Source organism: Episyrphus balteatus, chromosome 3, assembly GCF_945859705.1.
Source record: "Episyrphus balteatus chromosome 3, idEpiBalt1.1, whole genome shotgun sequence".
Classification (NCBI taxonomy): Eukaryota; Metazoa; Arthropoda; class Insecta; order Diptera; family Syrphidae; genus Episyrphus; species Episyrphus balteatus.
The window spans coordinates 77163629-77292683 of NC_079136.1; the positions used below are offsets into that span (position 1 = coordinate 77163629).

The window sequence follows — 129055 nt, forward strand, 5'->3', positions numbered from 1 at the left end:
TTAATAAGAAAATTGCATCTATCGCTTGAACTATGGAAGATTGTCCCTCACTCCCATATATTTTTTTTCCTTGAATTTCCTAGACAATCTTTAAGCATCAATTAATTTATGAAATTTAAGAAACATTTTTGAAAAAAAATTTGTTTTTGTTCACAAAAATCTTCAATTAAATTTAAAAAATCAAAACGGTAACACCGGCAATTTTTAATCTATAGACTTTAAAGTATTTTTAATTACCGACGCTTGAAAAAAAAGATCATCAAAATCTAAGCTGTTCGGCCGGGTTCCCTAATATTGCCAATTTTTGAGCTTTAGTTACTCCACTATAGGCATTGAGAAATAAAGCTCCACTGAAATCTCAAAAGATGAATGGAATTGAAGATATAAATAAAATGTATCAAAGTAATTTTGACTGATTTTGAAGAATTCCTGATCAAAGATTTGTTAGATTATGCTAAACTAACCTCACAGGCACCGTTGCAACCTTTTGTTGCAAAAATAATTTTTTTAGAATACATTTTTGTAAATAAATGTTCTGAAAGTTTAATTTTAAAATCTGCTTCCGAAATTTTGGATCTACTTCACTCACTTTTTTTTACAAAGTTGCTTTGAAATTTTGAAACTGAAGTCCGAACCTTGAGATGTCACTATCACTATAAATCACAGTCTGAGATAACAAAAGCCACTATAAATCACAGTTTGAGATATCAGATAAATCTCTATAAATCACAGTCTGAAATAGCAGGCACCACTCATAACCTGAGATTCCATCGTCATTTCTTGCATCCTTAGGCATTTAAAAAGTTCGTTCACCAGATTATGCCATTCGGTCTTACTTATAAGTCCAACTCGATCTGTACTGTATTTCATTGTCTCACTTTTGCATATTTCTGCACTAACCGGGTGTGAAGTATATTTCCAAAGAAAAATATGCTTTCATGTTTGAACGAAGGACAAAGACCTCCTCCCTTACTTATTTCTGATTGTAATAGGTTAATAAAAAAAAAAACCAAATGCAACCATTCAGAAAAGAAATAAAGATCGAAACTGTTTTTGAGAAGGACTTCAAAAAGTACAATTTGTTCGCAAAGTAAGACTATTATTTAATTTTATTTTCCTATAAGAAAATTCTATTTTGTTTTCGTTATTTTTTATCTTTATTTTTAATGGTTACAAAACACATCCCCTGTACCTTAAAAAATCCATTTTTCAGTTAACATTCCTCTAATTTAAAACAATTTTTTTTTTTATTTCACCGCAACGGACAACATCCCAACAACATCTAAAAAAAGGTTAGAAATATTACTCCTTTTGGTTGTGTTCCTTTGTTGCCTTGGCAACAGATTGCCATACAAGTATTTTTCCAGCTCGTTGTGCCTTTCTTTTTAAGGTTTAAATGGTGCGGATTATCCACATTTTTTTAATTGCGGTGAATCCTTGTATATACATTTATAATCCATTACAACAATTACAGTAAAATGTAAGTGGGAGATGAAAAAACCACTCATCCCTATTCTATCCACAACAAAGACAAAATCACTGCGTTAAGTCCTTTCCACCTTACTCACGACCTCGAAGACGAAAGCAGCTTTTTCCTAATTTTCTCCTCTTTAAGCAATTTTCAAATGTGCCATACGGTGGCGGCAACGGCAGCGGTGGGCGGCATGGTTTTTGCCAATTCTAATTTCACAACCCTTCTTTCTCTATGAGCAACTATACAAGGGAAAAAGCCCGAACAAAGTAAGATGAGATGACAAACAAAATAAAAAAGTGTGCTACAGCATTTTTAATTAGGATCAGAGATCAAGAAAACTTCGTCGGTAAAGTGAAAGCCATAAATCGACGCTTGTCATCCGTTGGTTGTTCGTTTCATATTTAATTTATCCAAGAGCTCTCTGTTTAGTTTCCTTTATAGCTGCTATACCTATTTGCCTTAACCAAACGTTTCAGTTACTTTGACTCGAACTCGAAACCAACTTAATCCTTTTCTTTTTTTTTTTATTATATTCCGCCTTGTTTTGTTCGGCTTTAATCTCTCCCCTTTTTTTGTGTGCTCACTTTAAGAATTGTTGTTTTGTTTTTGTAGAAAATAACAAGGTCTTATGTTTGCGCTGACACCTTATGTTATTTGCGGAGAGGTTTTATCTTTGTTCTTTTGGTCCATTTAATTATTTGTTTATTTTTGTGTTTTTGTATATTTTAAAAGATTAAAAGCAAACTTAAAATAGACAAAAAGAATATTTTAAGAACTTATTAAGTAAATGTTTTTTTTTTTTTAATTTCTTCTTGTTATTTTATTTCCCATTGTACATAAATTAATAGCATAGCTCTGGCTCATACTTTGATAGATCTTTCATTTAGAAATATCGATTTCTAGCTTTGAACCAGTTAATGAAATAAGGATTCAACCACGAAATTAATGCTAATAAGATAAAAGTTTTATCTTTGTTTCAATATTCTATAACTTAAAGTTTACCCTACCTTAAAATTCTTGAAAATTCTGTTGTTGAATCGTGATTTTTAAGTTCTAACCAGAGATTCATAAAATATCTTAGGTTAGGTTGGGAGGGATGTGAGCAGTAATAAGCTGTTGGTTATAGGGGGCCTATTGGTCCATTGTGATTCCTTTAGCTAAAAAAGGTTGGAAAGACGCCCCTAAACGAACCAGTCTGAATACTTTTAAGAATTTCCTTATATTCAACGAAAAGGCAGGACGGCCATCAGCATCACTACAGATAAGCTATACTCATCGAGCTTAAGACAATGGGCCATCTTCATAGACGCTGTCTTAACCGTTTTTAAGAAAGACTGAAGTTTATCCTATTCAAATAGCGAGCATTGGATAAACCCTGTCTAAGATAAACTGGGCTCTAAAAAGGACTTTGAATATGTCCCAATTTAAAATTGGTAGTCAAAGAGGGCTTTTAGTAGTTACGAAAATACACAGGTCTTCCCATCCTTATCCTGGCACGATTGGCGTGGTAAGATGTCAAGAGCTAAAAGACGATATTGGTGTCAAATTAAAGGTAAAACATTTTCTCCGCAAATTCAGACGTTTTCCGGGTCAAAGGTTGTCAGTATCTAAAGGCAGTCTGTTTTAAAGTTAGAAGCCTATGGAAGCGTGTTTTTTTCTTATTTGTTTTTTTTGGTATGTTGGTCGATGAGTTAAGTAATTTTTTCGCTATAAGATAAAAATAAAAGTCATTAACATTTAGACACGAAACGATCTTTTTGAAAAAGACTGATAGTTTTTGAAGAACGACCCAAAGTATTTAGGTACAAAAATATGAATAATTCAGGAAAAGCAGAAAATTTAGAAGTTTTAGGTTAAGGGCAATCTTACCTTCTAACGATCTCACAAGATTGAGGGTAAAATGCCAAGCTTTGATCTAGAAGATCTCCAAATTTTGAAAAAAGACATTATTAAAAAACCGCGTGGTTCACATTTGAAACAAATTATCGATGGGAAAAAATATTTTTAACTAGGGTGTTCAAAAAAGTTTTTGTTTGCGTTTTTGACAACAGAAATTACTTTTAGTGCGCAGAAAGTTTTTAAAGTGCATTTTTCGGTTCAATTAAATCGATTTTGGTTGAATTTTAAGAGTAAGTATAAAATATAGCATTTTTCTGAGCCCTCTAATGCGTATTGCATTATTTCTCTGTAGTAATTGAAAAAAAAATATTTGAACCACCCTAATGGCAAATATTTTTTTATCTTCGATAATTTGGTTAAAATAATATCCACGTTAATTTTGTTTTAATTCACGAGCTACTGTAGAAGACAACATTTTTTTGAGCCACCCTAATACGAAAAATTTCAATTTAAACTCATTAGGTGTGTTTTTTATTACCACCGGTCTTAACTGGACAAAAAAAAAACGCCTCGGGGCTTAACCTGAAATCTTGGCAGCACTGTATATTGAATGTTCCGAAAACAGCAGACACAACAAAAATTTAGAGTTGTCATATTTTTCGCTTTCGTCATTTTCTTGTATTTTTCATGTATGTTTTACAAAGAGATACAAAAATGTATGCTAGCAAAACTATTTTAATACATTTTGCCCTTCCAAACGTGAGTTTTCACGTCTTTAAACAAATTCTAAACAATTTCTGAAAAAATTAGTTTGGTAACACAGATTTAAAACTGTTCAAAAAGTTAAGCCCAGAGAAATCTCCGGACTAAACAACTAAGCCCAAGGGGCTAATGTGTTGTTGTATTTAACATGTAAATTGCTTAGCTCAGACTGCGTTTTTTTTTGTCTAGTTAAGACCGGTTTATTAAAAAACACACCTATTATATAAAAAACACCATTAAGACTTTTTTTTTGTCATTAAAACCCAAATTTTTCGAAAAATGGAAACAAAAATAGGTATTTTTAACACCACCATAAGTCCCTAATTAACATTTTTGTTTCCCTACTTTTGTTTACAATGTTAACATTTATTAATTTTAATAACAAAAACGTCGAATCAAGAGCCAAATAAATTTCTTCGTGAGCTCTGCAGCCAAAAATATTTTGGCTTCGCAAATCTCAAACTGCCCGACGCGACGCACGGCGACGACGCAACGCGTTGACGATGATACTGCAGTTGGGCTAAGTTAAAGTTAATGAGATCGCAAATCTGACTTCATGAGCACGTCTAACGTAGGCCTAAGTTAGGCAGACGTTTATGAAAACACCTATGTTTTTTGAATGCTAAAACCTGCAAAAAATTGATAATTGAAACTTTCTTATTTAACCTTGCAATTTTGTATAAGTCAGATTCAACACTTTTGATTTTTATAGATTTGGGCATTTTTCTATTGTACATAATAATGAAAAATTATATTTGAGTTTTTTGTGTTTTTTGTTTCTTTTTAAATAGGTACTAAAAGTCGGAGAGGCGACCGTCGAGTTACAGCTGTGTTCAAAATAATAGTAGTGCCTGCAACAAAATAACATTTGTTATATTTACGGTGCTTCTATGGTTAAAAATTTAATTTCTTTGATGTCAAAGTTTGTAACGGTCAATTACTAATAAATGTATCGTAATTTTAAAGTGGAAAAGAAGGTGCCAAATAATTTTTCAATGATTTTTGGTTGTTCTTTCGAATTTGACCTGTTCAAAATAATAGTAGTTAAAGTTATTTTTTAAGAATTTAATAGCGGTTTATAACTTAGAATATTTATTTTTGGTTTAAAAGTAAGTACTCATATAATTTGAATAATTTTTCAACAAAAAACGATTTGTTTCGGTTTTAATCTATTTAAAGTTCGAAGAGCAAAACACTGCAGTTCGGATAACGGAAACTTATACGAAAGCTGCTTGAAGAAGGGAAAACCTACTTGGAAATTCAAGTTTATATTAGGATGCTCCCCTACAATGGTAGCCAATGCAATAAAGTCAACGAAAGACCCGAAACGCGCGGTAGAAAAAGAAAAAAGACCGCCGTAGATGACAGGAGTAATGTCCAGACGAGCAAAGTTGAGCCTTCTGCATCGTTGTTTCACATCCAGAAGGCTTTAAGCCTGGATTACAGTGCAGTGAAAATTCGGAGGCAAATGTTAGACACTAATTTGTACGCTTGAAGTCCACGAAAAGTTCCGCTGTTAACAAAGAAATATGTTTAAATTCTTAAATTTTCGACCCTCCATGTTTAACTGTTTCCGTCGTATACTTTGGAACATATTCCGTATTGGGTGGACGTCGGACGTATTCTGGAGATCCAGTACCACCAAAGGGGACAAATATGCTCTCATCAGTAAACAATATGTTAAGCCATTACTTTGCTGGCCAGTTTATGTGGTCTTTTACAAACTGGATACGCTTTTTAACATGTTTCGCTGAACTTTTCGTGGACTTCAAGCGTACAAATTAGTGTTTAACATTCGCCTCCGAATTTTCACTGCACTGTAATCCAGGTTTAAAGCCTTCTGGATGTGAAACAACGATGCAGAAGGCTCAACTTTGCTCGTCTGGACATTACTCCTGTCATCTACGGCGGTCTTTTTTCTTTTTCTACCGCGCGTTTCGGGTCTTTCGTTGACTTTATTGCATTGGCTACCATTGTAGGGGAGCATCCTAATATAAACTTGAATTTCCAAGTAGGTTTTCCCTTCTTCAAGCAGCTTTCGTATAAGTTTCCGTTATCCGAACTGCAGTGTTTTGCTCTTCGAACTTTAAATAGATTAAAACCGAAACAAATCGTTTTTTGTTGAAAAATTATTCAAATTATATGAGTACTTACTTTTAAACCAAAAATAAATATTCTAAGTTATAAACCGCTATTAAATTCTTAAAAAATAACTTTAACTACTATTATTTTGAACAGGTCAAATTCGAAAGAACAACCAAAAATCATTGAAAAATTATTTGGCACCTTCTTTTCCACTTTAAAATTACGATACATTTATTAGTAATTGACCGTTACAAACTTTGGCATCAAAGAAATTAAATTTTTAACCATAGAAGCACCGTAAATATAACAAATGTTATTTTGTTGCAGGCACTACTATTATTTTGAACACAACTGTACTTAGCTCATAAAGTTAGAGGTTAAAATTAGTGTCAAATGAAAGATAAGTTGATACTGAAAATAAAAAAAATAGGATTGCCACTTCTAAAATGGGAACTTCAATGTGGCAAAATTGTCATGCCTTTTTAGCATTTGAGTAGGATATGAATGTATTAGTTATGTGACAATTTTTCTTTTAAAATAGCGTTGCCACATTTAAGTTCCCATTGTAGAAGTGGCAACCCTATTTTTTTATTTTCAGTATCAACTTATCTTTCATTTGACACCAATTTAAACCTCTAACCTTATGAGCTAAGTAACTCGAAGGTCACCGCTTGGACTATAAGGTTTTATGTTAACGTTTTGCGTTTTTTTTTTTTCTTTTTTTGTGTGTGTATGTTATGTGAGCTCTACAAAAATATTTTTCCAATACATTTCGTTACCATGCAAAGACCAATGAAAAATTAAGTTTCGCATCAACAGCGCACTAGACATAAAACAAAAATATCTGTCTCATTGGGCCTTTTCAAAACTTGATAGAGCGAATGAGGAATGACAAAGTCGCGCCATGACAATTCAGTTCATATGGTTGAAAAATTGGAACGGAAATGGAAATGTTATTTCTTTTCCGTTTCTGCTGGTCCCTGGCAAATACCTATTCGATAGGTGAGTGCGTTTAACAATGAAGCATGATTTTTTTTTGTTCACAAAGAAACTTTCCGTACTGTTATTAGGCTCTCTCCCGTTGGTGGTCGGGTGGTTGTCCTTTTTGATGGTCAACTGCACTATTTAAGTCGGTTTAAATTAAACGTAATCAGAAAGAGATTCTGGGCCAGATTCAAAATGTAATGTTGAGAATTAAACAAAATGATTTATTTACAAATAGGTTTAAAATAATTTTTTTTTGAGTTGCGTAGCTATTTACCTATAAGATAGGAATTGGATTAAATTCATATTTAATTTATTTAAGACCAACTACTATCATATAATAATGCATCATTCAAATCGATACTAATTAGATTCCTAAACAGCCATTTTGAAGGCATCTTCACCCTTTCAGAGAAAGTTCGTAAATTACTACTTTAGTTGTTTGGTGCTTAATTGAAGTATAAATTGTTCTATGATTTGCCTGTTTATGAAGAGATAAATGTTAATCATGCCGAACATTTGAACATGAAAATTGTATCAAAACACAAAGTTCAATTATTTATTTTAACGTGTCCCGAACGTGTTCCGAATGTGTCTCGAACGTGTCCCAAATGTGTCCCAAAGGTGTCCCGAACGTGTCCCGAATGTGTCTCGAACGTGTCGCGAATGGTGCCCGAATGTGTCCCGAATGTATCCCAAACGTGTCTTAAGGCCCAACTATAACACGCATAAGCGAATGCCAAAAATCTAACGAAAATTTGCTTATGTTTGCAAAATTAGCGCGCATAGCCATAATTGACTTAAGTGAACAGAGCCATCAACCAACAATCAACCACACAAACCACAGAATATTTTGTTCTCAATCTACACAAACACTCTCATTTATTTTGAAATAATTCACATGCACACTGTCTCTGTTTGTTTTTTTTGTGTATTTAAAAATATGTACATGTCAGATTCACTTATGCGCCGAGCGACTGAGATCCCTCTTGCTTATGTTTGCTTAAAGGCCCAACTATAATAGGCATATGCGCACATGGGCTTATGTCAAAATGGCATGAGTGAGTTGTCGAACATACACAATTCTTATGGGATAGCCATAATGCGCATATGCGCGCTTCGTTAACTTTCGTTAAGCATATGTCGTGCGCTCTGAACCGCACGACACATGAGTAAAATTCTCAGAATGAAATGTAAACAACATGGATGCAAAAGGGATGGAAACATTAAATTAATTTTCAGTTTATAAAAATGTGATAAATGAATTATTGTGAATTGAATAAAAACAGTTTTAAAAATATTTTTGTGTAATTAAACGTGTTTTTTTTTACAAAAATTATGGAAAACAAAAATCGTCGCCTCAATAAAATAATGTCGTATGTTACATTCGGCTACTTTTGGGAAAACGCAATTAAAGTTCAGATTTTTTTTTCTCGAAAACTGTACGGTGAATTTTTTTTAAATATCATGACATATACAGAAAATATTTGTCTATTGAATTATGTTAGAATTATTTCAATATTCCAATCCAGAAACAAATAATAGTCAATTTTCTCCAATATGCCGATGTCGTATGTTACGTTTTCACAGAAACTATTTGTTAGCCAAACACATACGACAAATTGATGACACATACGACAAAAATAAGCAAAGTTTTATTCGAAACTTGTTTACGACATACGACAAATAGATGTCAAATTCAATGCGAAAAACAAATAACTAACGTTAATTTATTAACTTTTTAAAATCACATTGGCTCTTGGTAGTAACCCGAGTTTGGCAAAACTCGATTTTAACAAAAACATCAATGGTAAAATAACATACCTATATCTAACTTCTAAACAATTGGTTTAGATAGAAGCAGTTCACCTATAAAATGATAGAACTTTTTTAATTTGGAAGTGAGATGTATGTTTTATTTTTTGTTAAAATCGAGGTTTCGCTTAATTCGGGTAGGTATATTACTATGGGTTTTTGACTTCACAACAAAATTCTTTCCTAAAGATAAAATCACATAAATAGAAAAAAAAATAATAGGTACATTATTTTTAAAGCAATTTTAGAATTAATGAGATCACAGTTTACTAAAATTAAGTTATGGGGACTTTTCACGAGTCGATTTTTGCGGTGCGGGGAAGCTTTTCGGCCCGTGTGAACGTAAGTCGCAGGCGACTAAAGTGACAATCCCCATAGAAAAATCCTAGTCTACCGACATATCGTGCGGCTAAAATCGACTCGTGAAAAGTGGGCATTACTATTCAAGGTGAATTAAAATTATTAAAGTTTTAAGATAGGACGATAAAAGCTTCATAAAAATTTCTTAGGGCCAAGTTTTCATTGTCACTGGATTCAAAACATTGGGGGAACCTAAAGGATCGGCATCAAAGAATTCATCTTCCAATATTTCATCTTCCATATTTATGCTAAATTAATAAAATCATAAAACCACTATTTTATGCATTTTGTATGCATAAAATAGAGCATAAAGCTCCTCGGATAAACTTGGCGCAGGTCGACTCGTCCGACCTGCTCGACATCTTGATTGCAACTGAAATTACACTCGTCAGTGTATTTCCTTATGGGACAAACGACAAACGTTTACTGAAATTCCAGTAAAATATTGTTGTATGTGTTGCAAAAACAGCACCTACGACAATTATTTACCGAACGAAGAAAAACACAGATTTGTATGAAAAAATTGTAGTATGTGGTAATTTTTGTCGTATGTGCACGTTTTCTGTGCACTTACAACAAAAAGCTACTGAAAATGTTTGTAAACCTACACATACGACAAAATGCATAGCGATTACCTCGGAAACGGATACAGATATCGAAAAACGGATTTCACAGAATGAAGGAGAAAAAATCAATTAGCAAAACTGCATTAAAATCTCAAAACCTCAATTTTGCACATACGACAATATTTTATTGAGGCGACGAAATGTAAATTGTGACAGAAGGCTATGCTATGGCTACTCCTCATGTTTTCAGAAACAGGACGAAGCAGTTCGTTTGATTTTGACATAAGCCCATGCGCGCATATGCTTATTATAGTTGGCCCTTAAGTCAACGAAACTGAGAAAAAATTAACGAAACGGAGATAAACTCGATGGCTATTCAAAAGAGCACGTTTTCAACTTTTTAAAATTTTCCAGAAAGATGTATATCTATCTAATTTTATAGATTTGGGTTCAGTTAGCTCAAAAATCATATTGATTTCTTTCTAGCAGCTCTAGTTTTTGAAAAACCTATTTAATTTTTCATATTTGGGGAATATTCATACTAATATTTCAGTTTTCCTTATTTTGAACGTTTATTCCAATTTTCAAGAAAAATTTATATTAAACTTGATGTATAGGTCAGTAAACCTAAAAATCAAATTCATTTATTTCTGTGAGCTCTATTTTTTGAATTATTTTTGTTTTCCGCATTTTGGGGGTAATTTCGTACTAATTTTAAAGTTATGCTTATTTCAAATGTTTGTCATAGAGGAATGAATACCTCCTTCCTCTATGATGTTTGCTAAGATTTTTCAGACATTTTTTTGTCGAATCTATTGCATTTGGGCTCACTTAGCTTAAAAATCACACTGGTTGCTTTCTAGGAGCTCTATTTTTTTTACATAATTTAATTTTTCACATTTTTGGAGTAATTTCATAGTATTTTTTTTAGATTTTATTATTACAAGCGTTTTTAAAGTTTTGTTCGAAAAATTTGTTTCGAATGTAATGTATTTCGGTTCAGTAAGTAACAAAATTTTGTAAATAAAAAAAATTGTATGAATTTCTATGGATTTTCCATGTATGAATAATTTAAAAACTAGAGCTGCTAGAAAAAAACTAATATTATTTTTGGAATCAGCACCCTAAAGTTGACCGTTTTAGCTTTCAGTTTTCAAATCTCAAGTTTATCAACTTTTGATTTTCTCAACTTCCGAAAATATCAGAAGTTTGCCGAGTAAACTTGAGATTTTGCTTTGAAATGTCATTTTGTTTCAAGTTGGTTTTAATTTAAAAAAAAAGAAACTTTTTACTGAAAAATAATTGTTGTTTTTTTTGGAAAATTATTCATGTACCTACCCATTTCTTGTAATAGTGAAGATGATTAACTGATGAACCTTTGTATCAAAACAATATTTTGTGATGCCAAAATTGAGATCATGTTTGTTCATATGTACATATACATATTTTGTTGAATAATTTAATTAAAATAAACAAAAAAAGTGATGTGTGTGACAAAATTCATTTTTTTTTCTTCGCAAAAAACCATAGGTTCGGAGTTTCTTTTCGTGACCTCGGAACGTCTACTTTTTTAATGTACATAAGTTGGATCTGATGATTCACATTGATTTGATTAATTAAACATATAGCATGATATTCGAAACCATTAATTAAAAAAAAAAAATGACATCATTCAAAATAACATTTGAAATTCACATTTTATTTTATTAATCGTCGCAAATATCCTAGGGAACTTTTGGTTCGAAGTTATTGAAAAAAAACAAATTTGCGATTTTAATCTCAAGTTGGAGTTAACTTCTAAGCTAGCCAACTTCAGAGTTTTTATAGAGTTGAGCAAAAGTGTATAAAATGGCCCTAAATTTAGTAAGAAATGATAAACAACGGTCTGGAAAATTTTTGAGTGTTGGGCAGTGTTATAGTTAGGCCTTTACTCAAACATAATTTTTTTTAAATAAAAAACCAAGCGTTTAAGAAACGCTTCGAGCCTCGACGTGAAATCAAAAACGTTAATTCCAAAAGCGAATGTGGATTATTGTCCAGTTGGAATTCCTATGCTATGCAGAATGACGGTGAATATCCGGTTCCCATTGTCATTCTTGAATTTGACCGAAGCAAATGATTGTTACAAATCTTAGTGGCATTCTCTCTATGTTCTTCATGGTATCCAGTCATTTAACACTTTGCTGGATGTGCCTTTTATCTTTTCCAACGCACACATTTCTATGATACGGAAGCACATGGATTTAAAGCAGATGACACACGAAATCTTATAGGTTGGAATGTCGATTACGACATGCAGCGGGAAAAGTTAAGTTCCGGCAATGGAAAGTGCTTCTGAAGTGTAAGAAAATAATATGGACCATTAATTTTCGGCAATCCTCATGTGGGACGTGGGAGATAGATAGAGGTTACCTACGAGTAGGTAGGTACACATGAAGATGGAGAGTGGCATTTGGCAAATTTAAATTTAGAACAGAAATCTATTTCGTGGACTGGAAATCACTAGGCTACAGACTTAACAAAAATTGTTTTTGTTTGCAAATATCTGCAGCTGTTTACCAAATACGTTTCTTGGTTCAAATCCTGGTATAATTTCGAGATCTCGAAAATACTTATACATATACCTGTGAGCCTGTGACACACAATAACTATATATAGTAGGTATGGATACTTTAATACGCTTAAAACTTTAGTATATGTATTTTATATACTTCCTATGGTGCCCGTCTTCTTATTTGACAATTGACATATACATGTGTACAAACATATGTGGTATAACCTATACCGCCGAAATCGGAGAGTTAAATTCCTGAACCGAGGCCTTTGTATATAAAATCTATAGTACTATCATGAAAAAAAAAACAGTGCCACCAAAATAGTAAGCGAACGAACTTAAAAAATATGTCAAATTTCAAACAGTAATGTATATCTCATCTCCTTACTCCCATTATTAATTCGATCTAAGCGCCCTCGCAACCACTCAGGTAACGAACGAACTAAAAAATTTCACTTCATGATAGTACTATAGATTTTATATACAAAGACCGAGGCTGACCCACGTTTTTGCAACTAGTCCTTATGGGGCTTTGGAGACTTTTCTATTTAATTTTTCGTTTGTTTAAATTCAAAACTCTCTAAAAACAGAGCCATAAGATGTGAATTTAATAGCCTGTTTTCACTACAGCCCAATGAGATAATTATGTAAATTAGGTCAGCTCAGATTTCAATTTAATTTCTTTTCTATACAATTTGACATTCAAAATGAGATAATTTGCGAAATTATCTCATTTTAGTGAAAACAAGGCTATAACCTACTCACAATAATTGGAAATTAAACTCGCGTTTTACCTTACAAAAAGCGTAAATACTAGCCTCTGTTTTCACTTCAGCCCAAATGAGATATTTTCTCAAATTACGCGAGTACGTAGTACTCGTAGTGCTCATGCGAAAAGAAATTTTTCGTTGATCTCTACCAGGACAACGAAATGCTTGTGAAATCTTAACTTAAAAATATTCACATATTGAAATCATAAATACACTCCTGCTCAAATTTAACGCACATCCTATTTATTTTAAAGTAAAGTCCTGCTATTACTTTATGCCACAGCATCATGGTTATTTTCTCAAATGAGACAATAGTGATCTTAAATTAAAGGTATGGAATAATATGTTTGTCGGGAAGATTTGGGGAGAGATTTGCTGAAGTCTGTCTGTTAACCCGCGAGCCTTTTAAAGAAGAGTCATAAAATTTCATGGAGTTAAATCTGCTTTACAACACCTACGGAGTTAGCGAGCCTTTCTAGACCTAAGTTAAGTACCCAAAAATACTTGACTGATGCCCTCGAACAGCATCTGGTTCCAATCACCCCTAGATTTGGTCCACAGTTTAGGCTGATGCTCGATAATGCATGCTAGAGTAGTTTGAGAATATCTTCAAGATTTTAATATTCCAGCTTCGGATTAACCACACAGAAATCTGGATTTGAATTCAATAGAACATGTGTAGGAAATATTGAAAAGATGCATTCGCGACCGAAATCCACCTCCAAGCAGTCTTGATCAACTGAAAACGTCAGTGAAAGAAGTGTTAAAACAAAACCTTCAAAAGTTAATTAGTGGAATGGACAAACGACTCCAGGTTGTCAAATGCGCTAGAGGAGACTATACCAAGTATTGCATACAATTATGGGAAAGAACCGTCACCCGCTTCCATTTTTTTTAAATTTTTCTTCTTAAAAATAAAAATTATTTTATAATCAGTTTTCAGACCTTGAATTGTTAAATTTGGTTTATCTTTTTTTTGGTTGATAATACTGTTGCAGTTTAGCATTTTTTTGACTTGCTAAACAATAACAAAACACAAAAAAATGCACCAAAGAATTTAAAAGCCTTTTAAAATAAGATGCAGGGGTATAACTTCAGACGAAAAATGTGTGCGTTAATTTTGAGCAGGAGTTTAATAAAATAAAAGCAAACACACATCTCAGAACGAAAGAAAAATAAACAAAAAAACTCAAATGTCATTTTTTTGCACGCAATTAATGTCCTCGGCAATTGTTTATGTGCGAAAAAGAAGTGGAGACTTTTCAATTTCGATGTGTCGAACAGCGTACTGCAGAACGAAAAGTTGAACTAAATTTTTCGCTTACCATTTCGTTGTGTCATTTTTGTATGGAAAACTTCGTTTCGCTTCAGCTGCGTATAAGGCTTAAACAATGAAGAAAATCTTGTAAAATAAATTATTTTCTATCTAATAATTTCACGGCCTTTTCTTCCATACGTCATAGTTCTTTTCTCCGTCTGAAAATCTATTCTTGTTTCTGTCTCTTCTTGAAGAAAGTGAAGGACAACAAGAAAGTTTTGGTCAAGCCTTTAGTCTAAATCAAAGTAAATTTAGAAAAAAATCTATATTTTCATGTAAATTCTTTATTGGCGAAATTGCCTTCGAAGGCTTCCAAATCTTGAAGGTTTTCAATGGGCTCAAAAAATTCATCGACTGGGTCACTTACGCCGCAAGTTCCATTAACTTTTTGAAAGATTTGCTCCTGCCGTGTAATGCAGTGCTCCAGTCTTATTTGTAGCTTAGATACTTCGTTGACTAAGAAGGAAATCATTCAGATGTAGCGTTTGGCACCTATTCTACCGCCAAATCGCAACCCTTTTCGTCCCAGAGACATTGGTTTTCATCATTTTTAAGTGAATTTTGGTAATTTGGTTTGTTGTTTTTACTGCTGCTAGTAATTGCTGTTGGTTGATACTGCAAATTTCAAATAAAAAAATATAATGAATAGTTTTGCTTATAATAAAAGATAACTAATGGTTTGTTACTTACCTCATTAAAGTTAAACTTCTCGTCGTCAGGGTTTTTCGACTTAGGGCCAGGATTTCGAATATGATCATTCTTGAATGGCAAAAATGACCTGCAGCCAGACGAGCCTTCGCCGTCTGTAGTGTCGCTCATGTCTGACATGGCTCTGATTTCTTTTACAGCCTCCCCATAGGTTGGTATGTAAGATCTTTTTACTTTGCATTTGTGTTGAGTCCAACCCTCGGCGGCAGTACCGGGAGGATCCCATGGATTTCGGATAGCTTTATCCTTTAATTTTCGTTGGGGCCACATCAAACTCCCGTTTTCTTCCCATTAGCGGGGAACTGCTGACAAAAGGCATTTGCCATTTTCTTTTGTGGCCACAATTTTTTAGAAGTTAGGTTTTTGCTCCATTTTTAATTAATTTTTTTTTATCACAATTGAGTTTTATTTTCTTTGATTTTTAACCACGATATTTATTTCTTTTAATAAATGCACTATATCAATCTTGCACCACAAACTACACACAAGACAAGATAACGGAAAATGAGAAGGAGTACAGACGCGATATTTAGGCGCGATCCGTCATTAAGCAAAAGGGTCAGCGTTGTTATAAGTTATCGAACATGGGATTTCAATAGATCTTCTCTGCCAGGTTGTTCGTCTCATCAAAGATAAAAAAAAATTAAGGTTTGAGCTTATAATAAATACAAAAATAATATTATTGCTTAATTAGCAGTGGCTTTTTTTACATTTTCCATTTTATCTTTATTAAAACTCCATAGATTGTAGGTATACATATATAACAGCACTGGATTTCTACCAAAAATGAGCTGGACTTGCAGATGACAGCTATTGCCTTTCATAAGAAGTGATTGCGTGAGGTACTAACAATAAAAATTCATAGATTATTTTCCACTCCCCATCAGTATTGAGATTTGGTCTACTAAAATCGATTCCCAGTCAGGCACGTAAGTAAAGTGAGTTCTTTTTCAATTAAATAAAGTTCCTATCATTTCAGAATGACAACACAAGCAGTGGAAAGGCCAAAATTTCAGAAAAAATTGAATAAAATTCAACAAATGATGAACAACCAATAAATAAATTAGAAAAAAAAAAACAAAAACACAAAATAAATAAAAAAATAAAAAAAAAAATTTCCTCAAAAATTAAACTTTTAATAGCAACCTCTATAAGGCCTTACCATAACATCTATAAGGCCTTACCATAACAACATATGCAGACTATTGACCTCCTTAGCGAAGTATTATCACCTTTTATTTTAATTAATTTTTGTAAGATAAATGCATACAATTTTATTTAGGCAAATATCATCAATAAAAATGAAATTGACTTTATTTGATCCAATTGTTTGCGAATTCTTACTCTCGCCACCTTAAAGCTTTGACAACAACAAAAAACATCCAACACAAATGGAGAACAAATGGCGCACTTTTCAATGACAGCTTTAAGTTTAAAGGCCCCAACCCATAGAATCCGTTGCGTCCGTTCCGTCAATCCATCCGTTGAAGTTGAAGTTTGGGAAAGAAAGGGGTGACCCATAGAATACGTCGTACGACGGATTGCTTTTTGACAGCTCACTTCAAATTCCGAGGTGTGTTCGATATTTTATCGCTGAATGTGCACTAAGGAAGTTCTGATGCAAGAAATGTTTAACTATTATTGTTGTTCTTTTTTTTAATGAAATAAAATGCGTGACTAGATTTCATGTAGGTACTTGCTCTTCAGTTAAAAACAATTTTTAATAACAGATTATCATTTGTAGATATGACTTTGGCATAGTAAAATTGAACTCTACAACAGAATTTTAGTATTTAATTGATATAATTTATTAGATATATCATTAAGGTCCAATTTATTCACTCTCCATTATATTTAAAGGCCCCATTAAAAATTAAAAATCTGTCAAATCACATACAAATTTTAAAATTTCCCGTTTTTAATGGAGACTTTAAATTTAATGGAGTGTGAATAAATTGGGCCTAAATGTTACTTTATTACATTTTCTTCACAAATAAACAATTAAAGTTCACAATTCATAAAATCGGAGAAGAAAAGAACACAGTTCTTAGTTCTGAAATTCCCCGGTGTGCACTCTAAAACAGAAAATTGAACAGATCTATTGTTGACAACCACCCTGCAAACCAAACCTCAGTAGTTTAGGGGAAATTACAACCACCAACAAAGTCTATACTTTGTAGGTGTATGTGTTTCCTTATTTACCAAAATCTCTCCCCTCAAAATATTGTAGTTTTGTTTCTCCTGAAAAAAATAAACTCTTTGGTAAATGGGAGGAAAAGAGAGCGATGTATGCAATGCACAAAGTTTTGTCTCTTTTGTAATGGCGGCGCGCCATTGATTTGACTTTTCCTGCATTTTATATTTTCTAGTGAAACCTTGATAGCAGCAGCAACATATTCGTTAAAAAAAAAAAAACATTTCTGTGCTCCATTTGATAGATAAATAGAACAATTTAACTTAAAAAATAAATAAAATCTTCTCAGTGTTATTTGTGAAAACTATTTTCTAAAAAAAAACAATCTACCGCACAAATTCTTCGGCACGCCACATAAATTCCACCACCATTTCCACCATCAAAATGCACAGCCTCAGCCTTGTGCATTTAGAAAAAAAATGACACAAAAACAACCACCAATTGATTTGGAAAATAAAGGTGTGCTGATTATAAAATTGATAGATTATAAAGTTGTTGATTTTTCTGTCTTTTAGTGGCGATCAATTCCAGACATCATTGACTGAGTTTACAGCAGCTTCAGCCTTGAGCATTTAGAAAAAAAAAGTCAAAACAAGATACAAAAACTACCACCAAAGTGCAGACTGCAGAGTATTTTTTTTTTTTCATTTTTCTCAACTGGCCAGGCCACAGTGGCGTGCCCAAGGATCTTTTTTTTATGTATTTTGTTTTCAAAAATGTGTTTTTCCAATAAAATATTAAATAATAGTTGTTTAAAAGAATTGTTTGTTTGTTTTGAAGATTTTTTTATTTTCAGATGAAATTAAAATATGGATTTTAGCAGTACGGATATAAACCCATGAAAGTGCTCCAAATAAGTACTTTAAAAGTACAAGTTTCAGTGCTTTTTCTGTAGGTAAAAAAGTACTGCAAAATGTACATCAGAACCACTTCCAGAAGTGCTTCGCTGATGCACTTTTGAAGTACATTTGTCTGTACTATTAATGGAGGGGAAATTTATTTCATCTTGCATGCAAGAAAGAGATAGCTGCTTCACGTATTCTTATATACAGAAAGTATATAACTGAGTTTTTTCCCGGGCTCCTATCTTTTTTCAGTGGAAAAGAAGTACTTCTTTTACGTACATATTTCACCGGTTTTTTCTGTAGTTCTGCGTTTGCTGGGCAATGTCAAAGCATACGACGGATGAAAAAGTAGAAAGTTGGGCAACTTCTTCCGTCGAATCCGTCCGTCTCCGTCCGATCCGTCGCTTATGGGTCGCTTCCCATAAGAACGTGTGTATTTTATCGAGCTGTCAATTGAAAACTTCGACGGAACGGACGCAACGGATTCTATGGGTTGGGCCCTTAAGAGTTTTTTTCTATGTATCGAGGGCACTGATCTCTTTTTGGGAAAATTCCTAGAATTCAGTATTATTATTACCTTAGTGTAAGCTTTGTATATCAATTCCATAGTACTATTACCACTCAAGATTTTGTGTTCCTTGTCTGAACCACCGGGGGCGCTCTAGTCGCGCTGTATTTTCTTGCAGTTTTTTGTCAAATGCTGTGTGCAGAATAAGGGAGGAGTAAAAAAAAATCTGTATTTTATTCTCTTTTGTTTTGTTCCCATTCTTTTGTAGAGGGGTATTTTTTTTTTCATACATTTTCTTGCTTCTTGGGTATGAGAAAACTGTAAAAATATTAAATAGAGAGCAAAAAATGTATTCATGTGTTTTCTTTTCGTTTTCATTTGTATGTATTGTATATGAATTCATACACAATGATCTTGATGTAGGTTATTTTGATTTTTCTGTTTTGAAACTTTTTTTGATCTTCTTAAATTTTTAAAGAAGTAAAGGATTGCAACATTTCATATCAATTTCGGAATTGATATACAATAATTGCAATTTTTGTTCATGTTTGGCATTATTGTATTGAATTTTCATTTTTTGAAGTACCATGTATTAAAACATTTTAAGAAAATCGAGTTTTCAAAGAAAATTTCTGCAAAAAAACTTTATTACTGAAAGAAAAATTCAAAATCTTTCGAATCCTCATAGTTTAAAATTTTGTGTATAGTACACTTTCTAGTAAAGATAAAAAGATAATATTCTTCAAAATCTATGCATAAATTATAAAGATATGACCATTTTTGCAACGATCAGTATTTTCTAGAAAAAATGATTCGTTTCCAGACATTGGGATGGCGCTAGTAAATTTTGGGTTCGTGAGAGTACTATGAAAATTTATATACAATGATACTACTTTAATTTGTTCACCATAATTTTCTTGTAAAAATTACTTTACGGATCCAAGAAATTTTCAATTCGTAAGGTACAATTTACTTAAAATCTAGGGCTTTTTACTTTAATTACCTTACTAGTCATATGGAGTATAAAATACTAGACTCATTTTTCTCCGTGCATGCACCTATTGCTTGGTTTTTTTTTCTAAGAAATAAACAAGCTTTTTTTTACAAAATCAATAATAATACGATACCTATTGAATAAACTCACAATAAATAAATAAAATCAAAAAGTATATACCATTTCATTAAATCTAATACAAATAACATAAAACATACAAAAATTCGCAAGACAAACAGATATATTTTGTCGTCCGTTACTACGGAAGACAACTTTGCTCATGAGAGGATAAAAAATAATGAAAAAACTACACTTTCTTAACAGGCCGCCTCCACTGGGCATGAACGATGCCCGGTTCATGAACATGTCTTGAAAAAATCCAATGGAGGCAGAAAAATCCATGCCCACACCGACATCTTGTCGAAGAATCTCGTTTTTTGCTGTGTATGGAGTGCTTGTGCTGTTAGTTCCTCGAAGCTTTTATAGAGGGCTCTAGTTTCTTTAAGTTTTTCGATGAGTGCATGCCTCCATTTTATTTTCATTTGATGGCTGTCATCAACAAGCGTGTTTATTTACAGCTGCGGAACCGGACTCGCACTGAAAAACGAAGGTAGCGACCCCTATCCATGCATATGACGTTACAATGTATTAGGTATAGGAACAAGCACTCCATATATTATATCCTCTAAGGTGGAGGCGGCCTGTAAGGTTTTTTCTTGAATGTAGAAGTAATACGAGTCATTTTACCTCTACATTCAAGAGGTAACCTTACATGTACACGAAAGATTAAATGAGACGACATGACATAATTTGCCCAGCGAAGAAAATTGTTCTGTTTGTGGATTGGATTGCGGTTGTGATGTTGGGCAGCTGTATGCTCAGTGGAGACGCTGCGTCAATATATGGATTGACGGAACGGACGCAACGGATTCTATGGGTTGGGGCCTTACACAGCGTCTCCACTGAGCATACAGCTGCCCAACATCACAACCGCAATCCAATCCACAAACAGAACAATTTTCTTCGCTGGGCAAATTATGTCATGTCGTCTCATTTAACACGTACATGAAACGTCAGAATCATGCCCAAGATTTGAACAACGCTCATGTCATGTTCAAAAAACTAGATTCTTCGACAAGATGTCGGTGTGGGCATGGATTTTTCTGCCTCCATTGGATTTTTTCAAGACATGTTCATGAACCGGGCATCGTTCATGCCCAGTGGAGGCGGCCTGTGGAAGTTAAAGGATGGGACAGAAAGGGGTGACCCAAAGAATAGGTACGTCGTACGACGGATTGCTTTTTGACAGCTCACTTCAAATTCCGAGGTGTGTTCGATATTTTATCGCTGAATGTCCACTAAGGTAGTTCTGATGCAAGAAATTTTTAACTATTATTGTTGTTCTTTATTTTAATAAAATAAAATGCGCGACTAGATTTCATGTAGGTACTTGCTCTTCAGTTAGAAACAATTTTTAATAACAGATTATCATTTGTAGATATGACTTTGGCATAGTAAAATTGAACTCTACAACAGAATTTTAGTATTTAATTGATATAATTTATTAGATATATCATTAAATGTTACTTTTATTACGGACGCAACGGATTCTATGCGTTGGGCCCTTAAAGGAAAAAAAAAACACATCTTTCAAATTCGATGTTAGACATTCGTGTTCAGACGTAATCTAAGGCACGATTGTCTAACATTGAATCATAACAAGAAATGGTGAGCCTCCACAAGACATTTCTTGTTAAGACACGTCAACATGACAAAAATTATCTCCTGTGGAGGGGGCCTGATAAGAAAAGGTTATACATACATTCATTGATTACTTTTGTTTTCAAAAAATTTTATCAATGTAAACATGGTATTAAGATTGCAGTAAAATAAATTTAACGCCCTCTATGCTTTCATAAATAAACTACAAATAAACTACCATATCATTTACGCCATTTCAAATTCAATTTTACATACGTCGATAATGTAGATTTTTCAAAAATGTCACCCAACTGTTTTTATCAAGCGTCTAGAAAATAATTCATCAAATCAAGATCAAGAAGAAAAGAAAGAAAAATAACTGGAAGCTGCTGGTGTACCTCAAAATTCATAATTTATTAAAGAAAAATATAAGAAAATCAACAAAAACTACATAAAAGAGGTAAAATATTCATTCATCAATTCTTTTCATAAATCACTTAATTTTTCCCTCAATTTTTACTTCAGAAACAAAAAAAAATATAAATAAAATGGACAACATATCAAAAATAACCATTGACGATAGTTCAGCATCAATGTATTTTTCATTCAATAGTACAACAGCTTGCAATAAAATTATGGAAACTACAAATGACAATTACAATTCAATGGCAATTGAAGATGATGACGAAGATGAAGAATGTGATCAAAATAATACTCTTGAAGCTGTTGGTGAGTTAAATCATCCAACAGAACAAATCCAAACAGTAAAAAAACTATCATTTGGTATTTCACCAGCTAAAGCTATTCCTAAGAATATATTAAAAGCCTATAAAGCACTCTCGTCGACTCCAACTAAAGCTCAATTGTTGCGAAGTGTCGAAGTAAATCGAGGCTCGAGTGCAGTTGTAGTCGACGTTTGTGATCTGGGTTTGGCTTTTTTGGAAGCCCCTCAAGAATCTATTAATTCTGTTTTGTCCGAAGACAAAGAAAATCAACCCCAAGAATCACAAGAAATTATTTATTCAGAAACATCTTCGGAAATTGTTGTTTCTGTAATTGAAAAGACTCAATTGGATGAAGAGAAACCCATTAAAAGAGTGGGCTTTTCTAATTTACCAGTTTTTAAAAGTTCTGGGAACTCAAATGTTCGTGGGGGTACTCCGAAAGTTCGTAGATCTATTCCAAGACATGAGCCAGATCTTGTTACAAATCGTCCGTCGAGAATTGTTGCCACAAAAAGAATGTCAACTATTCCCAATCCTCCAAATTCTGATTTAAACTCTGACGAGATTCCAAAGATGATAAATTCGATACTTAAAATCTCGAAAGGACTTCCTTCAAATAGGAAATCGATTGGCAATCAAGAGAATCCATTTAATTTGCTTGGCAAAGCTACGAGAATGTCGATTGTAAAGACAACCTTAAACAGTCCAGCTAGAAAGGTGTCACGCAAGTCTCTAACATCGATTCAAGTTGGAAAAAACTATCTACGTCATAGTTTACTTCCGATTAATAAAGGCAGAAGTACAGTTGGAACTTCCACTGTAGCTCCTTCTACTCTTCGTAGAAGTGTTGTTCCCTCAAACAGTCGCAAAAGTATGCTTCCAACGACTGTGACCAGTCCAAAGAAGAGAATTGTTGCACGGAAAAGCATGATGATGCCTCCGATAGCTTCTTCATCAATTCCGAATTCTAGGAAAAGTATGGTTCCAAAGACAACATCTTTATTGGGAACAGGTTTAGGAACAAAACCGAAAACAACATTGACAAAATTGAAAGAGGATTTCATTTGTGATGTCTGTTCGAGAAAGTTTTTAGTACTTTCTTTATTTGAAGCTCACAAAAGAACACATGAAAAAGTTGCTTCTGCATCGGCATCATCGACAAAACAGACTTTCTTTTCGAATAGCGACAATAAATGTCGTTATTGTGACAAGAAGTTTGCAATTCCAAAGGCTCTGAGCAATCATCTTATTCAGAATTGTACTAAAATTCCACCAGGTGATAAAAAGAAGTTACTATTTCCAACAGATCAAAAAACTATTGTTACCCAGTCCCAATCATCAAAATTACCACCAAAATCAGCTTCGAATCTATCCAGTTGTGATTCGATTTCCTCCAATAATACAACTCAAATATCAAAAAGTCAATTGAATACAAAGACTAATAATGGTGATTGTACTATGCCACCACCATCATCTACCAATAAGTTAAAAAAGAAATTGGCACATTCTGGAGTTTATTGTACACCAAAAAAACAAATCACATGTCACATTTGTAAGATGAGTTTTAATAATATTTTAGCATTTACTGAACATAAATTATCACATTCGAATGCAAAAAGTGATGAACAAAAGTCAGAATCAACAGAAATTCAAATTGATGTAAAGAGTGATAATACTACAACAGCGCAACAAAAAATTAATGACGAAGATGGTGTTGTTCCTTTAAAATAAAGAGGAACAAAGGTAAAATCTGATTTGTAAGCAAATTTAATCTTATTTAAAAAAAAAAAAATATTTTAGTATTTATCAATTCTGTTTAAAATCCTGATAATACGCGTCGTTTTCTACAAGAATAATCTTTCTTAACACATTTTGGGACTACAGAAAAAAACTTTATTTATAAGCTGTAGAAAAAACGTAGACTTTTTGACAATTATATTTAATCAATATTTGAATATACGTTTATATTATTATAAAAGAAAACTTGTTTTTTGAATTGAAAAAAAAAACGAAGCATAAAAAATAAGGTCTGGTAGGTAGGACGTGTGGGAAGAATTTTATTATTGTTTTATTTCATTATAGCCCAGGGAAATTAGTAATTTAAATCGCATTTTTCGCGGGACAAAATTTTTTTCATGGAATGTGTTCGAGTGGTTGTCCTTATCATAAAAATCAATTTGTTGGGAAAATTGGAGGTTGGGAACAGCCGCCATCTTGGAAAAGAGATTGGTATCGTTTTTATTGAATAGCTCCATTGTTATTCATTTTAACAGAAAATGACAAAGGTAGGACTTATTAACAATAAAATTATCTAAACAATGATATACAAAACAATTCCGTGAGTTGATTAAATAAAATTTTATAGTTGGTCAAAGTGCGGGTTTGTGTCGCAAGGTTGGGACAAAATGACATTTTTTCATATATCTGACGAACTTTTGATTTGTTTGGATAATTCTTCAAGAATGAATTATAGTACTTATAATTACCTATAAAATGAGCCCACAATAGTTATTGTAACCATCGTATTGTAGAAGTAATCTAACTCCGAAACTCTCCATGTACTAGTCAAAAGTGAGAAAAAAGCTAGTTTTTTGCTAGTAGGCCGAGAAAATTTTGGGAGTAGAGGTATAACCAAAATATAAGTACGCAGTTTTGCTGCCATACTCGTGTTTATGTCGATTTCAAAGGTCTGACAACTCTAATTTTGGGCTTTATACGGTTTTTGGGGGGTTAAATAACGTTAGTTTTCCAGTTAACGTGAATGGGCTAAAGTAATACTATTTGAAATTATAAATATACAAGCTGATGCTCTATTATTTTTTCTAAATTTGGACATCTCAATCTCGGCTATGGGGTTAATAGAACTCACGATATAAGCTTTTTTAACTAACCATATCAGGCTTTTCAATTCAAATAAACAAACAAAAATCGAAACAAAAAGCCTCTAAAACATAATCGTATAAACGGCTTATATCTTGAGTTCTACTGGTCACATCCTCAAGATTGGGGTGTCTAGATTTAGGAAAAATAATAGAGCATTAGCTTGTATATTTATAATTTCAAATAGTATTACTTTAGCCCATTCACGTTAACTGGAAAACTAACGTTATTTAACCCCCCAAAAACCGTATAAAGCCCAAAATTAGAGTTGTCAGACCTTTGAAATCGACATAAACACGAGTATGGCAGCAAAACTGCGTACTTATATTTTGGTTATACCTCTACTCCCAAAATTTTCTCGGCCTACTAGCAAAAAACTAGCTTTTTTCTCACTTTTGACTAGTACATGGAGAGTTTCGGAGTTAGATTACTTCTACAATACGATGGTTACAATAACTATTGTGGGCTCATTTTATAGGTAATTATAAGTACTATAATTCATTCTTGAAGAATTATCCAAACAAATCAAAAGTTCGTCAGATATATGAAAAAATGTCATTTTGTCCCAACCTTGCGATACAAACCCGCACTTTGACCAACTATAAAATTTTATTTAATCAACTCACGGAATTGTTTTGTATATCATTGTTTAGATAATTTTATTGTTAATAAGTCCTACCTTTGTCATTTTCTGTTAAAATGAATAACAATGGAGCTATTCAATAAAAACGATACCAATCTCTTTTCCAAGATGGCGGCTGTTCCCAACCTCCAATTTTCCCAACAAATTGATTTTTATGATAAGGACAACCACTCGAACACATTCCATGAAAAAAATTTTGTCCCGCGAAAAATGCGATTTCATGCCCATATTTTGACTAATTTCCCTGAGCTATTAGCACTTTATTAAAAAATATTTTTTTTTTTTATTTATTCGATTTCCTTAAACACAGTAACTTATATTATCACGGCTGTTCTAATATTCGTTGAAGTTTGAAAACGGAAACAAAAATTAAATCCGTACAAATTGAAAACGGTTGTTCTGATTTCCATTCGAGTTTTTTGTTGAAGAATATTGTTTTCTGGTAGCAAATTGCTATCCGGATTGAAAACGGCAAAAAGTACTACTAGTAGTTTACTAGCGATTTTCAATGGAACGCACTTTCAACGAATTCCATAAAAAACGTATCTACTCGGGAAGAAAAGCATGAGTAGATGATAGTAGGTACTAGATTAACCAAAACATCTACTAGTAGTAAACTACCACCTCCAATGGAACATGGCTATTGAATTACAAAAAAAGTGTCACACTGTTGGGTAGGCTCCTCTACATTAAAGTATGACATTCCAGGAATATTACCTACATATATACAATTTTTTACGGAGAAAGATTAAAAAATAAGGCAATTCAATACTAAATTATGTACAGAAATAGTGTTCCAAATTTCAAAAGAACCGGTGCAGTAGTTTTGAAGTTTAGAGGGCCACCGACTATAAAAACGTGAGTAGAAGGCTTGAACTCAACTAATTACTGCATAGCTAATAACAGGACGATTAACCATGAACAGCACATCAAAAGAGAGTTCATGATAAAGAACATTTCATCAAGAGAAATAAAAACCATTAGAGTGTGTCCCTTCCCAAAAGAAGAGCATTCAAGTAAATTGAACTAAAAGTTATTTTTTTTCCAATCAAAATTTGTGATGACCTTTCTCAAGATGGGCTGCTCACGATGACTTACCAACATTAAAGAAAGTGTTATTTAGGTGAGAAGGCCGAAAACGCTCTATTTCACGAACTCTATTCCTATAGCAAATTTTGTATGAATCCCGAAAAAAAAAAAATCATTGAAACCGTTCGTAGTGGAAAATTGTATACGTCATTATTACGAACGGATTATGTCTGTTTTCATGGGATTAGTAGCAAACTTTCAATAAGAATGGTAATATTGTAAATCAGGAATAATTTGCTTACACCGATAGATGCGCGGACTAAAAGGCACTGACCAAACTTGGTTTGTAGCGTTTTTTGGAGACTCTTTGGCCCAAAAATAACTGTACCTGTCATATACATATCGTCGGCGGAAAGCAAAATTGTTCTAAGTCACAAAAAGCAAATTTTACAGGGGAAGATTTTTAAGTTTCAAATTGATTGAAAGCGATATTTTTTTGCTCGTCGGCAATTAAAGTTATGTTTTTTATAAAGTTTGTTCTTTCTTTTTGAATAAACCATACAAACTAGAACAATTTTGCTTTCCACCGACGATATGTAGCAATTTTTTAAAAAACGGCTCAAATTTTGTTATTAAAAAAATCAAATTTAGTTTGTAAGCAAGTGATATTTAAAAAAAAAATTGAAAATCATTGTTATCGGCACTTGCCATAGAACCGTTGATACCAAGTCTGATCCTCTCCCAAACGACTTATTCAACTTCAACAAATTTTGTATACAAAAGTATTAACAGATAAAATTTTAACATACATAATCAAAAATAAAATATAATATTTAAGGTGTTGTTTTTTTACTTTGAAGAACAAATTTTCTGCAAATTTTTGTTTTCATAAACATTTGCCAAATTTCTATATTTTTTTAAACATTTTAGCAACTTGAACTCTGGGAGCAAATTCTTGACACCCAGTCTTGCATTTTGTTATTATTTTCCCTGAACTAGTCCATTCCATTAAAATACATCGCGAACTCTGATACAGATGTCGTTCCTTTTCATTCAAAACAATTCTTCCTCAATAAAACGGTTCCTTTATTATAATGTACCTACAACTTCAGAGGAATACAGGAGTTCAAAACAAACGCATGCGTACTCATTTCACAAATTTCAGCAACAAAAAATATCCTTACTACGATACACTACGAATACGAACAATTGTATAAGGATATACATACCAAATTGATTTTCATCCCTTGGAAAAAACACGCGACCAGGAAACAACGCCCCAGTACAATAACAATAATAAACCAATACGGTCGGGTGTAATATTAAGAATTTTCCTTTTTTTTCTCAACTAAACACAACGCACATCACAATCAGTTAAAAATCATGATTTAATGTTACAATTTCTCATTTATACAAATTATAAGCCTCAGTAGTATTTTGTGCCTTTTTCATAAACTATAAATAGTAAAAATTTCATGAAAACTTAAAAACAAATCTAGATTTAAATATAATATCTATATATTATTGAAGTTGAAAAGTTAAAAAAAAAAGAACTAGTCTTATTCTACCTCAGTGTTCAAGTTAGAAACGATTATATTCCTCGTGTCCTAGTATTAAGTTAAATCCTGGTTGTTGAGTAAAACTAAATAATATAAAATAGCTTTAAAATGAAATCCACACAATCACACTCATCTTCAAATAAATGTTTGCAAAATGTGGACTATATACGCGGTGCTACATCGTTAGGTGAACGGAATCGAAGTCTCGAAAGTCTTTTTCATGCTGCTGCTCAAAGAAATGTTTACCAAGGTGTTATATTACGACGAGGAATTGTCGCTAAACCTTCAACGGTAACAGAAAATAATGTTCCAGATACCCCACTTTCATCGCCGTTATCAAATTCAGAGTATGATATTTCATCTCAAATAAGACGGAAATCAAGATCAGAAACGCATCTTAATTTTTACCCGGAAGATTCTGGTGGGACCTCCGCCGATGGACCGAGCGGTGAACGCAATAATGTGACTGTAAATGTAAGTTAATAATAATTTCTCTATTTTAATAATATTATTCTATTTACGTGATTACATACATTTTCCTTTACTTTCCGAGAAAAATTTACGGTTGGTACCAGGTCACCGGTAGGTTTTATATAGGAAATCAATATCCCTGTTCCTTTGGGAGGTGGCAAAGTACTACTAGTAATAGTACAACGATTTTTAGTAAAAACCACTTTCAACGAAATCAATGCAATTCCCATCTACTCAAGTAGAAGAGCATGCGTAGTTCTTTTAACAAATGTGGTAGATCATATACTCATGTGTAGTTTACCACCTCCATATTTATTTTGCGAAGAAAATTTCTAATTGAAAAAAAAAAAACATTTTATCAAATACGATTTTTTTATTTTGTGATGACATGGATCAGGAAAATGAACAAACGGTACATTTTTTCAGAGTGCATGGCATATTCCTAACAAGAGTTGAACGATTCACGCATGCGCATTATAGCCAGCTTTATTTGATTGTGTGTTTTCGCTCATTCGCAAATGCCATTTTGGTATTGATAAGCTCATGCGTATTATAGCCTTTACACTCAAACAGAAGCCACATAGCCCAGAAAAAAATAAGGATTTCTCATTTGAAGCCAAGGAAGTACTCTTTGAGTTATGGAAGCTTTCGCATCAAAGTGGAATAATGGCAAGTCGATGACTTTTATTATGAATCCATAATCTCAAAAAATACTGGCACTTCGAATTAACAAACCTTAGTTTTTTTTTGGTCAATGTGTTATGAGGGGTACATAAAGAGGGCTATTGTAAATACAAATTTCCTTAGGAAGATTTCCCATGTTATAACCATGGGAACGAAAATGATCATGAAAAAATTCCCTCGGAATTTATTGGTATCGGCAGGGAAATTTAGCTGTCATTTCATAGGATTTTTTGTTCCCTGGAAATTAATTCCAATTCACGATCGCACAAAAAATTTCGAGTCAAAAAAATTTCCCTGAAGGTTAACTACAGGGCGCAATAGTCAGCCCTATCAGGTATCCGTTCGGAATGGGAGAATTTTCTACAGAGGAGTATATTACGAAAAATGGAATCTTCACAAAAGTAAGTACCTACAAAAAAAAAATGTAAATAGATCCGAAATAGATATCTCGAATGAAATCTAAATTGCGATCGGAACGGACAATCGTTTTCGAACGGACACCTTAATAAGGATTTTAGTGGCATTCATACAACCGTGTAAACTCTTGATAAACTTGGTAAAATGCTTAATAGAGTAAACGAATTGTCAAACTCCCATTTTAAAATGGTTAAGAGTAGGTTTTAAATGTTTGAAAATATGTGTGTAAGAAATCGCTCTTAATTTTAGCTGACAATTTTTTCGCCCGTTTTTTTTTCATATTAGGATTAAGCCTAGTACGAAGTTGAAACGAAATTTTTCCATATAAAAATAGCACAATGAAATCTTAAACAAAAAATTTCGAAATCGACTTTTCACGAGTCGATTATGGCCGGACAATAAATGTCGCATGGCTTAAGTCAATTAGAATTCTATTATGAGGATTGTTACTTAAGTCACCTGCGGCTTACGTTCACAGAAGGCATGGAAAATTCGATACAATTGTATCGAATTCGATACAAATGGGTTTGCTCGAGTACAAAAATACAATTTGTCTAAATTCGATACAATTTTTTAATGTGTATTAAAAGTTCTTTTGTAATCTTAGATTAAAAAAAGGAAATTGAAAGTATTAAAAAACGACAGTTCTATTTGTTATAGTTTTATGGCGTTTTTAATTGGCAATCCGGAATTGTTCTTCGATTCGGAATCCCAATTGAACAGTTTTTTTTTTATTCAGAAGAATCTGAAGTTTGGTGCGAATGTATTGGTTGAGTTTGAAATGTGTCACATATATGTGTATTCGCGCCAAATTTCATTTGTTTTTGTTTTTTGGTCAAGTGTGACATCTCACATTTGAATCTATTAATGTGTGAGTGATACTGCTTCTGATTCTGTTTTTAAAACCAGAAGAGAATTTCTCTTTTTTTCAGAATCAGAACTGTCAGTTTTGCCCAATTGAACGCTTTCAGATTGCTTTTTTTTGCTTCCAGATTGCCAATTAAAAACGCCATTAATTTAGTTTCAGAATTTTTGAATCAAAATAAATGTTACAATTTGAGTGTAGTGACTTGTTTTTTGAAAATATTTATAAAAATGATCAATTTGTTCTATTTTTTCAACATTAATCAGCAAATATTGTAAATGCTGTTCAAATTAGAGGCTAATAAAATTGAATTCATTCTGTTATAAATTCAGAAAAAAAGAATGAACACAATTTTCAAAGTAAAGCATTAAATCCTGCAGACTTTTATATGGTAAAGGCATGTTAATGTAGATTAAATTTCCTGAAAATCAAAGAAAACACGTTCTGTTGTGGCAATTACCGAGTTGTGGTAATTACCGACTATTCAAGTTTGTACAGTTAATTTAAAGTTCAAAACTGAGCCGTTATCTAAAAACCAAAGTTTCACTTTTATTTTTTGGTCCCCAAGATTTTTGCATTTTGTTTTATTTTACAGCCCTATTCTGGCAAACCTCACAAGTCACAAAAACCTCACAAGGCGATCATAACTCGATTTTGTGAGGATTTATTTCTCACAAACTTCTTACTAGCAAAAATCCAACTTGTGAGTTGTGACCTCCTTCAGAGCAGATCACAAATTCGAAAGTTTTTGTGACGCGAAAACCTCGCATAATCAAATTCAGCTCACCTTGTGAGGTCCTCATAACTTGTGAGGTTTGCCAGAATAGGGCTGTTATTTTAATACTGTAGATAGTCTTCTGTGAATATGTAATTTTTCCCATATTCCGAAATTAAATAAAAATTACTCTTTTATGCAGAAAATAATGAAATGTATATTGTAATGTTTTATTCCGGGTTCACAATAAAACTTATTTAATTTCCACTTATATTTCCGTTCAAATAAGAACACACTTTATTTCAACTCAATTTACTTTTATTATTCGCTCAAACAAACACACTTTTAAATCACTTTATTTACTACTAACAATTCGCAACACTTTATTTCACTTTGTACTGTACTCTTTCACTTTCAAGATTAAACTGTCTCCCGTCGGTGTCTACGCTGCCTTTTATACCGGAATCTCGAGACTCGAGAACGTCCTCGAAGGCTCTCGTGTCTCGTCCCTGTCTCTCGAAACTTCCTTTCCAGGAAGGGCACTTCATACATGGTATAAAAAGACAAGGTATGATCATTAGAGCCGCCATCTTACAAAATGGGGTAATAGTGTTTTGACGTCTGGCATTTGGCAAAGTCAAAAGCAACAACAATTTCCAAGACAAATTTGTTTACAACAACAATTTCAATGGGCTGGGCTGTCAAAACACTAAGTAGCCATCTTTTTTTCTTTCATTTGACAGTTCTCGATACTGAGTTTTTTCTAATGATCATACCTTCTTTTTTTATACCATGCACTTCATACTTCCAGTCTAGTGGGATATTTTGAGATGTGTTCAGTGTGGGATATTTTGAGATGTGTTCAGTGAGATATTTTTAGATGTGTTCAGTGGGATATTTTTAGATGTGTTCAATGAGATATTTTTCTTAATTACTAAAGGTCCGTTCACATTTCTACCTTTGCAGGAGTAGGTAGTGTGTTCAGACTTTTATCTTAAAAGTAGTTCAGTAATTCATCGTTACATTGCCCCCCTCTTAGGATTGTTCGTCCCGAACAACTCCATTGCTTCTATCACCATTATAACGATGTAAACGGTCACAATGAACTACCTTAAGTTTGCCTCTTACCCCTCTTTGTATACGGTAAACCACGTCGTTAATTCTGGTTATTACTGTGTAAGGGCCTTCCCAGTTTTGTTGTAGCTTCGGTGATAGTCCCTTTTGTCGGTGGGGATTGTAAAACCACACAAGTTCTCCTTCTTGAAACCCTGTTGCTGTCGCTCGTGCGTTATATCTTGTTTTCATCCTGTCACTAGACGCTTTTATATTTGTCCTTGTCCGTTGGTGAATGTCAGCCAGTGTTCCTTTCAGGTTATCTACGTACTCATCCATTTCATGTGGCTCGTTTGGAACACTTCCAAATTTTATCTCACTTGGCAGACGTATTGTTGAGCCAAATAGGACTTCCGATGGTGTATGTCCAGTAGAACTATGTGTTGCACTTCTATAAGCCATCAAGAATAATGGAATATGTCGGTCCCAGTCTCGTTGATTATCATTGACTACTTTTGACAGGTGTTCCTTAAGTGTCCTGTTAAATCGCTCAACCATCCCATCAGATTGTGGATGAAGCGGTGTTGTTCGCGTCTTCTTGATGCCAAGGAGTGAGCAAACCTCTTGAAAAATCTTAGATTCGAAGTTCCTTCCTTGGTCGGAATGAAGTTCCATGGGTACTCCGAACCTGCTCACCCAATGAAAGACAATCTTATCCACAACTGTTTTGGTTTCCTGGTTTGGAATGGCAAATGCCTCAGGCCATTTGCTGAAGTAGTCCATCACTACAAGGATGTATCGATTTCCGTTGTTGGTTTCGGGAAAAGGACCTGCTACGTCTATTGCAATTCTCTCAAAAGGTGCACCCACATTGTACTGCTGCATCTTGCTTTGGATTTTTCTAGCTGGTCCTTTGCTAGCGGCACAAGTATCACATTTTCGGCACCACTTTTCAACGTCTTCTCTCATACGTAACCAGTAGAATTGCTGTCGTAGCTTTTCCAGCGTCTTGTTGATGCCTAAATGGCCTCCAGAAGTTCCACCGTGCATCTCTCGGAGAACATCATTTACCTTTGACTGAGGTACGACTAGCTGCATTACATAGGATTTACCATCTGCGGATTCCCACTTACGCCTGAGTAGCCCTTCTTGCACATGAAGTGAGTCCCATTGTGCCCAATATGCTTTTAGAGTGGGGCTTCGGTCGGAGATGTCGGCCCATTCTGGTTTCTCTTGATGTTCCTTCCATGCAAGGATGGGTTCGATGTCCGAATCTTCCTGTTGGGCCATTCTGAGTTCTTCATTACTCCAGCCGCAAATGGGATCAGCTCTCGTTCTTCTAACAGCGACAACTTCCTTTTCTTCTAGTCGTGTGCAATGTTTGCAGTCTTGCTTGCACGGGCGTCGAGATAATGCGTCTGCATTTGAATGCAGTTTTCCTCTTCGATGTTGAATCTGACATTGATACGTCTGAAGTATCTCGATCCATCTTGCTACTTGACCCTCTGGATTTTTGAAGTTCAAAAGCCAATTTAGTGCACCATGATCTGTGCGAAGAAGGAACTTCTGTCCATAGATGTACTTATGGAAGTGCTTTGTTGCCAATACCAGAGCTAGAAGTTCCCTTCTGGTCACGCAATAGTTTCTTTCTTGTTTCGAGAGTACCTTGCTGAAATAGGCAACGACCTTTTCTTCTCCGTCATGAACTTGCGATAAAACAGCACCAACTCCAACATTACTTGCATCTGCGTCAATGATGAATTGTTTGCCTGGAGTCGGATAGGCCAGCACAGGAGCTTCACATAACCGCAGCTTCAGTTCCTGAAAGCTTTTCTCACACTCACCTGACCATTTAAAGGGTTTACCCTTCTCCGTAAGTTGGTGCAAGCTTTTGGCGATTCTCGCAAAATCCTTCACAAATCGTCGATAGTACGTTGCCAGACCGAGGAAACTCCGAAGTTGATGCTTGTCCTGAGGGGTTGGCCAGTTCTTCACAGTGTCAACCTTTTCAGGATCAGTCTTCACTCCTTGGGATGAGATGATATGCCCCAAATATTTAACCTCGGTCTTGAAAAGTGCACATTTCTTTGGATTCAACTTAAGATGTGCTTCTCGTAGCCTTTGGAATACAGCCTTTAGGTTTTCACAATGGTCATCAAATGTTTTCCCGTAAACGATGACATCATCCAAATAGACTAGGCAAGATTTCCAGGTTAATCCATTTAAAACGCACTCCATTAAGCGCTCAAAAGTAGCTGGGGCATTGCATAGCCCAAACGGCATGACATTAAACTGCCACAGACCATTTCCTGTGGAGAAAGCCGTCTTCTCCCGATCTTCTGGATGGATTTCTACCTGCCAGTAGCCACTCTTCAAATCCAAAGTCGAAAACCATTGTGCTCCTTCCATTGCATCTAGAGTATCGCTGATTCTTGGCAGTGGGTAGCTGTCTTTCTTCGTCACATCATTCAGCCTGCGGTAGTAGACACAAAATCGAGTGCTTCCATCCTTCTTTTTGACGAGAACTACCGGTGATGCCCAAGGGCTTATGGAATTTTCGATTAGCCCGTCTTTCTTCATTGTTGTTATCATTTCTTCAACTTCACCTTGTTTGGCCAACGGGAGACGTCTTGCTGGTTGACGAATCGGCCTAGCATCTCCTGTATCGATTCGATGCTGCACCAGTTGTGTCCGGCCGTATTGCCCGCTGGGTGAAGAGAAAATATCAGCATATTCGTGAAGAAGACTTCCCGCAACATTAAGCTGATGTTGACTCAAGTTGTCTGATTTGAGAATTTGTTTCTTTAGTTTCTCCGAGTTCATAGTCATCTGTGTATCCACCTCGTTGATCTTAGTTATTGCGGCCACAGATTCACATTGCCCAACAACTTCTCCTTTCTTAAGCTTGATTGGGTACGGTTTGATGTTAAGTATGCGTACAGGTACCATGTTGTTCTTTGGTGCCACAAGAGTCTTCCCGATGATGATGTTTTGGGAACTTTGTTTAACTTCTGGCTCAACCATGAGGTATCGATGGCTTCCAATATTCCCCTTTAGTTTCGTCCACACAAAAACTTCTGAAGAAGGAGGCAGGCACATGTCTTCTTTGATGACAGTTCTAATTGTTGTTGAATTTTCGTTGCCATAGACCATTGGGATCTCCACATTTCTGTATTTCAGGACTTGATTACCTATATCCAAAATGATTTCATGGTCCTTCATGAAGTCGATTCCAATGATGCACTCGTCACATATATCTGCCACCAAAAACACATGCGAAAACTCTAGTTCTGCCATACGGATCGTAAGACGAACTTCACCGTACACCCTTGCTGCTTCTCCTGTGGCTGTCTTCAGACGGTAGCTGTTGGTGTTATGTAGCCATGTCATCTTCACCAAGTCTCTTCGTACAATAGAGGCGGTGGCACCGGTGTCAATTGTAGCCACGTGTTGTTTGTTGTTTATGGTCGCCTCCACTGTCAGACTTTTGTTGTCTCGTTTACTCTGTGAGACTTGAATTGTGGTTCTGGGGCCATCGATACCAGAAACCAGCTTCTGCCCCTCGAAGTTGGTCCTTACTCGTTTCCCGAATGGGAAACAAGATGAGCATGAGTGTTAGTTGTATCGCTTACCTGTTGTTGGGCAATATTCCTGTTTCCACAGTGTTCGCAAGCAGTTCTTCTTGGTGGCAATCTGCACTGCCGCTGGAGATGTCCTGTCTTGTTACAGTTCCAGCATCGAGCAGCTCCGTCTCGCTGGTTTCTTTGGAACGCGAGTTTTTGACAAGAGCATTCCTCCACTGCAACTTCTCTTACCCGATGAACGCCTTGAGAAGCCTGTTCTGCTGCTTCCATAGTCAGTGCAAACGCTAATGCTTCAGGAAGGGAACGTTTTCCAGCTGTTCGAATTGCCCGCTGAAGATTTATATCAGATACAGCACGTACAAAGGCTTCTGTCGCAAACTGATTGATAATGTCGTCTCCTGCTGTCGGATATGCCAGATGAGCCAACCTTTCAATATCTGCTTGAAGTTGTTGCAGAGTTTCTCCTCTTTTCTGGACTCTTGTATTGAGTTGGACGCGGAAGACTTCCTGCATATGGCCATCTCCAAAGCGTTTTTCAATGACCTGGACAAGAGCGTTAAAGTTACCATTCTTTTCTGGTGGTAACGTTTGTAACAACTCAGCAGCAGGACCTCTAAGAGCAAGAGTCAGAGCTATACATTTGTCTTCGTCATCCCAGCCATTTGTTGTTGCAGCTGCCTCAAACTGTTTCTTGTAGATCGACCAAGAACTTTGTCCATCAAATGTTGGTGGATGCATTTCCTTCTTCTTTGGGTACTCACCAGAACTTTCTCGAATCTTAATTTTCCGAACCTTGTCAAGTTCCTCAGTAATACTTTGCATTTTAACTTCCATTTTTTCAAACTTGTCATCCACTTTCTCGAACTTTCCTTCTACTTTCTCGAGTTTTTCTTCAACTTTCTCGAACTTTTCTTGAGATTGCTTTTCAACGCATTTGATGGAAGCATCAATAGCAACGAACTTGTTCTCGATCGCGTCAAGCTTACCTTGGATGATGTTTTTCTGTTCATCTAATTTTTCGAGAAGATTCTGTTGTTCACTCTTTTGCTCGGTACGTTGTTTTTCCATTTGTTTGAGAACACTCTGTTGTTCACTCCTTTGCTCGGTACGTTGTTTTTCCATTTGTTCTCTCTGTTCCTTGCGTTGTGTCTCAATTTGTTCTTTCTGTTCTTCAAATTTTGCAAGGAGAACAGCCATCATGGATGACATATCGGAACTAGTACTTACTCGTTCTTCTATCATTTCAACCTCGAATTGAAATGTATCCAAATCTTCGTTTTTCTGGGTTAAATAATCCTGTAGACGAATAATGAGATCATTTTTCGATCCAGCAGTAGGAAGACTTCGCTTAGTCAATTCCGCCTTCAACTCAGTCAAACTTAACTGATTTAGTGTTTTACCCATTTTAACTTTTCAAAACACGAGCACTTTTACTTATTTCAAAATGTTTTACACTTTGTTTATTGTTAAAACACACGCGCACTTTTTATTTTATTCGCGAAATTATCTGATTCGCACAAATAAATAAGTTTTATTCCACTTTTCTGACACCAATGTAATGTTTTATTCCGGGTTCACAATAAAACTTATTTAATTTCCACTTATATTTCCGTTCAAATAAGAACACACTTTATTTCAACTCAATTTACTTTTATTATTCGCTCAAACAAACACACTTTTAAATCACTTTATTTACTACTAACAATTCGCAACACTTTATTTCACTTTGTACTGTACTCTTTCACTTTCAAGATTAAACTGTCTCCGGTCGGTGTCTACGCTGCCTTTTATACCGGAATCTCGAGACTCGAGAACGTCCTCGAAGGCTCTCGTCCCTGTCTCTCGAAACTTCCTTTCCAGGAAGGGCACTTCATACTTCCAGTCTAGTGGGATATTTTGAGATGTGTTCAGTGTGGGATATTTTGAGATGTGTTCAGTGAGATATTTTTAGATGTGTTCAGTGGGATATTTTTAGATGTGTTCAATGAGATATTTTTCTTAATTACTAAAGGTCCGTTCACATTTCTACCTTTGCAGGAGTAGGTAGTGTGTTCAGACTTTTATCTTAAAAGTAGTTCAGTAATTCATCGTTACACTATCTTAAGATATGGAATCTATTTGCAATAATCATCATAAAATCGACTCGTGACAAGTCGGCATTACAGACATAATCGATCTGACCAGAAGCTATTTATTTTATATTACAAGTTCTGCCAATTTAATTTTTTTCATACAACATAGTACAAAAACGGTCTTGCCCCCATGGGCGGTCTTTCCCAACTTCCCGTATATACAAGTCAAAATAATAAAGTTATTTATGTAACGATATAATTTTCCACTTTGTAGAAAAATATAAATTTGCGCAAATGGTTTACATGAACACCCCACAAGAAATATTTGCGTTTAAGCCTAATATACAGACAACGCTAAATTTAAGCCCCAATACAAAATTTCTTTAAAATTTAGCCGAGCTAAAATGTATTCACAAGTTTAAAGCCTAGTAAGCAGCTGAAGCGTAACGAAAACTTTTCTAATGCGGCTTTTCACGAGTCTATTTTTGCAATGTGCTTTTGGTCGACTTACAGTCGACTCGACTGTGAACCAGGGATGGAAAATGACATTTTTTAATTGTACTGAAAATTTTATTTGTATTGTACTGAAATGGATACAATTGTACTGAAATATATTTTTCACATGAGAAGCTAGTATAAAATTTTATTTAAAATGTTTTATTTGCAAAAACTTCTTAATTTTGCATATTGTAACGATGAATTACTGAACTACTTTTAAGATAAAAGTCTGAACACACTACCTACTCCTGCAAAGGTAGAAATGTGAACGGACCTTTAGTAATTAAGAAAAATATCTCATTGAACACATCTAAAAATATCCCACTGAGCACATCTAAAAATATCTCACTGAACACATCTCAAAATATCCCACACTGAACACATCTCAAAATATCCCACTAGACTGGAAGTATGAAGTGCCCTTCCTGGAAAGGAAGTTTCGAGAGACAGGGACGAGAGCCTTCGAGGACGTTCTCGAGTCTCGAGATTCCGGTATAAAAGGCAGCGTAGACACCGACCGGAGACAGTTTAATCTTGAAAGTGAAAGAGTACAGTACAAAGTGAAATAAAGTGTTGCGAATTGTTAGTAGTAAATAAAGTGATTTAAAAGTGTGTTTGTTTGAGCGAATAATAAAAGTAAATTGAGTTGAAATAAAGTGTGTTCTTATTTGAACGGAAATATAAGTGGAAATTAAATAAGTTTTATTGTGAACCCGGAATAAAACATTACAATAGAAACGCCCCCACATATGGGCAAGACGTTTTTAAAAACGTATTAGGGGTATTCACGATTCGATGCAAATGGTCTTGTATCGTTGTAAAACTGCAAAAGTGTAACATTTTCTTAAAATAAAACAACCAAATATACAGACTACAATTTTTTTTACACTTTTACACTTTTGCTATACCCAAACCCTATTGCAAAAATAAAATACAATGGTGCAAAATTTGTCTATTGTAGTTGTAGTAGTAGAAAACAAAATTTTGCATTTTTACACTTTTTTGTTACACCGGATCGTGAATACCCCTATTATCTTTTGTTCATTTAAAAAAAAAATTTTTTAATGATAAGATTTCCTTCAAAAAACATTAAAGTTAATGAATAAACACTTTTTTTATTTAAAATATTTTTTTTATTGGTTTTAAAGACGGTTTAATTAAAATATGTTTTTTATTGGTTTTTAAGACGGTTTAACACTAAAGGGGCGGTACTGCCCCCACTTCCCCTACCTAATAGGTACGATGGTATTTTTTCGTTAACATATTCGCTTAAAGCCGTGTACGCTGTTCGCGCTAAATTTTAGCTGAGATAAAACTCCCATACAAGTTATCGATAGTTTGTATGGGATCCGTTTTAGCTCGGCTAAAATTTTTCGATAATTTGTATGGGAGCGTACCAGGCTTTAAACTCCAAAGTCGACAAAAAAAAAAAAAAGAATATCATCCAATACTTTGTGAAAGTAAAATAAAAATATTTAATTAAATTAAAGCAAAGGCTGATTCCTAGAGAGAAAAATGTCAGCTAAAAAGCGCGATCTGCGAACTAGGCTTTTTATGAAAATATATTTATTGTAGAGTTAGAGTGTAGACTTATGATACGAGCAATTGAACGCGCCCGATGAATGAAAGAAAATGGAAACCAAACAAAACTAAAAAAATGTATCGCAATCGCAGTTCGCCGCATTCATTTTTGACGCAACGAAAAATAGCCAAGTCGACCAAAGTCAGTTTGTTTTGAAATCTCAGCTGTGTGTAGTCAACGCGCAAGTAAACTGAGATTTGTGTATGTACTTGGCTTGTTTTTCTATTTTTTTTTTTTTTGTTATCGTTTTGCGTTCGATCTGTGTCTCGTGTGGCAAAAAATTGTTTGGTTTGTTTTCATCAAAATAATCCATAAATAAGAATTTATTATATTTTTGCTGAAAGAAAAGCTGTAAACGAGAAATGCGTCGGTTTTTCAATTAAATTAAACAAGTGAAAATTGAAAATTTGTTTTTCATTTATGAAATTTTCGTGTATTCAATTTTGTCATCAGGTTTCTCAAAAAGCTTGATGCTTTGTCGCATTTTTTTCTGTTTTTTGCTGCCGCTTCTGGTTTTTCAATGCACTATCTAAGCTCCAACCACTAAAATCAAAGAAGTTGATAAACCAGTTTCCTTTAAAAAAAAAAATTGTTGTATGTGTTTTTTGGGCAACTTTTTCATACTACTTTTGTATATCCGGATTTTGTCCTTAACTTCCTGAAAAAAGAAGTCGTGTAAGTACCAAATAAAATAAACAATATACAAATTTTACTTTTTAATGTTTTAAGTGATGATTTAAATCTAATTCTAAAGCTTGGATAATTATGTTTTGTGATACGCAACTGTGAATGAAATGTCTATAATTTGTAAGAGGAACGTTTGTGGCTTTTTTTTTTTAATTATAAAAATAAAGACATAAAATGATAAAAACATTTGTTCAAGCACCTAACTGGTAGTGCAATTTCAGACTAGGTTCATTGAGATGATCTCATCTTAAAAGGTTTCCTTTTTTGTTGAAGATCGTATGGAGAAAGTGAGGACTTGGGAATTTATTCCCGTTAGTGTACAAGGTGAATGATATCATTCGTCCTGATCATGAACTTGAATTAGAAATATGTACTCCGTTTTCAACTTAACCATTTCTATTATTTAGTCGAGTTCACCTGCTGCGGTAGAACCAAACTTTGCGTAGGTACAAATGAGTCAATCCACAGGTATCTTTCGGGCTGAAGTAAATGCTAAAGTAAAATGTGCAGAAATAAACCTCAAATGAAAAAAAAAAAAAATCCAAAAACTAAAATCACCGGAACAAAACCTTAAAAGCATTTATGTCCTTTGAAATCTACTCCAATCTAGTATAGGAGTTCAGAGACGTACGTTCAGCTGCTGGGGTCCCGGGCCAAGACTTAATTTGGGGGTCCCTTTTCTTTTTATGAAAATTTATTTTTTTTTTTTTAATTTTTGTTGATTACACTGGTCTACAAAATTTTATTTTTTTTTTGGTGTGGCCACTTAAATATACTTTTCTATAGGTTTTTGATGTGCTGAACTCGAATCTGAAATCAGAAATATCCTATCAGCTCACGTTTTTGAAATATTACCGTTTGAAAGTTAAAAAAATCGTGTTTTGACTTATTTTGAAGTTAATAAGATTTTCCCCACATCAACCAAAATATACTTTTCTGAAGGTTTCCGGTGTGCTGAACTCGAATCCAAAGTCAAAAATATCCTAGCAGTTCACGTTTTAGAAATATTTTTGTTAAAAAAATGCAAAAAAACGTTTTTTTACTACTTTTGGTATTATGCCTTAATTTGAAGAAATTTTTTTTTAATATAAATCATAACGGTTTCTATAAGAAATATTTTTCTTCTTTCAAGACCCGTTTAAATTTTCGCAATATCTTTTTTATTGCGCGAGATATCTTAAAATGAAGTAAGTGTGTATGGCTTAATTTATCAGAAAAGGAGATGAAAATGTGATACATTATAATAAGCCATAAAACTGACGATATCTCTTCATATATCGAAAAGATTTAAAAAATTCTTGAAAGAAGGAAAATAGTTCTTACATAACCTCAAAAGTAGTAATTTTTCAACTCCTAACGGTAATATTTCAAAAACGGGAGCTGATAGGATGTTTTTGACTTCAGCACACCAAAAACCTTTAGAAAAGTATATCTTTGTCTCGGCACCAAAAACGTTGTTGACTTGTGTTATCATTCCTATCGGTTTGTTTTCATTTCAATTTGAAGTTTAATAAATATAATTCCCGTGTTGTACCAATGTAGAGAAGTTTAGAAATGATTTACTTGAACATTTTTTTTTGCCACTGATTGTAGCTTTTCGCTATTTTTCTAAAACAAAACCTTGAATATTTAAAAAAAACCTTAGAGCTACAAAATAAGGGTAATTTTTTCCAAATTTCTCCATTGGCTTGATCAAACAAAAAATGCACTTTTTGAATTACTCATAAGTGGTACAAAGTAGCAGCAGCAAATTAGCGACTTACGATTTTTGAGATTGAAATTTTTTGATTCCACCACAAAGTGTCAGCCAAAGAAGGGAACGTGAAAAAAAACTTGTTGGAGATAACCAAATGATGACCATTGAAATAGTACTTATTTGTCTACTAGCAATATAGATAATATATATATATATACATATATGTAAAATTTTTTAATTTTTCAAAAATTTTTTAAAAAAATTAAAAAAAAAAATTTTTTTTATAAAAAAAAAAAAAAAAAATTTAAATATATCTTATTTATTTTCTTAAGCCCATGATAGGAAAGATGACAGAATATTAAATCCCAGTCCTGTAAATATGCCTTTTTTTTTATTTTTGGAGACCCTGTTTAGAAAAGCCCTCAAAAGATCACTTGGGCAGTAGTTTTGAAATTTAAGAAATATTAATTTGTGTTCAAGCTTTTGGGGGCCCACAACATACATAGGTATATATTTTTTTTTCAGGACCCAATTTAGGGTAGGGGTTTCAACTATAATGTGGTTAGCCAACAATGCAGTACGCGAAAAGACCCTTTTATTTGTATTTCTTATATTCCTAGTTATTCATTTCCTTTATTACAAAGTATCTTAGGTTAAATTTAGGAACCTGAGTGAGATCTTTTTGCTTCGTTATTTTGTTTATGTTAAAAAGTTTATTCCTCCCACAATATCCCTTGTCATCAGTCGGGGATCCCGGGGCACTTCCCCGTCTTTTTTTTTTTTTTTTTTTGAAAAATCAAATTTTCAAAAACGGGACACTACATTTTTTTTAAATTTTGGTTTTTGATGTTGATAAGTGATTTCTACAAAATGGCATACCAATTTTATTTTAAAACTTTTTTTCCTAAAAATTATTTCTTTTTTTAAAACGGCTCTAACGATTTTTAATTTTTTTTCTTCTAAAAATACATCTTAATATATCAAATAAAACTGCATACTTATTTTGGAGGGCAATTTGATTTCAGATTTTGTTTTATTGCTTTGAAAAACGAATTATATGTTTTTTTTTATATTTTTATATTGTTTTTATATAGGTACCTACGTTTCCCAAATTTCTATATAAAAAGTCGTAAGAATTTAAGCAACTTGAACTCCAAGAGCAAGTTCCTGCGACCCAGTCGTGCATTTTATTTTTTAGGATAAATCAATACATTCCACCTTATTTTTGATATTTTTGAGAACTGAGCAATTTACAGAGTGAAAATCTTCTTGATTTACTTATTCACAGAACCAAACTCGGTCCCTGTTTCTTTTTATAATAAAAAAAAATTACAAGTTATGCCTTTACAGACATTTCTGTGATGAATCGCTGAAGGGGTATATAAACAAAACTTAAACCGGTCATTGTAGACTTTATTGAAGCCATTACAAATGAAGGCATATAATGCGCGGTATGCGCTCAAATTTTAAATACAAAACAAATTGCATTAAATGAAATTTCTTTTATAAAGTGATTCATTTATTTATTGTAATTATATGAAAAACTGCATTTTAATTGCTTTTTAACTCCTAAATGCCCCACTGTCACTGGTCTTTACAAAGTTTTTCAATCTCATATATAAAATTCTGCCCTTATGTATATTAATTATGAAAGTGGACTCACTGTTAAAAAGAAAATTCTTCAAAAAAGAAATGCCATCAAACCTTTGTAATAATATTCTTAAGTTAGTTTTTCGTGAAATCATGTAGAAAGTGATAGCCGACTTTCATAATTAATTTTTTTTTTTTTTTTTTTTAAATATGCATTTTATGCTGTCACATAAAAAATAGCTGCGGGCTTTTAATAATAAAATAATTGAACACATACATACATAATGTACATAATAAACGAATTGAAATTTTTCATCGTAAGGTCTCATTTATTACTTTTTAATTTGAGCTAGAAAAAGTAGACGAGCTAATTACTTTTGATTCGTTTTTAAAGCTGCTATAAAAAAGCAATTGTTTTGATTAACCCTTTGACATATCAGAATTGTGTTAGCAATTAAGAGTACAATTTTTTTTATTTTATTTGGTGTCAATATACCTACAAAAAAAGTTTCTAACGAAAAGATTTAAAACGGGGTGGATAAACAAGAAATTGGTACCACACACTTAGAATTTTGGTCCTATAGTTTTATTTTTTTAAAACATTTCTCTTTCATGTAAAAATTTAATGTTATGAAATATAATCATCATAACCTTTGGTTACTTAACATGTAACCTAGCTTAGGATTCACATGGAAGTAAAACATGACATTTTTTGGATTTAAATTAGCTGTTGGCATGTAACTCATTATAGAGATGGATAAAGTATATATTTCAACTCCAACAAACAAGTACCGAGAGTAAAATTATAAACAACCATAATACATGCTGATACATGCCACCAAAAAAATGAGTAAAAAACGAAAAAAATATGTAGGTATGTATATTTACATTTTTAAACGAAAGTGAAAATATAAACTGAATAAATTTAATATTAACAAAGAAATGTATTCGGAACAAGTTTTCCGGAAAAGTGAATCTTAATTTGTCTATTTGATTCAAATAACGTGACATGCTTTTATAGCTCGTATAAAAATACATCTGGTTTTAATGTGGAACTTGAGCATTTTTTGTTAATAAAAAACATCATCAAAGTCTATATTATGTTGCCTATTGATACATGAAACACCTGTTTATTATCACAGTTAGTAACATTAATTAAGCATTGGCGTTTTGTATTTCCCCCATAATTGTATAGTAGTATTATCAATATAGTAAAATGCATTCAAGATCAAGTTTTAATGTATGTATTAGTTAATTAATGACTTATATTAAGCAGTGTCATCTGTCATTTTAACATCCCAAATATGAAAAATCAGAGAAATTTATGCAAATGCAGTTTATTATGTGTTCTATTATTTCCGATTCAGTTTTTATGTCTTTATTAAATATTTAGATATTTTAACCAAATTTTGTGGTCGTTTGTCCACCATTTATTGATTAAGCATTAGGTTTGGTTCAGAGAATACTGTGGCAATACTTTGTTGCGCACCACTATATACGGTACACTGGTGGTGGAAATCGCACAGTTGGTCTGGTCTCAAACAAAACTTTAAATTACATTAAAAATAATCTCTCTGAAGATCTTGGATAGGTAGATGCTTAAAATCTAGTTGGAATTTGTATTCCAAATTGGTTTTACATGAAACAAAGGATCGAGAAATATGGTGCTAAATAATGCATTTTGTAATTGCAATTCAATAATTCCATTTTGTTTTATTGAACGTGCTATTAACAATTGACTTATGCTCAACTTATTACTATAGAGATGGATTAATTGATATAAAATTTGTTGGTTCATAGGGGGCCTTACATTATGGAATGGCTAAATGATATAAAATATAATTGAATATAATACATGAATCTTTATTTTACAAGTCTGCTGACTAAGTAATCCTCGGGGTATTCCGTCCCGGTTGTCTAGTTGTGGTTTTGATTGTGTTAGGTTTGGTAGGTTGGTATTTAGCCGCGGCAGTAGCCAATTGTGTGTCGTCGTAAAAGTAAACTGCTTCCTCGTCATCAGTTGGGAGTATGTGTTTAGCCAGGATATCCAAAGCATTAAAGTACCTAGGCTCGCGATGCTTCCGACAAGTTTTGAAAATATTTGAAACATTTAACAAGAAAATAAGCTGCCAGTTTTTGCCTATTTTAGTTTAAGAGAGAATCTGCTTATTTTATGACAGGTTAAGGAATATTGTATTAATCCTTTTGATTTAATAGTTTTTTTCACATTATATTATCACTACAGATGAGGGTGTATAATAATACAAACAAAATAGTTGGAATGATTAGTTACAATAAACACCCAATTGATAAGCCATAGAAACTTATAATTTAACAACCAAATTAGTTTATTGAAGCTAAAATGGAAATTTCCTACAGTGATCTAGCTGAAATTTATTCGATAAAAAGTATACAGAAGAAGAATTCATCACAGGTATACAAAAAATATTACCTTTGAGCTGATAATTGGTCACTTGAAGGAATAGATAATATTATCGAAACACTAAGGGCGGAATTCAGAGTCGTCACTAGAGTAAAATTTTTTCTTAAGCACAAGTCTGAGTAGAATTTTTTGAGTGTTTGAGTTGTTTTCACAACTTCCACTGTTGGTATTCATTAGCTAAAATTAAAGAAACGTTTATGGGGTTTCTTTACGTAAGGAGCAGCTTAAGTGACCAAATACAAGAGCAACTGGTCAATTGAAATTCTGAATTCCGCTCTATGTCAAGAAGGAACGTAGCCAATAGAACGAATCTCAAATTTTTAAAGAATGGTTGTCTAATTTTTAAAAGTACATGTGAAATCAGGAAATCAGTAACTGAGTGCTTATCATTTACCAAAAACACAGAATTTGTCTAAAGCTACGAAGGACATAAGCACTGTCAACTTTTCAAAAGCTTTGGTTATCAAGTAAAATAAGGATCATGAAAAACATAAAGCCGATTAGGTATAAAAAAGAGCATTCCTATTCCCCAACAGGATCTTATCAAAATATGAGGAAGCAAACGCATTAGCCAGATGCTTTTTCCTTTATTCGATTTATTTGTCTATTCATTCATAAGCATTGATAAGCTAAAAAAAAAACCTACGGTTGGGTGAAGCAAATAATATGGGTGAGGTAGCGTAGCATGTAGAGAGGCTGAACTCACTTGGTCTAGATTCAATACCCAAGTACAATAGACTAAGCACAACAAATAAATGGAATGAAGGAGTCTGATGACATTCTGGTCACAGCTGTAATTCAAGCCATAAGATTTGGTGTTAGTACCTCCAAAGATGATAGTAGTTGTTGTTTAACGGACTATTAAATGTGAACAGTTATACTTAAATTCAAGATTGAACACCATTAATTTATCTAAATTTTAAGCTTCTATCCTATTGTGAAAAAAAATCGATTTCTTATTTTGTCCGTCATTTTGCAGAAATGATTGCACGGCGCAAATGATTTTTGACGCCAAAAACAAAGGCACCACTCTACCTTATATTTTGTGAATACATATAAAAATTAACAAACGGATAGAAAATAGAATATTGGTATTTGATAAAAAATATTCGTATTTGACTCAACAAAAATTAAGTTATGAACGCCCAAAACAAACTACCTATTTTTGTTTAATAGAAATCACAGCTTTCTTTCCCTTTATATCAAAACATAAAAAGTTTTGTTCTTTGCACTTTAAATTGTAAAAAATGAAGATTAAAAACACCTATAATCTTCATTATTGTATATTCCGTGAAAGAAAGGCATTCAACCTAATTCAAATAAAAAAAGTTAACAATTTTCTGATGATAACAAAAGAATAAAAAAAAACTTCCACATAAAAGGCAACAATAGTTGTCTCACCCCGCCTTAGGCAGTTAAATCAAACACTATAAACAACAAAAAACTGTCGTATAGTGTATAGAAAATGATTAAAGAATGAGTGAAAATTTCAACATTATAGGTTTAACGAAAGCCATAGAAATAATGTTGAGCATGAAAGTGGGTAAAAAAGACGCAAGGTGTGGTGTTTTATATTTAAAAAAAAATATTGTAACTTTAACAGGTCGACAAAATTGAATTGTTTAAAATAAGTAATTAGTCGAGATTTGTCTAAAGGGAACGTTTATGCAGGATTTTTTTGCCACTTGAGGATAGTAAAAACAAAGATTTTACGTAAATTTTAGCTTAGGAGTAAGAACTGAAGGAATCATAAACTAAATGACCCTTAGTAATAGACCCGAATTTAGCAAAACTTGATTTTAACACAAAAATTTATAGTAGCGTTATGGAAGCATTGAAGCAAAGCGGGAAAATGGGTTTAGAGGCCAATGGGATAAAAAATATGCCGTCGACAAGACGTATTCGACAAAACGTCATTATGAACAGCAATAACTTTGAGGTTTGATGTTGTAAAGGATATCGCTCCAATTAAAAAGAAAGACTACACCACCTGAGCTGAAATCAAAAGAAGGATTACTCTTGCCAACCGCTGATACTTTAGTCTGGGAGGACTGTTGACCAGGAAAGCTTTCTCTTGAACAACTAAAGTGTCTGTCCAAAACTCTCATCATCCCAGTCCTGTTGTATGGCTCAGAGGCATAGACTTTGACGAGGGTGGATGAGAACTCGTTTTAGAGAATGGTGGCCCAATATCTCAAAATAACTCTTATATTGAGTACTACCAACGATGTAAATTTCATGCTTTTATCACAAATTGCACGATTGAGCTGTTTTTTTTTAATTCTAAGCCACCTCACTAATATAAAAAACGACTAAAAATGAAAAAAAAAAAAAAAAAAAAATAGTTACATATTTGTTATTTTTTTGTTTTTAATTTTTAGTCGCAAATTAGTTCACAATTCGAAGTTGAAATAAAATTCAATTTCTTACTTTTATTTGACAGCAACACCCTGAAAAAAAAAATTGTATGATTTGACACTGATGTTTTTCCTCGACAATTGAGACTTTTGTTCAAAAAAGAATTAAACAAACAACATGTTTAATTCTATTTTTGTACCACACGACTTGAAACTTGTTTTTTTTGCTTCTACAAAATAGTTATTTGTATCTTTACAAAATAGTTAATTTTAATTTTTTTGATGTGGCATGTAACTATTGAAATAGTTATTTCTAACTATTAGTATAATAATAGTTAAAAATGACTATTTTGTTAGTTATTTTCAACTATTTTGTTGTGACATGTGACTATTATAATAGTAATTTTCAACTATTTTGTAACTCTATTAAAAAATAGTTATTCGCAAAATTCAATTGAGTTCTATAACGTGACTGTGCAACAATTTACAAAATAACTATTTTTCTCTGAGTGTATAGTTTCACCACTGGCGATGTTCGACTCGAAACTCTTATTTGTTTTTGTACCCATAATTCTACTCCTCCTTTTTTTATTCTTTTTGCGGAATGTGGTACACTGAAAGAAAAAAAATTTAAAACCACTTTGATCTAATTTTTTTCTAAATGATATTGCAACGAAGACGAATTTTAAAATAAAGTAGAAAAGCAATATTTTTAAATTTGTTACCAAAACGCATAGTCAAATTAAAGTTGTTTCAGTGCACATTTAATATAAAAAAAAACTTGCAGCGTTCAAAGATTTTTTTTTCAACATTGAATCAAAGTTGACCATTTTACATTTTGATTGAATTTTTTCTCTCAGTGTACATATACATTTAACAATACGAACATGAAGTGCTAGAGCGTGATGACACTGACGACATAACTTTATAATTTGTGACAACTTATTTTTGTTCGACCATAGCCGCGATGTCATTTATATAATGAATGAGATTCTTCAATGCTAGTTGTTTGTTTGCATCAATAAAACAAACACCGATGCAGAAAACTGTCATGCAGTCAGGTAAAAGGTCTGAGTCTAGATCTATTCATCACTCTTGTAGAAACAAATTCTTTTAATTTTTTAACTATCATAGTACCGAGTACTGAGATTAAAATGTTAGCGAAACTTTAGTTCGCCTATTTAACAATATTTTTTCATGATTTATAATTGGCAATTATGTGAAGGAAGCGGAACACGACATTGGGTGGGGTCTGTTCTTCTATAGTGGATGGCATAGTTTGTTTACACAACATGTCAATACAGCTAGCTAGCTATAAAAATAGTTATTGTTATTAGAGTGACAGTGATGACGCTTTATAGAGGTGGTTTAACAGACAACAAACCAAATGGGCTACAAGTAGGAACACCATATACACAGAAACCTTAAAGACGAGGAGGCTGAGAGAAGGATGACAATTATGGTTTGGTTTCCTATTTGGGTGTTTTGCTCGTTGGCGCAACATTAATCAGTTGTTGCAAAAGTGAACAACCTGTAGTCATCCTGATGGGTTCAAAATTCAATTTCGGATGTCATCCGGCAGAAAATAGCAGTAGTAACACTTTTTTTTTTTTTTGCTTTCATCCTAATTACATTTTCTGTCGATTGGTTGCTTGAATTGCAGACAGGAGCTCCAGACAGACATTACCGGTTACAACAAGGTAGCAATATACCTTGGTATATAGTTATTCCAATGGATGCAGAGGAGTTTCTATTTTAAGTTTTCATCGTCTCGTTGAATTATAGAATGTTTACATTTTGCTAGAATTGAAATTGCCTGAGGTGTGTTTGGAGAAATATTCTATTTGCAAATTTATATCATCAAAAAAATGATGAGAAAATTAAACTGAACGCGATGTGATAAGGATAAAGCACATTGAGAAATGAAAGTTATAAAAAAGGCTTCTGAAGTAGTTTTCTACTGAATCGACAAAATAAACTGGGATCTCGTCATGGAACGACCATGCATGTCATATCAGAACCCGTAATGAAGGATATAATTTAAATACAGAAGTGGCCAAAGATTGCAAAAATGACCGGTGGCGAGTTACTTAGCTCAAGGTTAGAGGTTAAGATAAGTTGATACTGATGAAAATTAAATTGGAACTTCAAGTGGCAAAAATACTTTAAAGAAAAATTGACACATGACTAATACTGTTATGTTTTTGTAGTTTGGTTATATAAGAAAATTTTTGAAATGCTTATCAAAATCCTAAATTGTGAAAAAATGTATAAAATAATATAAAGATAGTAGGGGTTTTGTGTATGGCTTTTTCATACGTGCAGTGATGCCTGTGAAATCGATTTAAACTCAAAACCTTTGAGGAATGTAGGCCAACAAATATGGCAACCCTATTCAAATAAAAAAAAAATGCCTAAACATAGGTTTAAGGTGAGACTCTAGTCTATCTTAAAAATTTTGGGTGCCACTTCTAAAACACGAGCAAGTACTCGGCAAACCTACATGCATACTTAAAGACTGAAACATAATTCTTAAGAGTGTTTTTTACCGACTTCCAAAAAGGAGGAGTTAGGTTTTTTTTTTTTTTTTTACTTTTGTTAGCCCATAACTTTTGACTGAGTGAACCAATTTTGATAATTCTTTTTGTATTGTAAAGCTGGTCCCTGCACTCCTGCAGTGTGGTTTTCCAGCTCTGGCTATAGAAATTATTTTTTAAATTTATTTGAATTAAACAAGAACGGATTTAAAAAATTGGGTTTAAGATTGGATTAGTAGTGAATACTATGGATTAGGGTGCTTCTTAAAAATCAATTTTCGAAATTTTAATGGGACACCCTTTCATTTTGTTCTTCCTGCCTTAAATATAAATTGGGTAAAATTTGGGCCAGTTTACACACGTTCTAGGGGTCGCTACCACAATTCAAAGTTTTGAAAAATACACCAATTTTTTTTTTTCCCCAAAATTTTTTTAATTTGTTATCAGAATTAAGTACTTTATATTAAATCTTTATAGTCCGGTCAAATTAGACTAAAATAAGGGGGTCAGGTTACATTAATACCCAGCAAGCTGAAAATTGGTAGGATTGTTGGAAACACCATCATAAATTAAATCTAAAAAGTCCTCGTCGATCCGAGGTGTGGAAAAAAATTTACGGGGGGTCAAAGGTCAAAAAAATGGGTTTTTCACGATTTTAAGCAAAACGGCAAGTCTTATCAAAAAATTTTCAATGCAAGAATTGTAGACCAGATTATTATATATAAAAAGTGTCATGACACTTTTTTTCCTAAGACCCACCGTTTCTTAGGTATAACGATTCAAAAAGTTGAAGTTGAGTTGTAATCGTCCTAATCAGGCCTATTCTGAAAAAAAAACTCCTAACTGAAAAGTTCCTGAAATTTCATTATTTTTTTAGCTTGAATTTCGTTCTTCAATGGTTAAGAATATGGGTAAAGCAAAAAAAAATGGAAATTTTCGCCATTTTCCAAAATGGGGGCCCTTCTCCCGAAACCATTTCCTTGAGAATTTTTGTTTAGAATATGTCTGAATATATACAGGGTGTGCAATAGAGAATGGACAACCCTAAATTGGCTGATAGCTAGACTTATGACTGTTCTAAAAACAGATAGAAAAATGTTCTATCGCAACCAGTTCATAAAATATTGGCTTTTTTTCGTTCAGTGTATTTTAAATTTTATCATCTTATGTTTTCGTTCACTACAACCACGAATGAATGAATTTTATTTATTTCTTTTTTTTATAATTTTCTACAATAACTGTATGAGTACATAAACGCTTTAAAAACTGCAAAGCTATTGCACATTTTCGTAAAAAAAATTTTGAAATCTGTTTTTTGATGCAAAATGTAAAAAAAGTATTTTATGAAAAATTTTAAACACCTCTGGTATAAAATAAATCTATGGAAACCTAAGTGGCCAACTTTCTTAAAAATATTCCCCTTAAACGAGAATGTTTTTAAGAAAGTTGGCCACCTAGGTTTCTATGGATTTATTTTATACCACAGGTGTTTAAAATTTTTCATAAAATACTTTTTTTACATTTTGCATCAAAAAATAGATTTCAAAATTTTTTTTACGAAAATGTGCAATAGCAATGCAGTTTTTAAAGCGTTTATGTACTCATACAATTATTGTAGAAAATGATAAAAAAAAAAGAAATAAATAAAATTCATTCATTCGTGGTTGTAGTGAACGAAAACATAAGATGATAAAATTTAAAATACACTGAACGAAAAAAAGCCAATATTTTATGAACTGGTTGCGATAGAACTTTTTTCTATCTGTTTTTAGAACAGTCATAAGTGTAGCTATCAACCGTTTTAGGGCTGTCCATTCTCTATCGTACACCCTGTATATATTCAGACCTATTCTAAACAAAAATTCTCAAGGAAATGGTTTCGGGAGAAGGGCCCCTATCGGAAAAATGGTGAAAATTTCCATTTTTTTTTGCTTTCCCCATATTCTTAACCATTGAAGAACGAAATCCAAGGTAAAAAATAATGAAATTTTAGGAACTTTTCAGTTGGGAGATTTTTTTCAGAATAGGCCTGATTATGACGATTTCGACTCAACTTCAATTTTTTGAATCGTTATACCTAAGAAACGGTGGGTCTTAGGAAAAAAAGTGTCATGACACTTTTTATATATAATAATCTGGTCTACAATTCTTGCATTGAAATTTTTTTGATAAGACTTACCGTTTTGCTGAAAATCGTGAAAAACCAGTTTTTGTGACCTTTGACCCCCCGTAAATTTTTTTCCACACCTCGGATCGATGAGGACTTTTTAGATTTAATTTAAGATGGTGTTTCCAACAATCCTACCAATTTTCAGCTTGCTGGGAATTAATGTAACCTCGGATGTCTAAATTGACCGGACTATTAGCTGTTTTGAAAGAAATTTTGATAAAAAATACAGCGGAATAAAATTTTTTTAATATTTTTGAATTCGACATTTTTTTTTTTTTGTGTTATTCTGTAGAATAGCTAACTAAGGCTAGGCGCACACATGCGATTTTCAGTCGTTGCTACTAAAAAACCCAATCGCAACATAAAATTACCGTGCACACACTTGCAACTAAAAAATCGCGCGACTATTTTTTATAGCAAGAAAAAACATTATGTTTGGTCGAAAAAAAGTTGACCGTTTTTCGATAAAAAAAAATACATCATCTCAAGATCAAAAGAGCCAGGAGATACTCACTGTTCAAATCTAATGGTCAAATGACCGCAAAGAAAACAATCACGAAATCCGTTCGTAATGGAAAATTTCATACAAATGGTATCTACGATCGGATTTTATGATAAGGTGAATTCATGAAACGGTGTAAGCTCTGGTTAAAGTGGTAAAGTGATAAATGTCTCAAAATTTGGTAATGGTTTGACAGCTTGTTTACCAGATTAGAAATAGAAATAGATTCTCTGCAATGTGTATGTTTGTATATTATTTTAGGCCCCACGAGTACCATTATTTCACCAAAGCATTGTATACTCATTCTATAATACTGGGAATTGTCCTTTTAAATTACCTATCGTTTATAAAATAAAATGCACGACTGGAGCCGCACGTACTTGCTCTTGTAGTTCAAAGTATCTATATCTTAAATAACTATTGGAAATTAAAGATTTTCGTTAAATTTTGAAAAAAAAAATAAAAGTAAAAAAATTCCATTTAATTTTTTTCAAAACTTTTAAGATTTTTTTTTACATTTTACACTTCTAAATGACAAGAAATATCTGTCTGCAAATTTTGAATAAAATTGGCTTTGCCTTTGATGAAATATACGACATTAACTAAAAAATACATCAATTTGGCAGAAAACGGCAACGCCATACCGTTCTAGGAAATTTTTGTGAAAAACTAAAAACGCAGTTTTGTTAGACTCATTAAGACTATAACGAATACCAAATTTAATCGAAATCGTTAGAGTCGTTTTCGAGAAAATTGCAATAACTCATTAACGATACACGGGAAGAGCCGACATTAGCGATTGAAAAAAAAAGAAATTGTCATATTTCCACTATCCGTATTTTTTGAGAAAAACTAAAAACGCAGTTATATTAGATATACGTACAGCATTACTTGTGTCAAATTTAATCAAAATCGTTAGAGCCGTTTTCGAGAAAATTGCAAAACCTCGAAAAGTTTGTATGGGAGGTATACGTTCTAGGCGAGATATTAAAAAACAAAAAAAAACAAACCTTGGAAATTACAAAATAATCATCTGTACCAAATTTCAAGAAAATTCGTCCACCTGTTTAGGCTGCAGCTTCTTGTACACCTTTTTTTGACGACGCACAGACGCACAGACGCACCGACGCACAGACCGACGGACGTCATGACGAAAACCACTTTTTCAGACTTCTCCATTATCGTAATGTTAGTTTTGATTAAAACCTCGAATTATTTTTTTGACACGAAACCAATACTTGCCCTATAGAGCAAGTAAAAAGAGCCACTATACAACACTTTCTAGTAATATCCATTATTGTACTTAAAATAATCGTTCCAAGTGTCGCACGTGCAGGTAGGTGCATTATATTCTGTATAATATATCCTTATGTGCAGCAAAAAAAATCGCGAAAAATAGAACCGGAATTTGCGAAAATCGCGTCGCCAAAAAAATGGGACAATTTTCATTTTTTTAATCGCGGCTATTTTTTAGAAGCATGTGTGTTTACCGGCATTGAAATGCATGTGATCCATTTTTGCTTTTGCTTTTTTTTACTTAGGTAAATCTTTAATGAATGGTAGCGACCCCTAAATTTTAATATTAAAATCGGAAAAAAATACCATATACTATGCTTATATGGTAGAACATAATGCAGGGGTGTCCCATTAAAAAATCGAAAAAAAAAATAAGAAGCACCCTACTATGGATTTGGTTTTATTTTTTAAATTAAAATTTCTTTACATCCGGATATATTTTTAAACTAGTGAATAATATGGCCGTTAGACAATTTTCAAAAGATTTTCATTAAAAATACCTTGCTTGTTTTGGATATAATAAAAAAGTATTATAATTTATAATACACATATTTTTAAAAAAGGGGCGAAATTGGGTAAATGCCGAAAAAAAATGGAATTTCTTAACAATCTCGGTGATTTAACCAAACCACATAAACATTGTTACACTCGATGATATTCACCGCTTATCTTATATTAATTTTACTCCATATAGCAAGTAGTGTAAGTAATTAACAATTCCTATATATTACCTAATGTTAACAAACGTTGACAATGAAGACAAATAAAAAAAAATATAAAATAAAAAAAAAACAATTAAATACGCGGTTAAAAAGCTAATGAACCCTTTCACTTTGGAGCGTGGCAATCTATAATTTACATCTTATGCTTTAGAGTTCATCTTAACTGAGATTCAGTGCGGACTTGTTCAATAGTATGTATATTACAGCTTCCACTACATAGAGTTCCATTAAAACACGAAACATAATCTCTCAACAAATCGCTCAGTTTAATTTCACTTGCAGAAGAGACTAGTGTTTGCCGTTAAAAAAAATAAAAAATAAATTTAAAAAAAAATTGAAGATACGCAGCAACACTTTTGCCTATTACAAACGTTTCATTCATCCTAATGAGCTATCTGCCGAATGAAAGCGATAGTAAAATTTCCATTTCAATGGACAGACTTGTGATGCCTTATAGAGTTCAAATGGAACTTGTGCTGTTTTTGAATTTGCTTGCCATGAGTATATTTCCATACATTAGAGCTACTGTACAATTACAGAAGTTGAATTAACCGCAAAAGAAAATTCATAGATATGTGATTTTTGTGTCATCGCGCGTTAAGTTGCGAATGACTTTTCCTTGGGAAATATTACTCTAGTTTTCATTTAAAGTTTCGCATAGTGCTTCTAATTATTTTGTTATGTATCTGATAGCTCCCATATGAAATTGAAATGAAATCATTGTGAGGCATCATTTCCCCTGAAAATAAAAAAATAATCAAATCAACAAACAGACAGATGCACAACAACGACCTAAGATGGTATGATGTTTTTGTTCGTTCCGTCATTTTTCTTTTTATTACATGGAAAAATAAATGTTCATTTGGTTTTTGAAAGTAAATTTTCAATTCATCTCGTTCCATTTGGCAGAGGGTGGTGCAACTTCCTTATTTCTTTATTTTTCGGAATTATGTTGTTGTTGTTTGCAGTTTATGAACATTTATAAGTCCTATAGAGTTCAATGACGCCAGGTTTAAAATTTGTTTTTAGTCCAAAAGCTCATTCTACAAATTAACAAAAAATAAAATAAAACAAATTTCAATTAATTCTAGTATTGGAAAACTTTGCATTAAACATGTCTTATAATAAAAATTAAAGCATTCGAGAGGGGATTTGAATTCTATTGAAGAAAAAACGTACGAATGTTTCCGATCTCCTTCTGGGTATCTATGCCGTAAAAATTTCTTCTTAATTTTGTTTTCATGTTGTTTTTAGTAAATTTCCTTTTTGTTTTTTTTATTTTTGGATATATTTTATAAAAGTTGATAAAACCTGAATTTTTGTAAGAAGTGGGAATTATATAAAACAAACTGAATATCATTTATATAAAATATTTTTAAAATCCCGGTTTATCCCTGGATTTTATTGTATTACAAAAACTTATAAATAATAAAAAAAAAAAAATTTGACACTATCCTTATTTTTTTATTTCAGGACACAAATTTTAAGGATTTTAATGTAAGTTAACAAAAAATATTAATTATTTTACTTAAGCCTTTCATTCTGCAAGTATATATTTCTTTTTTATAAAAGTAAACTTTTACCTCAGTTAATTTTTGCCCCGTTCTCCCCTATGTTACTATTTTTTTTACTCTAGTATAAATATGTACTGTAGTCTGTAGATATTTTTTTAATATCTGTGAAAATCTATCGCAATCTTTTTGCTAAGGTATTGTAGAGCAGCGAACGCGGAAATTCCGTTCTTAGATTTAGATGGTATTTGCTTTAAAGAACATGCATTAAAAATCAATTTTGTTTACAGTTTTGCTGACTTTTTTTTAAACTTTTCATGGTTGGTAATTTTAGACAGTATTTACAATTTAGTAATAAATTTCTTGATTCTCCGAGCAATTAAAAACAAATTTTATAGTCTGCCTTGCTAATTTTGTAAACACACACACACAATGTTTTAAAATAACAACTGGGGAATATTCTTCTCAATTTATTACGATTTTAGTATACAGCTGCGAGCAAAAAAATAGCAGTGCTTTGAAGAATATTTTAAATAAAGCTTTAAACATTAAAAAAGCTTTGATTTTGGAAATTTTTTTAAGTAAAACTCCTTAAGTTTCATTAAAATTTAGTTTTTAGTAAGAATGGAATTTAATTTATTTCTAATAAGCTGAAAAATAATCCAAAAACAAAATAAACCTCAAATTAAAGCGAGGAAAATGATAGCAGTGATTTTGTTTTTCTATTAAATTTAAATAAAACAAGGACGAAAAAAGTTCAATTTAACGGTATTTTATTAGAGAAAAGGTAGTATTTGCTCCCTTGACCGTTATTTTTAACTACGGCTTCGCAACGACCTTCTATGAAGTCGTAAAGTCCCTGAGATCTTTCAGGTGTTAAAGATCACCAAAACCCGCTCAACAACGGTTCATAACTCCCGTTATTTTAAGTTTTGGCTTAAGACACATCTCCTTTTATATCCCCCCAAATTTTTTAGAAGGGACTGATGTCTGAAAGACTGAGCGGGTCACTTAATTTTCTTCTGCTACTATGGACTTGGCCTAATATCTTGGATCAAAACTATAATTAACTAGCTCTGGCACCTGGATAGCTTGCACAAAATTATGCTTCTGTTACGCCGACACCAAATAAAGCTTAAATGCGTCTGCCAACAGCATAATAACCCAAAACACACCGGCAGAGAAGCCAGGCAATGGTTTCAAGATACTAAGATTGAGGTCATTAATTGACCTGCTCAGTCTATTAGACCTCAATCCCTTCTAGAAATTTTGGGGGGATATAAAAGGAGATGTGTCTTAAGCCAAAACTTAAAATAACGGGAGTTGTTAACCGTTGTTGAGCGGGTTTGGTGATCTATAACACCTCAAAGATCTCAGAGACTTTACGACTTCATTGAAGGCCGTTGCGAAGCGGTTATTAAAAATAACGGTCGTGGGAACAAATACTACCTTTTCTCTAACAAAATACCGTTTAATTGAACTTTTTTCGTCCTTGTTTTATTTAAATTTAATAGAAAAACAAAATCACTGCTATTATTTTCCTCGCTTTAATTTGAGGTTTATTTTGTTTTTGGATTATTTCTCAGCTTATTAGAAATAAATTAAATTCCATTCTTACTAAAAATTAAATTTTAATGAAACTTAAGGAGTTTTACTTAAAAAAATTTCCAAAATCAAAGCTTTTTTAATTTTTAAAGCTTTATTTAAAATATTCTTCAAAGCACTGCTATTTTTTTGCTCGCCACTGTATGTTTGCATTTTTGTTCAGACAAATTGAAGAAGTGAAGTTTTCACTCGCATTTGATAAAAAAGGGAGAAAAGTAACCCAATGTAAACTAAAAATGAAGGACTGTTGTTTTTAAAACAACTGATTTTTAATTATTTATAGTTGTGTAGGTATAGCATTAATAAGAGGAATATAAAAGCAATTTAGTGAAAATTTTGCGAAGATTTTTTCTTCAAAATTTAAAAAATTTCTTATTTTTCTCCAAGAGTTCGGGCGCAATAATGGCCTACAAAATAAAGCCCAATTTCAAAGCACTATTAATTTATATAAAAAAATTTAAATAACGCCCGACGGGACTTACATACCTATGTATGTATGTATATTAATTGCATAATAGAAGTTAGAAATAAGGCCCCATCCAAGATGGAAATAGCAAATTAAGGCATCATTTCTAAAATTTGGCCTTGCATTCATTATCTTTCAAAATACATTTTTTATGTAGAAAAACCGAAATAAGATCTAAATTCTTTTTTGAAATGAAAAAAAGGGCACAACCGTTGTTAGGGACCAATTTCAAATACAAAAGGAAACAAGGGTCTATGAGTAGTTCACAATTATTTTATAAGGTTCTACCTACGTAGTTACAAATATCATAATATTAAATTGAAGGTTTTCAAATGAACAACATAAATTGATTATACAAGCAAACGCTGTGCAAGTATGAAAAAAGCCATGCACAAACTTCTTCATAATAATTATAAATAAGTTAAATTGGCTTCATTTTCATTGAAATTATTCATATTTTCTGAACATAACACCCCTACCTATAACTTTTTGCAAACATATTCCATGAGTTCGTTTCGTTCTCTACTTGAAGTCCTTACACACATTTACTCGGACTTCCACATTAATTACATATTTTTATGTCTTACTAGTATGATCCATACAAAATAAATTTAACTTATTTATAAAATTTATTTATTTATATCAGCAAAAAAAAAACTATTAAACTGACAATTCTAGGTTACAATATGAGGGCAGCATACCTATATTTTCAAATTGTCCTTTTTGGTTTGCTCTCTCGAAATTAAAAGAGAAAAAGCTTTTAAAATTAGCAAACTACAACAAAGACTTGTGCAAACCAAAATGTTTGCTTCTTATGAAACTTACTATTACAACGTACCTACATAATGTGTACATAATAATTGAACTTGACCTGAATAAAAAAAATTGTTGCAATCATTATAAATATTTTTCATGCACAAGCATTGCTGAACAACAAAATTTCTGAAAATGTCCTTGAATTCAAATACTGAAACATTATTATATCCAAATTTAATAAGGACAGACAGCTTTTTGTATAGCATGTCCTCGATCAGAGTAACAAATAACGGAAACAGCGAGTTACATCACACATTGAGTAGTAAGTATACTCCAGGTGTTTTGCCAAGCCAAATGCAACAAAAACAGACAGATGACCTACATCCACTACAAGAATAAAGTATAAATACAAGTACAGAGAGGTGTATCAACAAATGGCCCAGAAACCAGTGTTCACGTTCTCATTTTTGACTATGGAAATTTTATCTGCATTCATTAAGTATAGGTATTACATTCGATTATCATCGATGACAATGGGAAGAGGAAATACAAAAAATTTGTATTGCAAATAAAATTATTTTGCATTTCAGTAATGTTATCGCAAATAGAAAATAATATTCAAGAAATTTCTTAAAATTTTGACTATTTTCCTTACATAGCTTAATATTGAAGTTGTTAAAAACTCCCTAAATCCTGGGGTCGTATGTTAACGTATTGACGCTTTATGTCTCTATAATTTTTTTCGGATTAAATAGAGAGAGCAATAGTCAAAACGTTATCGAACGTATACGTATGCCGTAGTTCGACCCCTGATTTCCGTTCGCAGAAAATTCCGTTCTCTTGAACGGCTCTAGAGAGCCCTTCAAACAGGACTTGTCTAAAATTGGGGCCTTCGTTCAATACTTTGTTAAAAGCTTGAGACAGATTTAAAAAGATCGCTGAACAAATTTTCTTATCTTCAAGATCTTGCTCAATGACATCGGTGATTCTGGCAAATTTGTTAATGACTTTTTTGTTCATTATTGTTTTTTTTTTTTTTTCATAAGAATGAATTTATAAAAAACTTTATGTTTTCACACATTTATCGAAGAAGATTGGCCTCAAAGTAAAATATTATAATAAGTAAGAAAAAATCAACAGCCTTTCAAAATTAATATCTGAGCAATTATAGAAAAATTTTAACATTTTTGAAATGCAATAATATTCAAGAAATTTCTTAAAATTTTGACTATTGGCCTTACATAGCATAATATTGAAGTTGTTGAAAACTCCCTAAATCCTGATTTCCGTGCGCAGAAAATTCTGTTCTCTTGTTACTCTCTTAGAATGTGAGAGCCCTTCAAACAGGACTTGTCTGAATTTGGGGCCTTCGTTCAATGCTTTGTTAAAAGCTTGAGACAGATTTAAAAAGATCGCTGAACAAATTTTCTTATCTTCAGTCATTCTATGTGCTGGCAAATTTGTTAATGACTTTTTTGTTCATTATTGTTTTTTTTTTCATAAGAATGAATTTAAAAAACATTGTTTTTCACACATTTAACGAAGAAAATTGGCCTCAAAGTCAAAAATTTTCATGAGTAAGTAAAAATTGAACATCCTTTCAAAATTAATATCTGAGCAATCATAGAAAAATTTTATTCCGGGACATTCATTTTGTGGGAGCATTCTAAGAATTTTTATGCATAAAAGCTATTAATAATAAACTTGCAGTTGCAACAATTTCTATCAAGTTAAAGCTGTTGAAAGAAGATAGGTACCTATACCTAAATTAAGTGTCCTTATTTTTTTTTTTTTTTAATAAAACATTGAAAATTCAAGAGACACATCAACCACTGAACCTGCAAAGAAAAAACACCAGCGACCTTCACCTCTTGATCAATAAATATAACTCCCAGCATCGCTTTATTTCAATGCTTGCCAAAAAAAGACTCAATGTTTTCCTATTCCTATGGCTTTCAGAAAAAAAAAACAATCAAAACATTATCTAAACCGATAAAACTCGTCCTCGTTTTGTGGCATGAAATTGACTTTTTGTTAGTAGGTATACATTATTTTATGTCTCTTTCAATACTTTAATTAAATGAGAGTTAGTAAAATTTGAAGGCAAAGACAACAATCAAGTTCTGCACGAATACTATCTATTCTAAAAATTACGTCCTGCTGTGAGTCCAGAGACGCCAATTATCGATTCATCATCCTTTGGACAATGTTTCTATGCTTTTTTTTTGCTCATTATAATATTTTGTATCTCTTTCTTTTTAGTAGCTTCTGCAAGTTGTAATTACAAACATGGCCTTACTACCCTTTCTTGCATCGGATTTGCTAATAGAAAAATAAAAAAGAATGAATTTGTTATTTTCATTACCATCGCAGTTTCATAATCATTCAGGATTAAAATCTTCCCTTACTTTATCATTTGCATGCTGCATCTCGCTGTGAAAGTTTAAAGTTATATTGCTTGGTGATGACGTATGACATGCGCCCAAGTTTTTTTTTTTTTTTTTTTTTTTTTCTTTCTCGCAACACGTTTGGCTGGAGGGACGAAAATCATCATCCGGAGCTAGAAATGAACAATGTAAACAAAGAATTGCCATAGGAATGAGTGAAGAAGAGCACAAAAAAAAGGGTATGAAAAAACACCCCCCAATAAGCAATGTCTGTCATCTTGTTTCAAGGTTGTTAAAGTTCGTCCAGTCAAATCTCTCCATATAATATTCCTCTCATTGCTTTGTTAAATCCTTTCTCCAATATTTACAAACAAACTTGAAAAAGGAACATGCAAGTTCGCTCCCAATAACCCAACGAAAGCTTTTTTACATCACTCGCTGACATTAAAATTAAGCTTTCTCTTCAACTGGTATACATCAGGCTGTGTTTACCTTCAACGCCATTCATGCTATTTGTGTTAATTTTGGTCCTAGAAGGATTTTGAATATTCTCTCTGTTGGTTGCATGTTGTTTATACGTCGTCGTCGGGTTTTCGCAAGATTTTTTTTTTTTTTGCTTTCTTTGTCCGAGTGTTAAATACATGTAAATAAATAATAACAAGGAGTGCAAGACGCAATATTGGTTTGGATATTAAACGTTTTTTGTTTGCTTTTGCGATTTAAAGTGAGAATTTGGATAAGTACAATGGATAAAAAGTTTTGAAAGAAAAACGAAAAAATAATTTATTATTATTATTATTGATTAAAAATTAACAAGGATCTCTGCAGACACAAAAATAAATTATCATGTGGGTGGATAAAGTGAGTGGATAGATAGGATTATTAGACTGTAGATGCTTGACCACACTTCATCTTAAAGTAACTATCATAATATCGTATTACGCATCATTAATGGAGAGTTGCAATTACTTGGTAAAAAAAAAAAATTTTGCTTGATATTTTTTTTGTTATTTTTAGATGAACTTTGCTTTGCTTTTATTTTTGTTTTCATTCTCTAGTGGGCAATGTCTGTGCATATCTTACATGTCATAAGTGTCAGCATCACATAGAAATAGATATATCTATTAAAGCAAAGATGAGGAATAAGGGATTATGTCAAAAAAAAAACTGTCATAGACATGATGAAATATGAGATAAATGTAAATTATATACATACATACATAATGTACATATGTATATAAATTTGTAAATCTTTCGGTATGGTTTTGTGCTTATAAGGAGTTTTTTTTTTATAAGATTGAAAGTTTTTCAAAAGTCAAGTGTATGTGTTCCAAGTGTTTTATCATTGCTAAAAGAGTAAATTTCAACTGTGTCTGAAACATTCCTTCAAAATTCTAATTAAGGGCTTGTTTTCATCAAACATTTTATTTATTCCCATTTACAAAGCCCCATTGACAAAAAGGATAAAATCATATTTATGAATGAAGACAATGTTGTAGGGTCTCATTACCAATAGCTTACGAATAGTTTAACAATTTGTTAGATTTAGGGTACCTTCAAATGTCAAAATCCTAGTTATAGTATTAAAAGTTAAACTAAGTATATCTATAATTAAAATGGCCAAACCTATTTAGTGTAATGTTTAATTCCCTATTGACATCCAGGCCAGGATAATTCTCCTTCTATTATATGTAGTTAGTTTACCCTCGAGACGAACTCCAAAATGAAGTGAAAAGATTTTTTCCATTGAAGATTTTACCTGCTAGGTATTATATTCATTTAAAAAATATTTCATTAATAGATTGCTTTTTCTTTTTGTTTGTTGCGAAATAATTTGTCTGCGTTTCATCATTTTGTTTAAAATGAAGCTTTATAGATTAGTGCATTCTTACTCTAAAATCAAAATTCGGACATGTTTATTGTTTATACCTACATACATATGTCGCGGCCCACAGGTGTTAAAATTTTTTTCCAGGCAATGTGTGTGTAACGGATTAACTTTAATTAACATCTTAATAAGAAAATGAGAACTATTGTGACGTCATTGGAAATTATTCAAATCATTCAAACAACAAAAAACACGATATGAATACAAATATGTTTTTTTCTTAATCTCTGTAACCACACGCAGTTTAGAAAAAAAACTGCCAGACTTCTTATTGTGTAATTTGTTAATAAGTGATAAGTTTACAAACTTATCTAATGAAAGTAACAAGGTCGTATATGAATGAAAAAACAAAAATTATTTGAGATGTTACGAAAACAAAATCTTAGATAATTATTTTAAAGTTAATTTTTGTAAACCGATGAAAAATTTATTGTTTATACAAACGTACATATTAAGTTTTCCAATTTTATTCAAGTGTTGAAAAAAACGACAACCTTGTTACTAAAATGTTTGTTATCTTTTCATATGGTGTATGGAGTTTTAGAAATTGTTATTTTGTTCAAAAATTTGATTGCTATTATTTTGATTAGAATGGTTAGTTAGTTAAAAAAAAACTTGAAATGGATGAACAAAAAATTAAATACTTTTTTTTTGATACTTTTACTACCCTGGTCTAACTAAACAAAAATTATTCTTTGATTTCGGTCTAATTTTTTTTCAAACCATTTAAATTATTCTTAAAAACTGATAACAGCCTAGCTTTTTAACAGTTTCTGAATTTAAGATCGCTCATGACTTTGTATTCGTCTTGTTGCAAGAGCAGACATACACGTGAATAATGTGCCTTAATTAGGAAAGTGTACGTTACGCTGTAAAAATTAAATTAATTAAAATTAAAAATTTTATTATACAAATTTAATGGGATTTTTTTGCCGAAACAATTAAAAGAGTAATAAACAAGTCTATTTGCCGCTATTTTGCTTTTAAATGAAATTGAACAGTTACATTATAATTAGTTGTGTTCTAGTTTAAAATTAATTTTTTTTAGCAGTTCGCTTTCATAATTTAGGACACATTTTCATAAAGGATTCATTCATAAAACTTTATGTTAAAAAAAAAAACACACACACACAAAAAAAAGAAAGGGAAAGGAAATACGTAACTTTTGAGACCCCCTTACGATTAAATATACCCGGGCATAGAATTAAATTTCCTTTTTTTTTTCTCTTCGAAAGGCATACCAAAGTTTGTTTGCACCCCAAACATAGTTGCCATTGTATTAAAAGGTATTTTTTTCAGCGTAATAATCTTTCATATAAATAAAAAACTAAACAATTAAAAAAACAACGTTGAAGCTTTGTACTTTGCCTACGTTTAAAAGGCACAAATCTAATATATTCTTTTTTCTTTAATTAAGTTAATATTTTTATGTAAAAAAAAAATATAAGGTAGGGGTACCCCCTTCATTTGACATTTAGTTTTTAAAGGTCTGTGTTTTCAAAAACTCTCAATTTTTTCCAATGTTTTGTTTTTTATTTGATTTATTGAATATTCAAGATTATACTAACAGTAAATTTTTTTGTTTAACAACATTTCAACATTTAAAAAAATAATGGTTTCTAAAAAAGTCATTTTGTCAAAAGTGCCCCGGGACAGGGGCACATTTGACTTTAAAAAGGGTACATTTGACAATGGTGGATTAAACCCCACATCGTGTGCATTATATTTTTAAAACTATCAGCGGATCTTGCTCGTCTATTGTTTGATTAGAAAAAAAAATAAATTTTTGGTTTTAAACAATCTACTAAACAATATAACGAAAAACATAAATCAAAAAATTCATTTTCTAAAAAGAAGAAGAAAAAACAAAAAACCATAAAATATTTCAAAAAATCCCTCCATTTAAATCTTAATCAAAATTAATCGATGTCGATTTATTTTTAAATAATTTATCTAATATATATTTCCCCAAAAGCAACGTAAAACTGTGCTCACATTGCAAAAGTCAAAGGTGCCCCGAAGGAGCCTCATAACTGTTTTTCTTTTTTTTTCAATAACTAATACTATTTTTTTACAAAGCTGGTTTTAATTTACTAAACTTTAAGCATAGTGCTATCAAAATACTGATTCACCATTAAAAAAAACTTTTTTTAGGTTCAGAAATCGCTTACATACCGGTGGTCAAAAATTAGATCAGAAATACAGAAAACACGAAAACACGTGGTACTCTGCGAAAAGTTAATGAAAGACTGCGAAATTTCACAAAATTTCTTAAAATCAACCTAAGCTTCTTTCTTCATCCAAACTATTGTTAATTAAGGGCACGATCATACCGAAAAACGCAAAGTCAAATGTGCCCCGGTGTCAAATGTACCCCCGCTTACCCTACATGTATATGTAGTTATTTATTGTTTAATAATTGTCATTAGATATTGCAAACATACAAAATTCGTATATGAAACTTTATTATTGCATGGCTAAAGTTTATCGTTTGCATCAACTATATTCAAATAATAAATTGTATATTTAATGCTATTCAAAGCTCCTTCATGTCGTTTGCAACCAAATAAACTGATTTAACCGTATAAATCATATTAAAATAAGTTTCGTTTTTTTACTTGTCATCATTGAAAGCGGAAAAAATTATACATGAAGTTCAAAGTCATTAACAACAATTCCCCTGCTCGCAATGATTGTTCACATCACATTGTATACTATTTATGGTCAATTATTTAATTTCCTATATGATCAAAAGTCACCCAAGCACAGCAATCAAATAGGCATTTAAATTTAAACAAATCTTTTTTATTAAAAGCAATACCTACATATATATTTTTTTTAGCGCCACACATGTTATTTGAAAAGAAAAAAAAAAAAAAAAAATGCAGGGTGTAACGAATTAGTAGTAGCAGCTTTTTGCTTTAAGTTAGACTCAAAAAGGTAAAACTTCAATTAAATTGAAAAATCATAAGAGGATACGAATTCATAGATGGCCATTCAACAGATTTTTTTTGGTCCAGTAAAATTTTACTTAAAATAGAATGTTCTGGTGTAATTGTTTTTTGTGGCTAATTTTTATGTTTTATGGGGTGCTGAGCGGCAACAATGAAAATACAGAAATTTGTGTTTTTTCTTGGTTTTACCTTATTACCTATTTCCATAGCGATCTTTTTACTAAAACAATTTTTGACGAATAAAAACATATTTTTATCAACGAAAATTGCAGAATTCAGAATATGAAACAAAAAGTTAACTCTTACGGCCATATTATTCACTAGTTTAAAAAATACATCTGGATGTAAAGAAATTGAAATGGCAAAAATAAATCCAAATCTATGATATTCACCATCACACAGACAAAAAAAATAGTCATTTTTAACTATTTTTTAACTATTTTCATAGTTAAAATCGGGATAACTATTTTGGATTTGGATTTGTTTTTGACATTTCACAATTTTACATCCAGATGTATTTTTTAAACTAGTGAATAATGTGGCCGTTATTGATAAATCATCAGAATCTTTTATTTTAGATATTCCATTTAACTAACAAATTGTCTGTTGAATAGAACTGTCAACTGAAATATATCTGAGGAAAAGATTAGGAATTACATGATACAATTTTTTCCAATATTATGCTAGCAGTGGCATTAACGATAAAAATGAGTGGGTCACTTTGTGTTTATTTTAATTGAATGATATTACTGCCTACAAAATGTAGTTTCCACACAATGCGTTGTCTGAGATTTCAAAAATGAAAATTCTATTTTAAAGTTTTGTTCGAATAAACACAATAAACAAACAAGACACTGAAACCATAAAAAGGGTGATATGTTTATATTAAAATACGAACTAGCTGCTTTTAATACAAAATTATTTTAGATTTTCTAAAAAAATAACAGCAAAAACAAAAGAAGTATCTACTAACTTAAAATTAAAAAAAAGCAGTTTAAATAACTTTTAACTCAAAAATGCTATAGGGAGACCTATCAAGTCTTGTAGGGTTTGTCATATTGACTACTATTCGGTTTTTAAAAATTTCACTATACCCTCAAAATCTGGGTTTTTTTGTAACCATACACTGAACCAAAAAGGTACATGGAATTAATGAATATATTCATTCTATTAATGTATCGTTCATTATTATTTGTCCAATGATCCTGTTCATTAAGATAATGAACGGCCGTTCATTAAAATCAATGAACGTTCATTAATTCTATGAACCATACATAATTTCATTCATAAAATTTCGAACTTGAAATTTCGAACATATTTTAATGAATCGTTCATTAAAACAATGAACAGTGTTCATTGATTTAATGAATACGTTCATAAAAAAAAATAAATGCGTTCATTACATTAATGAACGGATTCATAGAACTAATGAACCGTTCTTAAAAATAAAAATATCCGTTCATAGAATTAATGAACACGTTCATTAAAATAATGAACCGTTCATAAAAATAAAAAAAATCGTGCATAAAATTAATGAATGCGTTCATTAAATTAATGAACGCATTCATTGAATTAATGAACCGTTCATAAAAATAAAAAAAAAACCTGCCTAAAATTAATGAACGCGTTCATAGAATTAATGAACGCATTCATAGAATTAATGAATGCCGTTCATAAAATTAATGAACGCCGTTCATAAAATTAATGAACGCCGTTCATAAAATTAATGAACGCCGTTTATAGAATTAATGAACGCCGTTCATTAAATTAATGAACGCGTTCATAAAAATAAAAAAACCCGTTCATAAAATTAATGAACACGTTCGTAAAATCAATGAACACGTTCGTATTAATTTTACGAACGTGTTCATTAATTTAACGAACGCGTTCATTAATTTTATGAACACAGGCCTACGTTCCGTAACTCTTGCACCGTCATAAGTGCTCGAAAAACATTGTGAATTCGAATGAAATCAATTTTTTTGTACAAATTTCATTTTGATTCAAATTGTTTTTCTACAACTTATTTCCATGCAAGCGTTGTAGAACGTAGGCACTGTTTTCAATAAATTTAAAAAGTTAAATTTCGTATAGTCTTATTTCTTTGTCAAAGAATTTTTAATCTCCTGTCAAGAAATTAAAAAAATCAACTGACAAATAAATTAGTCATGGAAGCTTAGCTTTCTAAATTTATTAGGTCGAGATCTGTGAAAAAGAAAGAAAAATTAATGTGAATCGCCGTTTTCAATTTTTACAAACCTGTACATTCGGTTTTTCATCTCTAATCTTCTCCTTTCTGAAATCTTAAAGGTTAAATTAAAGAAATATTTATATTTACATTAACTCTTTTATTGTTCAAATAAACCAAATGAATGGCAGGAAAAATTTTATTACATTATTTTGTAGATTTATCTTCAGATAAGAAAGTGAAACAAATTATAAAAAGTGAAATTAAGGGAAATTTGAATCAAAATAATATAAGAATTGAAATTTTATGATCTCATTTACCAAAACTAGAGCATTTGTACATACATACATTTTTTATTTGGTGGGTGGGTATTCTCACCCATTTTGTTGAGGAAGGCAATATGGTCTTCTTAAGCTTGAATTGTGTTGCCTATCCAAACGAATGAATACTGCGAGTCCTTGATGGTATGTCGTATAACGTGTTTCCTACCATCTGTGTCTTTTTTTATAACTTTTTGGAAAGGTACAAAGTATCCATGCAGAGCCCAAAGTAATGCCGCATCTTTACAGTCTGAAAAAAAGCCAACCACAGAAATACCAAAATCAGTAAGGCTTTTAACAACAATTTGGTACAATAATTATATATTTATACATAGCTATATTAAAATGTATGATAGTGTATTTTTAAGTATAAATTTATTTTTACTAATCACTTGGAATAGTAAAAAATAATAATTACAAGTTCTACTTAAAAATATTTAAACTAAGCACGAACTTTCAGATGAATCTGCTGTTTTAATTTTGATTAGAACCTGTCGTATATTTTTTTTATTGACACGGTTATCAGTACAGAGAAATTTTCAAAAAAAAAATTTTTCATTGAAAAAAATTCTAAGTCCCAATAGTATGTTAAGTTTTTTTGGCATCGAAAATTTTCTAAGTCCCCAACTAAATTTTTTCATTGAAAAATATTCTAAGTCCCAAAAAAAGTTTTTCATTAAAAAATATTCTAAGTCCCAAAATAAGATAGGTTTTTTTGGCATCCCCAACAAAATTTTTTGTATTGAAAAATGTTCTAGGTCCCAAAGTGCCTAAAAGTCCTAAAAGTGCCTAAAAAAGTCATTCTTTTCAAATTTTATTAATACTCTACCGCATACGCTTCTTTGAGAAGAGAAAAATAAGCTAAAAACGAAGTTCAAATAATTTATTATGATTTTTTTAAAATATTTTATGAAAAATCATATTGAAAAAGTTAATTTATTCAAGTTTAAAACATCTAAGTCAATTTTTGGCCTGTTTGCGGTAGAGTGTCAATGATAATAGGCAAGTTTATTTCAAAATACTAATGAAAATGATTGTAGATGGTAATCCTAGTTTCATTTTTTCTCAATTTAGTATATCAAACTCAATAAACGATCAAAACCAACGCTTAAAAGTGCATAAAAAGTCATTCTATTCAAATTTTATTAATACTCTACCGCATACGCTGCTTTGAGAAGAGAAAAATAAGCTAAAAACGAAGTTCAAATAATTTATTATGATTTTTTTTTAAATATTTTATGAAAAATCATATTGAAAAAGTTAATTTATTCAAGTTTAGAATATCTAAATCAATTTTTGGCCTGTTTGCGGTAGAGTGTTAATGATTATAATGCAATCAAATTTTAAAATATTAATAAAAATGATTCTAGGCAGTAATTGTAGTTCCATTTCTTTGAAATGAACAGCATGTTTGTTTTAAGTTTATACAAACTTATTATAAAGTAAATAAAATAAAATAAGTAAATAAATAAAAAGTAAGTACATACCAGAAATTATTTTAGCAAGATTGGTGGCGGCTGGCGGGAGCAACGTGGTGGCTGGATGGAACGTGGTGTGGCAAATGACGACAACGACAGCGGAGGCAGACAATATGTGGCGGCAGCGTGGTGGTGGCAGCGTGGTGGTGGCAACGTGATGGCACTACATATAAATACATATATTAATACATACGTATATATTTATAAGATAAAATGATCAATAAAAATTATAAAAGTCATTCTATTCAAATTTTATTAATACTCTACAGCACACGCTGCTTTGAGAAGAGAAAAATAAACTAAAAACGAAGTTCAAATAATTTATTATGATTTTTTTAAGATATTTTATGAAAATTCATATTAAAAAAGTTAATTTATTCAAGTTTAAAACTTCTAAGTCAATTTTTGGCCAGTTTGCGGTAGAGTGTTAATGATAATATGCAAGTTAATTTCGAAATACTAATGAAAATGGTTGTAGATGGCAATCCTAGTTTCATTTTTTTTCAATTTAGTATATCAAACTCTATAAATGATCAAAACCAACGCTTAAAAGTGGCTAAAAAAGTCATTCTATTCAAATTTTATTGATACTCTACCGCATACGCTGCTTTCAGAAAAGAAAAATAAGCTAAAAACGAAGTTCAAATAATTTTTTAGGATTTTTTTAAAATATTTTATGAAAAATCATATTGAAAAAGTTAATTTATTCAAGTTTAAAACATCTAAATCAATTTTTGGCCTGTTTGCGGTAGAGTGTTAATGATTATAATGCAATCAAATTTTCAAATATTAATAAAAATGATTCTAGGCAGTAATTGTAGTTCTATTTCTTTGAAATGAACAGCAAGTTTGTTTTAAGTTTATACAAATTTTGAGAATGTCGTTTAACCCTTTGCTTCCTAGTGGTTTCAGCATGAAACCACGTATTAATTACTTTGTTAGTTTTTTTTTTAATAAAAAATGGACTTCTCCTTTTGTACTCTCAGCTCAAAACATTCCTTATACAATGTTATTACTAGTACAATCATTATTTTTTCATATTAGTGTGTAATTAGAAAATATCAAAACTTTTTTTCAAGATATTTGTATTTTTTTCCGGGAGCAAAGGGTTAAATACATTCTTCTGGGAAGGTATCGATATATATATAATATAAATCATAAAAAGTAGGTACATACCAGGAATTATTTTAGCAAGATTGGTGGCGGCTGGCGGGAGCAACGTGGTGGCTGGATAGAACGTGGTGTGGCAAATGACGACGACAGCGGAGGCAGACAATGTGGCGGATGTGGCGGCAGCGTGGTGGTGGCAACATGATGGCACTACATATAAATATATTAATACATTCGTATATATTTATAAGATAAAATGATCAATAAAAATTATAAAAAAGTAGATACATACCAGGAATTATTTTAGCGTGATGATGGTGGTGGCTGGCGGGAACAAAGTGGTGGCTGGAAGGAACGTGGTGTGGCAAATGACGACAACGACACCGGAGGCAGACAATATGTGGCGGCAGCGTGGTGGTGGCAACGTGGTGTAAGAAGAGCACTACATATATATAAATATATTAATACAATTATAACACATTTTAGGGATGAAAACACTTACCTTAAATTTTTGATGCATGAAACGACGTGATGGCAGCAGGCGACGGGCGGGCGGCGGCAAATGGGAAATCGAACAAATCTCCTATATATATGATAAAAAACAAATTATTTAACAAAATAAATGTGTACTTTTAATAAATAAATGCTTTTAAATAATAAATACTACGTAATCTAATGAAATACTCACTTTTTATTTTTGCTTCAGCTCTCCGCTGAATAGCTCCTCTTATCGATCAGACATTCACACTGTAACTGAATGGCTTGGGTTGGCTTGGGGACGCCGGCTACATCATTTAACGAAAGAAATTCTTTCGTTCTACGTATCAACAAGTAGTGTTCCCACTTTATTTTACGCGTTCTTTAAAATTTAAGTGTGAACTATGTGCGAAGAGCACAGTTAATACACAAAAGGTAATATCTTGTAAATATATGTTTTCAAAAATCGAATATCATAGATATTGTAAGAATATTGACAATCACAGTAAAAAAAAATAACTCAAAATTTTCTTCCATGTTGAAAGCACAAACAGATGAAACGACACCAAAAAATAAGTACTAAAGGGGTTTTCACATTCAACAACATTAACATCTCCTTGTGTCGTTAACTACTGTTCACATTGATACGAACGGTTGTTCAACCGAGATAAATGTTTGTGTGAGCAAGAAAACTTTGAAAATGAGAACAAAACACAAAACTACTTAATATGTACAAACACAAAAAAATACACAAGGTAATAAGCCCCGTCTTATTTGATTCCCCAACTCGGTTAAAAAAAAATGATATTTCGACACCTGTCAAATGTGGTCTCAAAACATTTTATTCTCATACTCATAAAAAGGGTTATTTTGAAACCTGCAAACTGAATAAAATTATTACTTTAGTAAAAAGTTTAATGATATGAAAATCTTGTTCATAATTTGATACACTTTTTAAAAGTGTGATCACTGCAACATGCAAGTTGCCCTTCGTTAAATTTTAATGAACGGTTCATTAAATGAATGAACACGTTCCTAAATCTATGAACACACTCATAAAATTCATGAACACGCTCACTTCCACAATAAATGTATTCTTTAAATGATATGAAAACCTTGTCCATAATTTGATACACTTTTTAAAAGTGTGATTACTGAAACATGCAAGTTGCCCTTCGTTAAGTTTTGATTAACTATACATTGAATTTATGAACGGTTCATTAAATCAATGAACACGTTCATTAAATATATGAACACGTTCATTAAATCTATGAACACGTTCATTAAATTCATGAACACGCTCACTTCGACAGTAAATGTATTCGTTAAATATGAATCTTAACGAATAATTGAAATAATGAATGGTTCATTAAAATAATGAATGGTTTATTAAGTTTTGGCGCCTTTTTAAAAAGAAGAAAAAAAGATTTATTTTATTTTCGTCATATCTTTTCTATTTTTGCTTTTTTTGAAAAATTGTCATATATAAAAGTTGTAGATTTTTTAATTTCCGACAGAATTTATTAAATAAGTTTTTTTGATTTTCGCTTTCGTTTAGAAGTTATAGCGACTTTTGTGAAAAAAAAAAAACATCTCTCAAACAAAAAGACATGAAATTTTTACTTTTTTCGTCATAACTTTTTTATTTTTGCTTTTTTTGAAAAATTGTCAGATATAAAAGTTGTAGATTTTTTAATTTCCAACAGAATTTATTAAATAAGTTTTTTTGATTTTCGCTTTCGTTTAGAAGTTATAGCGACTTTTGTGAAAAAAAAAAACATCTCTCAAACAAAAAGACATGAAATTTTTCCTTTTTTCGTCATAACTTTTTTATTTTTGCTTTTTTTGAAAAATTGTCAGATATAAAAGTTGTAGATTTTTTAATTTCCGACAAAATATATTAAATAAGTTTTTTTGATTTTCGCTTTCGTTTAGAAGTTATAGCGACTTTTGTGAAAAAAAAACATCTCTCAAACAAAAAGACATGAAATTTTTACTTTTTTCGTCATAACTTTTTTATTTTTGCTTTTTTTGAAAAATTGTCAGATATAAAAGTTGTAGATTTTTTAATTTCCGACAGAATTTATTAAATAAGTTTTTTTGATTTTCGCTTTCGTTTAGAAGTTATAGCGACTTTTGTGAAAAAAAAACATCTCTCAAACAAAGACATGAAATTTTTAATTTTTTCGTCATAACTTTTTTATTTTTGCTTTTTTTGAAAAATTGTCATATATAAAAGTTGTAGATTTTTTAATTTCCGACAGAATTTATTAAATAAGTTTTTTTGATTTTCGCTTTCGTTTAGAAGTTATAGCGACTTTTGTGAAAAAAAAAACATCTCTCAAACAAAAAGACATGAAATTTTTACTTTTTTCGTCATAACTTTTTTATTTTTGCTTTTTTTGAAAAATTGTCAGATATAAAAATTTTTACTTTTTTCGTCATAACTTTTTTATTTTTGCTTTTTTTGAAAAATTGTCAGATATAAAAGTTGTAGATTTTTTAATTTCCGACAGAATATATTAAATAAGTTTTTTTGATTTTCGCTTTCGTTTAGAAGTTATAGCGACTTTTGTGAAAAAAACATCTCTCAAAGACATGAAATTTTTACTTTTTTCGTCATAACTTTTTTATTTTTGCTTTTTTTGAAAAATTGTCAGATATAAAAGTTGTAGATTTTTTAATTTCCGACAGAATGTATTAAATAAGTTTTTTTGATTTTCGCTTTCGTTTAGAAGTTATAGCGACTTTTGTGAAAAAAAAAAACATCTCTCAAACAAAAAGACATGAAATTTTTCCTTTTTTCGTCATAACTTTTTTATTTTTGCTTTTTTTGAAAAATTGTCAGATATAAAAGTTGTAGATTTTTTAATTTCCGACAAAATATATTAAATAAGTTTTTTTGATTTTCGCTTTCGTTTAGAAGTTATAGCGACTTTTGTGAAAAAAAAACATCTCTCAAACAAAAAGACATGAAATTTTTACTTTTTTCGTCATAACTTTTTTATTTTTGCTTTTTTTGAAAAATTGTCATATATAAAAGTTGTAGATTTTTTAATTTCCGACAGAATTTATTAAATAAGTTTTTTTGATTTTCGCTTTCGTTTAGAAGTTATAGCGACTTTTGTGAAAAAAAAACATCTCTCAAACAAAGACATGAAATTTTTAATTTTTTCGTCATAACTTTTTTATTTTTGCTTTTTTTGAAAAATTGTCATATATAAAAGTTGTAGATTTTTTAATTTCCGACAGAATTTATTAAATAAGTTTTTTTGATTTTCGCTTTCGTTTAGAAGTTATAGCGACTTTTGTGAAAAAAAAAACATCTCTCAAACAAAAAGACATGAAATTTTTACTTTTTTCGTCATAACTTTTTTATTTTTGCTTTTTTTGAAAAATTGTCAGATATAAAAATTTTTACTTTTTTCGTCATAACTTTTTTATTTTTGCTTTTTTTGAAAAATTGTCAGATATAAAAGTTGTAGATTTTTTAATTTCCGACAGAATATATTAAATAAGTTTTTTTGATTTTCGCTTTCGTTTAGAAGTTATAGCGACTTTTGTGAAAAAAACATCTCTCAGACATGAAATTTTTACTTTTTTCGTCATAACTTTTTTATTTTTGCTTTTTTTGAAAAATTGTCAGATATAAAAGTTGTAGATTTTTTAATTTCCGACAGAATGTATTAAATAAGTTTTTTTGATTTTCGCTTTCGTTTAGAAGTTATAGCGACTTTTGTGAAAAAAACATCTCTCAAACAAAAAGACATGAAATTTTTACTTTTTTCGTCATATCTTTTCTATTTTTGCTTTTTTTGAAAAATTTTCATATATAAAAGTTGTAGATTTTTTAATTTCCGACAGAATATATTAAATAAGTTTTTTTGATTTTCGCTTTCGTTTAGAAGTAATAGCGACTTTTGCAAAATAAAACATCTCACAAACATTGAATTAGTGAATGTGTATTGATTCTAATGAATGGCGTTCATTGTTTTAACGAACAGGTTCATAGAATCTTTTATCAAAAATTTTCTCGGATATTTATGAACGGCTGTTCATTGAATTAATGAATGGTTCATTGATTTTAATGAATGGCGTTCATTGTTTTAACGAACAGGTTCATAGAATCTTTTATCAAAAAGTGTATCTGGTAACAGGTTCGTGTATCGGATATTTATGAACGGCTGTTCATTGAATTAATGAATGGTTCATTGATTTTAATGAATTGTTCATTGTTTTAACGAACAGGTTCGTGTATCGGATATTTATCTTTTATCAAAAAGTGTCTCCGATATTTATGAACGGCTGTTCATTAAATTAATGAATGGTTCATAGATTTTAATGAATGGCGTTCATTGTTTTAACGAACAGGTTCATTGGGATAATGAACAGATTTTTTTATGAACGGCTATTCATTGAATTAATGAACGTTCATAGATTTTAATGAATGGTATTCATTGTCTTAATGTACAGGTTCATTAATTCAATGAATAGCCGTTCATAAAAAAAATTTCAGACAAAAACGGATTTTAATGAACGAGATTAATGAACATTCATAGGTTCATAATTTTATTTTTAATGAATCGTTCATTGAATTAAGGGATGGTGCATTAATTCCGTGAACCGTACATTAATTTCAAGTTAATGAACGCCGTTCATAAATTTTATGTACAATTTTTTTTTCAGTGTAGCAAAAACTGATTTTAATTTTGTTATCTGTTCTAGAATATGTTAAAATACCATTAATTTGTTTTTGTTTTAACCGAGATTTTCTAGATTCGGGTCTATTACTAAGGCCCATTGATGTTAAGCATGTTTAAACTAGACTGTGTTAACGTCTTTAAGTTCAAAATATTTTCTTTAAAGAACACGTTACAAAATTTAAATCAGTTGATTAGAATTTTTTCTATGGCGTAGGCCCAAAGGTCATATATTGTACCAGATTTCAGGGAAATTGAAAGTTTAAAATATTCCGTTTTAAAATTTTCAAACCGTTCTAGGCTCCGAGAAAAGTATTTTTTGATTTTGTTTATTTTTTTTTTTGTAGTGTTTTTTTTTTTTTGTGTTGTGTTCTTTTTATTAAATATTTTTAAAAAAATTTTAATAAACTTTTTATGAAATTTCTTAACGCATCATGTGCAAATCACCCTATTCGGTTTATCACTGAGTAAGTCGAATATGATTGAAATAATGTCAAGGTAGACAATAGAGTCAAAAATGTATCCTCGGCTAAATTTTTAACCCAATTCACACACGGCCTTAATTCTCCTTTTAGATTTGAAACAACAAATGTAAAGCACTAGAAACATATCGTCGGAGCTACGCCAGTCACCAAAGTGCATATGAATTCTTATGTTATTTTTTAAAATGTTGTTTTATAGCAATTTGAATTTAACAAAACAGTGTTTTTTCAGATTAAAAAAAAAAGACAAACACAATTAGCTGCGTGTTAAACAAAAAAAAAATAAACAACATTCTAGGAAATACATTTTGTATAATTTTTGCTTGTTTTTTGCTCTAAAAAACCTTGTTTTGTTGATTTAAAATTGCAATATCTCTTCTTCTAAATTCAACTTAGAAAACTTCAACACTTTTTTTTTTAAATTTGAATAACAAAGGCAAGTTTTTAAATAATAAACCATTGTCAAACCATACAAATTCTTTTGAATGAGCTGTTCTAAAATAAAAGTTGAAAATTGTATTTATTAAAACTTGTTTATCAGTTATTTCAAAAAATGTTTTTTTTAATGTTTAAGTGAAGGAATTGTAGAAATAAAAATCAATTATAGTCAGGGGAACTGAAATACTACTTCGAAGTAAAATTTGTTGGAAACTTCACAAGGACTGCATTTAATCGAAAACCACTTGGATTTGGGATGAATAAGTTACCAAATTCTGATAACCCTTACGTTGGTCTTTAAGCATAATTTCGTTTGTACCATTACTTTTTGGGACACCCAGTATAACATTTTTTGTTAACTCACATTCCTGTAAAAAGTGATAAACAAATTTCAACTTTTGCTGAGGATGAGGATGAGCTCCCCAATTTTGATTTTCCCATGGGTAATTCAAAATAAATTAACAAAATGAGGTCAGGAGAATGATTCGCAAACTTCAAGGACATGAGTTACATAAAGTCCTGAGAAGAAATTATTGTAATACACCAAAGTGATTTGACCTTGGCATATTCATAAATCTTGTATAATATTCATATAGGAATTGTAATCCTGTGTTAATATACAAATGTACATTACTCCCTTGAGTGCAATTATTAAATTCAAAATTAAGCGATATGATCACGCATTTTATAAACAAAAAACTGTTTAACACTCAAATGCCCGAAATCATTCGTCAGTGAAGAAAAAGATGATGATGACAAACACTCTGTTACGTAGCAAAACAGACGGCGTCATAGTTTTCAATTAAGTCATATTATAGAGGGGAATAAACCTAAATATAATTGACGTATTCTTAAGTAAACATTACGCTTATTGTTTTCACTTTCGCAGTACCTACACACACACACACACATAATATAGTAAATTATTATGTATACGATATAACGAAAGTAAAGTGAAAAATTGTCGCTCATTCATTTATTATTGGAATCAACCATTCAAGTCTATTATAAACCTAATTCAATAGAATTAAAGATTCAATGAGGTGCTGGACAAATCGATGTATCTATTTTATAATTTAAAATTATACATCTGCAACTTTGTTGTGTGTGTGTGTAAGTGTGTGTTTGCTTATGCAAATTTTTGATATTGATATCCCCGAGACAATTTGTCAACAATGTGCTGTGGTTAAAGATAGATTATATTTTTTTTTAAGAGAACGATCACTTCCAAGATCACTAGACTAGACAGTATTTGTATCGGAAAAGAGTTTTTTTTTTGTAAAAAATTATACATGTTGTCAGCACATGGTGCATTGCACAAGATACAAATTAAAATATGTGATTATTATTATTATTATTCTTTTATATTGTAACTTTTATAGATGATCTAGAAAGATGAATGAAATGTATTATTTAACTGAACGCAACGGATGTAATTACATCTGTTTTAGTTTAGTTTTTTTTGCCAAAATAAAGCTGAAAGTGTGTACATGTGGTGTTTTAATAACTAGCTTTTTAATGCTTACAATAAAGTACCGTAAACTAGGGTTACTTTACTTCATTCTTCAGAGTTTTTTTTCTTTTTTTCCATTTATATCCTCTTAATAAATAAATAATGAGGGTAACATTCTTCCTGAATTGAAAATACTGTAACAGTTGTCCAAGAGAGGATGTTACGTTGGTCCATCCGAAAATTTCGGGTTAATTTATCGGTCAGCATAATTCTTGACACTAATTTAAAAGATATCTTATCGATGTAAATTAATATAAATGTATTTATTTACACTATCGATAAGAAGATGAACATTTTGTTCAATAATTGAGTGTGTATTTAATTTCGATTAGGGTGTCTTAGGGCCATTTGAAAATAATTTATGTAGAACATAAACTTTTATTCCCTACTTTTTCCTTTGCATAAACTGTCAAATAAGGATTTATGTAGAACTCAAGTTTCGATTCAGCAAAAGGGTCTTAGAAGCTAGAACATAGTTGTAATTCACATTATTTGTCCACATTCACTGTGGCGTATACGTGCTTTTTTTTTAAATTTTTTTGGCCGCATATGCAAGAGTAGAGGAAAAGAAGCCGGTTGATCAAGGTAGAAAATTTAGGTTCATTCAATCTCGCCATATGACCCATTTATTTATAGTATTTTATATGTAATTCTAAATAGAATGCGATCCGCAAAAGACAACTCCAAAAAAGTGCATATGAAAAGATGAATATTTTTCGATTAGGGGTGAGCGGAATTAGAAGTAACAGCGTAAACAAACACTGTTCCTCTTAATCCTGCACCACACGTTCAACATACGTTCTAAATCAATACATTGAATAGCTTAACTTCTGAAAATATTCTCAATTAATGTGTAGGACTAAATATACCGATATTACATCATGTTATAAAATGTTGAAAATTTTAACTGTTGTGGAATGTATGTTGAACGTGTTGATCAACATAATGTGGACCCTGCTTTAGAAGTAAGAATTTCGGGAAACAGAAAAATATTCGTCTTTTCAATAGCTATCAGCTACTTCAGTTGCAAATAAGACAATAGTAAGGAAATTCTTAGGGTAATTCCAACAAAAAAAGAACTTTTGTAGCTTTTTTGTTTATTGTATTTTTGATCATTCTCTTAATGGAGAAGAGATATAATTCTGAGCGTCTTGTTTTGTGATGCATTTGTCTTTTGGCTACAATTGTGTGTTCATATGAGATACGTGTAAATTTAAGGATTTTCGTTAATTTATTTTTTGTGTAAAATTTCATTCAGGGCAAATTAAAACATTTTTATTTATTTCAGGGGCAAGTTGTAAGAAGTTATAATTACTTAATTTACTTGTTTAAACTGATACATGTTTTCGAAATGAGGCCCTCTTGTATTAAAATTTGCAATATAAACCTTTTTTATTTTTTATAAAAATATAAGTACCCCATCAAATTTAAACCAACTCAAATTATAGAAAAAACTATTACTTTAATTCTTTTATTATTATTTTAATGTATGTATTAATTTATAGTTTTGCATATTTAATTTTAGGAAAAGACTGAGGACATCTTAGCAAAAGCTTTAAAAATTGCTCTGGAAAAACAGGAAGCATACAGAAAAACTGAATTAGGTAAGTTTCGGCATAGTGATAAATCTTTGCACGATTGATTTTGACGTAATTTTTACATCCATTTACGTTGACAGTCTATAATAGTAGCGTAACTTGAGTTGAATATCTTTTAAACAGACATTCTGCTACAATATCATTGCTCTTGGTATTATCTTATCAGCTGTGTGCTGTGGTTTTAAGTTAAACAATTTATTTTCTTATTCTCGCGCTATTTTATTTGTTCCACTTTGTTTTTTTTTTTTCAACTCATTTGTAGAACACGTGTTCTTGATTGTTTATTTTCATGTATTCAAATTAGATAAATAAGCAAACTCTGCTAAATAAAGTCAATTTGTTTTGTTGTTTTTAAATTCAATACAATATTCAAGAGTGTATACTTTAGTTTAAATTCAAAGTGCGAACTAAAGTTGCATTTATTTTATTTATTAAATAATAAATATTGATTTGGCGTCTGAAAATGCGGCCAACCCTATTGAACCAGTTGTCTATTAATTTAATTCTCTATGATTTTTTTTTTTTACATTTCAGTAAGCGAGAAAACTATATCAGTATATAGAACAAACGTATTAATAAATTAGTTAAGATATTAATAAGGTGGAGAATTTATCGATTGTCTTCTTTCAAGACCAATAAACTATCGAAAAGCTAAACCTTTAAATTACACAGGTCGACAAAAATAAAAATATTTTTTGTGCTTGGGTTTAATTTGCACTTTTTGGGTTCATGGTAAACAAAACAATAGATAATCACCCTTTCCCCTCCTAAGATTTGCTTTTGTAGTGTTGGGAGCAAAAATACAATTTTCATACCCTGTGAGACTAACTCGAGTCTAATGAGCTATAGTGCAAGAACCGTGGATTGTTCAAAAAAACTGTAAAGGAATAAAATGTAGATAATTTAAAGCTCTACATTTTTGCCACAGCACTTTATTCGACTTAAATTATAAGAAAAAAGTTATGATGAATACAAAGGCTTCTTACTCAGAAAAACCCTGTTTTGTTGAGTTCAAACTGTAATATTTTTTTATCTAACTTTAACTTTGGAAACTTTTATACTTTTTTGAAAACTGCAATACCGGGACAAGTTTTCAAAATAATAAACCAGAGTCACACAATACAAATTTTTTTCGTCTTGTTGCTCTGAAATAAAAGTAAGAAATTGAGTTTTTATGAAACTCGGAACTGTTAATTAATTTGCAGAAAAATGGCGTATGAAATAAAAAATATTTTTGTTACTTAACTGTTTCTTATTGTTAGGCAATGTTTTAATGAAAGAATTGTAAAAAACAAAAATCATTTATGGGCAGAGGAAGCAAAATACTGTTTCAAAGTAGGGATTTTTCGAAATTTCACAAGAGCTGTAAGTATTTGGGATGAAAAAGTTACCAAATTCTGAGAGATAAGTTAGCCTATCAGCCCATTTCGTTTTACTCTTTAGACACCTTGTATATGTAACAAAATAATTAAAAAAAACTATGCAAACAAATTAATTTAACTTTTCAAAAAATAAAGAATTTCAATATGAACTAGTTTGGCTACAGTTATTTGTGTAAGCAGTTATTTTTGTATAATAAAAATACCATCAGAGTGAATTACTTTTACCATAAATATTGAAAATAGGAGGTATCAAATAATGCCTCAAGCTCTCATTTGACAAAAATTCGAACAAAACGAAAATTTCTATTTAATTTTTCTTTTTTCTTCTTAAATTTCCTTTTTTTTTATTTTTCTGAATATGGATATGGATACAGCATTAAAATGAAGAAAACAAAACAAAAATCAGCCAAATCGGTTAAGGCGTTCTCGAGTTTTTGCCAAAATTACGCACGACAATTTTTGTAAAAGACAGATTTACTTGAAAACTGGAAATTGCTCTGCTGACCTCAAAAGCAAATTAAAAAAATAAATAACAAAATATTCTCCAGATGAGTATCAATATATCTATCATAATTTCATAGTCACAACCCAAGCACAAATTTCGTGTTGACCTGTGTTATCGATTCGTATTTTTAAAGTGGGTCTTGGACAGAACACAAAAACCAAAACAAAAAAGAGTTTAGAAACGTTTTGATTCTACGAGTTCGGAATATATGTACCTATAGGTTTTTGAAGCTGTAAGTTTCTATATTTAAGCCAAATGCTTTCTAAGAAAAAAAAAATTGAAGTATTCGATCGTTCAGCTTATTCCCTGAGCATGAATTAAATACAAAATAACCCCTGTTCTGATTTTCGCTCCGAATTGAATTCGTTACCGAAATTGATTTTCTCACAGATTTAAAAATGGTTTACAAAATTCTAAACGAAATGAAAACGTCAAAAAAAAATTAAAGTTATAGCGAACCCATATTATTTTAGAACACCACAATTCGCAAGAATTAAACACGAGTTGAAATGTGGAAGACTTCTTTTTTAAAAACTAAAGTATTGCTTTCGTAAACTAAAATCAGAACAGGGGTGAATGTCTTTTTGAGCTTCTCAAGAGAAAAGTTGCAGCAAACCATTATAACAGACCAAAACAAGTTTTTTGGCCTTTATAATTTTTTCTTCGCAACGCAACGTCGTAAAAAGGATATATTCAAAAATTCTGCTCACTTGGAATTTTTCCGCAGATAAAACCTTAAAATGTCTGGAATGGACATGTCCTGCTCTTTCCAGGGAACATAAATTATTTCAATTCTAAAAATCGGAAATTTTTGCATTTGTTTTCGTTTTCAGGTATTTTTTTGAAGTCTATAATTGTTCGTTCTGCATTATTCTGATAACGAAGAGACATATCGATATTAATGCTGATATCGATCAGAAAATTCAAATTACCACTTTTTAAAAGATATACCAAAGCAAAAACTGACTAAACCTTAATTTCGTTTGTGTTCTTTTTTAAAATTGAATATTGAATTATTGGTTTATGAGTAAACGTTCGGGTACGTCTGGTTTTTGCACTCAATAGTTTTAATACAAAAAACATTTTTATCCAATTTTGTTAAATTTACAGCCTATATTTACTATAAAAATACTTTAAAACACTATTTGTTTTTTGGGTCATGCATGCTCAAGTCTCAAAAGGTTATAACTAAACTGATCTAAAGCTCATATATACAAAGTTTGATCAAAACTGTGTCAGCACAGTACTAATGTACTAATTTCCGTCTAGATCACAAAAACATCAAATCAATGTTTCCCATAGGTACTTTGCTTTTAGTTGATATGATTTCGATGTTAATTCAATTTTTAAACCAAATGCAAGTTTATGGAACACATAAATCTTCATTTGAAACCCCACCTAGATGAGTGGTTTATTATCAAACCATTTTGTATCAAAACAAAACAAAAAAATGCAACGCAAACAAACGTGTGCTACTCATATAAGTATAAAGCATTGCAATTGCCATAACAATTGTAACTAGTAGCGGAATTTCAACTAAACGTCTTGTGATATTTTTTCTATTTCATGTGTGTTTCATTTTTAATTTTGTATTTACTTTCATGATATATGTATTGTTGCCTTGTTTTGTGTAAACCATAAACAGTATAAAGTAAATATTCCAAATTAGGCCATCATTCAGCGTATTGTTATTGCGTGAAATAATCATTGAAGTGTATAGTAGTATAACACAAAAACAGCAGCAATAGCAAAATAAAAATGTTATGTAATACATCTCCCTAGATAAACATTCATGAGATTTAGAAATAAAAAATACATATATGTACAGTATAAAATTTCTCAAATAAAATTCGAGCAATTTCCTTGCAATCTGATGTCCCATGATAAAATTACAACATTTTGTTTAAAAGGTGTCATGGTTTCTCGGCCTTAAATGTTTAATTGAAATCAGGTTCACTGCACATTAACGTATTCATATAAAGCTTTCAGTAATATAATGGAATGGCTAAAATTTACAATTAACACTCTCATTTACCTTTGAGAGTAGTAAACATTTTTTTTTTGCAATTCATACGACCAAATATGTATATTAAAAGGATTTCTACTATCCTACTCGTATTGTATAGTCTCGTAAAGTAATCATTTATGTATCTAGGTAATAGTTATATGAAAAACAAGTAAAGATTTGTTTCGATTTTTTCTTGTGACACCTATGTTATTTTGCTATCAAGGCAAAGTACAATTAAATGAACAAATAATAATGTGGATTGTAGATCTTTAATTTTACTGTCGAACAAGGTAAAGGTTCATCAATACACAATTATTACTTTTATTATTTGAAATTCTATTTTGTGCTGCAATGAACTTAATAAACACTGCCTCTTTTCATACTAGGAAATCGAATTTCGGTATTATAATACATATTAAATATATATAATTTATTAATTATAACATTATAATATTCTAAAAGTTGTTGAGAAATTGTACATATGTATAAACACTTTGGATTTTTTTGCATTGAGGTGTTAATCTTTCCTTTTGGATGAAGCACAGACACTTCCTAGGAACGCAAATATATAACACTTCCGTCGGTCTACGTACAAAGTGCAACAATCGAAGACAACTTAGTCATAAATTAATTTTAATTATTTTGTGTTTAATAATAAAAAAAGCGGAAGCCGAACCAATTCATCAAAAATTTTTGGAGTTCATTTTACACAGACGGAAATTTTTATTTTATCACATTTGATTGTCACAAATGTGACTATCACCGACAACCTTATGCGATATTACCTAAGGGCTTAAGCACGAATGATTTGTGATATGTTCTGTACATTGTACATCGAAAGCCCATTTCTAAGTTGTAAAAATATCAATAAAAAAAAAATGCTTTTCAAATTAAAACAAAAAATATTTATTGCAAATAAAAAAATTTCCATTTAAAACAAATATTGCAACCAAATATATTTTCCATTAAAAAAAAAATTTATTGAAAAAAAAAATAAATTTTCGAGAAAAAACTAAAATTGAAGTATGCAAAGTTTCAGAATTCCATAAAAACATCAGTACTAAATTTGAAGAAAATCTGTCTACCCATTTAGGCTGTGGAAATGTGTACAGATGGAGGCACGGACGAAACGAAACCCATTTTTTCGGACTTCTACATTATCGTAATGTTGGTTTTGATTAAAACTTCAATTTTTTTTCGAAACGAAACCAATATTTGTCCTATAGAGCAAGTAAAAACAAATTCGCATGAAATTGTTTCCCATGTGAAGGTAGTTTCCTTAAAGTAACTTCACTTAATATCGATACGAAATCAAAATCATTTTGCATCTGCAAATGTGAAAACCCTCGGATTTGGGTACTGAAACTAGATTATTCCTACTTCTGAAAAATTCATGTTTGAAAGAAGTGCAATTGAACTAGTTAAATTTTTCAAAGATACATAACAAGCTTTTGCTATTTCCATTTCCAACAATAAATAAGTATACAGTTTAAGACTGTCATTATTTCATCCCTTTGCTACTAAAAAACAAAGAATCAATAGCTAAAGTTCAACCCAGATTTTTTACACACGAAACCAACTCTAATACACTTAACCGTTTACCCAGAATTGATGTTAAAATTTTATTTGAACAATTTATTTGCATATATGTAAATATATGTATGGTAGCTAATCAAATGTAATCGATGGCGGCGGTAAAAATGAAAGCGCAAGTTGCTTTGAATATTTTCAATAATTGCATCCCTGTGTTGTTGAGAATTCATAACAAAAAGGAACAAGGAATACATACTTTTACTTTTTAAACCCCACATTCCCCAGCAGCAAAAGTGTGCAGTGCCAAAACAAAGCCCCTACTCGAAATCCAAACTGTTCATCGAAAAGCTTTTCAGCTTCTGCTTTCAAAATCAGCCAGGAAAAAACCAGGCATAATTTGAAGAGCGATGTTGCCTTGGATATGGCTTCATTGTACTTTATTGCCTGAGTGAGAGTTTCTATTATTCTCTCACGTGCTGTGTAAACTTCCAATAGGTTCTCTCCTCATTTTACTTAATTATTTTGCCTTAGTCTTATTTATGTCAGTAGGCTATGTAAAATACGTAGCATAAATCCATTGTTGCCATAATTAATATTTAAACCAACATCTCTTTATGATAGTAAAAAAATAAACCAATGATCACTATTAGAAACACAGTAAACGGTCAGAATTTTAAATATTTTTTTATTTTGAATTTATAATCAGATTCTAATACATTTTTTTTTTTCGGAAAAAAATGTTTAAAAAATGGTTGAAATTAATTAAAAATAATATGGACTACTGGGACGTACTTGATGTTATTGTTAAATTTTCTAAGCGTTTTAAAGCTTTGTATGCAATAATTCACAAAAGAATATTTTTAATTTGATTTTATAAGAAATTTAATAAATTAAAAAAAAAAATAATATAAAAAATGTCTTTAATCATAAAACTTTTAAAAAAGATGTTTTTATTTCTCAAACGATTTGAGGGAAAAAACACAACGTAAAATGTAATATGTTCAACGTTGATTTAATGTTGAAACAACTAACATGAAATATCTTTAAAATAAAATTGAAACAACGATTTTTCAAATTAATGCAAAAATTAAAATATTTTTTTAAACGCATAGGTACTTGATTTTTGTAGGAATTTTATTCAAGATTTCAAAACACTCCTTAGTTTTCTTCTGCAATCAGCGGTTCTTGAAATATTGATGGTTAAAGGGAAAAACATCCTAATCTAATCTGCTATCCATCGGGGGTAATAATCGCTAAATATTCACCAATTACCATTCTGCTATTCATCGGGGGAATCCAAACTCACGTCGGTAATATCGGTAATGTTTTTCGGTATTTCACTATTTACGTGAATAAACTTGCTCCATACATTTTCAATCCGCATAAAAAATGTTGCGGATCTGTCACTTTTGGTTGTAAAAATAAATTCATCGTTTAAATGAAACAAAATGCCACTTCTTACAGCTTTTTAAGTAATTGTTAGTATGTAATGGGTTGTTTTTATTTTTTCTATGCAACAAAACAACAACAACAACAATTTTTTTTCTTTCAATTTACTTCGTCGCCTTTTTTTTTTAAGTTGACGTTCACGTGGACGTCAAAAAAAGGTAAGATAATGTAGTTCACCCGATGGATAGCAGAATGACAATGTAGAGTTAAAGTCTGAGATTCACGTGAATAGCAGAATAGGGCTAAATGTTTCTCCTTTGTTTTATACTCTGATGAAAATGACACTCGGTTTTGTGCTTTCAAAGTGTTATTGCCCCTTAAGTCGTTATTAAACGACCGTTAATTTTATTAAGTTGGCAACAATGACAAATTTCTATTAAAGCTTTCTTATAATCAGAAATGCAAAACACAAACTATATTGTGTATTGTGTCATGATAAGTTTTTGCTTTTTGCGCTTTCCCTTTCGGTTCTTAACTGAATTGCGTGTTTAACTTGCCCTCAGATAGTTGGATTTGTCTTTTTTTATTCTCTTTGCTTCTTTTTGTTTACATAATCCTTGCTTATAAACGACTATGTAGGTATTCTATGTATTTGTTTTTTTTTTTTTTTTTTTGTTATCTTAAAAATGTCAAGTAACCTACCTTTTTTAACATAGGAAAAAAAAGTAGATATCGAACCGTAGGCATGGTTGTTAAGGTAGGTTTGATTTTGTAATTTTTGGCTGCATGCCATAATATGGATATGCAGCAGCTGTAGATTTCTGCAAATGGTTTACACGAGTATGTCGTATGTAAAAGTGGTTTTTATTATAATTGTTCTTTTTTCGAAGATGGATAGGTTAGGTTCACTAATGATTTTCGTTACTTTTTATTCTATGGAATTCCAATTAGATTTTTTAGGACTAAACTAAATAGGGTCCACTAAGGTTTTTGACTTTTTTTTTTGAACCCACAAACCGGTCACTTCCATGAATGCACGAGTCGGTAAAACGGTCGCCTTGTTTTCTTCACACGCGTACTCGTTTCTCATGACTAAAAAACTTAATCTTGCATTCGTCTGCAAAGAGTACAACCCTTCAATCGTCCTTAATTCAATGCGAATGCTCACGAGCGCACCTTAACCGAGCTGCCCGATGAGCCACTGTCAGTTTCGCCCTGAATAACACGTACTTTAGAACGTTATCCATCTTTACGGAGTCTATTACGGATAGTTTGATAACTGACTTGAGTGTCAGTTGAGCAGTTGTTTTTTTAAGGCCCGGGAAGCTATAATATCGATACCTTCCCGTAAGAATGTATTAAGCAAAATTTTGTTCAAAAATAATTTTTTGATGTGGAAATATACTATGAGTTAAGCCCCACGTTTTGGTACCATTTTAATTGCTCTATCATGTATGCAAATGAAACTAGAGATGAACTAAAATTGAACAACCCATACATTTCCTCACTAGAATAATGTTGTTTTTTGCGTTTCCTGAACAATTTTAGATATATGTCGCTTAATACATTCTTCCGGGAAGGTATCGATATGCTCCTGACGTGCAGTGATTCTAATGTACCAATTTTCCTGCGAAGTTGTGGCACTATTTTTTCTTGAGCCAATTCTCCCTGCAACATTCCCTGTTTTTGGGGTCGTTCCCAAACGTTTCCGATAGATCGTCCTGACACACCGATACGATTTGCAACAGTTCTTAGCGAAACTTCTTTCTGAAGCTAATTTAAAGTGGCATCCGTTTTTTTATTAGGTGACCTTTTTTTCTCCGTGTATGATACTGTCAGGAAAATATGCAGGGAAACTATTTTTAAATTAAAAAAGAAATAATAATAATTTCTTAATTTATTTAATTTTCTTTGAAGTAGTCCTCAACCTATGAAAATTGTTTTTTTTTTTCTTTCTTTTTTTGTATTCTTAAAACAGTACGAGAAGTTCGATTCCGTTTGTGTCTCCTCTATTGACTCAAAAAGGTGTCCGCAGGGTGTTCTTTTGAATTCAACGAATAGCCAATAATCACAGTCATGGTGCTAGGTCAAGCAAATTCGGTGGTTTTTACACTAAGTTGTTTACAACGTTTCGATCAATTGCGCAACATTCGTTTAAAAAGCAAGTTTTTGGAGTTTTGTAATTTTTTTAAGGATATTTTTCTTTCAATACGAACAGCGAAAAACTGCACTGAAAACCATTATGAAGACATTTTGGCAATGCATTATTGCGATCACCGGGGTTGAACCATCGACCCTTTCATTTTCAATCGAGGCTCTTTCTATTGAACCACCGTTTAATTTATTTTTGGTTAGCGTAGAGTACATTGTAACATTTTTCTCAATTTTTTTTTTAATTTTCGGCGTATTTCGGCAGTATAAATATTTGTTTACTCTAACTCTCTGGGTTGCGTTGCGTCTGTGCTGTGTTGAATCCCGTGCGGCACTGTTGCGTCTGTATCCATTTTTATTTGGGGTGAAGCGATTATTAGAAAGGCAACGGTACTCGTATTTCGAACCCTGTAGGATTAGTTGTAAATTTTTTTTAACCACGAATTAAATAAACAAGAAAACTTCCATAAAAAATAAAGCGGCTGAAAGATTTTAAGGGTCTGGCCACTTATTGGTAGAAATAATGTAAATAGTTTTTTTTGAAGTTATACTTCTTATGGGAGGGTGAGTATGAAAATTTACTTTTTGACAAGAATGTCAAAGGGATTATGACGCGATCACCCTGGGTCGCAGGGCTGTCGTTTCACCTTTAGAGTAGGCAGTACTTTAGTATTTAAAAATGCAGTACGCCGCAGTACGGCAAACATAAGACACACAACACGTTGCAAGTTACATGTTTCATGTGGCAAGTTGCATGTGGCAAGTTGTATGTGGCAAGTTGCATGTGGCAAGTTGCATGTGGCAAGTTGTATGTGGCAAGTTGCGTGTGGCAAGTTGCATGTGGCAAGCTGCATGTGGCAAGTTGCGTGTGGTAAGTTGCATGTGGGAAGTTGGGTGTGGCAAGTTGTATGTGGCAAGTTGCGTGTGGTAAGTTGCATGTGGGAAGTTGGGTGTGGCAAGTTGCATGTGGGAAGTTGCATGTGGTAATTTCCATGTGGCAAGTTGCCAGGGTTGCAAAAAGCTCACATTTCAGCTCAGCTCACAGCTCAGCTCAAATTTGAGCTAGCTCACTTTTGAGCAAGGTACCATAGCTCAGCTCATTTGAGCTGAGCTGAAAGTGAACGCCCCCAACTTCCAACGCCTATATCTCGGAATTTTGAAGAAAATGAAAAAAAAAAATTTTGATGCCAAAAGGTAGCGGGGACTCTAACCTACATTTGGGTACAACTCTCATCCCTGTAGGTCCACGCGTTCTCAAACCGGGAGAACTTAAAAGTAAAAAAAAAAATAGGCACGATTCTGAAAAAATATGCATGATGTGTCGGTTTAACATGGAAGGAGATTTTTTAAAAATCTGACAATGTGCAAAGCGTAGGCCCATGACACAAGCTATCATTTGGCATTACTCCCAAAAATTGCTCTCAAGCGGTTTAGCTTCTAGGAGCGTTCAAAGATTCGGGGATTTTTCGAAAAAAAATTTTACCCCAACTTTCAAAGGTGATTTTCTCGGAATTTTGAAAAAAATCGAAAAACCGGATTATACCACTATCGGGTAGATGAGAATATAAGCTTTCATATGGCACCACTCCCTTGTCCCTAGATCAAAGCGTTCGAACGCCTATATCGCAAAATGTTGAAGAAAATGAAAAAAATTTGTTTGATGCCAAAAGGTAGCGGGGACTCTAACCTACATTTGGGTACAACTTCCATCCCTGTAGGTCCACGCGTTCTCAAACCGGGAGAACTTAAAAGTAAAAAAAAATTAGGCACCATTCTGATAAAATAGGCATGATGTGGTGGTTTAACATGGAAGTCGATTTTTTAAAAATCTGATAATGTGCAAAGCGTAGGCCCATGACACAAGCTATCATTTGGCATCACTCCCAAAAATTGCTCTCAAGCGGTTTAGCTTCCAGGAGCGTTCAAAGATTCGGGGATTTTTCGAAAAAAAAATTTACCCCAACTTTCAAACGCGATTTTCTCGGAATTTTGAAAAAAGTCGAAAAACCGGATTGTACCGGAATTTTTTTTTATGATAAAAAAAGAAATATTTTACTAAAAAAATAGAAATATATTTACTATTAAAAAAAACCAAGAAAAAAGATCACGAAAAATTATCTGTTTTATTTATAAAAATATCCATGTGTTAAAATAATTCGATTAATAACTAGAACCAAACATCTTAAGCTATGGCGTTTTATAAAAGTTTAAAATATCTTCATATTTCATAATACTTTCCAAATAAAAATCAATGTATCCTCTCACCGATCACAGCTCAGCTCAGCTCACTTTACCTTAGCTCACCCAACAGCTCAGCTCACCGACAGCTCAGCTCACCCAACAGCTCAGCTCAACCATCAGCTCAGCTCACTTTCAGCTCAGCTCAAATGAGCTGAGCTAGGGTGCATAGCTCAAAAGTGAGTAAGCTCAAAATTTGAGCTAAGCTGTGAGCTGAGCTCAGCTAACTTTTGAGCTTTGTAGCAACCCTGCAAGTTCCATATGGATGAAAGAATTAATTTATTGTTCACTTGATAAAAATGTAAACAAACTAAGTGTGGATTAATTACTTCATAATAGAAATTAAAAATATCAAATGAAATTCATTTACATATACTGAATGAGAAGTATAACTTCAGTCGCGTGTACATGTGTACACACACTCTTTTTTTTTCACCTAAAGTCGTTTTACATCAAGGTTTTTTGCTAACAATATTTTATCGTTATTTTGTAAAATTTGGAACGTATTCAATACTTATTTCGACCACTGTAAAATTTTTAACCGAAACACAAACTGATGTGTATACTTTATAAAACAAGTTTAAATAATTTCCTAAAAGCTTTTGTTTCAAAATTATTTGTTTAAAAGTAGAATGTTAATGTAACATTCTGACATTTATGTTACTTATTTGCTTTTGAATTAAATAAATGTGAGATGCAACAAAATAAACCAAAACATTTTCGCTACTGCATAAATGTACTATATTCTTGAACTACGTGCAACCCAGTCATGCACTAAAATTTAAAATTCACATTTCTGTTATAGAATTTGTATGGCAAGGTTATCTCATTTTCCTTATAATAGTTGTCCTTCGATAAATATTCATACTAAAGATTATACACAGAGACAGATTTCAAGCTATGGAAATTAATCAACGTCATCCCTTCAGCAGTCCCTTTTTGCCCCCCCCAAGTTTGTCCAGAGTATAGAAGTGAAAATTGATGCATTTGATGTAACGCGCATTCTCCACATAACAGCACCACATAAATATAAGAAAAAAAAACTTAAAGCAGGTGATTGTGTTATTGGAAAGGCTTTAGTGTAGGCGAGCTTTATGGTCTCTCCATGAAAATTTGCACTTCATGCAAAATAAAATAGAATAATATATATTTATATGCATATATCTAGGTGTCCAAGTAGACGTTTCTCAATGAATCCCCTGTAGTGAAGAATAAATGATTCCCTTAATTCAGTTAGTGCAATTGATTTCAGCTGATTGCAAGTGTTGCAAGTTTGTTTTAGTGTGTTAACGTGATAGCTAATTTAATTTAAAAATTTGCTGTTCTTAAACTAAAGGAGCAAAATGAGTAGGTCGCATGTGTCGGCCATAATATCTGAAAGGATGAAGTGTTTTGAAAGTGAGTCGAGCTTTTCATCTGCCAGTTCGAAATTAACTAATTTTTAAATTATGAAACCTGTATCACCCATGTTGTATAACTATCGGTTTGGAGATAAACATTTTTTAATTGTTATACATTTTATTTGAGGAAAACAAAAGTCAGTCGAATTTTAAATTCCTTAGTTTATAAATTATGATTTGAAATTAAATTTAATGGATTCTATAACAACAAAACGGTTTATCGCTCAAGCGATAGTAGTAACAGAACAAGGTTTACTTTTCCAAGTAACTCAACCTACGTATGTAGATACTAGGTATTTTATAAAAAACGTACATTATAATGTTCTATAAAAAGACAGTACAATTTGCAGATTGATACTGTCTTAACGTATGGAGTTAAGAATTGAAAAAAAAAAAAAAATATCGAAACAGGTTAATAAGTACATCAATTGCTGGTTTACGAGTCTTACTCGAGCTCAAGCCTGTTATATCCCAGTCGGAATATAATTTGAAATGGAAACCCTTAAATAATAAAGTTTTTTTTATATAACGGGAGTTAACACACTTAAGTGTGTAACTCTGCCATTTTTTATTTTTGACGAAAAAAAAAAGAAAGTTGAACTAAAATTTGTAGGAAATTTTAGGGAGCGGGTCGTGTTACTGTATTTTAAAATGCGGTATGATCAAAATTATGTATAATGCTGTACGATACTTTATGATCATAATACTGTATGATTAAAATTCTGTTTTTCCAAATACTGTAAATTCAGAATCCTGTAACTTAAAATACTGTTTATTAAAATGCTGTTTTACAAAATTCTGTATTTCAAAATTCTGTATCTTGAAATATAGTGATGTAAAAAATACTGTATTTTCGCTAAATATCGAAGAAGCTTAAAAAATTGCCTAAATATTCGTGGAAGTTTTTAATGATCATACAATTTGATGGAAAAGGTGATTGATCAAAGCAATGTACACAAGATGGATAAAAAAGACAAGTAGACTCCTGTTGTAGTAAAATTGATATGATACTGGGTTCTTGAAAAAACTGTAATTTTAAAGTTCTGTATTTTAAAATGCTGCAAAGAGGCTGAAAAATCGGTTTAATAATGTAAAAAAGTGCGCACTTTCTTACATTATCAAACCGATTTTCAGCCTTTTTACAGCATTTTAAAATACAGAATTTTGAATTTGAAATACAGTGTTTTGACCAACCAGAATTTTGAAATACAGAATTTTGCATAACAGTATTTTGACCATACAGTATTTTGTACATACAGAATTTTGAAATACAGCATTTTGACTTACAGTATTATGATACAGTATTTCTACCCCAACCCAAATTAACAGCTTTTCCGATGCATCGTAAAATATTTGATTTTTTCGGTCCTCAAACCCCATATTTATCTAATTTTCTTGGAAGAAATAAAATTAGCTTCTAAGGACATTATTTTGTTCTTACAAGTAGATACATTTTAAGCTTTTTCATGTTTTGATTTTTTTTTTTTTTTGAAAATTTACTTGTAGGTACCTACATATTTAGTACCTGCGTTAAGTCTGCAAATTTAAAGATTTACGCATCATACGCTTTTCACTTCTTTACGATAAAATTGTTGAGTTTAAATTAAAATTAAGGGTTTTGCAGTTGTAAGAGACCTACTCCTTATCACAGTAACACGCGAGAACAAAATCAAAAATTCCCTCAAATGTTTTTTTTTTTTTTCGATGTTTTTGTATTTTTTTGTTAATATTCGTTCATTAAAATTTTTTTTTTACACTTTATTTCACTTTCAATACAATGCTGAACGACGATTTTTCATCCCTGATCTCTGGCAGTAGTCTCGACTTTTTACTTAACATGAAGTCATTAAAACTCAACATTCGGATTATCTATACTCCACGAGGCTGAATTTCCATAGCTCAACAAGGTCCTTTGACCTCATACAACCTAGATATGTATATATGTATATCTTATTACTGAGCGTCAATTTTATATCCACTTTACAAGCTTATGGAACTCCCTTCCCATAGCGATGTGTATGAGAAGCGCCTATGTTTTTTTTAAATATTTGGCAAATCATTGATTATGTACGTCCTCATAATTTTAATTTCTCATTTTTTCTTTTGTATTATTTTTTTTGCTCTTATGTATAATTATCTTAGGGCCAATTTATTGAGCCTCCATTAAATTTTGAAATTTATCGCTTTAGTTAAAGGCCTCGTTAAACTATTGTCGCCTTTAAGTATACATCATTAAAAATTCATTTAATTCACTCTTCTTTAGTTAAAGTCCTTACTTTTAATGGAAACTTTAAATTTAAAACTCTGTTAAAAATATCCTAGGGATTTTTTATTTTGTTTGAAAAATAATCTGTCAAAAGCTACAATTTTGTCAAATCAAATAGATTTGAATTGGAAGAAAAACCAAAAAACTATGACCCGTAAGTATTTTGCAGCTGAAAACGCCAGAAAATGCAAGAGATTAACGATATACCAGTGGTAACCAAAGAATGCTACAACCTACAATTGAAACCATGAGAAGAAGAAGGAGTTAAGTGAAATTTTTAATTTTTTCCATCGGTGTCAAATAACAACTTAAATTTAAGTGTTATCGGCATTCATCTCGTGTCATTGGTTTAGAAGTAAGCTTTATATCTCTTCTTCTCATGGCTTCAATTGAAATGTTATGTATGTATTATGCAGCATCTCAAAAATGATTAGTTTTGAAGTGGAGAATATAATCTAGTAGATCTAGTATTATCTGTGCGAAGTAGACAAGAAATGCATTAATTTCTTTAAATTTTGTTCTTTTTTATGGTACAAATGCATGTGTGTATACCTACAAAAAATTCTAGTCTGGACTTTTTAATAATTCTTTAGCTCATTTGACATTTTTCAAATAAAATAATAATTCAAATAAAAAAAATAAATGAAATGACATTTGACACTAATGGAGAGTGAATAAATAGAAATTCTGTTTAAAACCTCCATTAGCTCTAAAAATCCCTCTTAAAAGGTCGAATTTGGTGTTTTAACTAAAACTACTTTTAAATTTAATGCTCAATTAGTTAATGATGCCAAACTTCAAAAAAATCCTTAAAAGAGACTGAATTAAACGAAATTAGTTTTTAATTTTAAAATTCCCTTTTTTAATGGCGATTTAAGTTTAATGGAGAGTCAATAAATTGGGCCTTAGTAAAATTGCTCGATTTTAGTTAAATATTTCTTTTTAGTTAAAAGTTAATTCATAATGAAGTCTAGATTAACTTAAAATTGGACAGTTTTGCTTTACGACGTGAAGTAGTTCACTTGCTAAATGTATGGGAATCTCTTTCCACGGTGAATCCCCTCCTCCTATATATTTTTTTCGAACAAATTAATTTGAAAAACGAGTAAATACATAAATAAATAAACTTGGGGTTTGTAGAGCAAGAACTAACTTCTCCGAGTATTGAGCTTTGATTAGAACCCTTTTTGTTGAAACAAGTCGAAGTAACAGCGAAACTTATGTTAAATGCTATCCTATCTGTTTGTTGTTTATTGCAATGTTAATTGACTCAATCCTTTTTGAAACAACAATACAATCTTTTTTTTCATAAAAATACACAAAATAAAAAAAAATAAAAAACAAATGCATAACATTTTAACTAAATGTTTTTTTTTGTTTTTTCTATTTAAGATCATAATTCCGAAAGCGGGACAGAAGATTACCGGGAGTACACATCCCGTGAAGGATCACCGGGTAACAGTATGATGATGTCAACCCCACCTCCAGGCGTACAGACTGATTCTGATGGTCTGATACTGCCGAAGAAAATAATGAATCCTTGTTTAGAATCATCGGATAGAAAGAATCTCCATAGAGAACTCATGTTTAATAATAAAGTGTAAGTAAATTGATGCATAACAAATAGTCTTATAATTTAATCTTTGAATTTTAATTTGTATCTTTATTTTTTTAGTGGTAAAAGTGTCCTCAACCAAAAATCCGAACTACAAAGAGTTCTAGAAAAAAAACGTGAACGTCAAATCCTGCTTCAACAACAACAACAAGAGGCGGCGAAAATCGAATCCGGACTCAAAGGTGAACTTAATCGTGTCATCTTAGAGCGAGCTCAAAAGCTTGAAAAACAAAGTATTTCTTCAAGCTCAGACACTGAAGATCACGTCAATCCCGAATACTTAAATGCTCGAGCAAAATTACGCAATCGAATCGAGATGAAATAAAAAAAAAATGAAGAAGTGCAACTTTTAATAAAAATCCGATTAAGTGTATTTTTTACCTGCTGATAATGATGATATTTCGTTTAAATTCAAAATTTTATAACTTTCTAAATTGTTTGATTCTCCATCAAAAAATGTTGATTTATGATTTTATTTGTTAAGTATTGTTTGGTTTTAAATTTTTTTAATTTTTGTAAATTAACCTAAAATATTATGACACGTTATTTTTGTCGTGATTCTACTTATTTTGTACATAAATTGTTTTTTATTTTAATTTTTTTATTTAATAAAAAAAAAAATAACTCTGCTTATATGCCAAATTAACCTCGAAAAATCGAAAAATATTTGTTTATTTAAGTTTTAGTTTGTTAATTTAATAAATAAGTGTAATTTTTAAACAATTGATTTAATTCTCCCTATTATTATAATAAAGCTAATGTAATTTAAGTTTCTATTTAAAAAATAAGAAATAAATCGAAATTTTGTTTTGTTTTTAGTTACTTGTAACAATAATGCTTTAAATATAATTATAAGTTAATGAAAATAGTTTTGTGTTTGCTCCAAATTTAAAAAACACTCAATGTATTGTGTTTTTTTTTTTTTCGTATACATACATAAATACATATATATAACAGATAAATATATAAATAAAAATGTGGTTGAACAAATAACTATATACGAAATTAGTTAGAATAAATTTTTCTTTGAAATAACCATGATAACAAAAACTACAACAACAGTTAATTCAGAAAACAATGGAATTATTATACAAAATTATAATTTATGCCCTTAATTATGAATGTGAGCTAAGTCACTTTTAACATTGTTCAAAAAAAAAAAACAACCTTATAAATTAATTATAACAAGTAAAGGGTGTTTCTTTTTGAAACAATTGTAAGAGTAATAAAAACAAGTTTATTTAATGCAATTTTGCTATGAAATGAAATTTAAACGTTAAATTATTAATAATTCTATACTACTCGTAGTTTTAATTGCTTTTTTTTAGCAGTGACTGAGTAAACTTTCATAATTTAGGGCAATTTTATCAATAAATAGTTAAAATTTTGATAAAAAAAAAGAAGAAAAAAAGAATTTGGTTGGTTTAAAAATCAAAATATTTTCGCGGGGATGAATCATGATATTCTTTTTATTTTTGAACTTATATTTATTCAAAAAATTTGTATTATACATACATTTTTTCCTGCTTTCTCAAACCCTACTTCATGGTTGTTGGACTTGCAATTTTAGTAGGGAGTTCGTAGGAAAGTTCTTTTTGCAATTGATTGCCAGGAATGCTCACATTCCACAAAAATACGTTATTTATACTTTTCAAAGTTTAATCAATAGCTCTCACATTTTTTTTGCTTTTAGAGTTAAAAAAGTTACAAAAAGTATTAAATACATATTTTGGTCAAACAAATTCACAACATTTTAAGAGGCTACTTTTTGAGATGGCTAGGACGTTACTTAATACATTATAATGATGTCTAGAAAGTGAAAATCGCTTGTTTTCAAGTTCAATCTATTTTCCATTTTTTCAACTATTTTATTTTGTTTTAATCAAGGAGATATTTTAACTTATTTTAATGATATAGTATCAGAAAACGCATTTTTTTTACAGTGGTAATAGTTTTGTTATTGCGATCAAAACCAAACTACGAAAAATTTGCCCTCATTGCAAGTAAAATAAACACCCACAACCACGAAAAAGAAAAATGTTTTAAAAAATATTTCTCAAACAATAATTTGTTCAATATTCTATGAAAATAAAACCAATATTTTACATTTTCGAAAATTCATAAGAGTTTTTCTTAAATTGTCTCCTATTTAAAGCGATGCAGTCAAAATTTTATAAAATAAGTAAAGTACATAATATAAGTAAAGTAATTTTTTTTTATTTAGCTGTGTAGAATAGAAACTTGTGCATACAAAAAAAAAAAAAACAATAAGAATGTGAGTTAAAATAAATAAAAACAATATATATTTAAAGAAAAAAAATTGTTTAAAAAATCTTTTTTATTAACGTTATAAAATAATTTTTAGAAAGTCTTTCACGTCAAAAATATCGTCTTGGCAATGGGCACGTTCAAAGAGCTAACATAAAGCTATCGGATAGCTTTTTGTTGTTGTAAACAATGTTAAAAATTAGCAAGGAAACGAACCATTTTCTGTCAAAAAATAATCTGAAGGTATCCGAGAATTTCTGGTATACCTCAGGTATTCAAGTGATCAGCTGATAAACATTTAGTTTTTTTTTATTTTGATTACTTTTCGGGCTTAAAAATAAATACAAATTTGCAAGAAATAAAGTCAAAGCGATTGTGCAAGTACTATTCAACAATAAAAAAAATGTAATTTGCTCAAAATAAACAGTTTCCTCTTCTCAATATTTTTTGGTAGCTGCTTGGGCAAGCTATCTGGATAGCTCTTCGTTCAAAAAGATATTCCAGATACGGGTATCCCAGATAGCCTATCCGATAGGTGTTTGAACGTGCCCAATATCAACCAAGCTGATACTATCATGAACAAAGAGGAAACCCTGGGGTCCAATCGGCTAAGGTGATTGCTGATAGCTGACAGTCACAACAATCAAGCTTGATCTGCGTAATATGATTATCACAACATGTGATTACCACACATTTTTTCTTGTGACACCTATTTTTCTATCACTTTCATATAAAAATATAATTTCCAAGGCAAACAAAAAAAAAAAAACAAGTCTACGAAACTACAAGTCCTATGAAAAAAAGTTTAATAGCAAAGTTGTAGGTAATAAAAAGATCTAAAATTTATATGTTAACAATTTTTTCACATAACCTCTAAATTTATGTGAAAAATTCAAAAAACCAAGTTTTTGGTTTTTATTTTTATCTTTTTCAAAAATATGTTTTTTTATACGAAAAGAATTGTAAGATTTTATGTTACATTGATAAATGTTACGGTTTTTGAGTAATTAAAGTGTAAATTTTAACAAATAGGCCAAAATTGTAAATAATGATAAAAAAAATTCGAAAATTTAAGCTTTTTTCATTTTTTTCATTTTCCGAGATCATGCAATATGGTATACTTATGTAAATTTTTGTTTAGACCATAAGAATGTAAAGATTTTAATGAACAAATTGCCTTCCGATTTTTTGAAAAAAGCTGAAAACGTGAATTTTCGATTGAAAATTAGGGTGTTTTTTTGATATTAAGTCAAAATAAGGTTAAAAAATAAAAATTTTAAATAAGATAAATTACTTTGACTTTGGGACACAACAAGGTATAGGTTTTCACCAAATTTCGTATAAAAAAACATTTTTTTGAAAAAAAATAAAAAACTAAAAATTTGTTTTTTTGAATTTTTCACATAAATTTTGAGGTTATGTGAAAAAATTGTTAACGTATAAGTTGAAGATCTTTTCATAACCTACAACTTTGCTATACAACTTTTTTTTGTAAAATTAAAAACTCAACCCACCCACTTCCCGAACTCGGCTCGCCCGTAATTTATTTTTCCTTTTTATCATATTCAACTCCTTTTTCAATGGGTTTCATCCTACTATGATGTAGAAAGCCATGGTATAAAAAGACAAGGTATGATCATTAGAGCCGCCATCTTACAAAATGGGGTAGTAAGGTTTTGACGTTTAATATTTGGCAAAGTCAAAAGCAACAACAATTTCCAAGACAAATTTGTTTACAACAACAATTTCAATGGGCAGCTGTCAAAACCTTAAGTAGCCATTTTTAAGTTTTGACAGTTCTCGATACTGAGTTTTTTCTAATGATCATACCTTCTCTTTTTATACCTTGGTAGAAAGCTTATTTTTTGGTTTCAAAAAACCAATAGCGCTAGAAAGAAAAAAAATTTGTTTGCTTTTGTAAATTGCACAATTTTTGCAAAAAGTTGCCATTGTAGTTATACCTTAATAAGCAAATTAAAATTTAGATCAATTATTTAACTCGAATTATTTAGAAAGAAGGTACGATTTGTTTGGTGCAATGAATTTTTGGGGTGCTGAACTCGAATCCGAGTTCAAAAATTTTTTATCAGTTCGCGCTTTGAGATATTCCCGTTATAAAATCTCAATAATCGATTTTTTGTTACTTTTTAAGCACTTCCCTAGCTTACAGTGGTTTTAGGAACAAAACAATAGATTTCTACAGAATTTTTTTTATCAGCTCGCGTTTTCGAGATATTCCCGTTATAAGATCTTTATAATCGATTTGTTGCTACTCTTCAAACTACAGTGGATCTTAGCTTACACTGGTTTTGTTTCATCAACAAAACATTTTTCTGTAGCTTTTGAGTGTGCTGAACTCGAATCCAAAAACAGAATTTATCTGTCAGCTCTTGTTTTTGAGATTATTTTTGTTATAAGATCCCAATAAACTATTTTTTTGGTAACTTTTAAAGCTACAGTGGTTTTTTTTTAAGCTCAAAGAGGTTTTGTTTGAAGAACAAAACAATACTTTTCTAAATGATTTGGTTGTGCTAAACTCGAACCCAAAGCCAAACATTTTCTATCAACTCGCGTTTTTGAGATATTGCCATTGTAATATCTCATTTATTGATTTTTTTCTAATTTTTAAGCTACAGGGGTTTTAAGCTTACAGTGGTTTTGTTTAAGGAATTAAATGAGGTCTTGGATGTGCTTAACTCGAATCCGAAATCAGAATTTTCTTATCAGCTTGCGTTTTCGAGATATTCCAGTTATAAGATCTCAATCATCGATTTTTTTCCTACTTTTTAAGCTACACAGTGGTATTTAGTTATGTGATGGTCTTGTTTCAGGCACAAAACAACACTTCTAAAGGACTTGAGTGTGCTGAACTTAAATCGAAAATCGAATTTTCCTATCAGTTTGCTTTTTCGAAATATCCCGTTATAAAATCTCAATAATTGATTATTTGCTACTTTTTAAGCATAGAAAGGTTTGGCCGCAACGGAAAGGTAGAGGTAAGGATAATTGTATGAAGCAAATTCCAAACTGGAATATCAACGTTCAGCTGCGGATTTGTTTTCATACAATTACCACTACAGCATACCTTTCCGGTGTGACCAAGCTTTTAAGGACTTTAAGGCTAGACAACACCGGAAGATATATGCGGTAGCAGTACGGGTACTTGTATGAAAAAAATTCCACACTTGAATAATGATGTTCAAGTTTGGAATTTTGTTCATACAATTACCCGTACCGCTACCGCATACAGCTATTAAAGGTGTGGCCAAGCCTTAAGGCTTGGCCACATCGGAGGGTATGCGGTAGCGATACGGGTAGCGGTAACGATATTTGTATGAAAAAAATTCAACATCTGAACGTTGATATGTCAGTTTGGAATTTTTTTCATACAAGTACCGTTACCTCTACCCGTACCGCTACCGCATACCCTCCGGTGTGGCCAAGCCTTTACACGAAGCCTCAAGAGGCGCATTTCTTTTCAAAACTAATGAGTGCAAAAGAGAAAAAAGAGAAAACAAAAAATTATCCGACCGGAGAGTCGTGGGTCGAAATTCTGAGACTTTTTTTTGACGTTTCTTTTTCCTTTTTTTTTTTCAATATTCACTTTCATTTCTTTTTGCTTCTTGGTACAAAACAACAACAATAAATTTTAAATCAAAAGAGAAATGTCAAATTTGAGTCCTTGACTCAAGAGGCATCGTGTAATAAGTACGCGCCTCACAGAATGATTATCAAAAAAAATTCGAAAAAAGAATCAAGCCTCTTGAGGCTTCGTGTAATAGCTGACTTAGACTTTAAGGCTTGGCCACACCGGAGGGTATGCGGTAGCGGTACGGGTAGCGGTAACGATATTTGTATGAACAAAATTCAACATCTGAACGTTGATATGTCAGTTTGGAATTTTTTCATACAAGTACCGTTATCTCTACCCGTACCGCTACCGCATACCCTGCGGTGTGGCCAAGCCTTTAACTACACCGAAAGGTATGTGGTAGCGGTAAGGGTAATTGTATGAAAAAATTAAAAACTAGAACATCAATATTTAGGTGTGGATTTGCTTCATAAAAGTACCCGTGATAGCCGGACAGTTGCCGCATACCTTCCACACTGAAGGCTTGGCCACACCGAAGGGTATATGCGGTAGCGGTACGGGTAATTGTATGAAAAAAATTCAACATCTGAACGTTGATGTGTCAGTTTGGAATTTTTTTTGATACAAGTACCCGTACCGCTACCGCAAGCCAAGCTAAGCGGTACGGGTACTTGTATGAAAAAAATTCCACATCTAAACAATGTTCCACTTTGGAATTTTTTTCATACAAGTACCGCAACCGCTACTTTCCGGTGTGGCCCAGCCTTAACAATTACCTGTGAATCTTTTTTTTTCAGAAAAGTGAGGAACTGTAAGTATGCCTTTAATTTACCCGATCTTACTGCCATCTCTAGTCAAATTCCTAAAACTACTTTGCCCTCTACTGTCGAGCACACAAAACAAACCTAGCCAACTACACACAACTACATCCAAATAAAACCTCATACGTCACTTTCTCGTTCGTGTGTGAATTCGTGTGATAGATTTTTCGCTGAGCAAAAGGTCGTTCACGAAATAATTTTATTCGTCAAAAATAAAATTAACTTTGCATTGCAAAATAGTGCTGTGAAATTTATTTCCATTGGAAAAAAACAGTGATAAGTTATTAATTTTGTTAATTACAATCAAAAATTCAATCGTTACGTGAGTTTTTATCCATTAAATTTCAATTTAAAAATGACTGAAAAAAATTATTATAGAAGTGCAGAAAAAAAAATGTGTCGAGGGCTTCTCGAATATGGAAGTTGAATTAAAAAAAAAAAAGAAGAAAAGTCGAAAAGTGTGTGTGCTAGAGTAGTGCGACCGAATAAAGATTCGGAATGTTTTTCATGCGGACTCTGTCTAACATTACCACCCGTGGCTCATGTCTCCATCTTTAAATTACTTTTTCGTTTATTAAAAAGAAAAATACATATATATATGTATTTTACCAAATTTTTTACTACATAATTATTATTATTGTTAATTAGACAATACTTTTTTTTCGGATGGAGATAGAAATTTTTTCTTGTGAAAATTTAAGATTATTTTAATGAAGCTTATTGTTTTGTGGTTTTTGCAGGGTTAAAAATATTGATGAAAACATGCGTCGAATTTCTTTACAATATTTTTTTATATGCCAGATGCATATAAGTTTTCTTGTATTGTATAGATTGTGAAATTGAAAATATACAAATTTTTCTATGTAAATGAAAGTCCTCCAGCAGTGTTTTTTTTTTGTGGGCTTTTCGAGCTCTGCTCTGGACATTCAAGAAAAAATATGTAGAAAACTTTCTAAAAAAGAAAGAAATAAAATACAAAACTAAAATATCTTGGTGCACGAGCGAGTGCATTTTATGGATGTTTATTGTTGCTTTTTTCGATCGATTTAAGCGGCAGATGTTCAATTACAATATCAAGAAAACACTTGCTTTTACACAGTTTCGATCAAAATGAAAATATTTCTGTCGAATTTATTAAATTGGTCACAATAGTCTAAGACGTGCGTTTCTCAATTTTTTTTTTTTTTTTTTTTTCAATAATTCAAGGTACAAAAAGAAAAGCGCAAAGATGTCTGAAAATGCACTCACTACCTATTCACAAATGGAAATTTTCTTTCAAATTTCGTTCAGTCAATAGATTTTTATTCAAGTCCGGTTTTCTGTAGGTACTTTTTTTGTATTTTTTGTTCAAGATTTGCTTCATTGTTTATTTCGTTTTCAATACCAGTTTTAAGGACATGAATAGGATATTTAAAAAAAAAATAAAAATAGGGTTCAAGCTTTTTTTTGTGAACCAAAATTCGAAAATAAGTTCTGCCCATTTTCTGAATATGACTCAATGATAATTTCAAGTCTTTGAGACGAGACCCTACAACAGTTTACATTGAACAGACAAGATTATAAAAGTTCTAGGCAGGGCATAAGTTTCTATATTTTCTTAGGGTGATTCTTCCTATCTTCGTGGCGTTTGTTGAATTAAAAATGTAATCCTATTCTACTCCGATTCTATTTAATCTAAAGAAATTAATCTTAAGATTTTCTAAGTCTTGGTTTTGCTTTAGGGTTTTGTCAAAGAAAGACACTTTCATTTTAATGATTAAAAACGTCTTTTTCAAGATTTTTAATTTTGGAATTTTGATATACAGTCGACTCCCTCAAAGTCAGCCTTTTTCAGTATTTTTAATGAACAATTTTGAAGAAAAAATATTATATAAATCCCTCCAACTCGAATTTCCCTCTAACTTGAAACGATTTTCGAGTCCCATGAAAGTTCGATTTAGAGGGATTCGACTGTATTTAATATTTACAAAACCAAGACCTTGAACATTTTCAGATTAATTTCTTTAGATTAAATAGAATCAGTGTAAAAATTAAAGATAAACAAATAGACCTCAAGCCCACATAGAATCAAATATTTCCTAAAGCTGGCTCCAAACATCCAGGTCCAGGGTTGATCTTAACGAAGAAGTCTTTCCATCCAGGCAGTTCGATTCCTAAATGGCCTTTAGTTTTGCACATCACGTTGGTTATTGTTGTTCTAAACTTGAGATGTGGAAGATTCCTGCCACGTTGTATATCGGGATTGAATGAATGAATGAATGTATGGGGGGGAAGTTACACTGCACCAACAATTAAAGCTGCAAGTTACTTCTTATAGCACATTCTGCAGGTTGATACCTTTTAGGTATTTAATTACACTGGTCAACAAGGTTTTTGTTACCGACACCAAGACATACTTTTCTATAGGTTACTCGAAAACTGGTAAAAAGCGGCATTTTCGATTTTCTAACGAGATTATCTCAAAACGTTATGTGATAGAATTTTTTTGAATTCGGATTCGAGCTCAGCACACCAAAATCCTATAGAAACAAATGCCTTGAATTCTGTAACAAAAAAAAAGTTTAATTTTGTTGACCAGTGTTATTTGTAGTACCTATTTCAAGACACGGCAGATCTTTCAGTGGGTGCTTCGCAGTTGCCCAGTATGTGTTTTGTATCCCTGTTCTGTAACTTTTTCACTAGCGGTAAACATTTTTAAATGTTTAAAAAAATCTTTTATAGCAAAATTTGTTTCAAACTGCAAAATTATGAATTAAGAAAATATGATTTTGGACAAATTTTTTTTTGTTTTGATGGGATAAAATGGATTTTTTAATTATTCAAAAATTTTATGGCGATGATAAAAGTTTCTGAACAGGGTCACTGGTTTTTCTTCTTTTGCAGTAGCCTGTGAGAAATCCTCTCATTAATATCAGGTTGTTTCTGCTTAAATTGATGCAGGTCTTAAATCTTTTTCGGTTGTAATATACCAAGTAGTAATTGTGCCTGTCTTAGCTTAGAAAAAGAGTTTCATTCCAAATATTTGTTCTTCCTCCATCATTTTTAATCATTTGTTTGAGCTTTCTTCAATACCGCAATATGTTTCTTGTTTGTTTAGCTCCTTTACACAATCCCATATGAGTTTGGAGTTGATGGCATATGGGTTATTTGCTTTGCTGGGCCATCTGACATGATGGTAATGTCTTGGTTTTTATATTTTTTTTTTCGAGATTTTGTTCTGCACATTTATCTATAGCTTTTATTTCCGCTTGAAATATGCTAGAAAACTGCCCCATTCGAATTGAAAGTTCCATCGCCAACGTTCTCCTTGAACTTCCTGTTGTCCAAGACAAGACAGCGAATACCCAATGGTGTTAGAGGTTCCAGTTATTCATTTTCTACAAGACCCCATAGCAAGGGTAAAATCTTCTTATAATGATTTAAAGCTGAAACACAATCACGCTCAAAGCGCGCTTCTGTCACTTTGACTTCAAACAGCTGATTGAAACATAAAATCTGCTGTCAAATAAAAAAAAACACAGTCACTTACAAAATTATTGGGCCAAGGGTTTATCTTGATTTAAATGTGGAAAAATGATGAAGGATATTAATGTGTTTAAAAAATACATAGAAATTTGTTTATTCTTTAATCCTATAGTGTAAAAACAAAACCAATCAAAATAAATTGCTTTTTTTAAACAGAACAAACAATAAAACTCAGTCTACAACATCATTAAATTATTGTTGTTTTTAAACGTAAATTGTTTTTATTTAAAATATCTCGATGTCGTTTTTTTGTGCAAAATCTATATAGAGAAACAACAAAACACACCTAGTTTTCTAATAATTCATTTTTTTGTATTCACATTTGGCCCAATAATTATGTGGGTGACTGTAACTATGTCTGATAAATGTCAGAAAGCGAGCAAAAGTTCAGTCTGGTTGAACTTTTGCTCGCTTTCTTACGTTTCCTTACGTTTGTCAAAAAAAGCGTACGTAAGAAAAGCGTCATTGTGTGAGGATACACAGATTTCCTATAGTTGAACTTTTCGCAGTTGTCGAAATCGACGGCAAAGCGTGATTGTGTTTCAGCTTTTAGATTTTCTTTGTTTCACATGTAGTTGCCTCTGCCGCACTTGTTGAGAGGAATGCATTTTCTAATAAGAGCCTTAGGTACTGATTCATGAAAGGTGTTATCAAAGGCCCCCTCTATATCTAACAAGGCACACAGTGCAGTTTTTTTTTTTTGTATATATAATGCTTTTTAAAGGGCGTTTTTTTTAATTCGTAAAGAGCGGGGGTGACATTCTGTATCGGATAAGCGAAAAAACGTTTTCGCGTGTGCGAAAGATTTACCTTATGCCATGAAGCAAATCTTTCGCACACGCCAAAACGTTTGTTCGCTTATCCGATACAGAATGTCGGTTTCATTTGAAGATTACCTTAGCTCTTCTCCTTGTTCCTTTGCCGTTAATAATAATGATGAAAAATAGAAAAAAGCACAAACTTTCTCTAAACTTTTTAATTGGGAGCCTTTCTCCCGAACGCGATACCCCGGGAATTTACATTCAGAATATCTTACACATTTATCGCAACCATAAAACCATATAAAATCCAAAACTTAATGAATTGATGCATCTTGTTTATTTGTCTTTAATTTTTTACTGACGCGATTTTCATGCAACATTTACCTTGCATATGTTTATGTTTGCATGCATATATCATATTTAAAATTTTTCAAGTTGTCATACAACTGATTTTTCAATCATTTGTTAGACTTACAGAAGAATAACTTAAATATAAAGTGGTTTATTTAAAAAAAAGCTCAAATTGAGATTCAATTTGTTGAAAGATTGTTCATTATAAAATACAAAGTAACAAAACAATATGCAAAAAGTATACGTTTCAATAAATTTGCCTTTGATAAATCTGACATTCATATACAAGATTATGTTCCTATTTAGTTCCAGAACAAAAATAATTTTTGGTACACTGGAACAAAAACGTATGTTCAATTTTAACTTCTTGAAATTATCTGTACTTCTATACTGAAATATCATAAGAATTTTAACCACCCGGACAGATCATATTCATAATGTATCTATATGTATGTTTTTCTTTTCTATTTTCAGAAGGTGAATCGCTCTCCTAGAGTTATAACATAATTTTTCTTTGAAGAACACGATACAAAGAAAAAAAAAAAAAAAACAAACTAAAATAAAATAAATATCAGTACAAATTTAGTTTTACGTCAGCAAGTATAGCCGAACCTTAGCAAAAAGGTTTGAATCCTTAAAAAAGGAGATCGCTTGATCTCAAAACCTTCTTCCATCATTGGTTAAAGCTGTTAATTAAATTTTAGTTTGGGAAAAAGTTAACTGATCATAAGTGTGATAAAAAAAATTAAGCAAATATGCTTATAAACAACCCTGACGCTTTAAAAACTTGGCTTGTCGTAATATTGGAGCCGCTGTAAGTATAAAAAATAAACATATTTATTATTAATTTTATATTATGTAAGTGAGATAAGAGCGAGTTTGGTGAATGGTTTATTTCCGATAAGATTACATAAAATATGATACGGGAAAAATAAATTATTCTTGGCAAAATAAATACCTACTCTGGTGTTTTTAGTTGATGTTATTAATCTTAATATAATTTGTAATAAGGAAGAATGATTACAAACAGTAGTGAAATTAACATACTTTTTTTAAACATTTTAAATTGACACCAGGTTTCTTTTTTAGTAAAGCTATCCGCAATGGAAAAAGAGCTAACTAAAAAAAGATGCGCAGCAGATCATTTTACTTTAAATTTAACCAAAAATGTATGTTCTCTTCGCACCAAAATCAAGAAAACAAAAAAATTAATATACTTTTTGACAATTCTAACCGCAGTTAGATTTAACTATCTTTTATTAGTTTAAAACTACCATGCTTTTAAACACTACACCAATTTTAAGTTAGTAAAACATGCAAATATTAGAAGAATTTACTATTTTAAACATAACAATTCGATATAAGTTTGTATTTCTCTGTGAACCTCTTGAAAAAGAGTCTGTATATAGTGATAGAAACGCAGGCAAAAAGTTAATCGCTATAGAAAATTACTACAATTGCATCAAAAGGGGTGCAAGTCCTAATACAAAATCAGAAAAACAAAACTTGTTTTTTCTATATCAAGTTTTAGGCTTAAAAATACGAGTATAAGAAAGTACATAATACGATTTTTAAAAGTTTGGATCTGTCTAAATAAAAAAATATAAACCTGCCCCCTCTTGATGCAAAGTCCTCAATTCGTTACTGTTTTAGAACACCGGCATAACTCAAAAATCCTGTTTTTTGAGTTTATTAATGCCAATATACTGGAAACAATACATTCTTAATTTTTGTAAACTCAGGATTTGCATCCTATCACACAGCTGATTCTTTTTCTTCAATTTATGAAAATATTATGGAAAATTGACAAACCTGCAAATTTAAAACAGCTTTTATGAAGAACTAAGACTTTTTAGTTATTCCACTTTTCTAAAACAACGACGAATTGTTAACATTTTGTTTCAAAACAATCAGCTGTAAAAAAGAAGTAATGTTTGAATGTTTTAACAAATCAATACCCAACTATAATAGGCATGAGCTCGCATAGGATTATGTCAAATTGGCAGGTGAGTGAGTTGTTGAACACATACAATTCTTATAAGATAGCCATAATGCGCATATGCGCGATATGTTATCTTTTGTTAAGCTCTGATTAATAAAAAATTAAATGAATTTTTCGCTAAAAAATACTTTATAAAAGAACTATAAGAGTTAAGGTGCTTTTTGAAATAATCTTAGCCGTTGCTTTTTCTAACATCTAAAACTAACAGAAAACGATTAATGAACGATTGAAAGTTGTGCACCTACCTACTCTAATCCATAGCAGTTTATATTAGGACGCTTCAATCCTATGTGGTTAATTTCTTCGTGAAACGAATCAAGCTCCTCTCTTTATAATTTTTTGTTATATTACAAGACACGCATGTTTTTCAAATTTTTTTGCTTTTGAATTTTGAATAACAAAAACATGAATGGTTATTGTCTTAAATCTAAGAATTTATGTATTTGTTAACTTGAACTTTGTGAGGTGTTAAAAAACATTGATTTGACATAATGTACATCTAAGAATAGGAAGTACAGGAATGCGTGTTTGTAGAAAATGTGCGGTAATTTACAAAATAGTGTGAGTTACATAAACACAAATGCATTGAAACAGGGTCGGAGTAAAATTTGAATGTTGATCGTTAGGCGCCCAGCAAAATGTTACTAAATTGCAATTTATATGAAGTACGCTTTCATCAACTATTCTCTTTTTGATACGACTGACTCATTTAAATGCAAAATGTGTTTTTTAAAATGATTCCATTACTTCATTGTTTAAAAGCCGACGAGTTAAACTAGGATCAACTTAAGTCCCCTCTAATAACTAATTTAACCCTTTCGGACCCAGCGTTACTCTCATGTAACATATTTTTAAAAATTTCGTAAAAAATATTCCATTAAATATTTTTTTAGGTTTCGATGGCTCAATTGAAATATAATGATGCCTAGTTACTGGATTATTACAAAAATTTAGTCAAAGATCATACCTTTAATTTTTTTTATCGAAAAAGGAACTGAATTTCACATTTTTTTAATTTTTTTTGCAAAAAAATTATTTTTTCATATATGGTCATAATTTTGAAAAAAAGATATAAAAAAAGTTAATCCAGAAAGTGTTTTGCCTTTTAGCTTAGAAGAAATAGCATATATTATTGTTCTATAATAAGTTATTTTCTCAGTTGTCCGACTTTTTTTGGTGGTCATAGGCAGTGCATGTTACTTACATGAGAGCAACACATTAGTTTTGCTATTTATTATTTTGGAAAATAACTTTTTGCTATTCATATTTCTTAGTTGTGATGTCTTTGATACGATAATACTGAAAAAACATTTTTTGATATTGATTTTCATAGCTTGGGTTCGAAAGGGTTAAAGAATACTTAGTAAATATCATACTAAGCAAATAAATAAATAAAAAAAAAAATAACCACACAAAGAGTATTAAGGGGCTACACCGCCTTACCATCAATCAACAAAATAAATTCGTCCTTGTTTAAAAAATGCACGTATACACAGCAGATTGACAGCTAAGTCTCTAATATTAACATTTTTCATACTGAACTACCAAACACTGTAGGAGTGTAATATACACCTATTCCTGTACATTATTGTAAATTGTGAATTGTAGTGTTGCATTATTTTATTGCGTTCAGGTTGATAAAATATTGTAAACCCGACTATTGTGAACAGGTCATGTTTACAAAAATGATCCTCGTGGCTTTAACCACAAATTACTGTCAAAGTCTAGTTCATGGTCATTTATATGTATATTTACTTGCATTAAGTTTTATAATTTCTTATAAAATTGTATATATAAAAATAAAAATTAAATAAATTAAGAATATTATTAAATAAGACAAGTTAAAAATTATTGGTGTGATTTTTTAATTAAGAAAACCCTGCTATAAAATCAAAATAGAAAAATAAAATTTGTAATAAAAAAATTGCGCGGTTCTTGAATTTTAAAATTTTTTTCGGAGAGTACCAATTAACCTTTTTATTCCTTGGTGACAAAAATGACTCTCAATAAGTTGGTAGCCATTTTTCATATCCATGCATAGGAGAAATGTGGAAAAAGTCCATAGATTTCATAAGTTTTAAATCATTAATTTCTTCTTTGATATATGAAGATAATAATAGTGAATCATTAATTTGCTCAGATTTGGAAAGTATCGATGATGAGGTGAAAAGGTTAGTTTATATATATTTATATGTATATATTTTATGTACTCCACTTGGAATGTATTTGTATCTTGCTTTAATACATATAATCTCAGTCCCAATAATTAAATATCACTCACACCGTTAAGAATAAAGAAACTTAGCTTAGCCAATCTTATTTTAACCCTTTGTAACCCAAGATCCTAAATTTTAAAATTAATATTATTGTTTAAAGACTTATCTTTAACTATAATAAAACACATATTTTTTAAAATTCAATATCTTTATTATTTACTCATTTATTTCGAAATTTACAGATTAATAAAATAAGTTTAAATAATAAAAAAAATTTTTGTATATACATAAATTCAAAAATTGAAACAAAAAACTAATATTTATTTTAGGCACTATCCTAAAATCCAAAAATAAAACCCCGAAAGTTTATTCAGAGAAACTTTTTTTCTCAATTTCGTAGTTTTTACAAAAATTTGCTTATTTTCAAAAAAACCAAATTTTCAACATTTTTAATTAAATTTAATTAAAATCTATTGGTGCCATTTATTAGAAATAAGGTGTACTATTTGGATAAAGCAATATTTAAAAATTATGTTATAAGTTTCAAAAGAAGAAAAATATAGTTTGTCCACCTTTTGTGGAATATTTGTTGGTTTGTAACAGATATGTCACATGGGGCTACAAGGAGTTAAGAATGAAAAAAAAAAACAGCTGAGCCAAACTCATTTTTTTAAATTCCTTATGAAATCATTTTTAAAAAATCAATTATTTTCTAAAGATTTAAATTTCTGATGATTAAAAACTAATTTTTGCTTTGTTTCTATCATTTCTAGTTGTGATGCTGATTCATCTGCACTAGCCCGTTATGTTTTGGCTCTTCTTAAAAAGGAGAAGCCTATTAATGATCTAAAAAACGTCATGGTCGAGCAGTTAGATGTTTTCTTAGCGGAAGAAACAAAACCATTTGTCGAGCGTCTATTTAATGCAATAACATCAGAAGAATATCTTCCCACTATGCCCACACCAGCCACTGATAACGCGGCTGACAATAATAATCCTGCCGCAGCCATAATTGGTACGGACAGAGAACTTACACCACCATTAGATGATGTGAGTAATGATAGCCTGCCTGATGACACGATACTCATACCCAGCACACTCTTATTGCAGACTAAAACCAAAGAATTATTTAATAAAATTGAAGAAAGCAACAGTACTCCCAACAACTCAACGGCTGGTGGTGAAATTGTCACAGAAGCTTTGACTACTACTGAACCTATCACAACAGACACATTGTCACCGTCTTCATCATCGGCGGTACCAATTGCCCCACCACCACCACTAATGGGTCCTACAAAGAGTGTTAGTCCGTTCAAAGCCACTTCAGATAAGGAAAATCAGCCTCGTGAATCCCGCCGTCGAAGAGCGTCTTTGAGATCTAGATCTCGATCACGATCTAGGTCAAATGATCGAATATCGCGAAGATCAAGATCACGAGATCGTCGACAAAATGAACGAGAGAAAAATACTAGGCAGTTTAGGAATAAATCTCCACCTCTTCATGTTGACAGAAGGGATAGAAGGGGTCCCGATCGTCGCCGTGGACCACACATGAACGATGAGAGATCTCCACGAGTTGGTTTTACCACAAAGAATCGTACAAAAAGCCATTCAGCATCTCGCAGTAGATCACCATCAGTTGAAAGACGTAAGGGTGGAGGAGGAGGAGGAGTTTCGCCATCGGGAGCCATGATCAATCGGTCACCAGTATATAGTAATGAAAACTCAAAGAGACAGCGTTGTCGTGATTTTGATGAAAAGGGCTATTGCGTTCGTGGGGAAACATGTCCATGGGATCATGGCATTAATCCGGTCGTGTTTGAGGGAATAAATAATTCTGCCTTGATCAGTATGTCGCTGAGAGAATATAACCCAGATGCACCTGATCTTTGGTCACGTGGATCATCTTCGGCTGTTGCACCTTCGGGTGGAAACGCTGGAAATACCAGTGGCGGCGGTTCAGTTGGCAACCCATTCAGCTCTGGTCCACGAAATAATTTCTCACACAAAGGTGGTAATGGAGCCATTTCAGGAGTTTATCCTCGTGCTGGAGCTGGTGGAGCTGGATTTCGCCCATCAGCACCAATTTTCCCTTTTCCTTTAAACGCTGCTGCTACCCCTCTTCAAAGAGAGTTGATTCCAGTGCCAGTAGTTGATGCAAATGGCTCAGGAGGTGACATTTCGGCTTCTCAAACAAAGCGTCGTTTTGAATTGGAAGATAGTGTTGCCATAGCCGAGGGTCCCAGTAAGCGTAAACTTCCGCTATCAAGTCGTCTAGGTCCACGTATAACGAATATACAAAATAACTGCTCTTTGGAGTTGCGCAAAGTACCACGAGGAATGAATACTATTGCTCATCTTAATAATCACTTCGCCAAGTTTGGAAAGATAGTCAACATTCAAATTTCCTACGATGACGATCCAGAGGCTGCTATTGTTACATTCTCAACTCATGCTGAGGCAAATGTAGCTTATCGTAGTACGGAAGCTGTCCTAAATAATCGATTTATCAAAGTATTTTGGCATAGTCAGCAGGATGGTATGGGCGGAAGTAGTGGTGGAAATAGCCAAATGACCAATCTTATGAAGGATGATGGTGTTGCTTCGGCTCCAGTTAATGGTAGTGTACGGAAGAATTCTCAGTATCATTTGAGTAATATACCAGCAGTTCCAACACCAGCTGCCGATGCAGCAAAAACACCAGTGTCCATGCCAACAACGACTCCAGCCACACCAACGCCCGCAACCACAACAGTTTCTAATTCGCCGACAATTGTAGCTGCTGCTCATGTTCCACCACCTTCGCTTCGAGTCAAGAACAATACTCCACGTGTAACGCCAGCCACAACTGCTATCATCCGCAAAAAGCAGGAGGAACAAGCTAAAGCAGTTGTACAGTTGGCAAATGGATTACGTAAGCGAAAGCACGAACTTCTTCAAGGTTATGTTAAACAAATGAAATCGGCCGTTGAGCTTGTTGAACGATGTGAACCGAACGATCCACAGCGTATCAAGACAGTAGAGACTATAAAAATTCTCCAAGCTACAATCGACAAGTTGCGCAAGGAAATTGCTACTGAACAAGAGCAAATGGCTGCACAGATTCAAAATCAGCAGCCTCCTGTCAAGAAAACTAAGGAACAACAAAAGAAAGAATTGCTCGATATTGAACTTGAACTATTTGCCCAACAGCAAGAGGGCAATGACACAACTGCCATACAGAAGCGTTTGGAAGATTTGCAACGCAGCTTAGGAATTGGACCTGGTACAAAACCACATTTTCCACTAAGCGGAGCAAGGTCTAATAAACATATTCGCCCAACGTTGCCAGCAGCCGGTTCAACAAGTGTCGACAGAAGGCCAAAATCAATTGTCGTAACTGGCTTCGCGAGTGAAGACTGCGATTCAATATTGGCACATTTTAAGGTAAATACGTAGAATTATTAAATTATTACATAACTTGTTTATTTATTTTACTCATTAAAGAAGAATGTTGTTCCATTCTGCAGGGAAAATTCTATGAAAAAAACTATTTGTGTAAAAGTTACCTAAATGAGTCGTCTACAAACTGCCATCAAATTATTTAACGAAATCCAGTTTCGTGCATAGAATTGTTCCTGCACGAGATACATGGTAAACAAAATACTGCACGAATAGAGATCTTTTTAGTGATATAAGCCATTATGTGATACATAATCCACAAGGTAGAATGTATGGCAAGCAGATTCTTAAATATTCTAGTTTTATGTAATTTTGTAAATACAAACGACAAGATTCGTTTAATTTTTTGTTACAATCGGGAGCGATAATAGGGTTGAATAGATTTAATCTTTACAAATTGTAAGCCTTACATTTTTAGTGATGTGCAAAGTTTTTAACAACCGTGTATTTCAGTATTCAGCTGTATTCCTCCAGCCTGAGGAACATTTATTTTTGTTTTTCACTTTAACAGAAGAAATATGTTTCTGGGTTAGTATTTTTTGTTATTCAACACTCCAAGATATGTTGCGTTAAGATCAGCATCCTTCGAGATACGAGAAACAATTCTAGCACTGTGCACTGACGTCCATATTGAAGCTGTAGAAACAATTTCGTTTTAGCTTTTCTCAATCAAGTGTTTTTTACTCTTGCAGTCGTTTTATATAGAATTCTTCTGATTTTTTTTATTTGGCCAGTTTTCCTACGACTTCTAAATATTGTAGGTATCGTTCACTCTCATAGTTCCATGGCAACTACGCATTGCTAAAATGACTTCGTGGTGGTTTTCAGTACCATATTGAATGAATAGTTAATTAAAATTATATACTTAAATTTACAAAATTAATTTAAAATTAATAATTCCTCGAAAAACTTGACTCTTTTAAAAATAACTAAGCTTAATTTTTAGGGGTTTTAATCAGGTGTTCCTTTATTTTCGACCAGCGAGTATAAAATATTTTTTGTTTACTGACAAGAGCACACATTGTATATATTGATAATAAGAAGACCTTGCATCAAAAGGGGGACAAGTCCAATTTTAACTTTTTGTAGGAAATTAAAAACACTCTGCCTTTTTGCTATAACGTGGTTATTTTTATTTTTAGTCGCACGTGCCTCAGTTATGCACCAAAAGATTTATGAGAAAGTAAACCTATAGATGTTGTGTATGAGCTGGTTTATTCCGTTGTTTGCTTGTGAAGTGTTTCATATGCGCGAGCACATTTTTGGTTTTGAAAAATTTGCAAGTGTGTGACTAGTACTATCCTAAATATCGCACCCCCGGTGGAACAACGACGTAAGTGCAAATTTTGAATTTTCTGAGTTAAGTATGCCATAGTTCCAAGAAAAGGTATTTCCTTCCGATGAAACAAAGACCCAATTGAAAATGTTCTATTTGTATCCAGGGGGCAGAAATGTATTTGGACCGTTACATTGTTTTCAAACGTTTTTAAAATGTTTAATCTCGTTTTCTGAAGAATCAACATTTTTGCACTTACGTCGTTGTTCCACCGGGGGTGCGATATATGGACCTGACTCCTTTTGATGCAAAGTCCCCCATTCAAAACAGACCTAGACCTTTTTGGAATGTTCTGAGGATGATAAGTCCGAAATGATAACTAGTCTGTTTATTCATTCGAGGACCTATGATCTTCAAAAAAAATCATTTAACAATTGTAGGGAGACAATACCGGACTGATTTTGTTAAGTTTTTAACCCTCTGTAGGCACACCTCTTTTTTGTGACGTGATAGACACACGGGTGCGAATTTGGTTTATACTTTTTCATGTCGCTAGAACTTTTTTCGGTCACAATATTTTATAGAGAATTAAGTATGAAATTGATGTAGAATATTGTATTAAAAAATCCGAAAAAAAATATTTTTACCCTTATAAAAAGATTTTTTTGTGACCACTTTTTTGAAAAATCGTAATTTTTTTATTTTTGTCCTGCCAAATTCGCACCCGTGTGCCGACAGAGGGTTAAGAATAAAGAAGCCTAAAATTATTATTAAATATTATTTAACTGAATAATGAAACCTTAAAAAAATCTGTGCTTATTCACAAATGAACTTGTAATTAGTACTTGCCATTAGTGAAAGTAAATCTGTAATACTACAACGGAAAAGAGGTATTCGGGGTATTCGGAATATCCGTATCTCTGGCTTCAATCAAGCGGCGGCGTGTACTTCAACCTTGATAAGGTATTATTTTTGCCTTCAAATATAAAAAGGTGATTGTTTTAAGGAAAATATAATGCTAGAAAATTCAAATAATTTGCTAGATAATTCGGCTGGCAAACCCTGTGCCATGAATTTCAGACTTCACGATTAAAATAAAAAATATTCCATATGCAATAATCTTACTTTAGTGAGGTTGGTTAATAAAATGTATTTATTATTCACACAGAGCTTTGGAGAGGTGATGAAGCACGATATCGAAAAGTCTATTCCACAGCTTATTGCTACTTATGCCACACGCTCTAACGCTGAACAAGCAGTTCTTCGCGGAAAAGTTTTTAAAGACAAACGGTTACAGGTTCGTACAAAACAATAACAATATTATTTGAATGTAGAAAAATAAATAAATCTTTTGTTTATAGATTGCATGGGCACCCACAGTTCAAAGTTCTACATCACATCAAGTAAACAAGTCAATTTCGGATAACAACATCACCGAAGGAAAATCAATCGATAAAAACGTTACCAGCAACAATAATGGCAACAGCGATATGGAGACCACTGACACTCTGCCTGAATTACGCCTTGAAGATGAAGAAGAAGACGATGAGTCTGAAGATCGTTCATGGCGACGTTGATAGCGCTACACCTTTAAATATGTAGACTCTAAGAACACCTTTGTATCCATATTTAAAGCAAAGATCAGTCGTTTAACTTCTTCGTGACTGTTAAAAAATATATGTTTTACAATAATACAAAAATATTACAAACCTATTATAATAATATAACTGCAAAGCGCTTTTAAAATTATAAATATATAAATATAAACAAAAAATATAAATAGTTGAAAAGAGAAACGAAAAAAAAGCGTGCTCAGCAAAAAAACACCTAGACTATGAGATATATTAATTATATAAGAAATATATTATAATGTAAATTAAAACATTTTTAGATAATAATACTTAGAGAAAATAATTAAAATAGTGTATATGATAGCGTATATACAACATAGAGTCTAAAGAGTAATGCAATTCTTTTTTTTAGAACAAAACAACAAAAAAGTAAGAATATTAGTATTGCCGTATGAATTTCTAATTGAAGCTCAGTTATGAGTGTTTTTTTTTAATTTTTTTTCCTTATTTAAATTTTATTTAATCTTCTGTTTTTAACTTTAAACAAAAATATTTGTTTTCGCATCCATATTTAATCGTGTTGACTTTTAAATTTTTATTTGCAGGATTAAAACCATATTTGTAATTAATTATATATTTTCAATAGTTTATTAAGATAATATACAATATATTACATAATATTCTAAAGAAAAAAATAATATGAACTTAAAAATCAACAACAACCATAATAGAGATACTAAATAATAATGAAATAAAAAAAAAACAATACAGTGCAAGTTTTTCATACAAAAAATACTATTCTCGAAAAAAAAGAAAAAAAAAAACAACTAAAAAAAGCAAAAATTAAAAAATCCAAAATAAAGAAAAGTAAATAAAATTATCAAAAAAAATAAAAAAAAAGAGGAAAAAGAAGACATACACTTAGGTGAAAATATAAAAGAAACTGAGTAGTTTACTCAAATTTTTTTTCAAGCTAAACTTCTGTCTTTTATTTTGGTTAAATTTCATAGATAATTGAAAGTAAGTATAAATGGCATCCTCAATCTTCTACACAGCTCTAGCTTCTGGGATATTTGGTTTTATTTGTACAGTTTATTAGGGAAAACTTCTTGCAAGGTAATAATAGTCTACACGCGCATCGCCAAGTGCGTTTTAGTTTCCGAGTACTTGAGAAAAATTTAAATCGACCGACTAGAATGCTTGGCCTACGATAGCGATAGGCCCTTTTATGAATTATTTCAAATACGGTTGGGGACCTGTTGTAGTGCTGTAAGAAAATATTAGAGTTCGGTCTACTAACACCTCAAGAGACTCATGGGCCATCGGATACTGGGTCAATTAAACCTGGGAAAAACGAGGCTTCTAGACGAAGTGAGTAAAGACCTCTTTTCTCTTTCTTGCTTTTAGAAAAAAATAACAAAAACAACAACTAAATTCTCGCATTGTTGTTATCAACATCTTCAAAGTGGAATTTAACTTCTTCGAAGTAGAATCTGAGTCTATTACGTTTCTAAAACGTAAAACGAAACGAGCGGCAAGTAAACGATAGTGAAATAAACGACAAGAGCTATTATGAAAGGCGTTTGGCCAAACTAAACCGAAAAAAATATTTTATTGAGGCTCATATGCGTTCTAACGGCAGACGCAACAATATTATAAATTTTTTTTTTTGACGGGAGGAAATCTTCAAAAGACACTTGGCAGTATTCGACACCAAGTAGTGTGGGACTCTTAACCACTAAAACCACCTCTTTATCAGGACCAATCTTGAGAGATCGACATCAGATTTTTTTTTCTTAACTTTGTAAAATCACTTTGGGGGAAGTTTAAACTTTTAATACTTTCCCATGTTTTTTTAGACCATAAGCTCATGAGGCTTGGTTCTTCTTAATCTCCGAACATGGTTTCTTGTATTCAAGACGGACACCATTTCAGAATTGGTATGACTTTGAAGTCTCTGATTATGCGATACAGCGTATTTTTTAACAACTTCTGTAACCGTTTCCATTTGTAAGTCACGATGTAGATCGCTATTTCTTATGTAGGGTAAGCGGGGGTACAATTGACACCAGGGCACATTTGACTTTGCGTTTTTCGGTATGATCGTGCCCTTAATTAACAATAGTTTGGATGAAGAAAGAAGCTTAGTTTGATTTAAAGAAATTTTGCGAAATTTTGCAGTCTTTCATTAACTTTTCGCGGAGTACCACGTGTTTTCGTGTTTTCTGTATTTCTGATCTTATTTATGATCCGGTATGTAAGCGATTTCTGAACCTAATAAAAAGTTTTTTCAATGCTGAATCAATATTTTGATATCACTATGCTTCAAGTTAAGTGAATTAAAACCAGCTTTGTAAAAAAATAGTATTAGTTATTGAAAAAAAAAGAAAAACAGTTATGAATCTCCTTCGGGGCACCTTTGACTTTTGCAATTTGGGCACATTTTTACGTTGATTTTGGGGAATTATTTATTTAATAAATTATTTAAAAGTAAATCGACATCGATTAATTTTGATTAAGATTTAAATGGAGAGATTTTTTGAAATATTTTATGGTTTTTTGTTTTTTCTTCTTCTTTTTAGAAAATAAATTTTTTGATTTATTTTTTTCGTTATATTGTTGAGTAGATTGTTTAAAACCAAAAATGTATTTTTTTCTAATTAAATAATAGACTAGTAAGATCCGCTGAAATTTTTAAAAATGTAATGCACACGATGTGGGGTTCAATCCACCATTGTCAAATGTACCCCTTTTAAAGTCAAAAGTGCCCCGGGATCGGGGCACTTTTGACAAAATGACTTTTTTTAGAAAACATAATTTTTTTAAATGTTGTAATGTTCTAAAACAAAAAAAATTACTGTTAGTATAATCTTGAATAGTCAATAAATCAAATACAAAACAAAACATTGGAAAACATTAACAGTTTTCGAAAATACAGACCTTTAAACACTAAGTGTCAAATGTACCCCCTTCTCCCCTACCAAGGTGCATTAACTATGTATTCCACGAAGGACTTTGTTTTGGAATTTTTGGATGATTTCGGTATTTGTTTTCTTTGTACAGCCCCATAATTGGATACCATAGGTCCAAACAGGCTTTAGTACTTGATTATACAGCATTATTTTGTTTTGGGTTGATAAATCAGAGTTGTTACCAAGTAACCAGTACATTTTTCTATATTTCAAGTTTAATTCTTCTCTTTTCTTTTTGATGTGCTCTTTCCACTTTAGCTTTGCATCCAAAAACATTCCAAGGTATTCGGCCGTATTGGCGTAAGGTACAGCTTGATTATTAATGAATATTGGAGTATTGTTTATCTTTTTATTTGTAAAGTTTATATGTGAAGATTTTGTTTCATTTAGTTTGATACGCCATTTTTCGGTCCAATCTCTGACTGTGTAGTTTTACTGCTGCCTTAGAGACACATTTGTCGGGTACCAAAATTGCGGTATCATCTGCAAAAGTAGCCATTATGGTGTGATTACCAACTGGGATATCCCTTGTGTATAGTAAATACAGGGTAGGACCTAGGACACTTCCTTGTAGTACACCGGCTTCTATTTTCTTCAATTCCGAATATTCTTGATCTTACCTTACTCTAAACAATCGGTCTGAGATGTACAATTTTAATATTTCATAGTACTGTCTGTCTTATAAATGAAAGTCGAAACGATAGGAAGATTTTCACCCTAATAAGAGCACCTTCGAAAACATAAGACTGCATAGTGCACACCCAGTTCAAAAAATGCAGTTTTGCGTATACGGCACTCCAATAAAAGGGCAACGTAATGGCAGTCATAAAGATTAACAAGTATCGCTTTTGAACGATAACGAAATGAAGTAGTTTCAACGATAATCGTTTTACATTTTTTTTGGGAATACATTTTTACTTGCTCTATAGGGCAAGTATTGGTTTCGTGTAGAAAAAAAAATCGAGGTTTTAATCAAAACCAACATTACGATGATGGAGAAGATCAAAAAAGTGGTTTTCGTCATGCCGTCCGTCGGTCTGTGCGTCCATCTGTACATCGAGCTAGGGCCTAAACGGATGGATGGATTTGCTTGAAACTTGGTACAGATGATTTTTACGTAATTCCCTAGACCCGTTTTTTTAATTTTTTTAATATCTCCACTTTAACGCATACCTCCCATATAACGTTTTCGAGGTATTGCAAATTTCTTGAAAACGGCTCTAACGATTTCGATCAAATTTGGTGTGCGGAATACTCTTATCAATTCTAACAAAACTGCGTTTTTAGTTTTTCTCAAAAAATGCGGAGAACGGAAATATGGCGTTCCCGTTTTTCAAAAATTGACATATTTTTTAAGTTCATATATTTCATCAAAGCTTTAGTTATTTTATTTAAAATTTACAGAGATCATTAAGGCCCATTTGCTGAAACGAAACTTAAATATTTAAGTGAAACACAAAGCTCTAAGTTCTGCATAGCGGTTTGCACGAACTTCGAACTGTGTCATAAATTCCTCTAAGTTAAACATAACTTAGGGGGAAGAAATAGTAGAACATAAGCAGTTTATGTTCTACCTAAGCAAATTTTATTAAGAAATTAATAGGGAACATGTGTTGAAAATGCCATTGGGTCTAAAATAGCGCTATATAGATTATTTAAAATTAACATCCAAACATATTTTCCATATTAAATTTCCATATAATGCAAACTTTTTTCAGGTTGTTTTTGGAGCTCATAGTTTTGACATTTCTTCCAACCTATTTCATTCCTTAAGCTTTATGTGACAGATTTATTTTTTGTCTTGCGTCAAACACAAATTTTTATTATTTTGTTATATTGATCTTTTTTCCAAAAAAAACTTTAAGAACCTTTACCACGCACTTCAACATTTAACCAAATTTATTATATTTAATAAAAGAAAAATTCAAAACACATGAAAAATAATTTAATTTAAAATTAATTTGACATTATTTGACATTTGAATTGAAAATCTCAGGGATTTCTCGCATGAAAGTAAATCATTGATAGGTTGAACATAAATATTTTTTAGCAACTTGGAATAAACTAAGTATTCTTTAAGAGCTATGTTCGACCTAGCTATGATTTAAATTTATGATCCGTATGAGCAAATGGGCCTAAGTATAAAATGTTAAACAAAAATATTTTTAAAAACATCTTTTGAAAAAAATAATTTTTTAAACTTTTGATTTTTTTTTTTTTGATTTTTTTTTCTACAAAATCTTAAATTTCCAATAGATATTTAGGATAAAGATACTGTGAACTACAAGAGCAAGTACGTGCGACCCAGTCGTGCATTTTATTTAAGAACAAATTTTCTCAAAAACTGCTCCAAAGATTATTAAAATTTTAGTGTTTTTTTTCGAAACACATTTCTTTTACGTTTCTATACTCTGTCCGATAAAAAAAATTGGCAGTACAGGGAAGAAAGGGCATTTGCATCTCACTCTGCTTCACGCCTTCTGGATATATCTCACATAAAAAAATGTTTCGAAAAGGTAACAGCGTTACCATTTTGTCGGTAAAATTTCATAAAAACGAAAAAAAAAATTAATTTTTCGTTTAATAAATAATAAAACAAATAATAAAATAATAAAACAAAAAATTCACTCATTTAAGACGCAGCCCGATCCCACGCATGGGTAAAAAATTAAATTGTTGACATTAACTATTTTCCTACATACACAAAATAAAAAACAAACAGCCACCAACAACACGACAACACATAATGCTTTTTTTCATTGTAAAAGCTTAAAAAAAGCATTAATCCAGAAAGCTCTTTCAGAAAAATAATTGAAAAAGGAGTAGTTTATGAAGGAAGTTTACCAATGGTAACTCTTATGTACCTATTGTGAATACTTTTAATAAACAACTTTTATGATTGAGTTTCATTCTTCGATTCTTCCTTCCACAGATCGTGTGGCAGATCGGTCGTAGGAGGATGTACTTCGCTTAATAAAGAAATTACAACGTGCCATCTGCGTCTATGTTTTCTTGTGTGTTTCAGGGGCATATTTTTCGTAAATTGCTTTTGGGTAATCGTTAGGTCCCACTGATTTTGAAAAAGCTCTCCCATAAGGCATGTACTGCCAATTTTTATCGGACAGAGTATATAGTGGAGTAACTAAAGCTCAAAAATTGGCAATATTAGGGAACCCGGCCGAACAGCTTAGATTTTGATGATCTTTTTTATCAAACGTCCGTAATTAAAAATACTTTAAAGTCTATAGATTAAAAATTGCCGGTGTTGCCGTTTTGATTTTTTAAATTTAATTGAAGATTTTTGTGAACAAAAACAAATTTTCTTCAAAAATTTTTCTTAAATTTCATAAATTAATTGATGCCAAAAGATTGTCTAGGAAATTCAAGGAAAAAAAATATATGGGAGTGAGGGACAATCTTCCATACTTCAAGCGATAGATGCAATTTTCTTATTAATTGACTTCAAACACAAAAAAAAAATATTTGAACACAACGGCAACACCTACAATATTCAAATATACATTTTTTTAAAGCTAGAAGCTTAGTCATATATGTAAAATTAAAATTAAGTTAATTGAATGAACGGCTTTTGAAAGAATGGTAATTGAACTCAGATTTTTGAAAAAAAAATTATTGAAAAAATTTTAACATGTCGTTTTTTAAACTTGGTCGTAATATAAAATGCATTTATTTTCAAATTTTTTTGTCCGCATTTATTATGATTTTAAATTATAAAAGGAAATGTCAATATGTATTACGGTTTATGAAAAAAATTAAAAAGTATTTCATTTTCGAAGAACTTTTTTTAATAAAAGTTTTGAAAAAAAATGTAACTTATTTTTTTTTTTAAAGTTTTTATTCATTTAGTAACCCTTACTGTTGAAAGTTAAATAGCAAAAATTTAAAGTTCCTATTTACCACAGTCTTTGAGAAAATTAATTAATTAAATGCAAACATTCAGTTTTAATAAAAAAAAACCATTGAAATTAAAGTAATTTTTCATTTTTTTTTCAAAAGTGTGATATATTTTACCTTTTTTGCTTCGAAATTCAACTGATAATATTTATGGCCAAAAATTTTTTTAAAATAAATTCATATTTTATTAGAAAAAGTTTGGAAAAAAATCATTTTAAATTTTTCTAATAACATTTTTTTTTTTAATTCTGAGTTTAAGGACCATTTTTTCAAAAAGTCTTGATTAAATTTAATGGATTTAAATTTAAGAGATAAGAATGAGCTTCTGGCTTTTTAAAAATGTATTTTAAAATATTGTAGGTGTTGCCGTTGTTTTCAAAATATTTTTTTTGTGTTTGAGGTCAGAATGTTAGAAAATTGCATTTATCGCTTAAACGATCTAAGATTGTCCCTTACTGCCTTTTATATATTTTCCTTAAATTACCTAGAGAATCTTTTGCTATCATTTGTTTTATGAAATTTAAGCAAAAAAAATCGTTTTGTTCAAAAAAAATTAATTTTAATTTTAAAAAACAATACGGCAACACCGGCAATTTTTAATCTATAGACTTTAAAGTATTTTTAATTACCTACGTTTGAAAAAAAAAATCGTCAAAATCAGAGCTGTTCGGCCGGGTTCCCTAATAATTTGCTTTAGTTACTCTACTAATAGCCACAGAATCATTTTCTAATTTCTCCAAAAGGACTTATTCATTGCAACGAAATATTATACAAACGCAGGTACAATGTATTGCTTAAATATGAATTTAAAAAAAAAAAAATTAAAAAAAAAATTATTTTTGGATTAAAAAAAAAATATTTTTTTTTTAATAAAATTTTCGAAAACGGGATTTAGAATTTTTTTTTAAATTTTTGTTTAGGAATTCTTTTGTGCTTTTGAAATAATTTAATAATGCATCACCTCTATTTTATTCAAAGAGCCCTTCAACGACGCACAACAGGTAAAACAAAAACATTGCAGTTCACTGTGGTGTATACGCAATTTTTTTTAAATTCATTTTCATATTATGAAGTAAGATGGAAGATTATGCATCAATTGAGGCAAATATTTTGGATGTCTGACATCTGAAATCAAGCACAAAAACGTTTTAGTAACCTTAATGTTGAAATTAAGAAAAAAATTAAAAAAAATAAGTTTTTAAATGTATTTTTTTATTTTTATGAAAAATCAATTTTTTTTAATCCGAATCTTGAAATTTTGTGTCGTGTCGATTAATATTTCTGTTTTCTGTTATATTTTGATTGTTGGTCAAAAACACCTAAAGATGTTTTTATATATTAGGTATAATTGAAAACTAATTTAATGATTTTTTTTTTAAATTTTAATTAAACATCTAACAAAATTAAATTAAAAATATTCTTTTATCAATTTCATATAAAAGGCGTGAATATTCTCAGCAAATTTTACCAAAAGAGCAAGTTTATTTAAAACAGCAGTATTCTTAAAAAAAAAGAAGATAAATCCGCCACTGCTGCAACAACTAGTCCGCTATTGATATTTATATCATGACATCAACATGTACCATCGTATACCAATTATATTTCTCTCTCATGATATAGAAAGAAACTTGTTGGTCTTGCTTCAACCTACCACACCATACGAACAAATTTTTTATAATTAAGTATCCACATTCACACCTAAATAATATTGTGTAATTTATATTTACTCCCA

At 31.4% G+C, this 129055-nt stretch overlaps 3 protein-coding genes and 2 long non-coding RNA genes across 11 annotated transcripts; 3 read left to right on the plus strand and 2 right to left on the minus strand.

The window, feature by feature from the left end:
• The first annotated feature begins 21987 nt into the window (after nucleotides 1-21987).
• LOC129916245 (uncharacterized) lies at nucleotides 21988-24143 on the plus strand. Of its 2 annotated transcripts, none has more exons than XM_055996088.1 (2): nucleotides 21988-22206; nucleotides 22273-24143. In XM_055996088.1, exons 1-2 carry the CDS (start codon nucleotides 22026-22028, stop codon nucleotides 23931-23933), a joined length of 1842 nt encoding a protein of 613 aa, XP_055852063.1. In that variant the 5' UTR covers nucleotides 21988-22025; the 3' UTR covers nucleotides 23934-24143. The 2 variants fall into 2 exon arrangements, with proteins under 2 accessions (XP_055852063.1, XP_055852061.1); XM_055996086.1 differs by having other exon boundaries at nucleotides 21988-23945; nucleotides 24003-24142.
• A 4104-nt stretch (nucleotides 24144-28247) lies between these two features.
• LOC129913174 (protein FAM107B) lies at nucleotides 28248-99478 on the plus strand. 4 transcript variants are annotated; one of them, XM_055991723.1, is made up of 5 exons: nucleotides 28248-28787; nucleotides 57728-57751; nucleotides 82053-82131; nucleotides 98390-98597; nucleotides 98673-99478. In XM_055991723.1, the coding sequence occupies exons 1-5, from the start codon at nucleotides 28422-28424 to the stop codon at nucleotides 98935-98937; spliced, it is 942 nt and encodes a 313-aa protein (XP_055847698.1). In that variant the 5' UTR covers nucleotides 28248-28421; the 3' UTR covers nucleotides 98938-99478. The 4 variants fall into 4 exon arrangements, with proteins under 4 accessions (XP_055847698.1, XP_055847700.1, XP_055847699.1 ...); XM_055991725.1 differs by lacking the exons at nucleotides 28248-28787; nucleotides 57728-57751 and adding an exon at nucleotides 63699-63840; XM_055991724.1 differs by lacking the exons at nucleotides 28248-28787; nucleotides 57728-57751 and adding an exon at nucleotides 63831-63951.
• Nucleotides 56534-63567, minus strand: LOC129913177 (uncharacterized). Its single transcript, XR_008771997.1, has 3 exons — nucleotides 63472-63567; nucleotides 57047-57297; nucleotides 56534-56993 (listed from the first exon to the last, which is right to left on the minus strand). It is a non-coding gene; the product is annotated as an uncharacterized LOC129913177 (long non-coding RNA).
• On the minus strand, nucleotides 73237-73797 carry LOC129913176 (uncharacterized). Its single transcript, XR_008771996.1, has 3 exons — nucleotides 73606-73797; nucleotides 73420-73500; nucleotides 73237-73359 (listed from the first exon to the last, which is right to left on the minus strand). It is a non-coding gene; the product is annotated as an uncharacterized LOC129913176 (long non-coding RNA).
• Nucleotides 99479-105424: 5946 nt separating the features above from the next.
• Nucleotides 105425-121414, plus strand: LOC129913895 (zinc finger protein swm). 3 transcript variants are annotated; one of them, XM_055992863.1, is made up of 5 exons: nucleotides 105425-105615; nucleotides 110405-110744; nucleotides 114922-117574; nucleotides 120034-120162; nucleotides 120227-121414. In XM_055992863.1, exons 2-5 carry the CDS (start codon nucleotides 110686-110688, stop codon nucleotides 120440-120442), a joined length of 3057 nt encoding a protein of 1018 aa, XP_055848838.1. In that variant the 5' UTR covers nucleotides 105425-105615; nucleotides 110405-110685; the 3' UTR covers nucleotides 120443-121414. The 3 variants fall into 3 exon arrangements, with proteins under 3 accessions (XP_055848838.1, XP_055848837.1, XP_055848836.1); XM_055992862.1 differs by lacking the exons at nucleotides 105425-105615; nucleotides 110405-110744 and adding an exon at nucleotides 113725-114103 and having other exon boundaries at nucleotides 114922-115198; nucleotides 115259-117574; XM_055992861.1 differs by lacking the exons at nucleotides 105425-105615; nucleotides 110405-110744 and adding an exon at nucleotides 113726-114103.
• Nucleotides 121415-129055: the final 7641 nt, after the last annotated feature.

Coding starts and splice junctions, on each gene's coding strand:
- LOC129916245 (XM_055996086.1), top strand. CDS start 22,026: ATGGACAACATATCAAAAATAACCATTGACGATAGTTCAGCATCAATG.
- LOC129913174 (XM_055991723.1), top strand. CDS start 28,422: ATGAAATCCACACAATCACACTCATCTTCAAATAAATGTTTGCAAAAT. Junction 28,788..57,727: donor GCAATAATGTGACTGTAAAT/GTAAGTTAATAA, acceptor TTTTTATTTCAG/GACACAAATTTTAAGGATTT. Junction 57,752..82,052: donor CAAATTTTAAGGATTTTAAT/GTAAGTTAACAA, acceptor ATTTAATTTTAG/GAAAAGACTGAGGACATCTT.
- LOC129913895 (XM_055992861.1), top strand. CDS start 113,979: ATGTGGAAAAAGTCCATAGATTTCATAAGTTTTAAATCATTAATTTCT. Junction 114,104..114,921: donor ATCGATGATGAGGTGAAAAG/GTTAGTTTATAT, acceptor TATCATTTCTAG/TTGTGATGCTGATTCATCTG. Junction 117,575..120,033: donor CAATATTGGCACATTTTAAG/GTAAATACGTAG, acceptor TTATTCACACAG/AGCTTTGGAGAGGTGATGAA.